This window comes from Adiantum capillus-veneris, chromosome 26 (assembly GCF_014529385.1).
Source record: "Adiantum capillus-veneris isolate H3 chromosome 26, ASM1452938v2, whole genome shotgun sequence".
NCBI classification, from domain to species: domain Eukaryota; kingdom Viridiplantae; phylum Streptophyta; class Polypodiopsida; order Polypodiales; family Pteridaceae; genus Adiantum; species Adiantum capillus-veneris.
Genome location: NC_140956.1, coordinates 22009136 through 22153314, shown reverse-complemented (window position 1 = coordinate 22153314; position 144179 = coordinate 22009136). Strand labels below are relative to the sequence as shown.

Here is a 144179-nt window from a genome sequence, read left to right as displayed (position 1 = left end):
GACGATCCCCAACTCCTTCCAAGAGGAAAAGATCATCCTATAGTCCTTCTCCTTGTCACTCTAAAAGGGAAGAGAGGAATCAAAGGAAGAAAAAGGCAAGAAAGAGGTCACGCTCTTTTCCATCTTCATCATCTTCCTCCTCTTTTGACAATAGCGGCAGCTATTATCTTGGAGAATACAAGAGGAGAGGACATTGCAAATCCTATGTTGCTGCTTGGAAAAGGTCCTACAAGCTTAAGAAGTTTAAAGAGGGAGAAAGAGTATCTCTTTTCTCACCTATGATGGCACCTTTGGTGCTATTGACAAAGTTTTGGCCTTCATCCAGCGATTTGATGTTGCCTTTGGAGACGAGGGCTTCATAGAGTCCTCCACCAAGCTACATCATGTAGCTATGCACTTTCAAAAATATGCTCGACAATGGTGGGCTAGACTTCGTGGAAATGGCAAAGCTCCAAAGACATAGAAAACTCTAGGAGTTTCCATCATGAAACAGTTTGTTACAAGCGACGCCAAAGAAATAGTGCTCACCGAATGGCAGAGTTTGAAGCTACTCTCCGACGAGTCTATCCACAAACATGTAGACAAGTTTTGGGATTTACATCTCAAAGCTACAGACTTTCAAACGATAGACTTCTTTGAGCAAAATCATCAATTTTGAGTAGGATCACCTGAAGAAATGGCCGAATATGTCAACTCACAATAGCCTAGTACAATCACCAAAGTCATCCATCACACTATGGTTGCTTCTCGCATTAATTTCCAACAAGGGGCTAAAAGGAATGCCAAGCCCATGGAAAACAAAGATCAAAATGATTCAAGAGGGAAAAACAATGCTCAAAGTTGTTCTCAAGGAAGTTCCAACAACAACAATAAGAGCAAGGAGGAAGGAGGTTACAAAGGTAAAAATAAACTCTCTCCCAAAGAGCTAGAGGCTTTTCGCAAGGATCATAAATGTTTCAAGTGTGGAGAGCAAGGACATGGTTATCATTCTTGCCCCAAAAGAAATGCACCCAATGAGACTCCTAGAGCTTCCACGATCGAAGCTCCAAGAGGGGATACTCATTGCAAAGGATTTGTCATAAAAACTAATATCTAATACTCCCAAATTATTTTCTCATGTTAAATTGATCATTTAATATGGGGAAGTACCAGGGGAGTAAAAGATAGATTATTGGTAAGGCTGCTAGACTAGTCTCTGTCAGGGGATCCAAAGGAGGGAAAATAGGGATCCAAAGGGGGACAGCCTGCAAAAGAGCAATGTGCTTCAATGGGGCTTAAAAGACCTAAGGTTCAGCTCCATTAAGACTTCCATAGGCTAAGGTTCCAAAATTAACTCATTTATCCAATGGCCAAAACAAGGGGAAAATTGAATGGTCATGGGAAGACTAAAAAGTCTTCCCACATCCCTAGGAAGGAGGGGGCGAGCCCTTTTAGTAGGGGATGAGAGAGAAACACACACACATACACTCCAAGGCTCCCCCTTTACACAAATGGAATATTGGACACATGTCATGCTCCTAGGCCAGTTGTCCCCAATCTCCCCTCAAATACTATTGGATGGCCATAGAGGTGGAACAATGAGAATTAGGCTAGAGTAAAGTTATTCTAATCAATGTAAAAATTCTTGATAAAAGAACCAATAGAAATTAAGCTCCCTAGAAGACTATTGGACATTCTACCAAGAGGTCCAATGAGCATTCATCAGCCCAATGGCTTGCTTGATTCCTATTGGCCAGAAGACTAAGAGGTCCAATGAGAGTTTAATTGAATTATAAAATTACCTAAAGCTCTCACAAAAGGGGAAAGGGGGACACTTGTCAAAAGACAACTATGCTTCTAATTTGTGATTAGCTAAGCTTTACAAGATCCATTGGGAGGCCAACATGAGCAAATAGTAGGAGGGGTCGACCAAGATGAGAGAGAGGGATGCATTTCACATACACACAACTCATGTGTGCGAGAAGAACTCCATCTCCTTCTCCAAGCATTGAGAAGTAGAGGCCTACACCAACAACTATTGGCTATGGAATGAAAATCCAACCAAGAGCCAAGCTTCAATGACATGCTTATCTTCTCTATCATGCTAATTACTAAGCTAATCTATGCTACTAGAGTGATTATGTGAAGAGAATACTTCTTTATCGTAAGATACACCTTCTTCCTCTCAATCTATCTTCATTCCCTGCTAGTTCTCACAATTTTTGAAGGTGTGTGAGGTCTTGGGACTGAGGCTAGGGACACTAGGTGTGTTTTTCAAGCATAATTTGATGCATGAAGCTTCCAACTTCATTGCACCAACGAGTTTTGTCAAGGAACACAAGAATTGTATTGTAAAAAAGTCTCCTTTGATGGGAGAAGCTATAATACAAAGCCTTTATGGAGGGGGGACCAGCTCCATGTAAATCTAGTTCTCAATTGTTGTCAATTGTTCTATTTCTCTTTCTTTTCAAGTATTGTCAATGCCAAATTAGCTAGGTGTAAATTGCTATGTTGCTTTCTCAAATTAAGTACTCTCTCTATGCTCATTAGGAACTTTTTCTTGATGAAATGCTCACTATATTATCAATTTTCCGCTACACACAAGTTACTAGTGCATTAAATGTTACGTTGGTATCAGAGCTATTGGTTTCTCTTTTCTTGCTCAAGAAGAGAGGTCCTCAAGCTTGCTACAAATGGTTGGTGTTATTAATTGCAAAAGAGTAAGTAGAATAGGGATTTTTCATCCTTGAATCATGCCTGCTTTATGCAATTAACGGGGATACCGTCGAGAGCTATGGTCTGAATAATGGAGTCATACGGGGCTTGCTTATGACTTAATCATTATTGAGCCGCTTAGAATCTTGACAGGAACGAGTACTGTCTTGGCTTTGTTGAACCCTCTCTTCTATTCCTTGCAATTAATAATATTCGAGCCACGGGTATAGATGCTTGAGTGCTTATCTTTGAAGGTAAAGAGGAGTAGCAACTAGGGCTTGAAGTGCCAAAGTACAAGTAAAAGTTTACACCTAAAATTTGCTAGTATGGCTGACAAGGGAAAAGAGATTGAAATGAATGTTGATAGCTTTGATTTTTCTAATGAAAGAGCAACTAATGATGCCCCTATGCTTGTGAACTATCTTGTTTCTACGCTTTAACAAGCCCTGGGCAATCCATCCCTCCAAGGTGAAGTGCTACAGCAATTGCGCACCCATGGGACTCTCCAAAATCCCCACCAAGAACAGAGAGTACCTAGGAAGCCTCCTTGTGAGACTTCCAAAAGAGGACTCTCTCCGATAAGGGAAGAAGAGGAGGATCCATACGAAGGGCTCAAAAATTTACTACCCGATGATGCATCTCCCTCTCAAAGGAGAACCCAAGTTTCAATGGTAGAGCCCCCATCAAAAGAACGAGAAAGAAGTGAGTCTCCTACTAGCTCAACGGAGACGACTCCACAAAGACAACATGCAAAATGCTCTCCAACACCCTCTAAACGAAGAAGACCATCGCATACTTCTCTACACCATAATTAAAAGAGGGAAGAGAGAAACCAAGAGAAGAAAAGGCGAGAAAGAGGTCACCCTCTTCTCCATCTTCCTCATCCTCTTCCTCTTCTGAAGAAAGTGATGGTGCAGAAAAGGAGGAACAAGGGAACAAAAAGGCAAGAAAGAGATCACCCTCTTCTCCATCCTCCTCATCCTCTTCCTCTTCTGAAGAAAGTGATGGTGCAGCTCTCGAACCACCTAAAAGAAGAGGCCATAGCAAATCCTATGCCGCCTGGAAGAGGTCGTCCAAGCTCAAAAAGTTCAAAGAGGGAGGAAATAACATCTCTTTCCTTACCTACAATGGCACCTTTGGTGCTACAGACAAAGTCTTGGCTTTTATCCAACAATTCGATGCGGCGTTTGGAGATAAGGGCTTCACGGAGTCCTCTAAGCTACGTCATGTAGCTATGCATTTTAGAAGTCCGCCAGGCAATGGTGGTCTAGCCTAAGAGAAAATGGTGAAGCTCCACAAACATGGAAAGCTTTAAGAGCTTCCATCATGAAGCATTTTTTGGCTACCGATGCCAAAGACAAAGAACTCACCGAATGGCAATCTTGAAGTTCTCTCCCTACGAATCTATTCACAAATATGTAGACAAGTTGAGATTTACATCTCAAAGTCACTGTCTTCAAAAAGATGGATTTTAGAGAGCAAAAACAATAATTTTGTGCAGGTTTAACTGAGGATATGGCAAAGTATGTTAACTCCCAAAGGCCACGCACCATATCTGCGGTCATACACCATACCATGGTGGCTTCAAGAATCGATTTCCAACAAGGGCTGTCATAAATATCTAATATCTAACCAACCCAAATGATTTTCTATATTAAATTGATCATTTAGTATGGGATAATAAACGGGAACAAAGATTAGAATATAGACATGTGCTTACGGATCTATCTCAACACGGGGCCAATGGTAAAGGGGCCCAAAGGAGACATGGTCTGTCAAAGAGCAAGGTTAACTAATGAAGCTTAAAAGACCTTAGGGTTAGCTTCATTAAAGACCTCCAATGGTTGGTGTTAAAAGTCCTTTGACCTTAAGCAAGCTAGGGTTGAGCTTAAGGTGGGAGCCCGACCTAAACTTAAGCAAGCTAGGACTGTGCTTGAGGTGGGAACCTGAAGCAAGCTAGTGTTGTGCTTGAGGTGGGAACCTGAAGCAAGCTAGTGTTGTGCTTGAGGTGGGAACCCGACCTAAACTTAAGCAAGCTAGGGTTGTGCTTGAGGTGGGAACCCAACCTAAACTTAAGCAAGATAGGGTTGTGCTTGAGGTGGGAACTCCACCTAAGGTGCTTGTCATGCTTGATGACTAAGGTACTTGAGGTACTTGTCACATTTAATGAGGAAGTTGCTTGAGAAGCTTCCTATGCATGGGGGGTAAGATACTTGAGTCAAAAAGAGAACCTACACACTTAATGAGGAAGTTTCTTGAGAAACTTCCTATGCATAAAAATCTCAAAGTTAGGGAAATTCTAAAAAAGCACATGGGATACATGTCAGACTCTCACTAAGCTCACATGGTGTGCTTGAATGCTATTGGTTGGGCTAAAGAGGGGTCCAATGAGATTCTACTTCCATCTAACAAATATCTAGATATTTTCAAGCTCTCTCTCTAAAAGGTAAGGAGGACACTTGTCAAAAGACTACCCATGTGCTTGACTACAGGCTGCATGTGATTGGTTAGGGGGAGAGGGGTCCAATGAGCTTGTAGCATGTAGAAATTTTGCCCAAAGCAAGGAAGGGGGGTGCTAGGGGGATATACTCCACACACACAGTCATTTGGAAACCCATTCTCACTTGGTGAAAGTTGAGGAACACCACCTCCTTCTCCAAGCTTGTGAGAGTGAAAGCCTACACCAACACTCTTGGCTATGGAATGTAAATCCAACCAAGAGTCATGCTTCAATGCTTAAGCTTGCCATCTTCTCCATCTTCATTATTATGCTATTATGTATGCTAGCAAGAAAAGTAATGATAAGTGAGGAACTATTTCTTTCTCCTATGTAATGTTTCTTCTTCCTCTGAAAGAACAAAGGGTAGACTGGCATGTGGATCTCCTCCCAACCTCCCTACTTATAGCCCTTGGCCCTTGCAAGTAGGTCCCCTTAATGCATGCTTGGCCCTCAGCTCCTAGCCGTACTGAGCCATTCAACCCTTGGCCCTTGGCCTGCTGCGCGGTCCTACCATTGGGCTGACATTACTTCCCCCTTGGAGAAACGTTTTCATCCGCAAAAACACAAGTGATGGTATCTTCATAAGAACACTAATGTTTTCCACCGTGACATCTCTCATGGATCCAACGGTTCATTTGAGCTGAGCCCGGTTCAGTAGGAGGTCCACTAAAACCAAGAGTAACATCTTGATTTTCTACATTGTTGTCCATTTGCAACCATCTGATGGTACCGGTTCCTATCCAAACATAGTGTGTAGACTCCATTTAAAACGCTCATGAGTATGGTAAACGAGTTTATCACAACAAACATGTATCAAAAAGAGTACCTCTTGTCACTTTCCATGAAAGTAACTTGTTTACATAACTCATCAGCGAAGTTTAAGTCCTAGACTTGTTCCCAAAGTTCATCATCAGTAAACAACCCCACCCTAACGAGTGCTCAAGGCTAAGAACCTGACTTATACATCAAGAGACTAAACCTAGTCGCAAACATGCGTTAACTGATAGTAAGTAAACTCCAAGAAGAGCAATAAATGCTTATTAATTGGAGTGCTTGGTGCTAATGTACGCACTTTTCATATCCTTTAGCCCAAGATTACACTTTCTAATCTGCCTATCCCCTTGGATAACTGACAATACTGAGGTGTGTTTCCCCCATGGTTTACAGACAGTCTTCCCAGATGACTGGTAAATAAGGATCACAATATTGTACAACATTCCACAAGCACCCAAACCGAACCATGACCTCTATTGGTGATTGGTAGAACTAAAAGTAATCTCATAGAGATACTGTACCTAGAGTGTAAAATGCTTCATAAGCAACAACTTGATGAATACGCATGCCGTTCCAAATCAGCTTATGCTAAACACTAGGGCCCATAACACCTAGTGTGCATGCATTTAGCAAAAAAAAGATCCGAACCTGGATATCCATTATCATCCTTGCCAATACTTATGGCAAATGTGATGTGCGTAGCACACAGTAAAGAGGAATCTAAATAGTTCCAAAAAGAAACTAAATACTTTCTGTTGCAATCATTTGCAAGCCTTGCTAAAACATTTGAACCATAATAGAAGGTGAAACATTAATCACTTCTAGGTACAAACAATGCAAATTTTTCATTAACAACTTAGAGCCTTGCTATATGTATAAACAACCATTTGTAATGTTGTTTAGTAGTATTTGTACCTGAACAAGTCATTCTAAATATCCGACAATTTTTGGCCACCGAAATTGCTCTTGATACGTCGTGTTGAAAATGGTCTAGAAAATAGATGTGACCAGCACCTAGGGACTTTGTCATGACACATATTTGAAATAGTGGGCGCCAGTGTAAGTCCCAGAGACTCATATTCGCCACATGTGGAATATGTCTCAACTAAGGATGTCTGAAAAAAGAATATCCTACAAGTACAAGATGTACTACAAGTACAAGATGTACTTGTGTGTGGAGGTAACTGCAAACACTCTACGACGGGAGTGAGAGGAACCCTCATTAGCCTTGCTCCACACTGGCTAAACCAAACTCCTTGAGTCCCTAGACCATGTTGTATCCCATGTGAGAGTATGTGCCAAATTGAATCCGACAATTGGGTTCATAACAGCATAATGTACATTGGACACTATGATCCGAAATACTTTGTTCCGACATGCCCTTGGCATGGCCCTGGGGATTGAACTGAAAGTTCAAGTACCAGTATTCAATTGCACAGGAGCACGTCTTCCACCTGTGAACAAAACCAAGCAACATTGCACGGGAAACCCTGTGTGTTGCCTTTGCAATCCAAACCCATAGGATCTACGTAGTCAACCGCTTGGGAAGACCCTGTGTAGAAACTGCTCAACTAGTATGTAACGGTAACCAACATAGTCAACCATGTATAGAATGATGGGAATCAACTTGAAAATTTACGTAGTCAACCCCTTGGGAAGACCCTGTGTAGAAATTGCTCAACTAGTAGGTAACGATAACCAACATAGTTAACCATGTACATAATGATGGGAATCAACCTGAAAATTTGAATTTGTCCGCTACCGCATGGTAGATTGCAAAATTATTTCCTTGAAAGTATAACAGAAATATATCAAACCGTGATCCTCGATGCCTATGGAGTGATTTATTAATCACCCGCAGGGTCGTACCCCAAAACTGTGCTTCTATAGATACTCGTGTGCTATAGAGAGAGCGGGAGATCCACACAAGTGAAAGGCTGAGCTGTTATGAACAACCATGCTGTTTGAAATTCTTGTTGCATCTATACACCGTGTTATAGATCAGCCTATGCGAGTGTAAGTTGATCAAACACTCAGCTCAATCGTCACACCAAAACATGTAGTGCTTACAAAATACCCATATGTAATGGCAAGACTTTGGCTTGGCCATTAACATCAATTTGGAGTCCACGGAGTAGATCTGTTCAAGCTGGAGAACAATCACCCAAGGAATTCCAACAGTTGGGTCTTACCCGAGATTTGACAATGACTGTTAGCCAGCGTGTGTGGCTCATAGCCCTTATGGCAATTAGTGTTCTATTGACGAATTGATGAAGACTAATTTAGATGGCGTCTTGTCCAATTTCTAGCTGAGAGTTAGAGCAGCTTGGCTCAGGCTGACTCCCAAACAAAACATGTATCAAAAGACTCTTAAAAAGGTTTCATTATTCTTCAAGAGAAATAAGAAAGAGAGATAGAGAGGGCATGCTGGGTTGAGGAACTTTCCTTGAGTTACTACCTTGTATATCCTGTGCCCATGCTCGTGTGCATCTTATGTGTAGCGTGCAACTTATCCTATAAGCATGCAGTAATCTGGCTGTATAACGCTCTCATCGAGAGAGGTAACAAAAAACATGTCACATCTTGCCCCACCTATCGTGTAGGGGATCATGACTGGATGAAATGACTTAAATATGGCACTTTGCTGGTGAATTAAGTCTTAGATTTAGGTTCCTTTTAGTGTTGTTGTGCGGACAGCCCAAAAAAAATCATGTTTAAACAATCCAGAACTTATCTTGTCGGTGACAAAGTGTCGGGTGTCATAGCGGAAGTATAATGCATGAGGCGATAGAACTGAACCTACCTAGCTAGCATGACCTGCATGCAGAATTTTAAGCCCTTGGTAAAAGTGATGGCCTCAAACGTGAGAGCCAAAACCATAAGTGCCTTGCACAGATGTACTGGTAGGGATTTTGTGAGTGATATTTCCTATTTTGCCAATTCCCCACACTTGTGTGCCACTGCCCTTGATGCAAAGTCATTGGGCAGTACCTTGGCACAAGGGGGAAGCCTGCTTCATGTACAATTGTCAAAACACTTTGCGGTGCACAAAAACAGTAGTTTGCAATGTAAATGTATAAACATGGAAAAATAAACAATATTGAACATGGTCTAACCTGGTCATCCTACTGTAACCAGTTGTCTTGAAATTTGGAAGGGCAAACGCGCTAGAAGATGGCTCATAGCCATAGCTGCTGCACGAGAAAGAGTTGTTGCGTGTAGCATATACGCCCTCTTTGCATGTAATGAAAGAAGACACATACAAACTGTCAAATTCCTCCAAGGTTTTATGCTCATAGCATAAGCCAGACGAAAAAATCTCCATGCGAGATGCCGAAATGGAAGCCTTGCTTCCCTTAACAACTTATGGAGTTGCTGAGAGGTCATAGCTAAAGGGTATTGATGCTAACAAAAAATGTCATAGCAAAACAAAGTCAACCGTGTCCACCATTCACAAAAAAAATAGACCTTGTCTATTTGTAGATCTGCTGGAAAAATAGAATTATGTGTGCAAAATATGTGCATCTCGTACATACTTAAGTCTAGGAATGATATCCGTGCTCAATCGTATACCATAGTGATCAAGCACATGCGCAATAAACAAATATCAAGTGCGTACCTCATTAAGTAAAACTACCGATGAACCTTGTCGTCGAAAGAATCAAATGAGTCGCCAGCAAGAAGAAAACCAAGAAATGATTTTTTGGATACTGATGTTTGGTTCAATAGACATGGCCAATAGTGGATTCAACTTCACTATTTTGGATTGCATGTTGCTTAAAATTGAAAGAATGATCAGCCTTGCCAATCACCAATGCCTTATAAGGCACAGGCCATGCCTGAGTTGCCTCTACTACTAGACAATCGTGCCTCATAGAAACCCATGTAGCAGTTATCTCTATCGGATCCATGCTCCTTAGTCCAAATCATGGTAGTGACTACCAAAATTGGACGTAATATATTGACCTTGGTCATACTGGACCCGTAGATAATCTCTCAGGACACCATGGCCGAGATCAACATAAGAACATAGTCCTGCAATACAATTGTAGACATAAAACGATGAAAATTGCAAGAACGTGAAATTGCGAACCTGACAATCCATTTGTGTCCCTGTCCGAGGTCAAGCACTTTCTTCACCATCGACGCCTTATGTGATGTCTGATGATCTTCTGCATATGTCCTTGTGAAATACTTGCATCAACATGCCTGATCGTGTTTAGATGCCTTACTTCCTGCTGAGGGCCTTCCCCAAGTTGCACCACGAGGATTGCATGCTTTGCCAATCCTATCGGATCTTCTCGAAAATTGCATGCTTGCCTACATGCCCTTGCATGTCACAATTATGGTGGTCTTGCATTCCCTTGCATGCGTGTGGTCTTATACCCTCACTCCATCCGTGAATTCCATCATAGGAGCATGTCGATTGTACTCCATGCAGTGAACGGCCACGGTCGAATGCAGCCTCTGCTTGCTGGCATGTGCGTCATGAATCTCGGAAGCTCATCGGCCGCGGATCTCCGAGCTTGGTGAAGCAAGATGTCGAGATCTTGAGGGGTGTGTGCCCAGGGTGGGCATGCACCCTTACTTAGGGTTTAGTTCTAAAAACCCAACGTTGGGCGCCCGCGTATGACTAAACCCTTACTTAGGGTTTAGTTCAAAAAACCCAAGGTTGGGTGCCCACGTATGACTTTAAAAAAACTTACATTGAGCCATGGCAGGCCGCCTTCGTGCTGCCAGAGAAACCGAGAGCAAGGACGCACGGTGATGCTCCACAGGTGCCGAGCCTATGTTGGGAACTGCTCCTCATGGCCTTGCGACCCCGTATACAGCACGTCCGCCTCGTTTGGCTCAGGTCCAACTCCCTGCTTTCCCCCGCATAAGTGATGTTACCCACGGTGCCGGTCCTCTCATCGGATCTGCAAGGGTCGTGTTCCATGAAATTGACCGAGAACGAGAGAGAAGAAGAACATGCGAGCTTCCATGGAGAGAGAGAGAGAGAGAGAGAGAAAGAACATGCGAGCTTCATGCATCCCTCCCTTTCCCCTCCGCCATAGCTGTCCCTCCTCCCTTCTCCCGTGTGCTCTGATACCAATGAAAGGACAAAGGGTAGACTGGCATGTGGTTCTCCTCCCAACCTCCCTACTTATAGCCCTTGGCCCTTGCAAATAGGTCCCCTTAATGCATGCCTGGCCCTGGGCTCCTAGCCATACGGACCCATTTATTCCTTGGCCCTTGGCCTGCTGCCCGGTCCTACCATTGGCCTGACATCCTCTTCCCTATCCTCATTCCCCGCTAGCTCTCTCCACCTTCGAAGGTGTTTGAGGCCTTGGGACTGAGGCATGGGATAGTTGATGCTTTCTTCGAGTTTATGTTATGCTTTCTTCGAGTTTATGTTATGCTTGTGATGCCTGAATCTTTCCATCTTCATTGCATCACCTAGGTTACAAGGAACACAAAGATTGTGTTGTACCAAGTCTCTCTTGATGGGAGAAACTATAATACAAATGCCTATTGGAGGGGGGACCGGCTCCACATGAATCCGGTCCTCAACTATTGTCATGTTCTCTAAACTCTCTCTCTCTCTCTCTCTCTCTCTCTCTCTCTCTCTCTCTCTCTCTCTCGCAAAAGTATTGTTCATGCCAAGTTAACTAAGTACCATGTTTATGTTCACCCGCTATGCTCACAAAGTAATCTCTCAAAAGTGCTTCACGTAATTTCCTAATTCCGCTACTCTCAAAGTTCATAGGCCATTTGCATTACATTGGTATCAGAGCATTTGTTTTTTCTTTTATTGCTTAAGAAGAGAGGTCCTTAAGTAACCTATTAATGGTTGATTTTGTTAATTATCTTAGGGTAAGTGGGACTGGGATCTATTATCGGTTTTGTTGAGCCCACTATGTGGGATATGGTGCACACCTTGGGAGCTTTGGTCTTAATAATGGAGTCTTTTTAGACTTGCCTACGGCTTTACCATTATTGAGCCATAAGAAGTCTGAAAGGAGCTATCCCTCGGAAACTTCGCTATGTTAGACTCACTCCACTACTCTCTATAATTAACCATTTGAGCCGTGGGTGTAGATACTTAAGTGCCTATTTTCAAAGGCTAAGAGGAGTAGCAACTAAGGTTTTGAATTGCCAAAGCATACACTAAGTAAATACCTAAGTTTAATTATAATTAACATGGTTGACAATAACCAAGAGAGTAGAATGAATATTGATAACTTTGATTTTGCACATGAAGGTGTTAATGATGATGCCCCCATGTTTGTTAATTATCTTGTTACTAGGTTGCAACAAGCTATGGGCAAACCCTCTTTGCAAGCTGAAGTTACTCAACAACTTCGTGCTTATGGGATTTCCTTTCCTCTCAAAGAGGAGAGAGAGCTTAGGAGGCCTCTTGGTGAGACCCCCAAAAGAAAACTCTCTCCCATACGAGAGGAGAAATCCAAAGAATGAGAAAGTAATGACTCCCTAAGTTCCTCAAAAGATGTGGCTCCATGAAGATGGTGGTCTAGACGATCGTCAACTTCTCCCAAGACGAAATGGTTAACCCATAGTCCTTCTCCTCGTCACTCCAAAAAGGAAGAGAGGAAACAAAGGAAGAAAAGAGGTCACCCTCTTCTCCTTCTTCTTCACCTTCCTCCTCTACCGATGAAAGATGTGGCTATTCTCCTAGAGAATACAAGAGGGGAGCACATCGTAAATCTTACCCTACATGGTGAAGGTCACAAAAGCTAAAGAAGTTCAAAGAGGGAGAAAAGAGTATCTCTTTTCTCACCTATGATGTCACCTTTGGTGCTACCGACAAAGTATTGGCCTTTATCCAACAATTTGATGGGCCTTTGGAGACGAGGGATTCACGGAGTCCTCCAAGCTACACCATGTAGCTATGCACTTCCAAAAATTGGCCCGTCAATGGTGGGCTAGCCTTCGTGGCAATGGCGAAGCCCCAAAGACATGGAAAACTCTACGAGTTTCCATCATAAAGAAATTCCTTGCAAGTGATGCAAAGGAAAAAGTGCTTACCAAATAGTGAAGTTTAAAGCTTCTCTCTCATGATTTTATCCACAAATATGTGGACAAGTTTTGGGATTTACATCTCAAGGCTACTATCTTTCAAAAGATAGACTTTGTCGAGCAAAATCAACAATTCTGTGCGGGATTACCCAACAAGATGACCGAGTATGTCAACTCTCAACGGCCTGGTTCTATCACCAAAGTAATCCACCACACCACGGTTGCTTCACGCGTCGATTTCCAACAAGGGGCTAGATGGAATGTCAAGCCCATGGAAAATAAAGACAAAAATGATGCCAAGGGGACAACCAATGCTCAAAATTCTTACCAAGGCTATTCCAACAACAACAAAAATTGGTCCAAGGAGAAGGGAGTTTACAAAGGTAAATATAAACTCTCTCCTAAAGAGCTAGAAGCTTTTAGTAAGGACCACAAATGTTTTTAAGTGTGGGGAGCAAGGCCATGGTTATCGTCCTTGCCCCAAGAGAATTGCCCGCAATGAGACTCCTAGAGTCTCTATGTTTGAAGCTCCAAAAGAGGATGCTCATTGCCAAGGATTTCTCCTTTCCTATGCTTGGGGAAAGATGCAAGAGCATGATGCCTTTATTTTGTTTTACCCTAGTTCAACTCACAATTTCATATTCACGGAGCTGACCACTAAGCTAGGCATACAAGCCCACAAGATGGGAGATGCATTAAAAGTCAATGGAGCTATCAAGGGACAAGATGTCTCAGTTACTTCTTTCATTGAAAAATTAAGGCTTCATGTCCAAAGCTATTTGGACGAAGAGGATTTCTTCATCTCCCCTCTCAAACATGAGAATGTTATCATTGGGGCACCATGATTTAACCGCATGGCTTCCAACATGAAGCTCCTTGAAAGGAGAATCTATTTCACCTACAGGGAAAAGAGCATGCACATAGATGTTTATGAGTTGGGAAACACCATATCCCTGCAATAAACAGAATCAAGAGGAATTAGAGTTGTCTAATTTCCTAAATGGATTCCAAGATGTTTTCATTGATGACATCCCTAGTGAGCTATCTCTAAAATGAGGGATGATGACCATGCAATTGAGCTCCTACCAAGAAGCTCATTGCCTAACAAGCCTCCTTATCGAGTTTCACAAGCTCAACAAGAGGAGATCATGAGGCAACTGCATGAAGTGGTGGAAAAAAAAAAGGGATGGTGAGGTCTAGCTCCTCTCCATTTTGTTCACCATTGCTTTTAGTGCAAAAAAAGACGACACATATCACATGTGTGTCGACTATAGGGCACTAAATAAGATCACTATCAAAAAAATAGATTTCCCGTGCCGCGGGTAGAAGACCTATTTGATAATTTACAAGTTTTGGCCTAACAAATGCTCCAGATGCATTCAAAATCATGACGGACAAAAAAAAATCTTCAGGCCATTCAAATTCTCTTGAAGAGTACAAGCGACACCTCCAGGTAATCTTTCAAGATTGTGAGAGAGAATAAGCTTTTCATTAATAAAAAGAAAAGAGAATTTTTCCTACAAGAGATTCAATATTTAGGTCACAATATCTCTAAAGATGGCACCCATATGGATGCAACAAAATTAGAGATAATAAAAGGATGGCCTAATCCAAGGAATCTATAGGAGGTATGAAGCTTCATAGGTATGTGTGCATACTATAGATGCTTCATAGAAAAAATTCTCTCTAATAGTAGGCCCATTACATGACTTAACAAAAAAAAAACGTTAAGTATTCATGGACTACAAAAGTGCAAGAAGCTTTCGAGAAGCTTATCTCTCAACGTGTGTTCACACTACTAGATCTCTCAAAGCCATTTGAGGTCTAATCTGATGCTTGTGGTGATTGCCTTGGAGCTATTTTGCTTCAAGAAGGGCATGCCATAGCATATGAGAGTCAAAGACTCAACTTCAATAAGTGAGTATTGGGCAAATACAAAAAAAATGCTACTAGCTATTCTATATGTTCTAAACACGTGGAAACACTATCTCTTGGTGACTCCATTCATCCTACGAATGGATCACAAAGCCTCAAGAACTTCATGACGCAAACCAAGCTCTCCGACAAACAAATGAGGTAGGAAAAATTTCCTTTGCAATTTAAATTTCATATTGCAATTAAGTAAGTAATTACAGCCTTTGCAATAGGGAAGTAACAAGAACCATTCACTTTGAAGGATGGTTATCTTCCAAACGGCAATAGACTATGTGTTAATCACCCATACAATAAGAACTTCATGTATGAATCCCATACATCACCTTATGCGGGGCAAAGAGGAAATCCATAATATACTCTTCAAGGAGTAGAAATGTATTTCTGTTGGTCTACCATGAAAAGTAAACATACAAGAGTATGTTTCAAAATGCGTGGTATACTAAAAGTTGAAATTTGATCGAGGGAAGCAACTTGGATTGTTTCAATTGACAGGCTTAACAAGAAAACACACTCTATGCTTGTCAAAAAGACTATTGAGGCACATCAAATGGCAACCCTCTTCAGATCTCAAATTTTCAAGCATCATGGATTTCCAACACCCATAGTGTCGGGGACAAAGATCCTAGAATGACCAGTAATTTATAGAAGGGTCTCTTTGAGGATCTACGAAGTAGATTAAATTTCTCTTTCGGCCTATCATCCACAAATGGATGACCAAAGTGAAATAACTAATCTAACGATTCTTGATCTAGTAAAAGCCTATGTCATGGAAGTAGATCAATGTTCTCAATGATAAAAGTACCTACCGCTTATAGAGTATGTATACAATGATATAGTACATACTTCTATGGGGAAAGTACCTTTTGAGGTTAAAGAAGGAAGATCCAAAAGTCCCTTACTACTTAAAGTACATGGGAAGATCTCCGCTATCGATGAATATAGCCGAGACCTACAAGAATCTTTTCAAAAGATTAAAGGGGTTATATCCATCTCAATGGAAAGGCAAAAAAGGTTGCTGCAAACAAGCACAAAAGAGCCTTAGCCTTTAACAAAAATGATTGGGTCTTACTTAAGTTTCCTAAGGCTCGATTGAGGCAAACGATAAGCAAAAATCCAACGGGTCATCCAAAGTATTATGCTAAACTAGCAAAAATATATAATGGTCCTTTTTAAATTATTAAGCTAATCAATGAGATGGCTTACTAATTAAAGTTGCCCAACCATTGGCTCATGCACCATGTTTTTCATGTGAGCCTACTCAAGCCCTACAAAGGAGAGCCTCCAAATGAACCAATTATTGAAGACCCTCCTGAAATCGAAGATCAAGAAGAGGTACTACAACCCAAAGCTACCCTTCGGCATGAAGACAAGGTACTACGACATGGTAAGATTATCCGACGGTATCTTATTAAGTTCAAAAATTATCCTTTTGCAGATGCTAGATGGATGCAAGGAATCCAGCTTAAGGATAGTCTGAACCTTGTCAACGCTTACAATGCTACAGTAGAGTAACCAAATGTACATGTTTCTTTTAAATGATAAATGTTTATGTCTTATAAGACTCATTCTCTCTTTATTGTGCACAAATTTAAGTAGTATGCATACTAAGAATCATGTTTGGGATGACGACGTCTCTTAAACACCATGTAGATTTGTCACTCTACTTGGGAGGATGAAATGGACTAAAGAGAAGACATGCTTGCGGAAGCTATGTCTCCCAAGCACCAAATTGATTAGTTATCCATCTTGGAATGATGTCGTATGGTAAAAAGGGATCCTCTACCCGCTAAGACAAATTAACTAATGACTATGACTTTATCTCTTTTACCTCATAGCCGAGGACGACTATGATTTCAAGAGAGAGGTAATGTCATTAAATATCTAATATCTAACCAACCCAAATGATTTTCTCATATTAAACTGATCATTTAATATGGGATAATAAACGGAAACAAGGGTTAGAATATAGACATGTGCTTACGGATCTATCTTAACACTGGGCCAATGATAAAGGGGCCCAAATGAGAGATGGTATGTCAAAGAGCAAGGTTAACTAATGAAGCTTAAAAGACTTAGGGTTAGCTTCATTAAAGACCTCCAATGGGTAGTGTTAAAAGGCCTTTGACCTTAAGCAAGCTAGGGCTGAGCTTGAGGTTGGGAACCTGACCTAAACTCAAGCAAGCTAGGATTGTGCTTGAGGTGGGAACCTGACCTAAACTTAAGCAAGCTAGGGCTGTGCTTAAGGTGGGAACCTGACCTAAACTTAAGCAAGCTAGGGCTGTGCTTGAGGTGGGAACCCGACCTAAACTTAAGCAAGCTAGGACTGTGCTTGAGGTGGGAACTCCAACTAAGGTGCTTGTCATGCTTGATGACTAAGGTACTTGAGGTACTTGTCACATTTAATGAGAAAGTTGCTTGAGAAGCTTCCTATGCATGGGGGGTAAGATGCTTGAGTCAAAAAGAGAACCTACACACTTAATGAGAAAGTTTCTTGAGAAACATCCTATGCATAAAAATCTCAAAGTTAGGGGAATTCTAAAAGAGCACATGGGACACATGTCAGACTCTCACTAAGCTTAGCCACATGGTGTGCTTGAATGTTATTGTTTGGGCTAAAGAGGGGCTAAAGAGGGGTCCAATGAGATTCTACTTCCATCTAACAAATATATAGATATTTTCAAGCTCTCTCTCTCTCTCTAAGGGGTAAGGAGGACACTTGTCAAAAGAGTACCCATGTGCTTGATTACAGGCTGCATGTGATTGGCTAGGGGGAGAGGGGTCCAATGTGCTTGTAGCATGTAGAAATTTTTCCCAAAGCAAGGAAGGGGGGTGCTTGGGGGATATACTCCACACACACAGTAATTTGGAAACCCATTCTCACTTGGTGAAAGTTGAGGCACACCACCTCCGTCTCCAAGCTTGTGAGAGTGAAAGCCTACACCAACACTCTTGGCTATGGAATGCAAATCCAACCAAGAGTCATGCTTCAATGCTTAAGCTTGCCATCTTCTCCATCTTCATTACTATGCTATTATGTATGCTAGCAAGAAGAGTAATGATAAGTGAGGAACTATGTCTTTCTCCTATGGATGTTTCTTCTTCCTCTTCCCTATCCTCATTCCCCGCTAGCTCTCTCCACCTTCGAAGGTGTTTGAGGCCTTGGGACTGAGGCTTGGGACAATTCATGCTTTCTTCAAGTTTATGTTATGCTTGTGATGCATGAAGCTTTCCATCTTCATTGCATCACCTAGGTTACAAGGAACACAAAGATTGTATTGTACCAAGTCTCTCTTGATGGGAGAAACTATAATACAAATGCCTATTGGAGGGGGGACCGGCTCCATATGAATCCGGTCATCAACTATTGTCATTTTCTCTAAACTCTCTCTCTTGCAAAAGTATTGTTCATGCCAAGTTAACTAAGTACCATGTTTATGTTGCTACCATCGATTAAGTTCACCCACTATGTGTAAAGAAAGAGGATGCGAGAGAGCTACACAAGATAAGCACAACGCACACAGAGATGGAAAGCTTCTTCTTCTTCTCACAGAAAAGAGAGTACAAAATGACTAAGTGCTAAAACTGAAAAGTAGCACATATGTACATGCGGTCACTAAGTGTGAACTCGCTAGAAGCTTACTAGGCTGGCACTATAAGTGTAGTCCAGATGTAGAATCACTGACAGAGATCCTCCATGTCGGTCACATAACGCGCCAGTGAGTAAATGTCGTAAGCGGCCAAGACCCGTAGTGGATGCCAGCTCAAGATGTAGAGCTCGACATCTCAACACTCCCCCTCGAGCTCTGCATGTCGCAGAGTCCAAGCATAGTCCGAAAACGTCGAGCTTCTCAGCTCCGAGGGCCTTGGTAAAGATATCCGCTATCTGCTCCTCTGTGCTGACGTAGACCAAGTCGATGTCGTCCGCCAACACTCACTCTCGAACGTAGTGGTAATGGACCTCTATGTGCTTGGTCCTGGCATGGAACACTGGGTTCCTAGCCAACTGCATGTTGTTGAGGTTGTCACAATGGATGACAATCTGCTGGTCCACCTGCACTCCCAAGTCCTCAAGTAATGTGCGTAGTCAAGCTACCTCGCACGCCACAACTGCTGCACCTCTGTACTCGGCCTCTGTGCTCGATAAAGCAACCGTAGGCTGATTTTTGCTACTCCAAGTAACAGCAGCACTCCCAAAAGAGAACATGAAGCCACTCGTAGATCTCCTATCAACAATGCTACCTATCCAATCTGCATTTGTATACCCATACAATGCTAATGGCACATCTGCTGCATAGAACAATGCGTAGTCAAGAGTCCCTTGCACATACCGAAGTGTGCGTCGTACTCCATCCAAATGTGGCTTCCTCGGAAGCTGCATGAACTGACTCTCCAAGCCTACTGTGTAGCTCAAGTCTGGCCTCGTGATAGTCAAGTAGATTAGACTACCCACAATCTTCCTGTACATCTTGACATACTCAACAACATCACCCTTCTCTGCACTGAGCTTTGCATTCACATCCAAGGGAATAGAAATTGGCTTACAATCAGCCATACCATACTTTGACAGCATGTCCAAAGCATACTGTCTCTGTGACAGCCATACACCCTCTGGAGTCCTGATCACCTCAATGCCAAAAAAGTAGCGCAACTCGCCCAAATCTTTCATTTCAAACTCCTGTTTGAGAAGACCCTTCACATGGTCAATCTCCATAGCATTGTCACCCACAATAATAAGGTCATCTACATATATGGTAATGACCACAATCCCCACATCACTCTCACGTACATAGAGTGAATGATCAGCATGAGCTCTCCTAAAACCAATACTGACAAGATACTTGGCAATCCTGTCATACCATGCTCTAGAGCCCTGCTTCAAACCATACAAAGCTTTGAGAAGCCTGCATACATAATCTGGGTAACCTGGATCGACATAACCAGGTGGCTGATCCATATACACTTCCTCTTGCAACTCACCATTCAAGAAGGCATTCTTTACATCCATTTGATGCATAATCCATCCTCTAGATGCAGCCACTGCTATGACAGCTCTCACAGTCGTCATCTTTGCCACTGGAGCAAAGGTCTCCTCATAGTCTATGCCATACGTCTGTGCATAACCCTTTGCGACCAGCCTTGCCTTCTGACGCTCAATGTTACCATCAGCCTTATGCTTGGTTTTATACACCCATTTACAGCCAATAGCTTTCTTGCCGCTTGGCAATGGCACCAACTCCCATGTGTCGTGCTTCCAATGCATCCATCTCTTCATTCATTGCATAATCCCAATGCACATTTCCAACTGCATCCTCAAAACATGTGGGCTCCACATCCTGTATCACCTTAGCCATGTAGGCTTGGTGATGCGCTAGATACCCATCATAAGTCAATTTCTGAACTGGATTTCTGACTCTGTTAGATCTGCGCGGTTCTGGGTCACTCCTTTGCCCTCTAGCATCTTCTTGTACTTTCCTTACACCAAGTGTCCTAACAGCCGGAATTCCAAATTCCTCATCAAGACTTTGTTCAAAACCATCTGAATCCATGTCTACATGTGAAAACCCTGATGATGCATCAGCCATAAAGGGAGGTTCATCAACCTTTTCCTTTCCTTTTCGTGATACATTCCATGTACCTGCTGGTGGAGTAACCTGCGTACGTAGTCTACCATTCCATGGCTTCTCAACAAAGCCACGAGAAGACGACTCTTGTGGTCCACTCAAAACCTGTGACTGTGGCCTCACATTTTGTACAACCACATCATCTTTTACATCAACCCCAATAGTGCCATGTGCATTACTATACCAGCTGCTCATCTCATCAAAGACTACATCTCTGCTCACTCGTAATTCTCATGTAGTAGGATTGTAGCACCTATACCCCTTTTGTTCAAGGGAATATCCCACAAGAATACATTTCTCTGCTTTAGGATCCAATTTCCTACGCAACTCATCTGGTACATGCACGTAAGCTATGCAGCCAAACACTTTCAAGTGTGCCAAATCAAGCTTTGTACCTGTAAACTTTTCCTCAGGCGTTACATCATGCACCACAGCTGTAGGTGTCCTGTTCATAATGTACACAGCTGTATTTACAGCTTCAGCCCAGAAATGATGAGGCATGTTCTTCTCATTCATCAATGCACGTGCAACCTCTGCAATGTGTCTGTTTTTCCTTTCTGCGACCCCATTCTGCTGTGGAGTATATCTGCATGTAAACTGCCTGCGTATACCATGCATTCGCAGAAAATCTGAAAAATCGTTGGAGAAGTACTCTCCCCCTCCATCTGACCTCAATGTCTTGATTTGCATATCTGTCTCCTTCTCAATCATGACTTTGAAGTTTTGAAAGTGACCAAACACTTCACTTTTGTTACGCCTAAAGTAGACCCATACTTTCCTTGTATGGTCATCAATGAAAGAGACATAATACCTGCAACCATGTATACTGGCAGTATCGGTTGGACCCCAAACATCTGTGTGCACCACCTCAAGTGATTTTTTACATACATTGCGCTCATGTGGAAATGAGCCCTTTGACTGTTTTCCAAACTGGCATGCTGCACACACTTTATGCATACCATCCACCTTGCATTTGGGCAAACCTTTTACAATCTGTTTTGATTGCATGCTGCGCAATCTCTGCTCATTGACATGGCCAATGCGTTTGTGCCAAATGTCAACATCAGCCACAACGCCTGTGCCCTGTGCAAATAATGCAGCTTTTACCTCAGGCATGTCTACATTCAGCATAAACATTCTGCCTACACATTTGCCCTCTATGATCAGCTTACAGCCATTCTGGAAATCTTCTACATAACAACCATTGGGATTGAAGCGAACCTGCAAACCCTGCTCAACCATTTGTCCAACAGAAACAATATTCTTTGTAATGTTTGGGACATGAAGTACATATGCTAAGTACTTTGATTTCCCATTCTTCGTATTTAGAGGTATGTCCCCTACATGAGCAATGGGGTGAGCTGTGTCATCTCCTGTCTGCACATAGCCCGACACATCTGGTTTGCGCATATCTCTAAATCACTCTCCACAAGACGTCATGTGATTAGAGGCACCTGAATCCACATACCAAACATCATCTTGGGTGGAATTCTCTGCAGTCATTGTATTCATTACATGCTGCATAACAAACATGCGCTCGTTTTTGCTGTCATCTGCATCTCTGCTAGTAGATGCATAGTTGCCCTGTTCTCTCTTTCCACTTGCTTTTCCCTTTGGACAGTCACGTGACATGTGACCTCTTTCACCACAAGTCCAACATTCTCTGCTATCTGCAGTATGTTGCTGCCTGCTTGATCCTGCACCATGACCTCTTTGACTCCCCCTGCCTTGAGACTGGTTTCCCCTGCCACCTGTATTGTTTTGATTTGATTGACCTTCTTGAAATTGGCCCCTGCAACCCCTTGGGCCTCAACCACGACCTCTACCTCTACCTCTATTGGAGTTAGAATAGAAGGCCTGTTCAGAATTATTTATGCCATGAGAAGAAGATGTGTCAAGGTTCTTCTCTTCAAGAATAAGCATAGAAATCAAATCTTGGAACACGGGGATGTCGTCTCTTGTATTCATGGAAGACTTGAAATGTACATACTCATCTCCTAGGCCATCCAAGCATGCACAGACAATGTCATCGTCTTCCACTGAGACTTTAATAGATCCAAGAGCCTCGATGATACTCTTGATCTTCAAAGCATAATCATTGATGGAGAGGTTGTTCCTCTTAACCTGATTTAGCTCCGACTTTAGTTGAAGCTTCCTGGCCTTGGTGTTCACCTCGAACACTCTGCCTAAGTTTTTCCATGCAATGGCGGGGGTTTCAGCATCCTGTAGATAGACCATCATGCCATCTGTGATGCTCATAGAAAGCCAATACATCACTTTGCTCTGGCCTTGTTGTCAGTCCCTCAAAGCTTTCCTTTGTTCTGCTGTAGCATTTGCCTCGGGAATCTCTGGTTCCTTTTCATTGTCTCCTTCTACATAGTCCCAATAACCTTTTCCTTGTAGGAAATTTGTTATTCTGAACTTCCATGCAGGGTAGTTATTTTTCTCAAGCTTCTCAGTAACAATCTGACTGAAACCGTCAGACATCTTGAAGCACTAAGACAAAATAGCTGCAATCTGCAAAAACCTGCAAATCTGCTGAACCTGCTATCGTGGTACCTGTAACGCTTTCTACACTCAACGAGTGTCCACAATCAAGCGTACATACAAGCACTGTACTTGTACAGTAAATCTCTGTGTACTGCACTTTTGGAGACCTGTTCAGAAACTTGTATAAAGGGATTGCGATGCTCTTGCTCTCTTAGCCTCTCTTGCCTGCACCAGGCTCTGATACCAAGTAAAGAAAGAGGATGCAAGAGAGCTACACACGATAAGCACAAAGCACACAGAGATGGAAAGCTTCTTCTTCTTCTCACAGAAAAGAGAGTACAAAATGACTAAGTGCTAAAACTGAAAAGTAGCACATATGTACATGCGGTCACTAAGTGTGAACTCGCTAGAAGCGTACTAGGCTGGCACTATAAGTGTAGTCCAACTGTAGAATCACTGGCAGAGATCCTCCGTGTCGGTCACCTAACGCGCCAGTGAGTAAATGTCGTAAGCGGCCAAGACCCGTAGTGGATGCCAACTCAAGATGTAGAGCTCGATATCTCAACACTATGCTCACAAAGTAATCTCTCAAAAGTGCTTCACGTAATTTCCTAATTCCGCTACTCTCAAAATTCATAGGCCATTTGCATTACAAGGGCTAGAGAAATCTTAAGCCCACGGAAAACAAGGAACGTAACGAGCCTAAGGGGAAGCACAACGTCCAAAAGTCTCCCAAAGGCAACGCCAACAACAACAAAGCTAAGGAGAAGGGAGTTTATAAAGGCAAAAATAAACTCTCTTCTGAAGAGCTAGAGCGTTATCGGAAAGATAACCGTTGTTTCAAGTGCGGGGAGCAAGGGCATGCCTATCGTGCTTGCCTCCACAAGAATAGACGTAATGAGCCTCCTAGAGCTACCTTGGTCGAAATTCAAGAAGAAGATGCTCATCAGAAAGGATCTCCTCTATGCCATGCTTGGGGAAAGGTAAGAGAACGTGATGCTTTTATTCTCTTCGACCCTGGTTCTACTCACAATTTCATATCCACATAGTTGGCCACCAAGCTAGACATCCAAGCCTATGCGATGGGAGATGTCCTACCTGCTAATGGTGCTTTCAAGGGGCAAGAAGCCTCAGTCACTCCCTTAATTGGGAAATTGAGGCTCCATGTCCAAAGCTATGTGGACAAGGAGTATTTCTTCATCTCTCCTCTCAAGCATGAGGATGTGATCCTAGGGGCACCATGATTTGATCGCATGGCTGCCAATGTTAAATTCCCTAAAAGACAAAGCTACTTTAGGTTCATGGAAAACATCCCTTGATTTTTTTGGCAAATTTGGGTAGTTTAGCCAATGCGATGCTCCTTTTGAATTGTTTCATGGCGGATCCAGGTCCTTACTATGGGTACCGGACAAAAAGTAACATCTTTCTCTATAGCTGTTGAAACTCTGACCATATAGATCCTATACTTGGGATGTTTGTCTAGCCATGCCATCCTCCATTTTGGTTGTTTTTCTGGCGGTCGAGTGAGTACTAAATTAGAATTCAATCTATACATCTCTTGGATATAAAAAAACATAAACTTGTAAAACATTCTAGATTCATTCCATTTCTGTAACTCAAAATTGTCAACATAGAAATTGAGACAAATTGAACTAGCTATCCATCATGTGGAACCTAGATTCGTATACTTGTTATCGGGATGCATAAATTCATTGTGATCTACAATGAGCAATAGTGTATACAATCACAAATAGATAAAAGAACTTGATGTACCTTGAGATATTTGGTGAACTAGAAAGTAGTTAGACAATCCCTAACAATTAGAATGCACTTTGGATGGATGTAGTGGATTGTAGATTGGCCTTGCCAAAAGGTCACATCTCAAAAATGTTGGCCTCGCCAATTCATAATAATATGATTTTTTCTTGAATAGAAATTCAAAAACATTTTTTGTAAAAGAAGAAAGGTTTCATAAAAAATAATTAAAACATCAAAATACCATTTGTTGTATTGACCATGCCATAGCAGCAAAGAGAAGTACTCGGCATGTACTAGCCAAAGAGTTTATGCATGCCTTTCATGGAAGCATATAAGTGTGATTGCATGCCTTGCATGCGACATTAATTTCTTTATGATGCAGAATGATTCCACCACTTCATAGCACACACTTGTGTGCACTATGGAAACCACATGCACATGCATGTAGCTATAGTAACATCAAATTTCTCTACAAATATTGTGAAAGGCTAAAACTATGTTTTCTGACCACCTATCAATCTACACCTCGTCTGTACAAGATAACTCAAAATCGATGTAGAATGAGAGAAAAGGTTATTCTACAAAGATGGAGACCACGGGTAAGGCATACGAGCAGAATATTCAAAATCAATTGCTACACATAGGGTGTATGCATGATAAGGTGTACCCACTTTCAACAACATCCCCCAGTAGGACTGCCAAAATATAGTCTGACTTTTGACACTACTATGTACATTTGACTTGCTTGCACTTACTTTGAAGAGGCAAGATTTGGTGGCCACACAAACACATAGTGTTAAGCACTATGAAAAGTTCCAATCGTCCATTTTCCAAACTAAAAGAGATATTTTAGTGTGCAAGGACTACTTTGGTTCCTCCTATCATGCCCTGTCAAAACATTGTGACCTTGATGAACAAATACCTATATCTTAATATGGACTTCTTTGCTTCACTTGCCCTTTTGCACATGAATTATTCACTTAATAAGCAATATAACTTGAGTTTTTGATAATTTTTTGGTTATCTACGTAATTATTGTTCATTTTTCTTTGTTAGAATTTTGTTTACAAATCCTTGATTTTTTACACCAGATATCTAATGATGTAGAGATTATTTTGCAAGATCCAATGGTCATTTGATAGATTATAAATCGAAGAATGTAACCATGTAAAAAAGTGAAATCTTTAACAGTTCTTTTTTTTTAAGATTCAGCTAAAAAAATAACAAAGATTTCTTAGAGGATCTTGAGAGAGTTTTTAGAAATATTCTTATAAATAATGTACATTGCCATTCATTTTGATTTTCATGTATCTTATGACTCTTACTGTAAGGTCCTCATGGAAAAAAAAAGAGTCAATTTAAGTTAGAAAAATGCACTTTTCCACTGTTTTAATTTTTTCATTTGCACCATTCACTTCAGGTATGCCACCTTAGGTTTGGTAAAGTGACAAGCCTAGGAATTTTGACACTTGTCCATATACCAATGCTTTGGTCTATCTCTCCCAATCCTAGTTGGCTAGTCCACCTCATACAAGGAGGCCACCACATCACCAAAAGTCCATGTCATCACCCCATCTCAACTTCCACATCACCACATTCATCAATAGTTTGACCTAAACACTTGGCTTGCCATGTCACCCTAACTACCACCTCACCCATCACCCTCAAGTGTCACCTTGCATGCCACTTCACTTTAGATGCCATGTCATCCACCACCTCACTTGCCACTTTGTCTGTGGTGCTTGCATGGCTTGTCATGTCACTCTCCACCTCACAAGCCACTAAGCATGCCACATCACCAACTCTCCAACTCATCATCTACCTTTTTGCCATCTAATCATTCCATGTCACAATTTTGACATGTCATCATATGACATGGCAAATGAGGGGATCTCATTCGCCATGTCATGTTTCTACCTATGCATTCCATGTCATCAAGCATCCACACCACCTCGCCACATAGACAACCTTGTCATCCATGCATGGCCACCTCATCAGCCACGTCATTTATTTTTAACTTCAAAAAATTATTTCAAATGAATAAAATATAAAGATAATCTAACATAATTATTTGAGTGCCACTCAAAGTTGAATTTATTTAAATTATTGTTGGATGATAAATAAAACATTAATTTTTTCAAAAAAATTATTTTCTGTGTAATTATGTCATATAATTCAAGAGATAATTAATATTTTATGGTATTTAATATTCTATAATGGGATTGGTGCGAGCTTATCAAGATTTCTTACGTTTTAGATTACATAGGGGGCAAATTATATAAACCCTTTATTTTGAGTTCACTTCATTTGAGCCTTAGTGAGTTTTGGAGCCTTTATGTCTCTTTGATTCAATCACTAATTATTCTAACACTCATTTCCCTAACAAAGCATGGGTTCATAGTCACTAAGGTCTCTCATGATAGACATCACAAGGACCCCATTCAATTATGCCACTAATGACCATTGAGACGGCTTGCGATGGCCATAAAACTTTGCAAGGGTGGGGAGTATGGTGCTTCCCTTGCAAAGTTTCATGGGCATCCATTGGCATCTCATTGGTCACGCCCTCTACAATCACCAATTTTTGGCCATTAGATTCACCAAGGGCCCAACACCAAAAAAATCATGATTATGCCACTAATGACCGTCAAGACGGCTTGCGATGGCCATGACACTTTATAAAAGTGGGAAGTAGGTGGTGATTATATCGTCACTGGCCATTGACATGACTTGCAATGGACATGAAACTTTGCAAGTAGAGGAAGCATCCTACTCTTCCCACCCCTTTAAAGTTTTGTGGCCATCACAAACCGTCTTGACGGTCATTAGTGGCAAAAATATCATTTTTTTGTCGTTGGGTCCTTGGCAAGCCCAATGGCAAAAGCCCAATTGTACAGGGCTTGACCGATGAGACGATAGTGGATGGCCATGAAACTTTGCAATGATGGGAGAAGAACCATACTTTCCACCCCTGCAAAGTTCCATGGCTATCACAAGTTGTCTCGACAAATCGTTAGTGGCACAATCATCGCTTTTTTGTCGTTGGGTCCTTGGCGAGGCCAATGACAAAAAATTGGCGATTTTGCAAGGCTTGACCAATGATATGACAAAAAAATGGCCATGAACCTGCAAAGTTTCATGGCCATTGCAAGCCGTCTCGATAGTCATTAACGGCACAATGGCTACTTTTTTTGTTGTTCAATCTTTGGCGAATCCAATGGCAAAAAAATGGTGATTGTGCAAGGCCTGACCGATGAGATGGCAATAGATGGCCATGAAACTTTGTAGGGATAGGAAAAGTGCCCTATATCCCGACCCCTACAAAGCTTCATGGACATCGCAAACCATCTCGATGGTCATTAGTGGCACAATCACCATTTTTTTTCGTTGGGCCCTTGGCGAGCCCAATGGCAAAAAATTGACGATTGTGTAGGCATGACCAACAAGACAGCAATTAATGGCCATGAAACTTTGCAAGAATTGGGGAAGAATCCTACTCCCCACCCCCCCAAAGTTTCATAGCTATCACAAGTCCTCTCGATGGTCATAAGTAGGGTCAACACATGCCTCCAATTTTTTACTGCTGGGCCTTTTGCGAGCCAATTGGCAAAAAATTGGCGATTAGGTAGTACCTTCCAATAATGAGATGGCAATGGATGGCCATGAAACTTTTCAAGGATTGGGAAATCATCCTACCCCATGCCCTTGCAAAGTGTAATGGCCATCGCAAGTTTTCTCAATGGTCATTAGTGGCACATTCGCTTGTTTTTTGCCGTTGGATCCCGATGGCAAAAGAAGGCGATTGTGCAGAGCCTGACCAATGAGATGGAGATTCTATGTAAAACCTAAAGAGGTAACTCGACGATGAGTTACTTTTGCAAAAAAAAAAACAATAATAATTTATTTTTAAAAAATAAATATAATTCAAATTTTTTTAGTAACTCATTGAGTTACACATTGAAATCATGATCGCCATGGAGGACATGCCACGTAACTCTACAAGCTTTGTGGCGATCCGACTCGGCGGGTTGGGTTTGCCACGTCGATTCGGCTTCAAGGGCCACGTCATGCCACCAAATAGCTCGGCCCTGCTCCAAAAAAGAATTGTATTATATTTTTGCAAAAGAGAAGCTTGCAATATTACATTTTACATATAAGTATACTTCCCTACTATAGAGACATAGTTAGCTCTCCAAGTAGCGTACTTCAAATACAACAAAAAAAATGAAGAGTAAGGGACTTAGACATTTGGCCCAATTTTGGGACAACAATTCTAGGAGATGGAAAACGATTGACCAACTGGCAACCCAATTTAATCTCAGTGGGACAGAAAGACTACTGGCCATCAAAGATGGCTCGAATGTAGACACTTCTATAAATAAAAAACAAGGATGTTTATTTCACTCTTATGGCCTCGCCAGATTGGTACGCTCCCCTTAACAAGCTGTGGGGGAAACAATGGCCGGAGTCAAGATGGCTGGCAATATCGACGTGATGTGCAGAGGCGACGATGTGCATAGGCAGGCTTTGAGGTATTTCTTTAATTTTCATGATTGGTGAGAAGGGCAAATTGACGTGCCGCTGGAGTGGTTATGGTAGCGCCTGATAAGGTTGACCTTGTTGAGGAGATGGTTCGAATCTGTATTGTCCTTTTGAAAGGGTATGATTCGTGAGATTAAAGAAAGGAACCTCACAGAGAATCTCCATATGTAATTGAATAAATGTGCGTAGCTGCCAGTAGTCTTAAGCGGGTACTGTCACAAAAAAAAAACTATAAAGTATTACAAGCTTTAATGTAAATATAAAAAAAACCCGTAAAGTATTACAAGCTTTAATGTAAATACCGGCAAAAGCTTCAAATTTTGACCTGACAACGGGGAACTTTCAAGTTTGCCCTTAATTTCTTTGGATAGGAAAAATGTTTTTTTCTAGCCCTCGGTGAGACCATGGGAACTTTGGAACTTACTAAGGGTGGGTTCAAACTGCATGGCAACAAATTCTACTTCCCTATGAGCCTTTCCCACCCCCGGTTCACACAGCTCGACAGTAGTATAGCTCTGGTAGTAACAACTAGTGAAAAGCTGTAAGCAAATCTACGATGCTCACGCTTGCTCGCGAGTTTCCACCGCTTTCATCTGTACGCGTGGATACATGCAAGCTTCTGCCAGGACAGCTTCTCACGTTCCAAGAGGGGAGGTCTCTAAAGGAATGGTGGACCCAGAAATTCATTCCATTTTTTGTAGCCAATGAAAATAGCCCATGTAAAGAGCTCTCCTCTACCGCCCCAGGACATTAATCAACACCTCTTTTTTTGGAGGGGACCTACGATCCAATATCGTTGTTGATTGTGGACCGTCCGATCCATTTGGAGGAAAAATATAGATTGGGCAGGGTTTGACCTCATGACCTCTCTGCCACGAAGCGGATATATTAGCAATGCGCACGGGTTTTGTAATGGAAGGAAAAAGGTAGCATTATATACAATAGTTTCGGCACGCCCGCAATCCTAGTTCTTGACGAGTTCACTTTGGGTTTACACCAAGTTCACATTTAGTTCACGTGCAAGGTCACAATTTCATGTTTGCCCGAAGTTACTTTCACATTCACGATCAACGGTTGTAACTTCACCGACAGGCGATGCAAATTTTCAACCGGCTTTATATTAAGGTGCTTGCAATACCATGAAGCAGCGATGACGTTGCAGCTGACGTGAGCAAATGACCTTCATGAAGCGTCGAGTGAAGACCATGTCCGATGAAGCAGCAGCCCAGATGGGAGGGAATTTGGAAATGCTGCCCGCTTTATAAAACCCTCATATCTCTGCGACTCAGGGCCATCATCATCTCTCTCTCTCTCTCTCTCTCTCTCTCTCTCTCTCACACACACACACACACACACACACACACACACACACACACACACAAAATCATGTAACAACCATCTCTGCTGATTCTCTATTTTGATTAGTATACTTCTTCTTTGCATCCGTTCTTACTTGTTTTTTTTCATTTGAATTTCTGCAGGGCTGTAAGTCTCCGACACATACCGGCTTCTTCTCTCTACGTCTCCAGACCCACCTGGTGGCTCGAAAGCCGGTTTCATTTCAGGTAAATGGTTCTTGAGAGAGAGAGAGAGAGAGAGAGAGAGAGAGAGAGAGAGAGAGAGAGAGAGAGAGAAGCAGCAGCAGCAGCAGCACGCCTCTGCGTGAGGCATGCCTATGTTTAGTCCTTGTTAATTTTCTGGTTTTAAGGATTCACAACAAACAATAAGGGGACATCACCTGCATGCATCGAATGTCCCTTTTTTGCCCCTGTTTGTGGGATGCTTCGTTGTAAAATGTACCTTTCCTGCCCAGTGAATCTTCTGCGGCTTAAGTGCACTATTGTCTTTATGGGTATAATACTCGGCTGAATTATGGGCACCAACATGGAAAGCAGTGCTCAAGAAAAACCTAGTTTTACTGCAACTCCCTTGCAAATTCTGGAATTCACCTTTGTAATATCTAAATTTTGAGGCGTAAAGGCATACAATGATTAGAGAAATTTAGTGTGAAACCTTCAACTATAATCAATTTGCCTCTAAAATTTCCATATATAGGTTTTCCAAGTTTTTAGAACAAAGTTCATTTCGAGTATTGGGAAGGATGTATGTTTGCTAATACAGAAGTGCTCTTTGTAAAATCAGTTTTGCAGAATATTATAATCCAAAAAGAAGTGAATTCGGGAACTTGCGAGTTGTCAATGATGACTTGGTCCAGGTAAACTTATTGAATGTTTCTCAATAGATGAAATGTTAGTTTAAATGCTCTGTGCTAACTTCGAGTCTGTTTTCTTGGTATAGCCACATTCAGGGTTTGGCACACATCCCCACAGAGATATGGAGATATTTACTTATGTTGTTGATGGAGAGCTCACCCACAAAGATAGGTACGAACTTGTATTATCATAGTTCAATTTTGACTTGCAGCATTACCATGTAACGTCAAGGCGGAGTTTGTAACGTTGGGCCAAAATGTCAATAAATGCAAAACAAGAAGAATTCATTGCCTGGAATGGATCAAATTTTGTGAGCCATAGCAAAAAATTAAGGGACGTTTCAGCACCATCTGAAACGTTGCAGGAGTTTCAAGGTTTCACCCCTGCCTAAACGTGTTTCATGGGGACCATGATTTAGAGATGGCTTTTGACTAGGTGCATGATTAGGACTTTCCATGCTATATCTAGTGTACTTGTCTTGCAATCTAATGGAGGGACGTGGGAGGTAAAGGGAGGGGGCATGTCCAGACTGCACATGAATATGAGCATGTGTCAAGCAATGGACCTCATTTTGGGGCATACTATGGGGGCCAAGCATCCACTACAAGAGTTGGCCTCCCTTCCCATTGGGGCTAGGCCTGCCATGGTACTAGACGTGTTCATTACAAATAAGCTTAGAAATCCAATTATAAATGACACACATAACATGGCCTATTAATAGGTATTGAACGTTTTAGGCCACGTACTCCTGATGTATGGTAACTCAAAAAAATTAAACTTGAAATGGGTCAATCACCTCGTGATATATACGAATAGATTCCAGTATGCTTGCTCACACTGTGAGTGCTGTTATTTGGGGATTTTAGAAACCAGTCTTTGCATCAGGAGGGGATAAGGTTTGGGCAACCTTTTGTGTATAGAGCATTCTCTTGTATGACTCAAGCCTATCAGTTAGCATGAGATGCTGAGATAACAAGTCAGCCACACAATTTGGAAGAAGATTGGATTGGAGTGGATATATAATTTATGTGTATATACATGTTGGAACTGCTATCTGATTGCTTATATGAATTTTTCAGAATGAACATTTTTCAAATTGGTACTAGTGTCCTTCAAAGGACTGTTAGTGACTGACTAGGTACCTTTTTCTCTATGAGATACAGTATGGGAGCTAATGAATCTTTGGGGAGGGGAGGTGTACAATACATGAGTGCAGGCCTTGGCGTCACGCACTCTGAGATGAATAACGGTGATAAATTGTAAGTTTTCTCACACCTGTACTCTTGTCCTTTCCTCTTTTGAGTCCTTTGTTAATTTTTCTCTTTCAGCTTGTCCATATGGTAAATGTGGCCATGCCGAGTAGTTTTTTCTGCACAGAGAAACTGTGAAAACATTTTGTTGCAACTCTGACTTGAGTATTTTTGTCTGTCTGCGCATGCACAGGCTTCGCTTCCTGCAGATATGGATAAAGCCAGATCGAAAGCATTACAAGCCCAACTATGGATCTAGAGTTTTCATGTAATTTTTCTCAATTCTTTCATCTGCATTGCTTATGAGATGTGATGTGTATGCCTTTTGATTTCAAATAAATTATGAATATATATGTCTGTTTGTTCAACTTGACTATTGGATGTAAGGCAATGCATAAGCTTATTCTTTACGGGTTCCGATGAAAGATTTCTTGATTTAGGCCAAAGAAGCACAGATTCAAATGCTTCTTGTCATATATAGGAGTGTTTCAAGACTATGCAAAGGAGTATGAAGGTGTTATGTGACACATTTAACTGACTATAAATTCTTTTGCTTGTTTCTTTCATGATGAGGCTGATATCGTATGACTTAATTGCATTATCCTTGCTGACTGAGTCCTTGATTTGCTAAGTCATGACAGAAACTCAATACGCTGAACTTTGTGTTGACGCATGCTCATGTGTGTGCGCATGTGGTGTCTGTTGTGTTGGGAGCAGTTCTACACCCATGGGCACTGATGACGCTAGTGGGGATGTTGCAGTTAGTCAATATTATGCATGATGAAGTTGATGGTTATATTGTTTTATGGGTGACTACCATGAATATAGTTGCACTTTCTTTATTTGGGCTCTTCTTGGGCTCTATAGTTACACCCCATGTGGCTGTTGCAAAAGTGGAAAGGAGTGAGGTTTTATTAACATATTAATATCAATATAATTTTGTACTGCGTGGCCTTCTAAGAAAATCATTAGTATGCTGACACATAAATATTCTGCAGGAGGGAAGATCGACATAACAAGCTACACCATGTCGTTACTAGCTATGAAAACTACAACAACACAGAGAAGGACGAAGGAGTTGGTATTATACCCATCCACCAGGATGCAAATATTTTTATCTCAGAACTAGATGCGGATTTTACACACGAGTTTGTTTTGCAAAGGCGACGACAGCTATACCTTGTGTGCATAGAAGGCTCACTTCGTGTGAATAAGACTGTGGACATGGATGCAAGAGATGCTCTAGAGGTAAAATTTGCAAGAGTTTGTTTGATCTATTTTTCTCTCTCACATTGTTGGGTTTGATCTTTGACACCTGAATCGTCACCAGGTCTTTTGTACAGATCTGATATGAGTACTAGCTATAACTTTCGTTCTAATACTTTCGCCTGGCTCCTCTGATTCCTAATGGCTTCAATAAAAATAAATTTACTACCTTACACTAACATGGTGCAAGGAAACTAAACGCTAAAGGAAAGGTAAGGAATAAAAAATGGATACTCGACCACTTCTTTACATGGAGATGAAAAGAGGAATAAAAAATGGATACTCGACCACTTCTTTACATGGAGATGAAAAGAGGAATAAAAATTGGATACTCGACCACTTCTTTACATGGAGATGAAAAGTCTTTTGATGACCCTTTTCCAAGGGGCTTTTCATTTCCTAAACTCACCCTTCACGTACGCATTTGAGATATTCTGAAAGGACTTTTATTTTAATGACATTTGGGCCCTACGGCTCCGCCGTTGAAAATTCATTAATAAGCTAGATTCCAATAGACTAAGGTCTAGCTATAAGAAAGTTTAAAGGATAGGATGAAAGGAATGAAAACTAGTACACACCATTAATAAGCTAGTACACACCACTAAAAGTCTAATGAAGCTATAGGAAAGTTTAAAGGATAGGATGGGAGGGAAGAAAATGAAAATGCAGCTAGTAGACACCTATAGCTAATGTATGACTTTTAACCTTCCAATCATCTCTCTCTTTCATTTTCCATTTTCTAAGGTTCTTTCACCCGTCAATTTAATCTTGTTCAATTTCAATTATTTTTTTCATTTTTATGAATTGGGGTGGCCTATAGTTACAACTTCAAAAGCTATTTGCGTAGGTTGTTGGAGATAACAAGGATGATCTGCCGTTGGAGCTCACAGCGACCGGACAGGATGGGGGGCATTTTATTCTTTTGGAAATGGCAAAGTCATGATTGCTTGCCAATGTATTGGCAAAGAATCATTTCTGCTGATTTTGTATAACAATATTTTGTTCTTTGTTCTGTAAAGTGCATTCTTGACGTATGAAGGCATTGTCGGTGACTGTTTGTTAGGATGCTAGTTAGATGTATATGTCATTGGAACTCAAGCATATGTTGTACAAGCCCTTTTGTTTCTCTTTGAAGATCAGCAGTCATTTGCAAGGAGATTGACTTTCCAATTGAATGTATCAATTAACATGGGTTTATAGAAGGCCTTGCAACAAAAGTAGGTATCATGAGCGGCATCCGATTTTGTGGGCATGTGTCCGAGCTTATGATATGTGACCAGTATGGTTTGAAAAGTAAACTCAGACACAAAGCGAATGTTGTGCTTGACCAATTGGGATGTTGTGATCATGGAGAGATATGCCCTCTTCATTTATTTATTTTGGGTGTGCCATGCAAGGCTTGCGCAATGTGTCTATTTTACGGAATGAGTGCGTGACTACCAATTATGCTGGTAACTCTTAAACAGTAAGGCTGATCTCTTGCAAGCCATATATTGAAGTAGTTGATAAAACACCCAAGTGGTTGTTTAGATAGGAAAGGTTGAGCACAGAGCAAACAAATGTTATAAGATATTTCCAAGCTATGAAGTGATGAAGCAATTTTTTTTCCTTGGGGTTTATTGTTAAGAGTTGCATTAAGTGTTAGAAATTGAGACTTCCCGGACACAAAGGTAAAAAGAGCTCAATCCACTTGACTATTTTCAACTTCCTACATCTTAGGGAAAGCCACTCGATGTGCATGGCTATTGCTCAAGAAAATACTTCCTAAATTCTTTACCTAACTTCGCATCCAACACACCATTTATCTTAGACTAGAGGGAGTTAGGAACTCTTTGCTTCACCCAACTTGCCCTGACCCCCTTTATATATCTGGTTCGGCTATCCTTGGCCTTATACTACTCTCCCCTTGGAGAAGTTTTTGTCGTTGGAAACAAAAGTGGTGTTTTTCTTCAGAGAACACTAATGTTTTTCCAAGTGACGCCTTTCTCAAGTCTATCTTTCTACTTAACTAATGCTTGACAATGCACATGATAACGAGTTCGTAAATCATGGTAGTCAAGAATGCGTTCGGGTTTATTTGGCTAGGTTGGTGATTCAACTAAATCGATAGAATTTGATGACCGATTACATTGTTATTCCTATGTAAGCGTTTATGTAAACGACTTACATGAAAAACTGGATGATTGCAAGAGTATGCAAGTAGAGAAAGTTTGTAAGTCATATCACAAACACGCTTGAATATCTTAAATGGATCATAATATCTAGGGGGGAACTTAGGTGTAGACCGAGTTTTAAAACTTTCTAAATGTTTAAATGGATCATAATATCTAGGGGGGAACTTAGGTGTAGACCGAGTTTTTAAACTTTCTAAATGTTCTGAAACACGTAAAAATACCTCTTCTCCTTTTGTGAAGGTTACTTGTCAACATTTTTTATCAACATACTTCTTGTTTCGATCTTGTACTTGTAGAACATTTTGATGAGTAATTTTCAGCATGTCTAATAATCTTGGATAAAGTCTCTGACTTGTTGAATTTTCTTAGTAGGCAATCTGGTGATTGAAGTTGAAAGCCATACACAAGCATGAAAGGACTAAAGCGTGTTGTAACATGCTTAGTACTATTATTAAAAAAACTCCAAAATAGTGAGATAATTTTCTCAATCAGATTTTTCTTGCTAACGTATACTCGTAGCATATCCCCTAGTACTTGATTAACTCATATGGATTATCTGCGTTACTGTTATTGAGTTGAGACAGCCCTCTAAAAGTGACCGTTAAACTTGAGATCACGATCACTCACAATTTTGTTGGGAGATCCATATAATTGATATAGATTGTCCACAAAGAGCTTAGTTAGACGTGGAGTTTCAATAGTTTACTTAGTTGGAATAAACTTACAAAGTTAATCGGTCTATAATCACCCATATCGAATCATGTCCGCGTATGGTGGTTGGTAGGCCTACTATGAAATCCATTGAGATACTCTCATTTTCCATTGGGAATCTCCAATGGATGCAAGAGACCCTCTGTCCTTCAAGTGCTTTGCTTTATTAATTTGACATTTTTAGCGATGCAAGACATAGTTTTGAACATAGCATGAAAGTAGTTGGTGCATTGGTTAAGAAAAAATGCATAATAAAAAACTCATAATGTCCAAATCTTGTTTGAAAAACAATTTTAGATATATAAGCAAGCCGAATACGCACTTGGTGATATCATGACCACAAATCTATTCTGGTAAAAATATAGGTATATATGAGATTTTCAAACAACTCATCCAATTGTGTGGTAGCGAATCCTTTTTTTAACCATAATCGTATTCAAACCTCGGTAATCAATGTACATGCACATACTACCGTCTCTTTTCTTCACCAATAAAATGGAAGATACCCATGATGAAGAGCTAGATTGAATAAATTATTTTATTGAGATAGTCAACAAGCTAATTTTCCATCTCAATAGCCTCAGAATGGACTCATTCTATAGGGCGTTTACTAATGGGATTACTATCTGCAATCGCATCTATGTCGTGCTCGACAAGACAAGTCGATGAAAAGGTAAATATTTTTGAAAATATGTCTTTGTATTTCGTTAAACGTTTCTTTAATTAACTAGCAGCATTTGCTTGTTGTGTGATGATAGAGAAGTAGCAAGAGAAGGAAGACAAGACGAAGCATATTGCATTGAGGAATCATCTACCATACTTGAAGTATTACCAACATTGGATTAAAAATGACACAAGTAGTAAAAAAAGAGTTCTTCAATTTCATTTCTAAAGAGAGCTTCATATGCTCGGCTGTACAAATAAGTGGTCAAGAAGGCACATCCGTTTTTTCCAACAACAGCACATGCACACCATTGGTGGATTCAATCATTAAACTATTATGCTCATAGCTACAACGCAATGAGGGCCCAACCCATGCAGCCACTCCATACTTAAGACCACGTCTGCTCTATCCATATTCATGATTTGAAAATCCAAGGCCGTTTGATACCCCCGAATCTCAAGTGGTATCCCCTTTACCTGTGTATCCCACGCTTCAACATCATGGACATTTATCATAGCTACCTTGTAGCGGTCGGTACTAGAGGTTTGTTGTAGATTGAGATGTTTCACCAAGTTATCTATTAGGATTCTCACCTTGTGATCCTCGATAGACCCATGCATTCTCATAAGCTCATGTGTGATTGCCACATAGTGGCCATAATACAACACTCGTGCATCACTTCAGTGTGTGTGTTACTTCCACCTTATAGTAGTTAGAAGAGGACTTTAAAGGAAGAAATTGCACCATGTGTAAAACCTTCTCCTTACCTTGGTGTTTGGTCATTTCAACATATGGGCGTCCACCTAACCGGACACCACATTTTTTCTGCACTCAACTCAACTTCATGTCCGCGTGGTGCCACGAACACTCCCGCGCGCGTCAAGCTGGACGTGAGCTCAGGCCGTTTTCTGGACGAGCCCATCAACGAGCTGCCAAAGGGACTCAAGTCAGTGGACGCAAGCCTCCCAGCATGCGAGCTCCAAGTTGCGGGCCCTTGGCCTCTAGGTGAAGGTGTTCATCTTGAGTATCCCGGGCAACCCCATAACACTTGGTATTAGCTATACCATATGTAAATCCTGATTCTAGAGTGGCAGATCTATTCCATGAATGTTATTCTTTCATGATATTTATAAAGGCCCATGTGAGCCTGGCCACTGGCCATTTAGAAAGCCCTAAGTTTAAAAGATAATAACCTTAGTATAAAAAGGAGGCTTATCTTTTGGAGAACAAGGGAGCTATGTGTACTTATGTTCAAGCGGCCAAGCAATTTATATTTGTAAACCACTTTTTCTCACGATTCGGTAATCCATTTTTGATTCCAAAACTTGCATTGTGTTCCTCTCCTTTTGTTCTTTCATTCAAGTGTAAGCATTCCAAGCTCTTTCGTGGTTTGTGACTTCACATTTGTGAGACTAATCTTCGATTTTGTGTGTTTAAATCATTATTTTTGACATTTTGACCATTGAAGAATATTAGTAGACCTTAGGGCGACCTGTTTGGGATGTTTTTGTTGTAGTTTCTGTGACCAGGTATATGATGGATTGTGATTTTGATACCTTTTCAGATTGTAACCAGACTTTATGGACATGTTCCCTTAGACCTAATATAGCTTCTCTTTAAATAGCGTGATGATCGAGAGCGGTGAGAAAGAATATTGGCAATATTTTCAATCTGTGAGTTGGTGATTTACGTTTTGAGTTGATATGTTTGCTTGTTAGGTTCACTCCTTGAGATTGACAACCTCGAGAGTCTTTGTGCCCCATTCAAGTCACTACCCTGAGTAATGACATGAGTATGTTAATTCCAGAAAACTATGCTATAGACATCCGTCGAGGTTTTCCCACTAACATTGGCGCCATTTTCAGGAAATGATCCTTAGGTGGTGAGTGACCTAGTGTATATTTTGAGTTTCTTTGTCTAGAGATTACTCTTTTTGTTCCATTTACACTAGCAGTAAAGTAGCTAAATGTGGGTTTAGTACTTGATAGAATCTAGAAGTCGGGAACTTGCTAGATCTATTCTCGAGAGATAAAGAGAGTTGCGAGTGAGATAACCAAAATCATTTCATGCTTCAATTTTCTCACCACTTTCAGAGTGTTATTCGGTTATTTTCTATGACTTTAATTTGCAATGTTTTATTCCTTTTTGTTTCAAGTTTTAATCTAGCAAATAGGAGTAGGGTAAGTAGAAACCATCACTATCAAATTGGGCTGAGAAGATCATAGTAAAAAGGACTGAAAACTATAATTTGGATGAAAAGACCATAACTCAAAAATATTGAAAATTTGGTGGTGGAGACCTAAAAGCTGACCTAAAACCAAAAAGCTAGTGCTCAAGGGCCTTAGAGAACTCATCAGAAGTAAATTGGAAATTTAGAGCAGAATCTATGGCGAAACATGGATCTTGATCCATGTATCCTAGAGGCCATTTTCATATAAAAAAAGTTGTCAGTGACTGTATCACTAGAACATTGCACTGAGAAAGTTTCATTGCACAAAAATTTCAAAAATCACATCAAAATTGATTGATAGAGCCAAAACCCTAGAAACAAGAATTTCATACGTAAAATAAGATTCTGCAATTGGGTTTTGATGTTCAAATGAGATTTTGAGATCCAAATCACAAAAGACCAAGTGGATCGGTTAGAGAAAATTAGCTTTTGGCAACTATAAAAATTGCAGATTCATCTGTGGTGCAACATGGATCACAATCCATGTACTCCTGAGACAGAACTGAGACCAATTGGCAAACACTAACTCAATCTATTGAAACCAAAGTTTGGAATCAAATTGAGCTCAACAAGACACTCAAAAGAAGGAAATTGTGAGAAAACTCTCAAACTTAGTATGTTTGACCAAAATTTGGGAGTTTTTTCACTTTTTTTGATCCAAATCAAAAAGGATTTTGGGAATAACTTTTAGATAATAGAGACAACAAGCTAACAAAGTTTCATGTCAAAAGGATGTGGAACATGGATCACAATCCATGTACCTGATCTAAGATTTTGACTGAAAATTGAACAGTGAGTAGCTAAGAGTCGTGGAATCATATTTTCCAAACTCAAATTTGCAAAAAGAGCTGAAAAAAGTGACCAAAAGAGCCTAAAACACAAGATAGCCAAAATCCGCTCAAATAAACTTAGAATTTCACTCTTGGCTGACTTTTTCTTGTCCAAATTAAAAAAGATTTTGGGAATAGATTAGAAATAGCTTCATTCAAGTGGTTCAATTTTAGGATCAAAAGCTCTTCAAACATGGATCATGATCCATGTACCTTTTCCAAAAAAATTGAGCCAGAATCTAGCCACTTTAATCTAAATGCTATTTATGGCCTAATCCCAAAGTTTCATCTCATTTGAACATCAAAACCCAAGTCAAAATCCCAATATTTTCCAAGTACTCTAAGAAAATGTAAAAATTGACATAATTTTCAATCCAGAGGTCCAAACCCAAAAAGTTTGATGTTATGGCATCTAGTAATCATGTTGATCCTAATGGTACCAAGAAAACTCAATTTGACTTTCAAACATGAATCAAGATCCATGTCCCTATGGTGACAGCTTGACTTGAAATTTTTTCAGAATGTAGTGCATATACAAGGAAACATATCCCCAAGTCCAATTTTGAAAAAAAATGAGTAAATTTGCGTTAAAAGGCATCAAAACAAAAGACAGACTCAAAACCGCAGAGCAAACCTAGGATTTGGTATTTGACCTCCCAAAACAATTTTAAATTCAAAAAGATTTGAGATATAGCTTGTAGACATAGAGTGTAACAAGCTCTCTAGATGTCGTGGAACATGGATTGTGATCCATGTCCCCCAACCTCAAAAATTGGTGAAAATTGGTATAGAGACTATAGATGACCTTGTCTAGCTACTGTCAAAATTTGAAGTCAAAATTTGACAAGGGGTCATGGATCGTGATCCGTATACCTCTTCATAGTGGGGGTATCCGACTTGATGAGCATGTAGATATACTTGAGTACATTTTATCTCTTAAGTACGAGCTAAAAATACCCTCTAGAGACCAAGATACAAGCAAAAGTTCTTGTGTCCTTATCTTGAGACTATTTTCAATGTTGTTTCAAGTTCAGTTCACCAAAATTGCTCTAACTTTTGCTATGCAACTTCAAATTGATTCAGGTAAAGCCAAGATAAGAGCTCAAATTTAGTAGGTTTCTTAATTCCAAACTTTTAGGGTACCCAAAACCAGTTTCCATAAACCAAGGGTCACAAAGACTTGCCTTTTGAGAGATTTGATCATGGCCAAGGTGGGCTTGTCAAGGACTATTTTGAGAGTATTGAGTGAGCCTTAACCTCGACAAATCATCCACCACTATGGTTTTCTACTCAACTCAGAGTTATGCAAACCACAAGAATGTTGCAACACCTTTGATAGTGGGATTGAGAGAAAACATGGAGACGTATAAAACATACAATACCACACTTCAAGGCATGGCTCATGGATCCTTGCCAAGTGATTATACACCTCATTGGAAATTACACCTCCATTATACACCTAAGCTCAAATACAAATATAAGAGCTAGAATTGGTGAAGACCTAGAGGAGAAGCATCCACTGATCAATAAAACCAATCTGAAATTCATCAAAACCAATGAATCCATGAGAGTTCTAACGGATTACGTTCATGGGAGATTGTATAGATTCACAAATGGGGATCAATATAACTTTTACAAGTGTGTAGAACCCAATGCTAGAGAGTTGACAGACCATTAAGAACCTCTATGTATTCACGTATACAAATGCCCAAGGAGTGCAAGTTTTGATGGTAGATAAGTATGCATGAGAGTAAAAACTGGTTGATCTAGTTGACCTAGAAAGATATACATACAAGGGTAATCCAATCTCTATGTACTTTCAGCTAGGTGTGAGTGCACTAGTGATATTTGAGACCAAAACACAAGGAGTTGAGACTCAATCTATGGGAAGAACAAGATTTAACGAGTCTCTTGAATATACTCATGTTTTAGAGACTAAAGCTATAGGGTCAATAGGACCACAATTTGGAACATAGATTTCTAAAAACGATACAGAGTGTATATCAAAGAGGATTCCACCAAGATTTTTTCCAAGACGAGAAGAGAGAGTGAGAGACATCTCTATAAGATAAAATTAATCAGATTGGTGACTGAACCATGACAATTTAGAACACCTCAAGTGGCCAAATGTGTCCAGACAAAGTATAATGGGTCAGGGGATTCGTACGCACATATGTCGCTATTTAAACAAGTGCTAAGGGTTAAAGAAGTATCTAATTTTCATACACAAGGAGGGATTTGGCTTAATCTTGGAAGGGATAGCATTGACTTGGTTCCACCCATTGAACATAAAGTCTTTTTGAAACGTTGAACAATTCTTGCAAGAATTTACAAAGGATTCTCTTAAAGGGGGATCAAGCACAACACGGTGTCACAAATCTATGCTTTCAAGCCAAACAAGGATGAGAAAGTGAGGAAAGCTTTGCTTCACTTCAAATAGTACATGGAGAGGTGTCCTGTAAGAGAGATACCACAAGATGAAAGATTATCAATTCTCTTTATAAAGGGTTTGAGGAATGAGAATCTCAAGAAGGACCTACATTTGAAAGCATACAAAATGTTTGATCAAGTCACTTGAGAAACTTTATATCTAGTTGATGATTGTAAGGTCTACAGAGAGGTGATAGGAGATACAAAAGTTGTGAGTAGTAATGCTTCTCTACTACAAGCGAATCTACGACCAAGCGGAATGGTCAAACTTCTACCATGCTAAGCATTGATGAATTGGTCAAAGAAGTGGAAAGGAGAATGAACCAAGGCTATAGATAGAACTTGAATGTACAAAAGCAGCAAATGAGGAAATGTGACATGTGGAGGGGATCATCCCACCCCATGGTGTGACACTCAACCGAGACCCCAACGTATGTTGGGAAAACAACCACCTCTTCTGAACGATAGTAGAGTGGTAGTCAACTACACTCAACCAGTGGAACCACATGAGAGCCAAGCATTGGTGATAACTTCTTCATGTTATGACAAGCCTAGAGATACCTACAGAATGATGCAAGAGAGTAACTCTTATACTAGAGATACATATCCTTCATGATAGAGTTTAGAATTGAATGCACAACCATCGTATGTGCCACAATCCATGAAAAGGAATTGTATGATGGACGAGAGCACACTCATGTTCATAGCAAACCCAAACTATTAACCTAGAGGTTATCCTCCTAGGTCAAGACAACCAATGGCGGCTCCACAAGCATCCCAACATGTAGTTCAATGCTATGAATGTGGAGGTAATTATTGGGTAAGAAATTGTCCTTATCAGGAAAAGAACATAGTATTTGGAAATTGTTTAGAATGTGGTGATACACACATCATTCCTAATTGTCCAAAATATCCAAACAACAAGGGGAAAGGAACAATGAACATTGTAGGAGTATTACCTTCTTCAAGCAGATCTAAGGTAGAACCCATGGTTCCTATGATTGTGTGAGTTGAGATCAAGCTAAATAAAAGGCTTAGGATCAACCTGTTGAGGGGGAACATAAACTACCCGTTCAAATGAAAATTGAGAACTTATCATTGAGGACTCAAAGAAAACCTTGAAAGACTAAACGAGACAAAATGAAAGAAAAATTATTGAAAGAGAAAACTGCATTAGAAATTGAGCTACATTAAACCAAAGAGAAACCAAAACAAGAAAAGGAAAATAGGGAAAAAACAAAGAAAGAAAAGTCATCTAAGATGTCATTAGGAGGATCAATGTTAGGAGACAAAGTCTTGAAGCTGTTCGACGCTATATTGTAAGCATTTGAGGCTAGATTGAAGACCAACTAGACACTAGAGCAACGATGGATGACTTACGCTCCTCTTGAGGTAGAGAAGCAGAGGCTAGAGATGTGCAAAAAATTGATAGAGATTGCACGAGCATTAATGGAATCTACACTATCTAGCCCACCTCTCAAAACAAGACAACGAAGAGGTGAATTTGAAACTCTGAAGGCAAAGATAGTTGAAATGCCTTCTCAAACAAATAATAAACCAAAACAAGAACCACAACCACAAAAGGGTATGGAAGTAAAAATTGCACCACAAACAACCGATAAGTTGGAAATGCGATTAGAAGAACGAGTAGTGGCCAACACTAGTGATGATACGAGATCACAATTTATGTAACCTATCCCATAAGTAAAGGAGCCATGGCTAAGTGGGTTATGGGAAACGATAAGAAACAAGAAGGATGGTAGTGTAACTTTCTACACCTATCATACATGGATCATGAGCTCTACCTAGGAGATATACAATCTCTATATGGTGATGCAGGAACAGAAGCATCTAGGGAGAGTAAACCTGAAACAAAGACTTTTCCATCCTTCATAAGAGAACATGAAACGAAATCGAAAGTTGGGGTAGTGCTGTCTCAGTGGAAAGCCACACCAAAAATGATGGATACTAAAATCCTACATGAATTGATGTCTACTCCTGTGCAATGCACGATTACTCTCTCAGAGCGTTGAAAATCAGACCACATATGTGGGAAGAAGTGGGCAAACATCTAGAGAAGATGGGATTAAAAATTCCTCTTCAAGATATTCCCTTAGATGATCAAACGGATAACATGACACAAGAGAAACTTTAGGCAAAGCCAATACCTATAAACAAGGTGGGAGATTATTGTGAAGGAGAAGAAGGAAACACCACCTTACCAGTGAAGCACAAAGGAGTCAAAACAGTTGCCATACTTGATAGTGAGGCTTGAGTAGCCATAGCCATCAAATAAATTTAGAAAAAATGGAAAAAACTGGCTCTTAGAAAAATCAAAATGAAATTGTAACTCACAAATGGTTGTGTAGAGGGACCTATGGGTATGCTGGCACAAATCATAGTAACCTCTTGTGGAATAGAGTACAAATATATCTTTGCAATAGTGGATTTTGGCAAGAGCAACAACTTTGATGTCATTTTGGGGAGACCATTTTTGCATCAACTCAGAATGGTACAAGATTGGGGCTATGACCGTTTCTACTTGAGACATAAAGAGGTTACAACAACAAGGATGAGTGTGAAAGACCATAGCTACAAAGATCTTAGTTGAACTCCTGTGGAGGAATTTGACTCAACAACTATTAATGAGAAAGAAATACCTATATGGCTATAGACTAAAGCATATCTTTGGATGTGTGGAGCTTCAGAATGTGGAAGTTTAGCCAAAGAAGATTACATCGTAGAGAGATCAATAGAGGACAAAAAATATATCCCATAACCATTTTCTAAGGATATATTTGAGCCGTTTAGATGGAACCAGATCTTGGCTACAAAGTTTTGCGTAAATGAAACGCCTACAAAATTTTGTGATGAGGAAAGCTATGACATAGCTTCCTATTTTATCATAAAGGTGTTGAAGGAAGCTAATGAAAATTGTGAGTCTGAAAGAAAAATGTGAGAACTATTTATGAATCATGAGACAAACAACTATGAATTATGATACAAAAGCATAAACAAAGGAAGAAAAGCAACCACAAGAATATGGCATCATTGACGCACCTCAAGAATCAACAATATTTGTTTCAAAGAAGCCGACTCCAAAAAATACACAATCAAAGGCAAATGAAGAAGCAGTGTTTCCAAGTTTGACAACAAATATTCAACAAACTCAAGATCAAGAGAAGAACAAGGATAAGGCAAAAGATTGATTGTCCCCTATAGTGATCCAATTCAGCTTATGTGGTGCAACGAGACTCAAAATTACATGTTCATCTATGATAGATTCTTATGTTACAAGGAATTTAATGTCTTATGGTACTTAGATACTGATGGAAAATCCACCAATCAAAGAGCTAGAAGAAATAGTGTACACAAGTTCTAAAACACCAATTTCTAGCTTTGGCTGTCAAGTGAGCAATGGAAAGAATATAGAGTTTCTTCATGGTGATTTTTACCTCGATCACTCTTTATACAAAAAAATAGCACCATTCAAAGGATAGGCAGAGAACTACATTGTGAGCTCATATTTCTTATCAATTTCACATAATTAGCTAGCAATATAACTTATGTCGTCTTTTATAGAATTCACATCTTTCCTTTACAATAAAAATTTCATGACCAATAAATGACAATGTCGATATACAAGTGTGAGCTACAACTTGTGGCTCAAAATCATGCCCTTATTGCAAACAAGACTCACCTTTTGCACAAGTTGATCCAAAATGGAAGAAGGGACATTGTACCATTTGAGTATGCTATGCACCTCCATTGCCAATTTAAGATACTCCACCACTTTTATATCACCTTTGCTCAAACTCTAGATTACGAGATAATGTCAAAACTGCATCCGTATTTGGGTTGATAAATCTTTACTTCGTTAGCGTAGGAGGCCAAATCACAATTCTGGCTCCACGTTAACCCACGTGGTTGCTCTCCTCGCTATTTTTACTTTGTTAGCATGTAGCGGGATTTAAAAATCTGGCAAGACGTTCGTACCTCTCTCCTGATGCAGTCACCTACGCAAGCATCTTTATATCGCACGCCTACAATTATGCATGTTCAAGTTCCAACCTTAGTAGTTGTGTTTTTGTACCAGCTAGATTAGTTGACCCAAGCATAATATAAATGTAAGTACGTACCTGCACTTGGCAATCGTGGAAGACAAGGTGCAGAAGAGCAGCTCCAACAGTGATATCGGATAGCAGCAAGCCTTGCACGACCTCCTTCACAGTCTTTTCTGCATGAGGGCACTGCTCCTGGTAGTAGCCCACCTGCATAGTAGCTCCTTGGCCACCTAGCACATTCATGTGGGCTAGCATCACCACCATTGTCCTGTACACCACCACGTCCCAGCGTTTGGGCGCAGCATGCGCAACGCTATTACATCCCATACCCATGCCTGCCTCAGCGCACGATAAAATTAAGAATGCTTCTGAATAGCACCTTGCTACAAAAGTAGAAGATCATACACAAGACTTGAATTTTGACTATCGTCTCTCTATTTATTTGATACCTCCTACCTCTACATCAAATTTCAATTATTATTAGGATTTCACTATATCGTATCGTATCATCTATTTTTTGGCAGCTTCACAATTTTACTAACCAGAATCTATCAAGATACCTCTCCCTCTTTCTCTGCAAGATGGTTAAAAGTCAAATTTCAATTATTATATGTAGCATACTAGGATTTCACTACATCGTATCTTATCACCTATTTTTTGGCAGCTTCGCAATTTTTTTAACTAGAGTGCTTCGTTAGCCGCATTTGTATTGGATTGATGTGAGCCCAAGGGTAGGAGAAAACAAGAACCCAGAAGAGAGAAGCTTGTGAGAGAGAGAGAGAGAGAGAGAGAGAGAGAGAGAGAGAGAGAGAGAGAGAGAGAGAGAGAGAGAGAGAGAGAGAGAGAGAGAGAGAGAGAGAGAGATTGTGCTTTGTATTCCACAAATCCTATTATCTTAAGTTGACATAATCCTGTGTTTGACCCAATAGTTATAAGATGCTCAGTTTTGACCCAAAAAATTAATGTACAATGTGCAGCGGCTTGTCGTTGGTAGAAGCGCACACGTAGCACGCTTGTGCCTCATTCCGATTGGAGATGGCAAGAAGACAGCCCCTTAGAACGAGGAAAATCCAGTGGTTGACGTGCAAGTCTGCAGCCCACCAACCGGCACGCCGTCGTCTAGCATCGGATTCTCCAACCCACTGAGGAGAAAGCAAAGTCCTGACTGTGCTTCCGTCCTTCAACTAAGTGAAGTTTGTCACTGCTCTCAAAGGGAAGCTGCAACTCCCTGGTGTAAGTTTCTTTGCAACTTTAGCACCTGCGTAAACGAGTCCATTGGTTAAGGAGAGGAGAAGACCCCAGCGTGCTCTTTTTGAAGCCAACATGAACTGGCATTTGCCATTGCCACTATCGAGTTGTTGAAGCTTGAGATGGATGCACATGGCAAGTGGATATCACGCTTTTGGGTATGTTGCTTTGCCTGCAATGCTTCTGGAGTGAGATGACAGTCTAGAGAGGATACCCTTCAAAAACTTCTCGTGCTATCGCGATGGCACTACATTTCACATCTGCTGGAAATAGTATGGAGCTTTTTGGCTCTGTTCTCGTTGCACACATCCCACAATCAATGCATTTGAAGAGGCGACATTCTGGATTTGAATCTCCTCAAGGACTTTTTGTGCTTTCTCAAGCGCACCACATTTGGCGTACATATCGACCAAGACTGTGCCAAGCACTACATCTTTTTCCAACATCCTCTGACAACATTTGGAGGGACACTCCGAGATTGCATCCTATAGAAACAATTGAATGTATCCTCATCACCCTCATGTTGAGGGTACCCCACTAAAATAAGAGCATTCCATGCAACTACATTGCATTCTGAAAGCAAATCGAAATACTCTTGTGCCTTGTCAAGAAGGCCACACTTGCAGTACATGTCCACCAATGCAGTTCCAACAATGATATTTTGATCGAGTAGTCCCTTATCTACAATCTGAGCATGTAGTTCTTGGCCCTTTTTTGAGGCTCCCAAGCTACCACATACTTTCAAAGCAAATACAACAGTGATTGCATTTGGAAAAAAGGCCTCCTCATTGCATCTCTTCAAAATGCATCAAAGCTTCTTGACAATACCCTTGTTCAGCATATCCTGTAATTAGGGTTGTCTATGAGACCAGATATTGAACAGTGAGATGGCCAAAGGCTTCTTGAGATTTTCCAATCATGTTGCACTTTGCATACATATCTAACAGTGCGGTACCAACAAAATTATCGTGTTTTAAAAGTTATTATTTGATAACTTCTGCATGAAGTTGTTGGCTTTGCCTACTTCTCCAGAATGCCACATGCTTTCAAAGGAAAGGTGAAAGTGAGCCCATCTAGAGAGATTCCCTATTTTTTCATGCCTTCAATGCAACCAATAGCTTTCTCTCCAGGCCCGTCGCCCATGTTGGACATAGTCTCCAATCATGGTATTCCATTTTACAAGATTCGGAGATGGAAGCTCACCAAACACTTCTTGAGCTTTCGACGGTGCACCGCATTTCACATACATGTTGACTAGTTCGCCAACAAATATGTGCTTCAACATCAAACTTCTGGTGACAAGCTGTGTATGCATGAGACTGTCTCTGTGCAAATCCCTTCTTTTTGCACATTCCTTTAACAAGGAGAAAACAAAGTCCTGATTGTGCTTCCATCCTTCAACTAAGTAAAGTTTGTCACTGCTCTCAAAGTGGAGCTCCTCTCCCTGCTCGTCTTTCTTTTATGCCCTCTTGTAAGTTTTCTTTGCAACTATTTCACCTGTGTAAACAAGTCCATCGGTTGAGGAGAGGAGAAGACCCCAGTGTACCCTTTTCAAATCCAACATGAACTAACATTTGCCATCGCCACTACCAAGTTGTCGAAGCTTGAGATGGATTCACATTGCAGGTGGTTGCGATGCTTCTGGGTACGCTACTCTGCCTACCATAATTTGTATACATATTGACTAAGACAGTGCCAAGCACGACATCTTTTTCAACAAACTCAGACTAACAATATAATCTTGCAACTAGTGCATTCCAAGAGGCGACACTCCGGACAGGAAGCTCCTCAAGCACTTTTTGTGCTTTCTCAAGCGCACCACATTTGGCATACATATTGACCAACACAATCCCAAGCATGACATCTTTTTCCAATAGCCTCTGACTAATTGTGAAGTTTTGTGCCCATATCATCACCTTGCGCAGAGCCACATGCCTTCAAGATGCATACATAGGTGATTGCAACTGGAAAGAGGCCCTCGCGTTGCATCAGATGAAAACAGCCTAGAGCTTTCTGGCTTGCTCTCCTTTGCGCACATCCCGCAATCAGTGCATTCCAAGCGGCGACATTCCAGATAGGAAGCTCCTCAACCACTTTTTGTGCTTTCTGAAGTGCACCACATTTGGCATACATATCGACCAAAACAATGCCAGGCATGACATCTTTTTTCAATAGACTTTGACAACATTTGGAGGGACACTCTGAGATCACATCCTATAGAAACAATTGAATGCATACTCACCATCCTCATGTTGAGCATACCCTAAAATAAGAGCATTCTATGTGGCTACATTGCATTCTGGAAGCTGATCAAAAACCTCTTGTCCCTTGTCAAGAACACCACACGTGCAATACGTGTCCACCAACGTAGTTCCAACAATGACATTTTGCTCGAGCAGTCCCTCATCTTCAATCTAAGCATGCAGTTCTTGGCCCTCGTTTGAGTCCGTCAAGTTGCCACAAGCTTTCAAAGCAAATACAAAGGTGACTGCATTTGGAAAAAGGCCTCCTGGCTGCATTTATTCAAAATGCATCAAATCTTCTCGACAATACCCTTGTTGAGCATATCCTCCAATTAGGGCTGTCCATGAGACCCCATTTTGAGTTGTGAGCTGGCCAAAGGCTTCTCGAGCTTTTCCAAACATGTCGCACTTTGCATGCATATCTAACAGTACAATATCTACAAAATTGTCTTGTTTTAAAAGTCCATTCTTGATAACTTATGCCTGAAGTTGTTGTCTTTGCCTACTGCTCCAGAGATGTCGCATGCTTTCAAAAGAAAGGTGAAGGTGAGTCCATCTAGAGAGATTCCCTGCATTGCATGCCTTCAAAGCAACCAATAGCTTCCTCTCCATGCCCATGTTGGACATAGTCTCCAATCATGGTATTCCATGTCACAAGATGGAATCTCACTACCAAGAAAAATGTCCTTCACCATCAAACTGTGAATTTTTGTGCCCATATCAGTATCTTGCGTAGAGCCACATGCCTTCAAAATGCCTGCATAGGTGATTGCATCTTGAGAGAGGCCCTCGCTTCGCATCAGGATTCTGCGTGCGACAATTAAAAAAGCGTGACACGGCCGCATGCCTTCAAGATGCCTGCGTAGGTAATCATTACATTTGGAGAGAGGCTCTCATTGGATTCTGCACGACATAGCCGCATGCCTTAAAGATGCTTGCGTAGGTGATGCCGTTGCATGCCTTCAAAGCAACCAATAGCTTCCTCTCCATGCCCATGTTGGACATAGTCTCCAATCATGGTATTCCATGTCACAAGATGGAATCTCACTACCAACAAAAATGTCCTTCACCATCAAACTGTGAATTTTTGTGCCCATATCATTATCTTCCGTAGAGCCACATGCCTTCAAAATGCCTGCATAGGTGATTGCATCTTGAGATAGGCCCTCGCTTTGCATCAGGATTCTGCATGCGCCTGCGTAGGTGATTACATTTGGAGAGAGGCTCTCACTGGATTCTGCACGACACAGCCGCATGCACATTGTACATTAATTTTCTGGGTCAAAATTGAGCATCTTATAACTATTGGGTCAAACACAGGATTATGTCAACTTAAGATAATAGGATTTGTGGAATACAAAGCACAATCTCTCTCTCTCTCTCTCTCTCTCTCTCACACACACACACACACACACACACACACAAGCTTCTCTCTTATGGGTTCTTGTTTTCTCCTACCCTTGGGCTCACTTCAATCCAATACAAATGCGGCTAATGAAGCACTCTAGTTGTTCCTTCCCATATCTACCCTCTTTATTCATAATTATCTATGTGTCCATGTTGTCATGTGTAGATCCTCCAAGATGTGTATTTCTTTATTGTTTGGAGGATTCTCCTTGACGATGAACAAAAGGTAATGCTAATCCAAAACATCTTGGATTTCCAATCCTTTATAATTTTTCAAAATGAGAGAAAATCTTTAGGAGTAGAATTGTCAAAGAACATCTTGTCCCAATGGTAAAATATCCTAAGGAAGATGAAATTGCACGACAATAAGAGCACACCGAGTTTGCAATTCTACCACTTCCCTCCACAAATCTCTGCAAGTCGTCCCACTAAGACAGTGACCAAGGCAACTGACTAACGCAGGAGAGGGGGGTGAATTGAGCAAGTGGGCGAGGAGGAGGGTTGGACTGTCACACAATGGGGGGCGGAGCATGGAGCAGGCAGCCAAGGCGGGCCGGGGGGGTCTCTCTTGAATCGAAGATTCCAAAAGAATCTTCTTAACTAATTAATGGGATATCTCAAAGTAGACCGAGTAGTAGCAAGTAATATCCATAGTATTCTATTTCTATATCAAGTACTATAACTGGTAGTTTACACATAAAATATTATGACAAGGCCAACGAAGCAAGACTAGTTAATAGGACGCAAGGTCTCAAGGTGATGTTTCAAGTTCAAGTCGGGGGTTGTGTGTGTGTGTGTTGAATTTATCTTCCAAGCTAGAATTTACAAATTTTACCAATTGAACAGTTGTTGTGCTGCGAATTTGCTAAACATTAACCTTGTCCTGATTTGCTCGTATCAAAATAGAGAGGACATTGAGTATCCCATAACACTATCTCCCATGGGCTCTTTGTTGAACCCTGGGAGGTAGGATCGACGATGGAGGAAAATCTCGAGACAAGCAAACGATCAACAAAAAGTCGATGTCGTTGACTATCATATTACCTCCTTGTTGACAACCTAATGTGCTAATCACATGCATGCACGCATTTCACTCAAACCCCATTGGATATATCACGAGTGTCAGAGGAACAAAGACCTAGTTCTCTAGTGCCAATCCCACTTCTCAAGGGTCATTCAAGACTCCGTGGGATATAATGAGACTGGTGCCCGTTCAACCATTTGGGAGGCTGAAGATGGTTGGACTTTTGTGAAGCCAACCTTTTAGCTACTTTGAATACTATAAAAATTATCAAAATACCCCTCTAATCTGTGAAAATTCCCAACATACCCATCAAATTTGAAAAATTCTCAAAATATCCCCAATATTTTGTCAAAAATTTTCAAAATGCCCTTCAAGTTTCCCAAAACACGCCTGATTGTGAGATTAAATATCTCCAAAGATAAAAAAATTTGTAGCTTTTTATAAGAAGGCTGATTGTCTATCAATACAAGATGCTAAAACTAGAATTTGAGTTGGTTATGTAGACTTTGAAGACGAATTACTTCATTATTATTAGATATAATTGCCTTTTTTGCGAGGTAATTCTTGACAAATAACATGCTAAGTACTAAAAAATGGATCTAAATTGTCAAAAAGTAATAAAGATTAGAAAATCTTGAACAATCCAACCAAAATAAATACAAAGGTATTTTATTTGAGGAGTCTTTGGCCATTGAATATTTGACACACACACACACACTCTCTCTCTCTCTCTCGTTCACCCAAGTGTGGTAGATTGGTTATGCCATTTCCCTCTTGCTTAACGGGTCTCCTACGTTAAAACTCTCTTCTTCTTCTCCTTCTTCTCTCTCGTCGTAAGAAGAAAAATAAAGTGTTGGAACTCGACATTTCTGCTTACGAATCTCTTGTAAGAAGACGAGTTTCCGGAATTGGCTTCTCTTCTCTCTCTTGCGTCCTCGCCTCTCGGGCTATTTTGTAATGAGTCGTGGCATTTGATGCACCTAGCTGCTTCGTGCAGCTCTTTTTCCAGCAGGTAACGTTTTTTACTGTTGATATGCGAGAGAAGATGAAAAAGAAGAAATACGTCGCCGGAAAGAAGAAAGAGGAGGAAAATTTTTTAACGTCGTAGAGAGAGAGAGAGAGAGAGAGAGAGAGAGAGAGAGAGAGAGAGAGAGATGTGTTTACATGGATGCTAATACAGAGACTCATATTATAGGGAGCGATAAAGGGTAATTACCACTAGTGATAAGGTTCCATCTACATTTACATGGATGCTAATACACAGACGCATAAGGGTGATTACCACTAGTGGTAAGGTTCCATCTACATTTACATGGATGCTAATACACAGACGCATATTGTGAGGAGGGTAAAGGGAGTGATAAAGATAACGATCTCAAATGACTTTTCCACAAGATCTCACCCAACCATAGCGTGAATAGACCTGATATTCTCTCGCTCTCTCATGTTATGTCCATTCATGTTAGGGTTGGGTTAGATCTGGTGCTAAAGTGATTCGAGATCATTATCGTAATCACCCTCTTTGAGTTTCACAATATACTCTTTTGCACCATCATCCATGTAAGCATAAGTGGAACCTTACTGCTAGTGAGACAATTACCTCTAAAAGGGTGAGGTAAGTATAGGTGGAACCGTATCACTTCGAACAATTACCTTGCAAAGAGTGTAGTCCTTAAAAGAGCATCTTATGATATATTGGCTCATGCTAGAAGAAGTGCGACAATTGGCTCTAAAGGGGTTCAGTAATTAGCAAAGCATTGAAGGGTTTATTGGCTCATATTAGAAGCTGGTTGCTAATGTATAATTGAGCACAAATCACTAATTTACTATTGAAGTTTGGTTGTAGCCAAGTGCTTTTGCGAAGAGCCATCTGTAGCTCGAGCATGTGACTTAGGTATACTTGTTTTGTTGCAGATAGTTACACGAGTTGACATTTACATACCTATTTAATGGAGAAAAGACTTGTGCAACTTGAAATGTGGCCTCTTTGCATCACTTTAGTTTTTACAATCACAAATTTATCTTTCTTGCAACCTCTTAACCTCCAGGTTCGTTGTATCATAGCATTTTATTGTCCATCGGGGCAAAGCTCTCATTTAGCATTGTCAGGGTTTTTCCGTAATTGTGTTAAGAGTTTTGGAGGTCATTAGCTAGAGGGCTTCTTTGTTGCTATGCCCCCCCTTGTAAGGCTCTACTAGGTTCTAGGGTTTTCAAGGGATCTCTAGATATGGTGACTTGTAGGCTATTTATTAGAGGGTATCCCTACTTCATGTGGTATTTCTTTATATTTCCGCATTTATGGGTCGTGGGGAGTTGAGACAGCTGGATAGTACTCCTATATATGGGAGAGGAGTGTTTGCTATCCCATATCTGGAAGATTGTGCCTGTGTACTCAGAGTTTTACCAGCGGGGCTTGTCCACTTTCTTGCTTGCTCTCTAGCATTTTTCTCTCATATCTCATCTCTCTCTCTCTCTCTCTCTCTCTCTCTCTCTCTCTCTCTCTCTCTCTCTTCCTTATCATTACACCTGCCACTATACTCTTAACATGGCATCAGAGCCTAGGCTTGTCGAAGTCTATCGGATGATTGAGACTGCGTACAGAAACTGATTGGGCTGTAGACTTTAGCCAGTAGGAGGGCAACTTGTGGTTGCTTTTTTGTCGTGGAGACTTTCCTCAAATCTATGTTTTTGCTAAGAGGGTGTTAATAGTGCCTTGCTTTCATTTTTTCGCAAAGAATCCTTGACAACCTGAGTTTTTAAGCTTGTACCGGGTAGACTTTTTAGCATGGATGGACAAGATTGTGGTTGTGTTTTAAGGCAAGAGGGGGCTCGTGTATGACGGTCTGTGTTGGATATCTTTGCCGATTCTCAGCAAGCCAGTAAGAGTGTAATCACTTCCAATGAGTGATCGGACGAAAACACAAAGATAACTGCAATCTTTAGACTTGGTGATACTTAAGCACTTCAAATCACTTGAATAACTGAGAAAGAAAGAGAGAGTAGATGACATGGCAGGGCGGAGTTTCTACGTACTGGCTCCAAAGATTGGCGCCGAGCACCTAGCGTTTTGCAGATTCCTGGCGGCAGAAGTACCCTTTGCATCAGCGTTTTGCATTTTCAGCATTACGACTCCGTACCGCAGCCCTTGAACCTCGCAGATCTCACGTTCCCGTAGCAAATTCTCGCAGCATGGTTAGATCCGCTAGCGTTTGCAGATTCAGCCTGCTATTCTCAGATTTCAGCATCTGCGTTTTCAGCTTGTCGTTGTCGCGTCGTCGTCATCGCCGTCATCACCGACATAGAGTTAGAATTCAGCAGAAACAAAGTTTGCAGATTTCAGCCCTTAGCGTATTCAGATTTCAGCTCGTCTCGTCGCCGTCCTCATCGTCGGCAAGTCCATCGCATTGTAGAGATTTGTGCAATCAATAGTAGACGGCTCTCGCCAGGAGGGTTTGGCAACATTCTGGTGTTGTATTCTGCTCTCTCTCTATCTCCCAGTCTCAACATCTTCATTCACAATGTCATTCACTTTGTTTGTGATCATTGCACTCTCTCATCAAAGGAACGGAAGGCTCTCCCTTCTGTAAGTAAAAGAAACCCTTGAGCACAGTAAGGAGCACTCATCTTGAGCAAAGTTCAACATTCACTTCCGCTGCACCTTACATCTGCGATGATGATGACGAAGGTGTTGTCGTCAAGATAGGGACTGCGAGGACGATGACGATGTCGACGACGACGATGGTGTGGATGACGACGGCGTCAAGGCTGAAAACTGAAAATGCTAGACTTCCTGCTGGGAATGTGCTACTGTTGCGGCACTGCGGCTTGGCTCTGCAACCGTCGAGTCGCACTAATGCTGAAATGCAAAAACGCCTAGCTATCTTGATTGGATCTGCAAAACGCTAGGCTGATTTGGCTGACACTAAAAACGCTAGGCTGATATGGGTTCTGCTTGGCCGATGTGGCGAGGATCTGCAACGGAATGGGAAGGATCCGCGAAGCTAAGGCTTGAACTGAAAACGTTGGTGATGGCTGAAAATGCTGATGCTGAAAACGCTGGGCTGAACCGCTGAGAAAACGTTGGGGAACTGAAAACGTTGGTGATGGCTGAAAATGCTGATGCTGAAAACGCTGGGCTGAACCGCTGAGAAAACGTTGGGGAGCTTGAGGGTGCTTGCCGGTCTGTTGTGGTGCTTGCCGTTTCTATGTCCCTGCTTCTTCTGCCTCTATTGAGTGCCCAATGGGTTTATTTTATAGATCTTTAGCCTACTTACTTTTCCAACAAAAGTCACTTATTAATAAGTGAAAAATGTGTACTTTGGCAAAAGGGGTTCTATGCTCTGGAAAATGCTCATGCTGAAATGATTGTACTGTGCAAGAGGGTATGCAACTATGACCGGTCTTGACATGCACGTCCTGCTAGAGGCTCACAAGGTGCCAGGCTAGGTTTTACGCTAAGACTGATGCTAGACTATGGTAGAAGCATGTCCACGTGGTGCAAGTGAAGTGCGCACGGGACACCACGTGTCGTCCTTTTGGAACCTTTCTTCTAGAATCTCCCTTCTAGAATCTTCTAGAAGCTTCCATCTTGGAACTGCTAAAAACACAAATCAATATGGGTATCAAATGAAAGCTCTTTTCGAGTACAATACGGTTTTTGCTTCAAAACATGGATTTAACATCTCTATGAGGAGATGAAAGCATTCAGTGCATTCAGCTTACATGCATAATGAGCAATCTTCATGATCATGCCATCTTGTTGATTATAACTGAATTTTCTTGTTGATTATAACTGAATTTTCTGGCGGATCTAGGCCACACTCCATGGCATCAACCCTTCCTATGTGCAAGTATGATCCCGATATGTACGAGTTACAAGTCACAGGCGCCCTGCTGGTAGGTGGGAGTGGGCACTATCTATGTTCTAACCGGGTCCACCATAACTTGTGACTACTCTCATCGGTGATCATACTAAGGTGCACTGTAGTCTGTTGTAGCTATCTTGTTTTACAAAAGGAAAACAAACTTGTAAAATTTAAGATTAATGAAAAAAGGATATAAGTTCTTGTCAGGTGCAACGGAAGTGAATAAGGATTTGCTCGGATCTAGTACTCCGCACACAAACAAAAGGGACACTTTACTTCACTTGAAAGAACTGAACTGAATTGAATGAAAGAGACAAGAGAGAGAAAAGAGACGACATAGGGATGTCGGGTCCCATCCCTTAAGGGCCCCCTTGCTCTGTTGCCAGAGCAAGTACTTTTTTTATTCTTTCACAAATGCGACTACAATGATGCTGATGCTAATAGGTACAGATGCTACTGATGTTGAAGACTGAACCGATGCTACTAGTGCTGGGAACTTTTGGGTACTGATGGGTACCAAGAAACTGAGGGGTTCTATGTCGAAGATGGGGAGGTCGACGACGAGGTCTATGTCGAAGACGATGAAGGCGACGATGAGGTACTAAGGGTCTTTGTTGACGATCATGAAGTCGACGACGGTACTGTGTTGAAGACGATGAACGATGAGGTACTAAGGGTCTTTGTTGACGATGGTGAAGTCGACGACGGTTCCGTGTTGAAGACGGTGATGTCGACTACGGGGTCTATGTCGAAGACAATGATGTCGACGACGGGTAGTGCTTGTTTACATCGACGATGATGATGTCGACGACGACGACGACGATGTGGTCGTCAAGTCCGGGACTGCGGCGATGGCGACAAAGGTGTCGTCATCAAGATAGGGATCTGCGATGACGATGACGATAACGATGACAAAAGTGTCGTCGTCTAGATAGGGACCGCGATGACAATGATGATAACGATGATGATGTCGACGACGACGGCGTCAAGGCTGAAAACTGAAAACGCTAGATGCTCTCCTGGGGATCTCCTACTATGGCGGCACTGCGGCTTGGATCTGCAACCACCGAGTCGCACTTGGGCTGAATGCAAAACGCTGGCTGATCTGGGTTGGAATTGCAAAACGCTGGCTGTCTTGGCTCAAAACTGAAAACGCCAGGCTGATCTACTGCTGGTTGGTCAATGGGGCGAGGAACTGCAACGGCTGAAAACTGAAATGCTGGTGGCTGTGGGCTGAAAACGCTGGGCTGAACTGTTGAGAAAACGTTGGGGAGCCTGAGGGTGCCTGCCGGTCTGTTGCGGTGCCTACCCTTTCTGTGTCCCTGTTTGTTCTGCTTCTACTGAGTGCCCAATGGGTTTCTTTTATAGGTCTTTAGCAATTTGCCCTACCTACTTTCCAACAAACTTACAAAAGAATTCTAAGAGTCACTTTTAATAAAATGACTTATAAGAGGTGGTTCACGCGGTGAATGCCTGCATGATGAAATGTTGTCTTGTGCAAGAGAGGGTATGCAACTATGATTGGCTTGGACATGCACGTACTGCTAGAGGCTCACAAAAGTGCCAGGCTTAGTCCTCAGCTAAGACTCATACTAGACTATGGTAGAAACGTGTCCACGTGGCGCAAGTGAAGTGCGCACGATATAGTTCTTTTCTATTGGGATGTGACAAACGTCAGCAGTTTGTGACATTGGCTTCTCCGTCAAAGAAGATAAGGACTCCCTGTTCTTGTACTTTGCCCCACGCTTTGCAGAGCTCCGTACTTACATCAATCTGTTTTGGGCCGGTCCCCACAAATTTCAGAAGTAGTGTTTCCTTTGTCTTTCCTTTCTTTGCTCGCTCCTCTGCCGCTTTGAAACTCTTTGGCTTGTCCTCGACCTGATCATTGGACGCTTTGTTAGGGCACTTGGCAAGAACGTGCCCTTGCTCCCCGCTTCCACAACATTTGCCCTCTTTGTAGTATTTAGCTCGCTGCTCGGCTGACAGTCGAGGGCCGGTTGGTTTTTTCTTTTGTTGCTTCCCCTTCTTCTTGTTACCATTGGGTTGGTTTGACCCCTGTTGAGCAAACATTGGCCTGCCCCTTTGGCTTTGGTATGTCAGTGTGCTGGCCGGCGTGCATATCAAATTCTTGCTTGGCATGACCCATGAGTCATTGAATGGAGTCCACCTTCTTTTGCAAACAGTATCGCCGGATCTCCTTGGGCAAACCGCAACAAAACCGTTGAACTTGTTGTTTAAAGGTAGTTTTCCTAAAGGATGAAGATGGTAGAAAAGTATCCCAAAACCGTTGGCAATATTTGTCCCAGGTGTCTTCTTTGGTCATCCAAAGATGATTCCATGCTGTGATAACATTTTCTTCATACTCTTCGGTGAGCCATGCTTAGGTGAAAACTCGTTTGGACTTTATCCATGACGTGGGTGCTTCCTTTCGCAAAAGTAGGGTCGACCACTAAGTCTGGGCATTGCCTTTCAAATAGGAAGATGCTTGTTGTACTTTAGAGTGTTCGAAAAAGCTTCCTCCCAAGAAAACAATGTAGAATTGTTGTATGAAGGCAAGAGCTGTGTGGGTATCTTTACATCCCGAAAAGGTATCAATTTGAGTGTTTGCCCACTCTCTTTACAGTCTTTGGTCTTCCCACCCTTCTTCTCAAGCTGATCAAACTAATTCACTCCGGGGACAATGTATCCTCGTCAGAACTGTTAGAATGTTTTCCGTGTTTCTGAGATCCTTTGGGATCTGCTCTTATTGGATCGTTTGCCCTCTTGTTCTTCTTGTTCTTCTTGCTCTTACGAGTCTTTCTCTGCTCCTAGTGCTTCTTGTCCTCCCAGCTGGAGTCAGAGGCGGAGGAACTCATCAGAGCTGTGTGAAGACGAAGATGAACTAGGGTCATTCTTAAAGCGTACTCGCTTCTTGGATCTGCCAACTACTTTGAATGTAGATTTCCGACCTAGGTAGTTGGCATAATCCGCTCCGCGACTTTTCTTCCGAGAGCTGTCCGAAGACCTCATGATTTTGTTGACATGCTACTCTAGCGCGCTGCCAAACTCAAAGTGTGAATACAGTCTTCGCTTATCTGCACTCGGCTTAGATTTGTGTTTCATTGCCGACTTGAGAGGTGAATGAATGGTGGCCTGCCATGCCAAACGTCAAGTGGGCGTTTCTTCATAAATTTCACATACTGCAGATCCTTGGTGTATTTGAGCATGTGGTTGGCACATATGTCAACTTGAAGTTGTCATTGGGCTTCCAGCCTTTTGAGGTCGCTCAACGAAAGAGGGCCGTACTTGACTCCCGCTAGATCGTCCGTTGGTTTCCTCACTCAAGCGAGTAGGTATAATCGTCTCCTCCCTGCCAGATTCACTACTAGAAGCCATGTGTTTTGCGGGAAAAGGGATCGTATCATTCGTAGAAGATGAATCGTGTGAGCTTTGATACCACTGTAATAGACTTGGACACTCCAAGCCGAAGATCTACAGCAACACACGTGAGAGAAACTGGAAACAATTGAACAGAATCTAAAAATAGAGGGAGATAGAAAAGGAGAGACTGTAACAAACTGTTGACGTGTCGACCTACTGAAAAACGGAGCTACCGACCAAGGGGCCTAAATCAACAAGTAACAGAAGAAGTGTCACAAAGTGATGACGTGGTTGCCCGAGAGCAGAAACCCTAACCCTAATTTTTGCCCAAAACCCTAATTCTGTTGAAACCCTAACGCTAAAATAAAAAACCCTAATTTTGCCCAAAACCCTAATTCTACTTAAACCCTAACCCTAAAATCAGAAACCCTAAATCTATCCGAAATCCTAATTCTGTTGAAACCCTAGCCCTAAAATAAAAACCCTAACCCTAACCCTAACCCTGATTTGCTGACATGGTGCGTTGACACGTGGCCTGCTGTATGGACACCAACGCGATTTACGAAAAGCTGGCAGCTTTTGGCATTGCTTTTTGGACCAAAAGCTTTTGAGTTCTGAAATCTTTTCATTGTAATTGCTTTTTAGGCCACTTGCCTTTAAATATGAGGTTAGGGCTCATTCTCTGGCATGCTTGGTGCATTGGTCAAGCCAAAAGGCATGACTAGATATTCATAAAGACCAAACGTTGTACGAAACGCGGTCTTTATGATATCTTCCTCCACTACCCTTATTTGATGATAGCCACTTTTAAAGATCAATCGTACTGAAGTAGGTAGAGCCTTGTAGCTTATCAAACAGATCTTCTACTGGAGGTAAGGGAAATCTGTTTTTGATAGTGATATGGTTTAGTGCGCGATAGTCCACACACATACGGTATGTACCATCTTTCTTTTGCACTAAAAGGATTGGAGAACAAAAGGGAGAGGAGCTAGGCCTCACCATTCCTTTGTCTACCAATTCTTGTACTTGCCTCATCATCTCCTCTTGTTGAGCTTGGGAAACTCGATAAGGAGGCTTGTTAGGCGGTGAGTTTCCTGATAGGAGCTCAATTCGATGGGTCATCATCCCCTCGTTTTGGAGGTAAGTCCATAGGGATATCATCGATGAACAGATCTTGGAATCCTTTTAGAAAGTTAGACAAGTCTTAACTCTTCTTGATTCCTATCATTTTCATTTGATAAGCCATTAGCGTCATTAGTGGATTCTTTGACAAAAATCATGTACGCAAAAATCGAGCTTTTCATTGACTTATCAAAAGCTGGTGAATTTACAAGTGGTATAGTACGACCAGACTCATTAGCATCTATATACATGTTCTTTCCCCTGTAGGTGAAGTAGATTCTCCTTTCAAGGAACTTCATGTTGACAACCATGCGATCAAACCACGGCGTCCCTAGGATAGCATCCTCATGTTGGAGAGGAGAGATGAAAAAGTCTTCTTTGTCAACATAGCTTTGGACATGAAGTCTCAACTTCCCAATCAAGGGAGTAACGGAGGCTTGCTGTCCCTTGAAAGCTGTGTCAACCTTTACAATATTTCTTATCTCGAAAGCTTGAATGCCCAACTTGGTGGCCAACTCTGTTGATATGAAGTTGTGAGTAGAGCCAGGGTCAAACAAGATGAAGACATCATGCTCCTTTACCTTTCCCCAAGCATAGGAGAGAGATGATCCGGAAGCCCTAGGAGTCTCATTGCGAGCATTTTTCTTGGGGCAAGAACGATAGCCATGTCCTTACTCCCCACACTTAAAACACTTATGGTCCTTGCGAAAAACTTCAAGCTCTTCATGAGAGAGTTTGTTTTTACCTTTGTAAACTCCCTTCTCCTTGGACCTATTGTTGTTGTTGTAGGAAGTGCCTTGGGAAGAATTTTGGGCATTGGTTTTCCCCTATGTATCATTTTTGTCTTTGTTTTCCATGGGTCTGACATTCCGTCTAGCCCCTTGTTGGAAATTGATGCGGGAAGCAACCATGGTGTAGTGGATTACTTTGGTGATAGAACCAAGCCGTTAGGAGTTGACATACTCAGCCATTTCTTCAAGTAATGCCGCACAAAATTGTTGCTTTTGCTCGGCAAAGTCTATCTTTTGGAAGACAGTAAGTAGCCTTGAGATGTAAATCCCAAAACTTGTCCACATATTTGTGAATAGACTCACGTGAGAGAAGCTTCAAACTGCGCCATTCAGTAAGTACTTTGTCCTTTGCATTGCTTGCAAAGAATTGCTTCACGATGGAAGCTCGTAGAGTTTTCCATGTCTATGGGGCTTCACCGTTGCCACGAAGACTAGCCCACCATTGACGAGCCGATTTTTGTAAGTGCATAGCTACATGACGTAGCTTGGAGGACTCCGTGAAGCCCTTGTCTCCAAAGGCCGCATTAAATTGTTGGATGAAGGCCAATACTTTGTCGGAGGCACCAAAGGTGCCATCATAGGTGAGAAAAGAGATACTCTTTCCTCCCTCTTAGAACTTCTTGAGCTTTTGTGATCTTTGCCATGCAGGGTATGATTTGCGATGTCCTCCCCTCTTGTATTCTCTAGGAGAATAGCCATAGCTTTCGTTGGGAGAGAAGGAGGTGAAGAAGAAGGAGAAGAGGGTGACCTCTTTGTTGACCTTTTCTTCCTCTGTTTCCTCTCTTCCCTTTCAGAGTGACGAGAAGAAGGATTGTGTGTTGACCGTTTCCTCTTGGGAGGAGTTGACGATTGTGTAGACCGTCGTCTTCGTGGAGCCACATCTTCAGAGGAATTTAGGGATTCATTACTTTCTTGTTCTTTGGATTCCTCCTCTCGTATGGGAGAGAGTCTTCTTTTGGGGGCCTTATCAAGAGGCCTCCTAAGCTCTCTCTCCTCTTGGAGAGGAGGGGAAATCCCATAAGCACGAAGTTGTTGAGTAACTTCGGCTTGCAAAGTATGGTTAAACCCATAGCTTGATGCTACCTAGTAACAAGATAATTGATAAACATGGGGGCATCATCATTAGCACCTTCATGTACAAAATCAAAGTTATAAATGTTTATTCTACTCTCTTGGTTATTGTCAGCCATGCTAACTATACTTATGTGTTTACTTAGTGTATTCTTTGGCAACTCAAAACCTTAGTTGCTACTCCTCTTAGCCTTTGAAAATAAGCACTTAAGTATCTATACCCACGGCTCGAATTGGTTAATTATAGAGAGTAGTGGGGTGGATCTAACATAGCAAATTGTCGAGGGATAGCTCCTTTCGGACTTCTTATGGCTCAATAATGGTAAAGCCTTAGGCAAGTTTAAAAAGACCTCATTATTAAGACCAAAGCTCCCGAAGTGTGCACCATATCCCACATAGTGGGCTCAACAAAACCGATAATAGATTCCGGTCCCTCTTACTCTAATATAATTAACAAAATCAACCATTAATAGGCTACTTAAGGACCTCTCTTCTTAAGCAAGAAAAGAGAAACCAAATGCTCTGATACCAATGTAATGGAAATGGCTTATGAACTTTGAGAATAGCGGAATTAAGAGAATTAGAGTGAGCATTTTCGTGAGATTACTTTGAGAACATGGAGGGTGAACTTAATTGATGGTAGCAACATAAACATAGTACGTAATTAACTTTGCATGAACAATACTTTTGCAAGAGAGAGAGTATTAGAGAACATGACAATAGTTGAGGACCGGATTTACTTGGAGCCGTTCCCCCTTTAAAAGGCGTTTGTATTATAGATTCTCCCATCTAGAGAGACTTGTTACAATACAATCTTTGTGTTCCTTGTGACTTTGGTGATGCTATGAAGATGGAAAGCTTCATGCATCACGAGCTTAACATAAACTTTGCAAAAAGCATTAACTATCCCAAGCCTCAGTCCCAAGGCCTCAAACACCTCGAAGGTGGAGAGAGCTAGTGGGGAATGAGTGTAGGGAAGAGGAAGAAGAATCATCCATAGGAGAAAGAAATAGTTCCTCACTTATCATCACTCTTCTTGCTTAGCATAGCATAATAGCATAGTAATGAAGATGAAGAAGATGGCAAGCTTAAGCATTGAAGCATGGTTCTTGGTTGGATTTGCATTCCATAGCAAAGATTGTTGGTGTAGGCTCTCCACTTCTCAACAAGCTTGGAGAAGGAGATGGAGCTCTTGCACTTTGCACTCCACACAATGAGAAGATCCACACCTCTCTCTCTCTCTCTCTCTCTCTCTCTCTCTCTCTCGTATTATTTTATTATTTCATTTGGACATGTGTCCTCTTTTTTCTCTTTGAGAGAAAGAACTTAATTATTTATTTTTATGTATTTAAATTCTCATTGGACCTCTTTAAAACCTATCCAATAGCATTCAAACACATCATGATGGCCACATGTGAAGGATCATTTGAACATGTGTTTTTTATGCTTATTAAGTCATTTGGTTGAATGGAATACTTCAAGGACTTAGTCTAATCAAGCATGGAAACGTTCATGCCTCTCGAGAGTTATCTTTGAATTGAATACTTCAAGAACTTTAGTCATTTAAACATGTGAGAAACATTTCAAGCTTTTGGATAAGGTTCTCACTAACACTTAGCAAGCGAACAAACACCTCATACTTGGGTAGGATTTTCACCTCAAGGTGAGCCCTAGCTTGCCTAAGGTCAAAGGATTTTTGAACACTAACTTTTGGAGGTCTTTAATGAAGCTAATCGTACGATCTTTAAGCTCCATTAAGTAGCATTGCTCTTCAACATACCATCTCTCATTTGGACCCCTCTTAACCTTGGCCCGTGTTGAGACAGATCCATAAACACATGTCTATATTCGAACCCTTGTTCCTGTTTAGTCTCCCACATTAAATGATCAGTTTAATATGAGAAAATCATTTGGGTTGGTTAGATATTAGATTTTATGACAGTTTATGGAGTTCTTGTAAACGCCACCAGTGCTACAACAAAATAGTCAACCTACATCGCGAACAGAGCTTGTTGAGGCTCAAGTCGAAGTACTTCATGCGTCTCAGCAGGATAGGGAACACTCGCATGTTGCGGAGTCAGGGGCTCCAAAACAGGTTCCTCCCGTCCTTGAACAGGTGGTTAGGACGCCTATTTCACAGGCTTTGCCAATTCAGTCAGCCACCTTACAGAGCCCGCATGCTGTCTTGAATGGACAAGGAACTGGATACTAGGCTATGCACCGAGTTTTTCCACCACCCACGGTACATCCTGGGTATTTCGGGGATGGATCTGTGTTTCAGAGTATAGTTGGTTATGCGCCTGGAAGTCAGCTGTACATGCCAGGGACAGTGTTTGGGGGTATGCAAGGCATGATGCCAAACCCCATGTATGGTAGCATCGGCATGCAGCAGGGTTTTCAAAGCAACCAAGGTCAGTTTGGGGTGCCACAGGGTCATTTTGCGATGGCTAGTTTTTATGGACAGCAGCCTGATATGACACCTCTGACGCAGAATGTTAATGGCCAAGATGTGCCGATGATGTCTACTACAGTGCCCATGTAGACTATTTCTTATGACAATTTGGGGGCACTGGAAAAGCCAAAAGCTTACAAAGAAGGTGGTGCAGCTGTAAAGTTTAGCACTTTCAACGGCTTCGAGGATAAAGCAAAGGATGTTATGAGTGCGTATAGAGCTAGAAGAGTGCAAGAGGAGGCGCTCACAATGTACAAGAACTTGGACTTGATGATAAGCTTAATATTGATTATAAGACTTAATACTTTATTAAGAGAGCTAGTACAAGACTTGGATTAGATGACTTGAGTTCAAGACAAGGCTTGATTGCACGGACAAGACTTGAATATAAGAACTAGAAGAGGGATTTCCTCATAGGAGCCTCACAACTGGTGTTGGCAAGACTGAGGGGCTTGTGGCCCAAGACCCCTATTTATACTAGTGCTTGAGGAGGTTAGAACTTTCTACGTTCTTCTTGAGGAGATTAGAATCTTCCAGAACCTTCTTGATTCTTCCAGTCCTTCGAGAACCTTCTAGATCCTTCTTCAACTTTCTAGAGCTTTCCAGAAACTTCTAGATTCTTCCGGAATCTTCTCCAAGCTTCTAGAAACTTCTTGATCCTTCTAGTTCTTCTAGAACCTTCTAGATCCTTCTTCAACTTTCTAGAGCTTTCCATAAACTTCTAGATTCTTCTTGGTTCTTCTCCATCTTTCTAGAAACTTCTAGAATCTTCTAGATCCTTCTAGATTCTTCTAGAGCCTTCTAGTGATGATGTGGGCGATGACATAGGCGATGATGCAGGCAGCGACCGACTCTCAAGCATCCATGACAAAGGCTCACTTTCCTCCAGCAGTTTGATACAGCCTATGCAAGAGGGAATTTTACAGAGGCCTCTAAGGTCAGGGAAGCTGCCACTTTCTTAAAGGACAATGCGCTTACATGGTGGATGACATTGTTAATGCAAGGACAGACACCCGCCACTTGGGTTTACTTCAAGAAAATGTTTGCATCTGCTTGGCTGTCAAATGAATTTGAAGCCGATGTCATGACAGATTGGCACCAGCTTACTTCGGCTACATATAAGAGCTTGCTGGAGTACAATCGGAGGTTTTGTAAAGCGTTCCTCTTAGTGACCTCCTATAGATTTGTGCCATTGACAGAGCAGATAGAGAAGTATTGTTGTGGGCTACCTAAAGGGCTTCACGATTACTCTATCAAGAACAGAGTGGCTACCCTCATCCAGCTCATGAAAGTTGCTAACACTGGTCTTGCCTTGTTGAAAGGCGAGGACAGTGGGTTTCCGAGCAACGAGAAAGGAGGGCAGCAAAAGAAAAATTCAGTGAGCAAGCCCTTTGTGAAAATGGCTCCTGAAGCGTCACAGGGGTCAGAAAAGGCCACCAAAGATAAGGATTCAGCCGGGACTTTTGGAGCGCCGGCAAAGAAACAGAAAAGGAAGCCTTTTGTGCGTAAGTCGCTCGAGGAACAGTAGGTCCTAATGGTTGAAAACAAATGCTTTATATGCGAGCAACCTGGTCACTTTGCTACCAATTGTCCAAAGGAAAATACCAGCTGACTCAGATGATAAAGAAGACCAGAAAGGCAAGAAGCCTAAACCCACGGCAGGTTTGGTGCCAGATATGCTGGGTAATAGACCCAGTACAGATGTTAGCGAGTTATGCAGAGCATGGGGTAAGGTTAGAGATCAGACGGCACTTGTGTAATAAAGAATCATCTTTCTGTGTACTTGATTTTTGCACGTGATGTCTCAGATAATTGTCAGTCAAATTAATCTGTGTTAGATAAAGAAAGGTCAGCATTTTTGCAAAACTTTAGTGACTGTTTTTCTGATTCATTACCGTCGCAATTGCCGCCAGAGAGACCTAAGGATCATCCGATAGATTTGGTGCCAGGGTATAGCCCACCAAATAGACCTCCCTACAAGGTTAGCGCGGCGCAACAAAAAGAGATTAGTGGCCAGGTTGAGGAGTTATTAGAGAAGGGACTGATTCAGTCTAGTTCTTCACCCTTTTGCTCCCCAGTGCTCCCAGTGCAGAAAAAAGATGGCTCATGGCGCATATGTATTGATTACTATGTGTTGAATAAGAATACCATCAAGAATAGGTTTCCAATTTCTAGAATTGATGATATTCTCGATCGTTTAGAGGGTGCTGCAATTTTCAGCAGGAGACCTTAAGAGTGGCTACCATCAGATTCGTATAAGGCCAGAGGTTGTGCACAAGACTGCGTTCAGAACGACATTTGGTCTTTATGAGTTTCTAGTGATGCCGTTTGGTCTAACAAATGCTCTTGCCACATTCAACAGAATGATGGACCCGATTTTTCGCCGAAGAATGAAGAGGAGCATAGGCGTCACTTGACCATTGTATTTGAAGAGCTGCGTAGTCACAGGTTACTTGTCAATCCTAAGAAAAGTGAATTCTTCTTGGAAGAGATCCACTTTCTTGGCCACATAATCTCAAAGGATGGTGTCAGAATGGATCCCGTAAAGGTCGAAGCTATTAAGACATGGCCAGACTTGAAGACTGTGCACGATGTCCGAAGCTCCTTAGGATTGTGTTCTTACTATAGAAGGTTTATCATGAATTTTGTAGAAATAGCATCACCTCTTCACGCTTTGCAAAAGAAAGAGGTCACTTTCAGATGGACCCAAAAAGAGATTTCAGCTTGTAGTCTCTTAAAGGAAAAGTTGACTTCAGATCCAGTAATTGTTTTGCCAGGTCTCAGGAAGTCATTTGTGGTCTAGTGTGACGGGTGTGGCAGTAGCATCGGAGCAATGCTAATGCAAGATGGAGGGGTAGTAGCTTATGAAAGCCGAATTTTGCAAGGGCCAGAGAAGACTATGCAAGTCTATGAGAAAGAGCTCTTGGCCGTGATTCATGCGCTTTCTAGTTGGAAACACTACCTTTTAGGTGCTGATTTTGTTGTCGAGACAGACCATCAGACCTTGCAATATTTTTTGACTCAGTCAAATTTATCCAAAAAGCATATGCGATGGGCAAACATCCTTTCTATGTTCCACTTCCAGATTATGCATGTGAAAGGCAAGAAGAATGTTGTGGCTGATGCGTTATCAAGGAAGCCGCAAATTTCACTTGTGTCAATTCCTTATCATCATGAGTTAGATGACATGAAGGAACAATATGCTACTGATGAAGATTTTGCAAGGATCTTTGAACAGTTGCAAGAGGGGCAACATCATGAGCACTACCTCCTCAGAGATGATGTTATGATGATGCATGGCAGACTTTGTGTCACAAGGCCATCGCGACATAAGGTTATGGAAGAGAGTCACGTCCCACCGTATGCAAGGCATCGTGGTATTGATGCGACAATTAAAGCGGTAGAGACATTCTTCTATTGGCCTACCTTGAGGAGAGATGTGGATGCCTTTGTGGGAGCATGCCTGATCTGCCAAAAGGTCAAGTTTGACAGGCAAAAGGCACCAGGGTTGTTACAACCACTGCCGATTCCGGATAAGCCATGGGAAAGCATTGCTATGGACTTTATCTTTGATCTTCCAAGAACGCCAACAGGGAATGATGGTATATGGACCATTATCTACAGGTTCAGCAAGCAGGCTCATTTTATCCCTGTCAGGAAGAAGATAAAATGTGATCAAATGGCACGCTTGTTCATGTACAATGTGTTTAAGTACCATGGTATGCCACAATCGATTGTCAGTGATCGTGATCCTCGCATGATCAGTTTGTTCCGGAGAGGATTGTTTGAGAACATGGGCACTACGCTCAAGTTCTTGTCTTCGTTTTATCCACAAGTTGATGGACAGTCAGAAGAGGCTAATTCTACTGTCTTAGATCTGCTGAATGCTATGTGTCAGATAATAAGAGCAAGTGGGAACAGTATTTGCCTATGCTTGAGTATGCGTACAATAATACGGTGCACTCGTCGACTGACAAAGTACCTTTTGAGATTGTTGAAGGCGGCAAAAAAGTTCCTCCCATTTTGCATACAAAGGACAAGATCTTTGAGGCAGATCGATATGTTGAGAACATGGATGAAATGTAGAAGAAAATTAAAGTTGCCTTGGAGAAGACTCAGGCAAAACAGAAAAAGGATGGTGATCGTCATCGTCGTGAATTGTTGTTATCACCTGGTGATTGGATTTTGTTAAGGTTCGAAAAGGCAAGATTAAAGAAGATGAAGAGCAAGGAACGACTGTTTCCTAAGCTCAACATGCGTTACTATGGGCCTTTTCAAGTGCTTGACAAGATCAACGATGTGGCTTACAGGCTGAAATTGCCTGATGCGTGGAAGATTCATAATGCATTTCACGTGAGTCTTCTAAGACCCTTCGTGGGTGATGTGCCAAAAGATATGCCAGATGAGGATCAACCAAAAGTTGAGGAACTTGATGAGATCCTGGTAGTTTAGCAAGTTTTGGCACATAGGGACAGGAAAGTTAAAGGACAAGTTGCAAGACGCTACTTGGTGAAGTTCAAGAACTATCCGCCTATGGATGCAAAGTGGATGGAAGAGCATGAACTGTCAAAGTCACCAAATGTATTGCAGCTTTACCTTGAAGCCTTTGGGTTACAACCTACTTATGCCTCAACCCAACGTGTGCAAAGGAGGGGTAATGATAGGGCTAGTACATCAAATGTACGAATTCAGAGTAATAGATGGAAATGACAAAAGTATGAAGGTCTCATTAAGTCATTTGTATCTATGTGTTACGACCTTTCTTGCGGATACATGCAATGATAAAAGAGTGCTAATAGCACAAGATCATCAGTGGCGTGCATTTATGGTATGCAATCGAGGACGTTTGCGATTTCAAGAGGGGGGTATCTCACGAGGACCTGGCAGCTGGTAACTATGTTACGAAAACGTGGCAATTGCTAACCTTAGTTGTCGGTTTCTTTCCAATGATTTTTGTTTTATTTTTGAGACCCTCTTTTTGAAGTTGCAAATGGTCGGACATTGTATGGCCAGTTTGAATGGTAGTTTCAGCCGCAGACGGGAAGTTGGTTGGCACTGGAATTCGTATAGTAAGAGGATGTCTAGGCTCAGTTCAAGATCATGTAGGTCCCCCCGTCGCACTTAGCAAGTTGGTGGATACTAGGAAGTGAACTCAATAAAGGCATAAAGTTAAGGTGGGATCACCAAAAGGAAAGTACCTGACAATTGGGCCACATTGTATTTTTGGATGCGGTCCCAATGGGGATAGATGGTCAGAAGACCAGTGGGAGCCCAACGGAAGCATCTCCTAAAAATTAGGGAACTGCTATTTTGGGCCGTGAAATGTGTTCGCGTCATTACCTTCGGAATGACAAGGGGAACATTTTAGAACTCTGTCGCGAAGTCAACTGGGCAACCAGTCGGGAGATTTTTAGGCGGCAACCCCGAAATGGGAAAATGCTTGTAATCGCGCCAAGCGGCACATTTCTGTTTACTTTCCTCTTGCAGAAAAATGGACACTGAATTTTGTAGCTGGGAGGGCTCATTTGTGAAGTCTGTCACAGGTTAAGAGCTATGGAGTGCTTCCTTTCCACTCTATGTACAGGGTGGTGCTAGGAGTGATGACCTGCACACTACACACCGCTCTCTCTCTCTCTCTCTCCCCTACGTGCAGTTATGTGATGCCCCACAAGAGGGCTCTTCATTTGACTCATGTATAGCTGTGTGGTTATATGCATTTTTGCTGAGGCAAGAGTCTCTCTGAGCAGGAACGGGAGTAGCTAATTGCTGCTCCAAAGCAGGCACCGGTGAGGGTGATAACCTCACCATACAGGTGCAATTTCAGCGCTGGTTATGCGCTGTATTTTGACTGTTTTTCAGCCATACGGACGCCACAACCATTGGGAATAGTGCCCCCCTGACAGAGGACAGTTCGGAGACTATTTAGGCCTGAAAAGAGGGCAAAAACCAGTAAATACAGCGAGCTGAATTTACTGCTTTTGAGCAGAAATCAGAGTGCTTATGTCACAAGACGGGTGCCATGTGCCAATAGAAAAGAACAAACTGAATAGACTTTTAGCACTTCAATAACGGTTGAACTGAAAGAGAGAGATGACACGCGACACGGAGTGGCGGAATTCCACCCTAGAGGGTATTGGCCCCAAACCTTGGCGCCCCTTTCGATTTTTCTTTATATTGCATCAACACAAAACAAGCCGGTACTCTAGACTTTGCACCTTCTCCAGGAAGCATGCTAGAGAATGAGCCCATGGCCTCATATTTGAAGGCCCTAGGCCCCAAAAGCAATTTACAGTAAAAAGCCTTCAAACTAAAAAGCATTTGGTGCAAAAGCAAAGCCAAAAAGCTGCCAGCATAAATCACGGAATTCCGTATAGCAGTCAGTGCAAAACGCGGAAATGTGTATAGTCTGCCACGTCATCATGTCAGTGCAATTTTCAGAATTTCCGTTTAGCTGCCACATCATCAGCTGCTCCGCTAGCCTTTTCTCTGTGTGTGTGGGTCCTGCTTTATTTTAATCCTTTATGTCACTTGGGGCCCCATCATGGACGGGGTCCCCATAAGTTGGTAGGACTTCTTCTTCTGTTACTTATTCTTCTTAGGGTGTAGGCCCCTCGACTGACATCTGCAAGTTGACTCCCTTCTTCAAGGCTTTGACACGTCAGCAGTTTGTGACAGTTTATGCCAGTGGAAGTGAGTTCCAACAGGGGAATAGGTTTCGCGTAAGTTTTGGGGTTGTTATGTTGCCGAAATTTGGCCAAAACAGGTGGTATCTAGTTGGATACAGGTAAAGAATTCCCAGGACTCTACTTTGTAATTTACCCTCTCAAAGAATAAAGAAATACCAAAAGGGGTGCCAATTTTGGGGCCTACAAGTTGTCGGCGTCTGCTCGGAGCATTCTAGCTTCCGAGCCGTGTGTGTACTTAAGTGTTAATTCCCGTCGCAGGTTCCTTTTGCAAAGTACTCTGTGTGTGTGTGTCTAAAGTAAAGAATTTCGGGTGAAAGCCAAAGCCTACCGCCCTACGGGCCGGTTGAGACAGAGTTGTTTTAGAAGAGTTTCTTTTTGTGCCGGTTAGTTTAAAAATGGGGTCAGGGTGCCATTTGTAACTTAGATTTTGAAAGTGGGCTCTCTGAGAAAGTTTTACACTTGTCTTGGAGATAATAAAATAAAGAATTATCACCAAGGGCACCTATTTGGGGGCGAATTATCTGCAAGGGAAACTCTGCCTCTCAAGTGTCTCTCTTACAGTGTGCAATTATCGGCGAAGAGTTATATATCAAGTTTGTTTCAGTTATTCACCAGCTCTGGCATGTGGTGCCACTTGATAGAGTTGTTTGTACAAGAGTTTTTTTGTTCAAGTTAGTTTAAATATGAAGCCATGGTGCCAGTTGTAACTCAGATTTTTAGAGTGGGCTCTCCTAGCAAGTTGTGCTTTTATCTTGAATATATTAAAATAAGGAAATATCACGAGGGGCGCCTATTTGGGGGGCCAATCATCTCCAAGGGAAGAACTCCGTCTCTCAAGTGTGTCTCTTGCAGCTTTCTCTTGTGCGATGGTTTTAATGGTTTACACTGTACAATGAATCTGTTTCAGCTACTCACCCTTTGCCACATTTTATCAGCTACACCATCCAGTGACAACAATCTCCAACATGGCATGCATTGTGATTGCATTTGGTTATATGTTTTGTGTAATTTTTATTTGCTTAATAAGTTATTGTTTTTGATTGCAGAGCTTTCGTCTGGGGCTGGCAGCCTAAGACAACCAAGTGGTGTAAATTCTGGATGGTGGGCCAATTGAATATGCATGATGTGTTGGTTCAGTCATCCCAGCCTGGAGATGGAAGGAAAAGACAGAGGTTTGATAGTTTCTGGACCACCCAGGGTAAATCTGAAAAGTACAGATGTTTTGACGGGGCTGCGCACCTAGCCCGCAGTGCTGAAGATGTTCTGCTGGAGGCAAATTTTTACGTAGACACTTTAGGCTCAGTCTCTGTTTCCCTTTCAGCCAATCGTCTATCATGGCAACCTCTAGAGGACAAGCTGGTACAAATATCTTCCTTTCAAAGCTGGATGAATTCCACAGTTTATAAGAGTGATCAACCATTAGATTGCACATTTATCACCATACCTACTAGCTAGATGATCTTCACAGTTTTAGGGCCTTCACAACTTTATTGGTGAACATATAATATCTGACAGGTGGTGTTGTAAGAATACGTGTCGGCTTTCTTTTAGTGTTGGTGAATTTTCGGTCTGCTAATATAAACCATTGATTTTGGCTTCATAAAAGCTGTGTGCCATCTTTTTCCATCCTTTATATCCGTCTCGTTTCTTTGCCTTTTCTTTGGTCACCAGTGGGAATTCTCACTGCACTCTCTTGAATTTAGGACATTGGTGTTATATGTTGCTGGGGCCCAACGGAGGATAACGATGAGTTCAATCAGTTGGCTATATCAGAAATATATGGCGTTGAATCAAGCGAATTGTTACTTGACAATAGCACACTATCACATCCATCAGATATATTTTCGGGAGATTTATTCAAAGAGGTATTTGCATTTGGAGTTATCAGTGCTGAAACTCTTTCTATGTGCATGAAAGCTCTACAATCTTTTTGCATGCCATATATCAGGTGCATCGTTTTGCAGTGCATGCTTATAAAAAATCTTCCAGTCAGAAAGGAACATGGATACCCAAAACATTTGTATTTCATCATAGAGACCAAAGTGTCTGCGAAATATGGGCAAATCAAATACAAGCCCTCTTGGATGCAGATATAAAACGACCCAGAAACCTCATGGTATGTATTGCTTTCCATGTCGTAAATCATTGACAGGTGTCTTATGATGCTCTCAGTCAAAGAATAAATCCTATGTGCAAATAGGCAAAGGCTACCATCTTGAGGCACACTATTGGAAGTGGTTGTTTAACAGGTATTCATCAACCCACACAGTGGCAAGAAAAGCGCCTCAAAGACATGGGAGGAAGTGTCTTTGCTTTTTAAGAGAGCAAAGATCAACACAAAGGTATGCTTGCATATGATTAGCCATCTATTTGGAGCATATTCACTAAATAAAATGCACTTTGAAATATTATAGGTTCTCACAACACAAAGGTCACGGCATGCTTTTGAGGTGATCAACAACACGGTTGATGAGGACTTGGAAAAACTGGATGGAGTTGTTATTGTGGTACGATTCCAACTTGCTGGTAACTTTTGGCAATTATGCATATCAAGGTTGGAGAGTGCATGAGGCATTGTGCAGTGGAGAAAAAGAAGTAACCCTTCCCTTCCCCTTTGTCTGACACGTAGACCTTTATCTTGACTGTTTGAAGGTACATACGTGCGTGCATGCGTGTGCACACACTTTTGTTTTTTTGGTGAATCACTTTTGAATTACTACTGGGAAACCTCAAAATGAGAAAAACCCTCAGAGTATATCATATACAGGAAATGCTCAAGCTCATAGTGAACAAAGGCATAGTCAAAACAGACATGAGAAAAGGGCATACAATGATGGGTCAATCTCCTGTAGAGACATACAATCTTAAAGAGACCGATGCAAAGATTTTCTGAAACAAGAAAAGGTCTAAATTGGCGACTCTCCGAAAACAGACCGATTTCTTGACTGCCAAATCGGCCACACGGCCCAGTATCGGAGCCAATCAAAAATAGATTTATACTATCTGAGAGCAGGGGCAAGAATACCAAACAACCAAAAATGTTTTCCAAAAGACATATAAGGGGAACGAGCTTGAAGAAGCCCTGCTCTATGATCCAGCAAATTACGAGAGGTGGTCAAATTCCATAATAGACGAGGAACTGTTTTGATGGACTCACCACATGTCACAAAGTGATGACATGGCAAGGCCTAAACCCTAGCAAAAGAGGCAAAAGAAGTTTTACCGACTTGCAAGTTCTCGTGGAGGGGCCCAAAGGGGTTAGGATTGGACCCCCAACCCGCCCAACTTATGGAACCTGACCAAGGGGCCTAAAACCTTTTTAAAATAAAAGCAGGAGGTGCAAATTGCATAGCAGCTAATGACATGGCAGGCTGTACGGATCGGCGCAAAACGCGCTCACAGCAGATGACATGGCAGAACATACAGACAGCCCATGGGGCGCTAGTTTTTGAGGCTTTAGATGCTTTTAGACTAATGCTTTTCATGCAACAGCTTTTGAGCCAGGTCTAGAGCCTTTATAAGCGTGCCAGGGCGTCCTCCTCTGATAGATTTTTTTGGGAGCACTATAGAGAGGACCCTCGGACATTGTACATGTTGAAGCATAATAATAAAGAAACATCGAGAAGGGGCGCCAGTCTTTGGGGCAAGTATCTCTAGGCGCGTAACTCCGTTGTGCCGTGTCGTCTCTTTCTCTCAGTTTTTGTTCAGTTCTTTCAATTTCTCTCGCGTGTGTTGCATTAGATCTTTGGCTTGGGGTGTCCAAGTCTCTTATAGTGGTATAAGAGATCAGCCGATTCTTCTTCTACGGAGGATTTGATCCCTTTATTTGGAGCACACATGGATTTAGTCGTCGAGTCCCGCCGGAAGGAAACTGTTGCACCCGACCACTCGGGAACAGAACAAAACAATGGGGATTCCAACGGACATCGACCTCCTTCCGACGAGTCGGGAGAAGAGTATGGTCCGTCTCCACCCACAACTTATGAAACAATGGAGATGCAGTGCCATCAACAGGTCGACAATTGTGCTCGACAGATGCTATGGCACTCCAAGGATCCCCAATACATGAAATTTTTGGCGAAATTGTTATGAGTTCAGATTTATGTCCGGTGGTGGCCCCATTATCTCCCAAGAGCAGATTAGGGAGTGAGGATGTTTTGTGGCTGTGCTCGACCGTATTTGAGGTAGACATACCTTTCTCGACGATGCACTCCACGGTGTTGTTCACCCGGTAGGCTGGCATGAGGCGGGACTCCCGTTCCTAGCGTTTCCTAGGGTCAAGAGTGTTGAGTGTTCTGTAGACTTGCTACTAAATATGTGTGTTAGGTCACGTTAAGAGTTACATATTTATTAGCATTTTAGGGCCATTTATCAAGATCGTGGGGTTTTGTAGTAGATAGGGCAAATTGGCAATTTGCTTGTATATGCAACCCACCCCCTTGTACTTTTGGCATGTTGTTTAGTGTAGAGATCCAACGTTTTGGGTACACAATCTCTCTCTAGCATTTTGGGGTGCACAACTTCACTCTCTCTCTAGTGTTCTCTCTCTCTGTGTGTGTGTATGTGTGTGTGTGTGTGTGTGTGTGTGTGTGTGTGTGTGTGTGTGTGTGTGTGTGTGTGTGTGTGGCATTTTCCACAGCGATCTCTCTCCTTGCCGTGTACACGCCCTCTTCGGTGTGTCATTGCTTGCAAATTGTTCCCATGCCCATATGGTAGGCGGTTCGCGCTAGGAGCTTGAGTATGAGGAGATCTATCGCGATAGATCCGAGATCCGTTGGCGGCCCGGTCCTGAGAGGAGGTTTACTCGCGGTCGTTGACAAGTTCATCACCCGATTCACCCTTTTCGGCTGCACCTTTGACATGGTATGAGAGCCACGGCGTGCTCTTGAATCGGATCGGTGATTTGTGTGAGTATTTGGTTCTGAATTTCCGCGACGAAAAGAGATATTTTACTGTTTTTTCTGCATTTTTCACTCATTTGGGGCTGATTTCGGCTGTAGTGGACAGATTTGCAGATTCTCTCTCTTCTACCCCCACCTAGCCTCGTCACATGCCTAGATTCTCCAACACCATGGAGATGAGTGATGATTCTGACCCAAACTCGGCCCGTGATGATGAAGTACACAATGAGGGTGCAGTTGGCGGAGGTGCCCGTCAACGAGGAGTGGGGAGATTGGTCTAGTTCTACTCCGGCGTAAGTGATCAACCAATCAAGATACCTACCCTCGGGCCTTCCTACCTTCCCTTAGATTGGCAATTGAATGGAGAGAACTATGCCCTTTGGAAAGCAACCATGATGGCGGTCTTCGATTCTTACGAGGTTGGAGGCTTTTGTTTCAAGCAACTTTCAAAAGCCAAAGGACCCTGTGGGAGCGAAGTTATGGAAGCGTGTTAATGCTTGAATTTTATCTTTCATTGTCCTCAACAATACACCATCAATCATCAGTCACATTCGATTGATGAAAGACGCAAAGTTGATTTGGGATCGGCTTTCTTCATGATATGATCGAGTTTCTCCAATTAAGCGAATAGTTCTCGAGGTGCAGTTGAGGACCCTAGATGCGAAGAACTCTTCTTTGCGGGATCACATCAACAAGATGCAGGAGGCTCAACAAGAGATACTTCATATGGGAAAGCTTATTAGTTTAGAGGATATGGCCATTGAGCTTTTGGCCCAATTACCTCCTTGGTTTATCAACTTCTATTCTTCGCTGATTACAAGTGGCCGGCTGAATACTATTTCTTGGGACGAGATTGTTCCAAAGGTGTTGGACCAAGAGGAGCGGTTCAATGCGGGGAAGAAGTCAGGCTCTGAAGCCTTGACCCGTTCTTCCAACAACAACGAGAAGCAGAAGGGGAAGAAGAAAAGCAACAACACCAAAGACAAGAAAAGTGATGTTGAACGAGAAGCCTTGAAGCATAGTTACATGGGACGGTAGGTCGGGGTCGGGAACGGGGACAGGGACGGGACGGCAAAAGTCAGGAAACGGGGACGGGGGTCGGAACTGCAAAAAAAAAAAGAGTTTTTTGGCAATTTTTGACCTACACACATGCCACACACATAGAGCATCACTTTGACCACAAATTTACACTAAATAGACCAAAGAGCACGAGTCATATAGGCGGAAATGTGCTAATAAAACATCGATGGATACAAAATGAAAAGTGCATGCCACAAGGGCTCAAAAAGCGTAAAGGACTTAGGACAAGCCTCAAGGATAACAATAAGTACAGAGGGCTATGTAGTAGGTAGAGTCGTAGACTCTAGAGTCTAGACTCGACAGTGATCAATGATCATAAAACTCAAGAAGTGCTCGCCTGATGAATCTCCATATCGTCGTCGTAGTCGAGGTCGTCAACTACGTATGAGGCCTGGCGAGGCTCGCATTGAGGCTCGAACTTCGAAGTCCTCCTCTAGCTCCTCCAAAAGTGTATCGGCCATAGATGGATTCTCTTGTGCCATCTCCCACTCAGTGAAGGGATCCGCCTTGTGTGTGATGCTCTTGGCAAGCATGCGCAAGTTAGCGCTTACAAACACCAAATCATTGGCCCTCTCGACCCCAAGGCGATTCCTCTTCTTAGAGGCAATGTGGCTGTACACACTCCATAGTTGCTCCAAGCAACTAGTGGTACATGCGTGGCTAAGGAAACGTGAAACCGGCCTGTTTAATCCAAAAAGGGCGGTAGACCTTAGACTTAAACCTTATTTGCTTTTACCCATTTAATTTGAATTTTGTCGCCCACTTTACCTGTACTTTCAAGACACAACAAAGGGGAAAGGGATACAGGCTGCTAGATTGCACCTGTATGAGAAGACCGACACCAGATTGGCCCCTAAATAGGCGCCCCTTTCGGTATTTCTTTATTCTTTAACAGACGGAATAAAAGCTGTGGTTCTCTACAAGCTGCTGTTGCCAAATTGGCTTTATCTGACAGAAAAATAATTCTAAATGAATTATTGGATTTATAAGTGAGAGGGTTTTCTCGCTTGGAACACCAAGGAAAAATAATTCTAAATGAATTATTGGAATTTTAAGTGAGAGGGTTTTTCTCACTAGAGACATCCGAGTACAGAATATTCCTAGTGCGTCATTCAGAGTAATGACGGGAGCACTCTGAAAGGGAATATCTGTAAGGCCACTAGGAACGGGTACTTCTGATGCGTCACATCGGATGGGTGACAGGGAGCATCGGGAAGAAGTATCCGACCATCCGGGAACGGACATCTCTGATGCGTCATAGGATGGGTGACATAGAGCATCGCGAAGGAGATTGTACCGTAAGTTCGGTAGGAAAGGACTAGGTGATGGGTATTTCTGATGCGTCACAAGGTGGGTGACAGGTGCATCGGAAAGGGAATATCCATAGTCGGGAGGAAATTCCGAACTATGTTAGAATTGTGCACAAGGAAAAAGCAAGCACTTGAATGAAGATGGGTTCAAAGGAAAAACAGATGCTTTTTGAGAAAGGGAGATTGCTTTTCGGGAAAGCAGATGCTTTCCCGCGAGGAAGTCTATGTCTGCATTGTAACTGTGCATGTGATTGCATCCAGGGACGCCTGGGAAGTGCTGTGAAAGAATTGTTTTTAACTTATAAGGTTTTATTGAGTTTTTGGGCAGGTTCGGACTATTTTTAAAATACGCCGGCCGCCCACTTAATAAGTGGGCAGCCATTTGATAAATAAGGCAACACATCAGCCAGCGTTTTCTCTCTCTTTTTTTCTGGCAGAGCAGCGAAAAAAATGAAAAAAAAAATTTGAAAAAAAAAAAAAAAAAAACGATTGCGATCTCTACGCGAGCAGCTATTCGTACCCGTGGCTAGGAGCTATAAAAGCATCACATGCCCTCACTCAGAGGGGAAGACCAATCTTTGCAAGGAGGAGATGCTGCTGTAGATTTCAGCCGTAAAGAGGACGTTGCCGGTGATGCCCATGGGTGTCCTAAGTGTACCAGATGTCGTCAAGACCCAGTGCGCGAGTTCCCTCGCAAAGAAGTGCCTACGGAGCGTGTTTTCATCGCGACAAGCTACTGTTTTTCTCTGTTTTCAGCCCATAAATGTCGTAGACGGGGTTGATTTACGAGAAGGAACCCGAGAACAAACCTCTTTTGTGTGTAGGATTGGAAGAGAGGATTTTCTATGCAGAGATCTCTTCCGGGGAATTGCTTTTTCGAGAACCGAGTTGTGTTTCGAGCGTCGAGACTTTGAAGGTAACGATTTTCATGTCTGAGTATTTCATTGCATGTGTACTTCCTCTTCGTGAGGGAGTAGGAGCAGAGGAAGGCATGAGCCTCTGCAGGAGAAAGCGCTCTGAGGAACTAGAGCTAGATCAGCCCAAGGGTTTCGTACCCAAGTTTGGGAAGCAGATCCACGGATTGAAGAGAGGTAGACTCTCGAGATGTGATCCGGAAGTTGGAAAGGACTTCGTGTCCAAGAAAGCGGAGTTATTCTGCAGGAACAGGACTCTGGAAACAGAGTCGGAAAAGAGTTGCAGGGATGCCACGCCCTGAGTCTGGAAGGTGTGATGCAGAGGCGAGAACCTTGGTTCTCAAGGATTTGGAATAAGGAACGGAGGTTTCTTGGAATAGGGTTTTGCCCTAGGAATCGGAAGCTGAGGCTTCCGGGAACCATCAAGTCTTATTCTAGAACGAACGTGGTAATACGTTCGGTTCAAGTGCTTGTATAGACTTCTCCTCAGTAATAAAGATACTATTACGGGGGGGGACCAACCCATCTTCTAGTCCCCAGTGCTGTGTCGATCTTCTCACTTTAGCTCTCTCTCTCTCTCTCTATCTATTTCTCTCTATATCCTTTTGGCTTCAATATTAAGTGATAAATTTTATTTATCCGAGTATATTTTATATTGCTATGCGCTCCCGTTTGTGACAGTGGTATCAGAGCATGGTCTCCTCTCTTTCTCTGTAAAAGAGGACGACTCTGGGAAGATACGGGAAGAAGCCATGACAAGCCAAGAGAGAAGTAAGCAGGCGGAACCCTAAGTCCTGCAAGGAAAAGCTCGTAGAGTTGGAAATTTTTTTTCTCTGCAAGAAGGCGACACAAGATTTGGGATTCTCTGAGAAGGTGACAAGAGCATGATGCTCAAGAACCTAGAGAATCCAAGGAGCGGAATGTTCGAGATCCTTCAGAATCTTGAAAATATCCATGAACGTCAATCCAGAACTAAGCCATGAAATCCCGTCATTTCGGGAAGGATATGAAGAAGGTCTCTAGACCTAGGAACACTCCAGTGACCAGTCAAGTTTGATACTTTTGACGGAAGGGAAGATGTCCTGAAAGCTACTGCTTTCATTCGATAGTTTGAAGTTGCCTTTGCAAACGGCAATTTCTGAGAAGCGTCGAAGATGAGGCATGTGGTTAAACACCTCAAGGGGATTGCAAGTACTTGGTGGTATACCAAAGCTTTGCAAGGAACTTACAGCAAGACTAGGATCAATTCAAGGCTGAATTTTCGGACAAATTTTTTTTCCTCTACACTTTGAGGAAGGTATCCAAGAAGATTGGGATGGGTTTGCCCAATAGGAACACGAGTGAGTCAAAGCAAGTAGTGGTTCACTCTTGCCAAGGTAGCTCCACTCTCGATCCTCTTTGAGGAAGGAAAGATGAAGAAATTCAACAAAGGACTTTTGCCCGAATTTTGTAGACCATCTGCAAAATACTTTGCAGCAGATGGGAGAGTCAGCAATAAAAGCTGAAAGTGTACACCTTAGTGTACATAGAATCCAATCCCCGTAGTGGGACTGGAATCATTGAACACAGAAAGTTTGGAGTAAGGGAATTCAATCTAACTCCTGAGTTCTTGAATAGAAGACCCTCGAACTTTAAGTGAGAGGGTAGGTTTTCAATCAAAGTTACATCTTTGAGGAAATCATAAAGTGCATTGTGCTTGTTTGCTCTTTTGCACAAGATATGGTTATGTCTAACCGGGACTACCACTCTCGAGTGTTTATGAGAGCAGGATCAAACTGAAACATTGTTTTCTGAGATGAATTGGTTTGCTTAACTAGCCGGAAGGTCAACATTGATCTGGTATCCGGTAATTCTCGAATAGATTACCTGCTACTGCGGGTAGGAAATTATGAAGGAACCATTCTGAGCTTTCAAGCAAAGAAAAGCTTTCATGAAGCTTGAGTACTCTTTAAGCCCACACCCCCTACACGGTAAGGGAAGATATGGTAGTGCTTTTTGCACAAGTGAATGAACACTCTCTTTAGGAGGGAAGGAACAAGCGACGACTACGGCCTGTGCTTGAGGAATCCAAGGATTAAAATCCTAGTTTATTTGATGAGCGGGTTTTGCTCTAAGATCGAGCCAAGTGATCATCAAGTTGAGCGTCTTCGCTTTAAGGATCTTACGAAGAGAAGATAATTTCCCAGGTTCACCGAAACTTTAACACAGCTTAAGAATTATGTACACTTTTGAGTACATGGATAACACATGAAGATGCAGACCTATGCCAAGGAACTGGACGGGAGGTTGTTATACTCTCTTGAGCGCCTTCTTGCGCGCAAGGATATTCCGACACGAGAATCTCTATTTGAGATGTGTTCGGTAGAAGGAATTTGAGTTTCTCTACGGAGAAGAGGTTTTCTGATGGTCGTTGATTATTGAGTACGCTATGTGCTTTTACCATTACAGTAGCAACTTTTGGTTGCGGTATATGTTTCTCCATGAGCAGGTCAAGTAGCATTTACACGATGCTGGAATAAATTCGAACGATTATGTTCGTAAGATATAGTTCGCCAACCGTTTCAAAATGGTAAGAATTACATATGGGAGAACATCCTTGAGAATCAAAGAGGGTTCGCTCTATTGTGAACCGGGTTTGAACGTACGTTCAAAAAATGCTATAGCTAGAATCCTATCTGCCTGAGATTTTGCAAATCGTCATTGATGCTCGCAAGATGAATCATTTTTTTATGATTTTGTAAGGAAGAGACGCTGATGGGCGTCAGGAAATCACTGCTGGTGGTAATAACTCGCAGGAGGAAAAGATTGGAAGGAAGTGCCACCGTGCACAAAGAATCTTCAGATTGGAACCGTCCGCCTACGTTGAGCGACGGCCCCAAACAAGAACCTTCTGTAGTGTTATCGCAAACTCTGTTTGTGAAAGAAAGACATCGAGCTTAATGCTCTATGACTTGGGCATTCCCTATGTGGGAGGACACAAGAGGTTTAATACCCTCTAGGCTAACAGCGCAGGATTCTGCGCAAGGACAGATACCTAGATTGATTTTTAGGAAGATTATTCTTCTCGAATTTGAGAAGACGGAATCAAGTTAACAGAGTCTCGGATAACGAAACTTTGGATCAGAACAATTGGCCTACCCAAAGCAAAGGCCCGGAATAAGAACTTACTTTGGTAAGGTGGCACACTTTGTCTACCACAGGAAGATTCACAGGAGCTTAATGCTCTCGACATGCCCTATGCGGGAGGACAGAAGAGGTTTAATATCCTCAGGACTAATAGCGCAAGGTTATGCGCAAGGACATAGACCTAGATTGATTTCTAGGAGGAATTATTCTTCTCGGGATTGAGAAGGTGGAATTGAGCTAACAGATTCTCGGATAAGGTAAACTTCCGATCTGTTGGAAAGATGTGAATGATGAGTTCTTACATGGCTCGTAAGTTTGATGATTGGTGAAGGATATCCTCGAGGTACTAGAGGAAGGACATGAACCGGTAAGCTAAGTATTGAATTATTGGATTTTTGAATGTTTGTTTAATTTAATTTTTAAGTTCTCTTTTGAGAAAGGACTAGCTCAACTCACCATTGAGCAAGATTTGGAATTTTTCCGATTTCTCCTCGGCAATTTAGTTGGACCTCTACAGTTGAGGACAACTGTTTATAAGTGAGAGGGATGTTGCCAAATTGGCTTTATCTGATAGAAAAATAATTCTAAATGAATTATTGGATTTATAAGTGAGAGGGTTTTCTCGCTTGGAACACCAAGGAAAAATAATTCTAAATGAATTATTGGAATTTTAAGTGAGAGGGTTTTTCTCACTAGAGACATCCGAGTACAGAATATTCCTAGTGCGTCATTCATAGTAATGACGGGAGCACTGTGAAAGGGAATATCTGTAAGGCCACTAGGAACGGGTACTTCTGATGCGTCACATCGGATGGGTGACAGGGAGCATCGGGAAGAAGTATCCGACCATCGGGGAACCGACATCTCTGATGCGTCATAGGATGGGTGACAGAGCATCGTGAAGGAGATTGTATCGTAAGTTCGGTAGGAAAGGACTAGGTGATGGGTATTCTTGATGCGTCACAAGGTGGGTGACGGGTGCATCGGAAAGGGAATATCCATAGTCGGGAGGAAATTCCGAACTGTGTTAGAATTGTGCACAAGGAAAAAGCAAGCACTTGAATGAAGATGGGTTCAGAGGAAACTTTGAGGAAAAACAGATGCTTTGTGAGAAAGCGGGATTGCTTTTCGGGAAAGCAGATGCTTTCCCGCGAGGAAGTCTATGTCTGCATTGTAACTGTGCATGTGATTGCATCCAGGGACGCCTGGGAAGTGCCGTGAAAGCATTGTTTTTAACTTATAAGGTTTTATCGAGTTTTTGGGCAGGTTCAGACTATTTTTAAAATACGCCGGCCGCCCACTTAATAAGTGGGCAGCCATCTGATAAATAAGGCAACAGATCAGCCAGCGTTTTCTCTCTTTTTTTCTGGTAGAGCAGCGAAAAAAATGAAAAAAAAAAAAGAAAAAAAAAAAAAAAACGGTTGCAATCTCTACGCGAGCAGCTATTCGTGCCCGTGGCTAGGAGCTATAAAAGCATCACATGCCCTCACTCAGAGGGGAAGACCAATCTTTGCAAGGAGGAGATGCCGCTCCAGATTTCAGCTGTAAAGAAGACGTTGCCAGTGTGGGGGAGCAGGAGAGAGAGCCCACTTGCTGTCCTATGCAATGAGAGTGAAGGAGAAGGGGAGAGAGGCGCTGAGGATGCTCACGCAGAGAAAACGTGAGAGAGAGAAAACGTGAGGATGCTCACGTAGAGAAAACGTGAGAGAGAGAGAGAGCTCGTTGGATTTGGGAAAAAGCCACGCTGGTGTATTTTTGGGCTTCACATTTGAGTATATGAGTAAGTGACTAGGGGGCCATTCACACTTGGCCCCCTCACTTATAAGTCTTTTTAACTTATAAGTACAAGGCACTTAGGCCTTTATTCCCTAACAACCTCCCACCTAAAGGCAATGTACCTTGGGAGATCAAAGAATCATCTAACTATGATACAACAGCTGATCATGCACTTACTCATCCAACACCCATCATCTGACGGCAATATGCAAACCGCTCTGCTGGAAGACTCTTGGTCAATAGATCTGCAGGATTGTCATCTGTGTGCACCTTGACAAGTGTAATGCTCTTGTCATCAAGCACACTCCTGATAAAATGATACTTCACCTCTATGTGCTTTGTCTTGGCATGAAAAACAGGATTCCTTGCAAGCATAATAGCACTCTGACTATCACAGTGTAGCACAGGAACCGGTGACTTAATACCAAGCTCTTCTACCAAACGCATGAGCCACAAAGCTTCTTTGCATGCCTCAGTGGCAGCCACATACTCAGCCTCAGTGGTAGACAAAGCAACACATTTTTGCAGTCTAGAAATCCAAGAAACTGCACCTCCTGTGAATGTAAACACATATCCAGAGGTAGACTTCCTGCAATCTGGATGTCCAGCAAAATCTGCATCTGTAAAGCCATGCACAGATGTCTCACTCTTCCCAAAACAAATGCACAAGTCTTTAGTGCCTTTCAGGTATCTCAAGATACACTTCACTGCTTCCCAATGCTTTTTGCCAGGATTGCTCATGTACCTGCTTACCACTCCCACCGCAAATGCAATGTCCGGACGTGTAGCAACCATAGCATACATCAAACTGCCAACGGCTGAAGCATAAGGAATCTTGGCCATTTCAGCCCGCATATCATCTGTGTTTGGGCAGTCATGTGCAGTCAGTTTTACATATGGAGGCAGCGGAGTACCAAGTGCCTTTCCCCCATCCATATGAAAACGATGTAGCACCTTATCAACATAATCTCGTTGAGATAGATACAGACGCCTGTTGGGTCTATCTCGAGAGATACGCATGCCCAAAATATGATTAGCATCACCAAGATCCTTCATGTCAAAGCGATTCTTTAAGCTTTGCTGTAATGCATCCAACTCCGTGACATTTTTACCCGCAATAAGCATGTCATCAACGTACAAAATCAGCAATAGAAGAGATCCATCACTTGCCGTTTTGATATACAAACAGTGATCAGAATTACTTCTTTTGTATCCTTGAGACCTCATGAATGTATCAAACTTGTGATACCATGCACGGGGAGACTGTTTCAAACCATACAAGCTCTTCAAGAGTTTACATACTTTCTTCTCTTGCCCCTTTGACACAAAACCTTCTGGCTGCATCATATAGATCATCTCAAGCAAATCGCCATGCAAAAACGCTGTTTTGACATCCATTTGCTTTTAACTCCATATCTTCAGAAGCAACCAGGCCTAAAACAAGACGTAATGTGGCAAGCTTTACAACAGGAGAAAAAATCTCATCAAAATCCACACCATGCTTTTGCTTGTACCCTTTAGCAACCAAACGTGCCTTGTACTTAGAAGAAGCATCAGATGTGACCTTGGTCTTGTAAACCCATTTACATGGCAGAGCCTTGTGCCCTTTAGGCAAATCAACCAAGTCCCATGTATGGTTTTTCTCCAAAGACTGCATTTCCGAAACCATTGCTTTGAACCATTTCTTACTGTCTTCACGTTGCATAGCCTCTTTATAGCAAGACGGCTCACCACAATCAGTAAGCATGACATAGTCCAAAGACGGTTCATATCTATTGGGGGGCCTTGTCACCCGAGTAGACCTACGCACCCAATGATCCATAACAGGTGGATTTTCAGCCTGTAAACCATCAAAAACAGCAGGCTGTTCAGCCGGTTGCATCGCAACAACGGGCGGTCTAGGAGCATCAACCTGTTCTCCTACTTGTGGTGCATCAATGGCAACTTGTTGGGGCTGATTTTCAGCAGCTAATGGATGATTTTCAGCACCATTTTCAGCATGTAAAGGCTGCTGAACATTGGGCCTTCGTGGCTGTCCATATGTAACATCTTCACGAAAAACAACCCGGCGCACTTCCTCGACCTTTGTGGGCTGTTTGTGCATGCAATTCTCATTGAAGATGACATCATTGCTGCGTATGATTTTCCGTAATGCGGGATCCCATAATCTATACCCCATTTCACCATCCTCACCATATCCTAGGAAAATGCATTTATGAGACTTTGGTTCTAGTTTGGTGCGCAGTTCACTCCGGATGTGAACATAGGCCTCACAACCAAACACTCTTAAATGTGCATATGAGGGTGGCTTGCCAGACCACACCTCCTCAGGCACCTTTCCACCCAAAGCCTTGCTAGGTGAGCGATTAATCAAGTGAATAGCTGTTTGCACAGCTTCTGCCCAAAAACCATGAGGTAATGCAACATGTGACAGCATACTCCGAACTTTCTCTTGGATAGTCCGGTTCAATCTCTCTGCAACTCCATTCTGAGAGGGATTAAAAGGAGCCGTGAGCTCTCTTTTAATACCTTTAGTAGCACAAAAGTCAATAAATGCTTTTGATACATACTCCCCCCCATTGTCTGAGCGCAAAGATCTAAGCTTCTTGTCAGTTTGATTCTCAACAAACGCAAGAAACTTCTTGAAAGTATCCAAAACATCGCTTTTAGCACGTATTGGATACACCCACACCTTACGTGTAGCATCATCGATAAACGAGACAAAATATTTCTTTCCCCCTAAGGACAACTGTGGCATTTCACATACATCGGAATGCACTAAGTCTAACCTGTCAGACTTCAAAGAAAGTGACCTTTTGTGCGGTGTTTGACTGTGCTTACCATAAATACAGTGCTCACAATGAGAAAAATCAGCATACCTCAAACACGGCAAATAACCACAACGAGACAGAGTTTCCATTCCTCTTTTACTCATGTGTCCCAACCGGCCATGCCACAAAGAAACACTTGGCTGCTCGGTTACGGCGACAACATGGTCACGCACACTAGATACATGCAAAGGATACAAAGTGTCCGATTTACAACCCTTGGCTACAATCCGGGCCCCTTTACAAATTTTCCACTTGCTATCACCAAAAGTGGTGTGATAGCCTGCATCATCTAGCTGCCCTGTACTAATCAAACTCTTCTTGAGTTGTGGCACATGACGCACTTTGTGCAAAACAAAAGTCATACCTTCAGCAAAAGAAAACTGGACACTGCCAATACCTGCAATGTCACATGCATAGTTGTCTCCCAAATAAACAGTGCCCTGCACCTCACCTGAGTACTGTGTAAACCAATCCCTATGAGGTGTTACATGAAAGGAGGCACCTGAATCAAGAATCCAAGTATGCATGTCCACATCAGAACCTATAGCAAGGGTATGTGCATCCACAGAAGAGGCATTGAGTACATCAGTGCTGCTGTCACTGTCACAACTACTAGCAACATTGATTTCCTCAATCAACACAGTGCTCTTCTTGGCATTTCCCTTGTCCTTTGCATCAGTTTCAGCACCCTTGTTCTTCTCTTTCTTCCACTCATAGCATTCCCGTTTATAATGCCCTTTCTTTCCACAATGATGACACACAACATCTTTCCTACGAGATTTGCTGCGTGCCCTGTCCTTACTGTCAGATTTCTCCCTCTGTTGAGACATGCCTCTCAAGTGCAATGCATTAGAAGACCCACCTGTGGTGTTCTTCCTGTTCATCTCTTCCATCAAGAGAGAACTCTCTACATCTGCATACTTAAGTGACGCACTTGAGTTACTAAGAGCTGTCCGGAATACATCCCAACTCTCGGGCAATGTGCATAGCAGAAAAGTAGCTTTGAACTCCTCATCAATCGTGAATTTCAGCTCTGTCAGTTGGCTGAAAATAGAATTGAATTCATTGAGGTGCACTGACATGTGCGTGCCCTCCTTCATGCGGAGATCCATAAGCTTCTTAAGCCAATACACTTTACTGGCAGCACTCTGCTGTGCATACAACTCGTCTAAACGCTTCCACATGCCCCATGCTGTCTGCTCATTCTCTACATTGAAGAGTAAATTGTCAGACACCGAAAGCATGATCGTGGAACGAGCCAACTCGTCCACTTCTTCCCATTCTTCAACCTCCATATCAACCGGTTTCACACCCTGTAACTTAATAGGTTTCGCCTGTTTCTTCTGCAACATCACATTATAACATTGCTTCTTCCATATAGCAAAGTTATGGGCACCTTCAAGCTTGCGAATGTGCAACAAATTGCCACTTTCACTGCTAGAAGCCATTCTGAGTGATTGCAAACACTGAAACCCTGTTTTGCCAACCTAAACACGCCCAAATGTGCGCAATCGGGCAAAAAACAGCTTGCTGTTACAGAAAAACAGCGAGCAAATTTCACGCAAAATCACCCCAAAACAGCGTACATTCACTGCCAAACCCTTACCAAAGGTTTCCACAAGGTGTATACATCATTTGCTTGCTGAAATTCCCTGTTTTAGGGCAAAAATCAGACCTGTAAACACCTTTTTTGCTGAATTTTCAGAACCTCGTTGGTGGAAACACCTGTAAGATTGACCTGTGAGACTTGCCCTAATGAAATTGCATCAAATTGACCCCGAAATTGGTCAATTTCAGCAGAAATAGGCTGCTGTTCGCCAGTTTTTGAAACCCTAATTTTGGGGAAACTGTCACCGGAGGTCGATTCTACACGGTGAGAGGATCCCTTCGCGACAGAGTTGATCGAAAACGGTTGAATATCCTTCCCGTAGCGAGCAAGAACAGAATTCTGATCTGTGTTGTGAAGATGGCTCTCTTGGAAACCCTAAAGCTCTGATACCATGTGTGGGGGAGCAGGAGAGAGAGCCCACTTGCTGTCCTATGCAATGAGAGTGAAGGAGAAGGAGAGAGAGGCGTTGAGGATGCTCACGCAGAGAAAACGTGAGAGAGAGAGAGAGCTCGTTGGATTTGGGAAAAAGCCACGCTGGTGTATTTTTGGGCTTCACATTTGAGTATATGAGTAAGTGACTAGGGGGCCATTCACACTTGGCCCCCTCACTTATAAGTCTTTTTAACTTATAAGTTATAAGTACAAGGCAAATAGGCCTTTATTCCCTAACAGCCAGTGATGCCCATGGCTGCCCCAAGTGTACCAGATGTCGTCAAGACCCAGTGCGCGAGTTCCCTCGCGAAGAAGTGCCTACGGAGCGTGTTTTCATCGCGACAAGTTGCTGTTTTTCTCTGTTTTCAGCCCATAAACGTCGTAGACGGGGCTGATTTACAAGAAGGAACCCGAAAACACACCTCTTTTGTGTGTAGGATTGGAAGAGAGGATTTTCTATGCAGAGATCTCTTCCGGGGAATTGCTTTTTCGAGAACCGAGTTGCGTTTCGAGCATCGAGACTTTGAAGGTAACGATTTTCATGTTATGATCTCTGAGTATTTGATTGCAGGTGTACTTCCTCTTCGTGAGGGAGTAGGAGCAGAGGAAGACATGAGCCTCTGCAAGAGAAAGCGCTCTGAGGAACTAGAGCTAGATCAGCCCAAGGGTTTCGTACCCAAGTTTGGGAAGCAGATCCACGGATTGAAGAGAGGTAGACTCTCGAGATGTGATCTGGAAGTTGAAATTCCCAAGGAAAGGACTTTGTGTCCAAGAAAGCGGAGTTATTCTGCAGGAACATGAGTCTGGAAACAGAGTCGGAAAAGAGTTGCAGGGATGCCACGCCCTGAGTCTGGAAGGTGTGATGCAGAGGCGAGAACCTTGGTTCTCAAGGATTTGGAATAAGGAACGGAAGTTCCTTGGAATAGGGTTTTGCCCTAGGAATCGGAAGCTGAGGCTTCCGGGAACCATCAAGTCTTATTCTAGAACGAACGTGGTAATACGTTCGGTTCAAGTGCTTGTATAGACTTCTCCTCAGTAATAAAGATACTATTACGGGGGGGGGACCAGCCCATCTTCTGGTCCCCAATATTGTGTCGATCTTCTCACTTTATCTCTCTCTCTCTCTCTCTCTCTCTCTCTCTATCTATTTCTCTCTATATCCTCTGGCTTCAATATTAAGTGATAAATTTTATTTATCCGAGTATATTTTATATTGCTATGCGCTCCCGTTTGTGACAGCTGCCCTGCACAAGCTTGGCTGAATTTCAACTGTTCTGGCTTGATTTCGGCAGCATAACTGTACTAGGACCCTTCACAGTCAGTATTCCCACGCATTGGATGACTTTCCCGATGCATACAGACACTTTGCAAAACCTGGCGAGAATCTGCAGCACGCTGAATTCTCTGTTTTCTGCCCCGAAAATGCGGCAGATCACCTGTACATCGGTCCCCTTGCGTCCCCGAACCTCTTGGGGGTATTAGGGTCTGTTTAGGGCCAAAACCCTAAACCTGCAAAAATACACAGCAGGCTGTAATTCACTGTTTCGGGCTCCATTTTGCGTGCCGGTCGCATCTGTAGCAAGTCCTCGAGCTCCCGCACCTGTAGGGCTACTTGCCCTTTTAATTGGACGAGGTTTCGCACGAGGAACCTCTCCGAATCACCTGTACCTGCGGGAGATTAGCCGCTAGCTAATCCAGTACCTGTGCAAGAGGCTCTTGCCTCGGCAATCGCGCATGAACCCACACAATTGTACATTGGTCAATTGAAAAGCCCACTAGAGGGGCATAACATACTGCCATAGAGGAGAGAGAGGGTAGTGCGTAGCGTGCAGTTGTACATAAGAGGTAAGCAAGCACTCCATTGAAGCTCTCAACCTGTGACCAAAAATTGCAAATGAGCCTTCTCCTCTCTAAAATCAGCGCCCCCTTCTCTTGCATGAGGAAACTGCACAGAAATGTGCCACTTGGCACATTTACAAACCATTTCCCGTTTCGGGGTTGCCGCCTAAAAATCTCGTGACCGGTTGCCCAGCTGACTTCATTGCAGAGTAATAAAATGTTCCCCTAGTCATACCGGAGGTAATGACGCGAACACATTTCTCGGCCCAAAATGTATTCAACACTGATGTATTCAACACCTGTCGACACATGTACGACACATACATGCTCATTGTCAACCCTGGTGTATTCAACACCTTGTTGACACATGTATTGCCTGCGTGTGAACCCTGTCCCAATGACATTGTGGTAGCTATGACCCTGTCCCAATGACATAGTGGTAGCTTCGCACCCTGCCGTTGCGAGTCATTAACTTTCCAATGACAGAATGGTAACCCTTGACAAACTGACAAGAAATACTCACTTCTATAGCACTAAGCAAGCTTTTGGACTTTCCATAAGAGCGATTGCCAAACTGACTGTACAGCTCTAACATTCATGTAACATGTATTTGATTTGAGCTCACTTCAAATACCATGTACATCATTTCTTTCAGAAGCCATTGTCACAGTGACAATCCATGTAGCTTTGAAACTCAAGGGGTCAAGGTAGGTTGCAAATCGAAAGCTTCAAGGTAAAGTGATAACACAGTTGGTGACTCTGCAAGTTCACCTTCTTCCATCCACTTAGCATCCATTGGTGGATAGTTTCTGAACTTCACCAAGTAACACCTAGCAACCTTGTGTTTCACTTTTCTTTCTTTATGTGCCAAAATTTGTTCCGGGACCAAGATCTCGTCAAGTTCCTCGACTTCCGGCTGATCTTCAACTGGCATATCCTCTGGCACATCACCCACATAGGGTCTGAGAAGACTCACATGAAACGCATTGTGAATCTTCCAACTCTCAGGCAATTTCAGCCTATATGCAACATCATTGATTATGTCGCATACTTGAAAAGGCCCATAGTAACGCATGCTGAGCTTTGGAAACAGTCTTTCCTTGCCCTTCATCTTCTTTAACCTTGCCTTTTCAAAACATAGAAGCACCCAATCACCAAGGGAAAATACCACTTCACGACGGTGACGATCAGTTGCTGTCTTTTGCTTTGCCTGAGTCTTTTCCAAGGCCACTTTGACCTTCTTGTACATTTCATTCATGTCTTGAACATACTTATCTGCTTCAAATATCTTGTCCTTTGTATGCAGTATGGGAGGAACTTTCTTGCCACCTTCGACTATCTGAAAAGGTGCCTTGCCAGTTGATGAATGCACTGTATTATTGTATGCATACTCCACCAACGGCAAATACTGCTTCCACTTTCCTTTATGCTGTGACACATAGCAATTCAGCAGATCTAGGACAGTAGAATTTGCCTCTTCTGACTGCCCATCTGTTTGAGGATGAAACGATGAAGAGAATTTGAGCGTTGTGCCCATATTCTCAAACAAGCCTCTCCAGAACAAACTTGTCATGCGTGGATCACGGTCACTAACAATCGACTGTGGCATGTCATGGTACTTGAAAATATTGCTCATAAACAAGCGTGCCATCTGATCTGGCTTTATCTTCTTCCTGATAGGAATAAAATGAGCCTGCTTGCTGAATCTGCAAATGATGGTCCAAATACCATCGTTTCCTGTCTGCGTTCTCGGAAGATCAAAGATAAAATCCATAGCAATACTTTCCCATGGTTTATCTGGAATAGGTAGTGGTTGCAATAACCATGGTGCCTTTTGCTATCAAACTTGACCTTCTGGCATATTAGGCATTCTTGCACAAAGGCATCCACATCTCTTCTCAATGTAGGCCAGTAGAAGAATGTCTCAACTGCTTTAACTGTAACATCGATACCACGATGCCCTGCATACGGTAGGACATGACTCTTCCATAACTTTGCGTCGCAATGGCTTTGTGACACACAATCTGCCATGCATCATCATGAACCCATCTTTGAGAAGATAGTGTTCATGACGTTGTCCATCCATTAGCTGTTCGAAGACCCTTGCAAAATCTTCATCATTTGCATAGTGTTCCCTCATATTATCAAGTTCATGATAAGGAATTGACACAGCTGAAATTTGTGGCTTCCTTGACAAGGCATCAGCCACAACGTTCTTCTTGCCTTCCACATGCACAATCTGAAAATGGAACATGGACAAGATATTTGCCCATCGCATATGCTTCTCAGATAACATTGCCTGTGTCAAGAAGTATCGCAAGGTCTGATGATCCGTTTGGACAACAAAATCTGCACCTAGCAGGTAGTGTTTCCAACTTAAGAGCGCATGAATCACGGCCTGCAGTTCTTTTTCATAGACTTGCATAGTCTTTTCTGGCCCTTGCAAGATTCTACTCTCATAGGCTACTACCCTGCCATCTTGCATTGGCACTGCACCAATGCTACTACCACAGGCGTCACACTGGACCACAAATGACTTTCTAAGATCTGGCAACACAATGATTGGATCTGAAGTCATCTTTTCCTTTAAGAGATTAAAAGCTGAAATCTCTTTCTGTGTCCATCTAAAGGTGACTACCTTCTTTTGAAGAGCATGTAAAGGTGAAGCAATCTGAGCGAAATTTTGGATAAACCTTCTGTAATAGGAGCACAGTCCCAAGAAGCTTCGGACATCGTGCACCGTCTTCAAATCTGGCCATGACTTGATCGCTTCAACTTCAGCAGGATCCATTCTGACACCATCCTTTGAGACAATGTGTCCGAGAAAATGAATCTCTTCCAGAAAAAATTCACTTTTCTTTGCATTGATGAGCGATCTATGGCTGTGTAGCTCTTTGAACACAATGGCCAAGTGATGCCTATGCTCCTCTTCTTTCTTTGAGTAGACTATCATGTCGTCAAAGAATGTACCAACAAATCGCTGGTGTGGATGGAAAATTCTGTCCATCATCCTATTGAACGTAGCAGGAGCATTTGTGAGACCAAAGGGCATCACTAAAAATTCGTAAAGGCCAAACGTTATTCTAAAAGCAGTCTTGTGCACATCCTTTTATCTAATGCGGATCTGATGGTACCCACTCTTTAGATCTATCCTGCTAAACATAGCTGCTCCTTCTAATTTGTCTAGAATATCATCAATTCTAGGTATAGGGAACCTATTCTTGATGGTATTCTTGTTCAGTGCATGGTAGTCGATGCACATACGCCATGAGCCATCCTTTTTCTGCACCAACAACACTGGAGAACAGAATGGAGATGAACTGGGCTGATTCAGCCCCTTTTCTAACAGCTCCTGTACTTGTCTCATTATCTCTTTCTGCTGAGCCGCACTAACCCTGTACGGAGGCTTATTTGGTGGGCTACTGCCTGACACCAAATCTATCGCATGGTCCTCGGGTCTCTCTGGCGGTAATTGAGACGGTAATGAATCGGAAAAACAATCACTATATTGTTGTAAAAACATTGACCTTTCTTTATCTAACACATATAAATTTGATTCATCACAAGCTGACACTTCACGTGCAAAAACCGAGTACGCAGAAAGATGCTTTTTCATTACAGAAGTAATAGCAGAAGCTGATACAGTGGGAATAAACTCCCCTTTAAGCTTTACATTCAGAATGTGAGTCTTTCCCCTGCTCTGTACAGTGATCTTTTTGTTGTAGGTATCCATGATTCCCTGTACACGAAACAACCAAGGAATACCTAGCAACACATCACATCTGTCTAGTGGCATGATGTAAAATTCTTCAGCATCTACATAGGACTGGATATGTAGGCGCAACTTTCCGATGATGGGTGTCACAGCCTCTGTATGGCCAGGACATGCCAAACCTGCCTCTGTTGTATACCCCATCTTTTCAGGTCTAATTCCCAACTTTGAAGCCAATTATGGGGAAATGAAGTTGGCTTTGGCACTTGGATCAAAGAAGATAAGCACTATTTGATCCCTGACCTTTCCCCATGCTCTGCAAAGCTCACTTGCATCTGAATTTGGCTTGTCACCCACCATATCTGGCACTAGACCAGCCATGGGCCTCTTTCCTTTCTTGTCCTCCTTGTCTTCAGAATCAGCTGGCCTTTTCTTTTGAGGACAATTGTAAGCAATGTGGCCAGGCTGCTCACAGATAAAGCATTTGTTCTCTGACCTCAGGACCTTCTTTTGCTCTTTCGACATGCGAGGAAAACGTCTTTTCCATTTCTGTGCTGGTTCCTTTTCTGATTCAGTCGTAGCTTTGCCTTTCCTGCGTTGGCTGGTTCCTGAGTCCCTTTAGGAACCTCATTGGGAACGTGCTTCTTTGTTGAATTTTTCTTGGCTGATCCTTCCTTGACGCCAGTATTAAATTCACAATCTTCTCCCTTGAGCAAACCATTGCCAGTGTTTGCTACCTCGATGAGCTGCGTCAAAGTAGTGACTTTGGTCTTCGTGCAGTACTTTCTCAATCCTTTGGGTAGGCCACAACAATATTTTTCAATCTGTTCTGTCAATGGCACAAACCTATAGGAAGTTACTGGAAGTAGAGCTTTCCAAAACTTCCGATTGTAGTCATCTAGATTCTTGCAAGTAGCAGCATTAAGCTGGTGCCATTCTGTCATGACATCTGCTTCAAAGTCATCAGATAACCATGCTACTGCAAAAATCTGCTTGAAGTAAATCCATGTGGACGGAGCTTGCCCTTGAAGCAATAAAGTGTTCCACCATTGTCCCGCATTCCTTGCCAAGAAAGTGGCTGCCTTGCGGACCTTTGAAGCCTGTGTAAAGTTTCCCCTGCATAGGCCTTGTCAAACTGCTGGAGGAATGAGAGAGCTTTCTTCCTGTCATCAAACCCTGTAAAGGTCGTGAATGTCACACCTTTGCCACCTTCTTTGTACGGAGTTGGCCTCTCCAGCAGCGTTAAGTTGTCATATGGAAGTGACTGAAACATGGGAACACTGTTAGGGTTCATCTGTGTTCCTTGACCTCTATTAAGTTGACCTAGAAATGCCATATTTGGCTGTTGATTTGTAATTCCAGCCATACCAAAATTTGCCTGTGGCATTCCGAATTGGCCCTGAATGCTTTGAAACCTTGGTAGCATGTCCATGACACCATACATGGGGTTAGGCATCATTGTTTGAGCACCCCTGAACACTGTTCCTGGTGTGTAAAACTGATTTCTAGGTGCATGACCAGCCATGCTCTGGAATACCGATCCACCTCCAAAATAGCCAGGGTGTACTGAAGGTGGTGGGAAGACTTGTTGCATAGCTTGTAGAATGCTTCCCTGCCCATTAGAACCAACTGTAGGTTGCTGAAAAGTGGCTGGTTGAACTGGTACAGCTTGAAAGACTGGCATCTCAGCCACCCGTTCTTGCACCTTAGGCACAGGTTGTGGAGATTGCATATTCTCCGTGTACAGGTGTTTCTGTAAGAAACTGCTGACGTGTCAAAGCCTAAAGAATGGAGCCAACTTATACAGATGATGTGGCGGCCCGAGAGAAAAAACCCTAACCCTAATTTCTGCCAAAAACCCTAACTATTGAAACCCTAATTTTGGAAACCCTAACCCTAAAACCTGCAAACCCTAATTCTAGAAACCCTAAGAAGAACAAGTAACAGAAGAAGAAATCCTACCAACTTATGGGGACCCTATTCGATGGGGCCCCAAATGACATAAAGGCATAAAAATAAAGCAGAACACGCTCAAAAGACTTTGTACATCAAAATATGATGATGTGGCACCTGTACGGACGTCCTGGAATTCGCGGCGGATTTTTAGGAAAATCTTGAAATTTTAGGAAAGTGATTTTTTGGGGTCAGCTTTTCATATTTGATGCTTTTAGGCTTTAGGCATTTTAAATATGAGTCTTGGGGGCCCTCTCTCGCACTTTTTGGCGTGCAGATTGCAAAGCAGCTGCTCCCCGGTTGTTGTACTTTGTGTCGTCTCTCTCTCTCTCTCTCTCTCTCTCTCTCTTCAGTTGTTATTGAAGTGCTAAACGTCTGTTCAGTCTGTTCTTTTCTATTGGCACGTGGTGCCCGCCTTGTGACAGTTTCCATTGACTCTGCAGTATGAATTACCTGTGCTCGAGCCTTAACAGGCTTTTGAATATGATCTAGTGACCCAACTTGCTGAGACGGAAGAGGAGGTTGCAGAAAGGCTAAAAACCTTGGGTTTTGCATTACTTGTGTAAACATAGCCACAGCAGTAGCCAACTGGGTCCTGAATATATCATCATCCGTTTGTGGTGGTCTTGAAGACTCACCCACTTCATGTGTCTGTTGACCTTGCAAAGAGGAAAACTCTTCACTCACATCATCTGGTCTGTCAGCCATAATTGCAATTTCCTGTGTCTTGTCTATGATCCCCTGTGTCTTCAAGCCCAAACTGACCAAGGCATGGGAAAAAGTGATTTGATCCCGGCGATGGAACCATGAAACCGGCCTGTTTAATCCAAAAAGGGCGGTAGACCTCTTTCACCCAGTTAATTTGTCGCCCACTTTACCTGTACTTTCAAGACACAACAAAGGGGAAAGGGATACAGGCTGCTAGATTGCACCAGTATGAGAAGACCGACACCAGATTGGCCCCTAAATAGACGCCCCTTTCGGTATTTCTTTATTCTTTAACAGACGGAATAAAAGTTGTGGTTCCCTACAAGCTGCCCCGCACAATCTTGGCTGAATTTCAACTGTTCTGGCTTGATTTCGGCAGCATAACTGTACTAGGACCCTTCATAGTCAGTATTCCCACGCATTGGATGACTTTCCCGACGCATACGGACACTTTGCAAAACCTGGCGAGAATCTGCAGCACGCTGAAGTCTGTTTTCTGCCCCGAAAATGCGCCAGATCACCTGTACAGCGGCCCCCTTGCGTCCCTGAACCTCCTGGGGGTATTAGGGTCCGTTTAGGGCCAAAACCCTAAACCTGCAAAAATACACAGCAGGCTGTAATTCACTGTTTTGGGCTCCGTTTTGCGTGCCGGTCGCATCCGTAGCAAGTCCTCGAGCTCCCGCATGTGTAGGGCTACTTGCCCTTTGAATTGGACGAGGTTTCGCACGTGAAACCTCTCCGAATCACCTGTACCTGCGGGGGATCAGCCGCTAGCTAATCCAGTACCTGTGTCTCCTTTAATTTCAAATCGCGACGATGTCGATCTGCTGCCTTTTTGTGTCTTTTCTGTAAAGCCTCCCAGACCTTAGCAAAAGCAGTGTCCAAGTCCCTCGTGTACTGGTCGGCTTCAAAAATCTTATCTTTCGTGCTTAAGAAGGGTGGAACCTTCGGAGCACCTTCAATAATCTCAAATGGCGCCTTCCCCGTCGAAGAGTGAATCGTGTTATTGTAGTCAAATTCCACCAAAGGCAAAAACTTTTCCCATTGATTCTTTTGATCCGAAATGTAAGATTTCAATAAATCCATTATGACTGAATTTGCAATCTCAGATTGCCCATCTGTCTGCAAGTGGAAAGATGACGAGACCTGCAACTGTGTGCCAATGTTCTTCCAAATAGCCTTCCAAAACAAACTCGTGAATCGGGGATCTTTGTCAGAGACGATTGGCTCAAGCATGCCATGTAATCTGAATATCTAGGCAATGAACAGTCTCGCTAAATGATCCGGCTTGACTGTTTTTTTCGTTGGAATGAAATGAGTCTGCTTGCTAAATCTGCCAATAACGGTCCAGATACCATCGTGCCCACTTTGTGTCTTCGGGAGATCATAAATGAAATCCATTGCAATACTTTCCCAGGGGCGGGTGGGAATGGGTAAAGGCTGTAACAATCCCTGTGCTTTATGCCTGTCAAACTTGACCTTCTGGCATACCAAGCAACTGCGTACAAAATCGTCCACGTCCTTCTTGAGTCTCGGCCAAAAGAAGTATCGCTCCACACCTTTCAAGGTGATATCAATGCCGCGGTGACCCGTAAATGGTGGACAGTGGCATTTGGTTAGAACCTTTTCTCTCAACGGTTGTGTAACGAACAACATCGTTTTCTTCATTAAGTAGCCATCCCAAATGGAATATCTCGCTACTACCTCCCCATTTTGTATTCGACCGAATACATCTGAAAAATCTGGATTTGTGGCGAACTGATCGACCATGTCCTCGAAGCTTCTATGATGTATGACGGAAATAGCCAAGACCAATGGCTTCCGGGACAATGCATCTGCCACCAAGTTCTTTTGTCCCTATACATGGACAATCTGGAAATGAAATTGTGACAAGATGTTTCCTCACTGCATCTGCTTTTCCGATAGCTGCTTCTGTGACAATAAGTAGCGTAAACTCTAGTGATCTGTGAAGACCGTAAAATCGGCTCCGAGTAGGTAATGTCGCCACTGAGTAAGAGCATGGATAACCGCCAAAAGCTCTTTCTCATGGGCTCGGCTCACACGGTAAGGTGGCCGGTTCGGTGGTGTGCTTCTAAGTATTAGATCGATGGTATGATCCTCAGGACGAACTGGTGGCAACTCGCCCGACAGTCCCTCAGAAAAGCAATCGGCATGAGTGTGGAGAAAATCTTGGCGTTCTCTATCAAGTTCAGACATATTTGTTCTATGTTCATCATTCAACTCTTTTAAAAAGATGGAGTATGCAAACATACTAGATTTCATTAATTTTGAAACGGCCAAAGTCGATACAATAGTGACAAACTCGCCCTTCAGTTTCACATCAAGTACAATCTTTCCGCCCTTTTCAGTAGTCAATGTCGCGTTCTTTGCTCGATAATCGAGCGCAACGTTGTTCTTATGGTACCAAGGGACTCCCAGGAGGACATCACAACCTTCCAAGGGCATTATGTAGAAGTCCTCGTGCCCCAAATACCCCTGACAATGCAACCGAAGTTTGCCAATGACAGGTGTAATGGCCACATCCCTGTCGGGTGCCGCTAGAACTGCCTCTGCTTGTGGTCCCATCCGATCGGGTGTAATCTCGAGCAGCGGCGCCAATTCAGGTGAAATGAAGTTGGCCTTGGCTCCTCCATCAAAGAAAATTAGGGCTTATTGATCTTTCACTTTGCCCCAACCTCGGCAAAGTTCTGTACTTTCATCAATTTTTCTTGGGTCAGTACGCATGCAATGTAGAACCAATCCTGCTGTCATCTTGCCTTTTCGTCCACGTTCCTTAGCTGCTTTCGAACTCTCTGGCCTTTCTTCATCTTGGTCTTTTTGTGCCTTTTTAGGGCACTTCGCGGAGATGTGCCCATGTTCCCTGCATCCAAAAGACTTCCCCTCTTTGATGTAGTTGGCCCTCTCCCGAAGAGCGAGCCGGGGTTGTGAATCCTTATCTTTCTTTTCTTGGGGGCTCTTCTTCTTCCTACTTTCATTATTAGAAGTCTGTTCGGTTCTCTGAGTCATGATTTCATCTGTGGGTAAGTCAGACTGCCTGAATGTATGGCAAAACCCCATTTCGCATGACCCATCAATTCTTGAATAGAATCTAACTTTTGTTTTAAACAGTGATCTTGGAAGTCCGCAACAAAACCGCTCAATCTGCTCTTTAAACGGGGTCTTCTTAATAAAGAAGCTGGTAGAAAAGAGCTCCAATATCTCTCGAAATATGCGTCCAAAGAATCTTTCTTGGTCATCCGAAGATGATTCCAAGCAATTCGTATATCTCGTTCATACTCCCGAGTCACCCAAGAAGAAATATGTAAGGTGCAGCGGAAGTGAATGGTGAACTTTCCTCAAGATGAGTGCTCCAAACTGTGCTCAAGGGTTCCTTTTACTTACGGAAGGGAGAGCCTTCCGTTCCTTTAGTGAGAGAGTGCAAACAAAGTGGAAAAACACTGTGAATGAAGGTGCTGAGAGAGAGAGAGAGAGAGAGAGAGAGAGAGAGAGAGAGAGAGAAGGATACGACACCAAAATGTTGTCGAACCCTCCTCCAAGGACCCCACTCTCTATGGCGAGAGAGGTCTACTATTGTTTGCACAAATCTCTACAATGGTCTAAATGCAATGGTCTTGCCGACGATGTCGACGACGATGAGACGGGCTGAAAATTGAAAACACTAGGGGCTGAAATCTGCAAATCTATTATCTGCTGAATTTTGAATCTATGTCGGTGACGATGGCGATGACGATGCGCTGAAAACGCAGATGCTGAAATCTGCGAATAGCGGGCTGAATCTGCAAACTCTGGCTGATCTGACCGTGTGGCAAGGATCTGCTGTGGGAAGGTGAGATCTGTGAAGTTCGGGATTTGTTTTGCAGTGTTTAAATACTGAAAATGCTACTGCAATGAAGGTTCTTATTGCCGGGAATCTGCAAAACACTAGCATGAGTTGCAACTTGCAAAAACGCCAGGCCTAATCTGCTGCTTGCAAAATCGCCAGAGCTGATCTGCATCTGCTGAAAACGCTAGGCTAACTCTGATGCCAAAATGCTGGTCTTGATAAGAAGGTGCACTGTGAGTGGGTGGACTCCTGCTGCCTCTTCTGCCAAAAAGTGCTAGCGCGAGCTTTTCTTATATATCTGCTTAGCCAATTTGCCCTACCCAGTTTCCCAACAAAGTCACTTATTAATAATGGCTAAAATAGGGAAAATGGGTTCTGTGCACTGTAAAATGCCCCTGATGGGTACTGACTGTAATTTGATGATCATGTTGTGTGCAACAAGAGGAAATGCAGCTACTTTAAGTGCATGGACATGCACGGCCTGTGCACAGGCTCACAAAGGTTCCAGAACACTTCCTAAGCTGAACTGAACCCTTGTCATGAAGTAGCTTGTCCACATGCGCATAGGGTTAGATGTGCACGTGACATCCCCTCCTTTTTAAAGTGAGGTACTGGTATCGAACTGTATGGCGTCGAGGGAGATTGCCAACAGCGTCTGGATGAATCCTGGGAAGGACTCTTCACTGCCCCACTCTGATGTGTGGGTCGTGCGATACTTGAACTTCATAAAGGTCTACAACGCTTGCTTCTTTAGGCCGTGCCGAAAGGGACACAAAGTCATCTGAGACTGCTTCAATGGTCCAACTGCGTCTATGGACGTAAGTCCACATTCTTCAAGAATCTTCGAGGAGGAAAATTCCTAAAACCACTTCCAACACAAAAACATGAAGATACCCATTCTATATAAAGTGACTGTAAAAATTCTAGTCTTCTTTAAAGACTGTGCATGCAATATAGATGAACAAAGAGACGGAGTGCCAAACCGTTCATCAAACACACGCAAAAATTGGAATTGAAACTTGTCTTTTTGATCGAAATCTATCAACTGTGGCAAATCACAATGGAAATGTCGATGCTTGATGCTCAATCCTTCTTGTGCGTGCTCTTTCTGAGACTTTGTCATGCCAAGGAAGAGATATGGAATGTGAATTTCTTAAATGCAAACATTTCATCTTTTCATGAGTAATCCGCATACATCCGTGCTCATTCATAAGTGAATCGTGTTCATTGTACAATATGGCATGCCTGTGAAAAGGGAACACATAAAGACGGTGACTATAATACAGGAAACTGTCACGAATGAAACACTCGAACAATGCGTGCTAACTAATCATTCGAACACATAATACTTCCTGAGTAGGTTCCTTGAACCTCGGTTCGAGAGCCAAGATTAGTTCTTCGTGATTGATCGTATCTGCAATGAGGTTAGCTTCACTAGAAAAAGCATCAACCAAAGTGTCATCCTTGTGAACAATCACATTTTATCCTACAAATCATCATCCTTGTGAATAATCGCATGTGTATCATGCAAATCATGTGTGTTGTGCTTTGGAGAACATAAGACTGAGAGAGTCTCTTTCTCCTGATTCTTGTCAATCTTCACCTGCACATTACAAATGAGAGATGAAGAATGAACAACTTCCTCCCCACGAATGGAAGAGTCACTTTTGGCATTGAAAGTGAAAGTATTAGCTACCCAATTAATGAATGGGTTATGCCACAAAACCATCGAGGCACTCTTGCGTGATGAGAGAGTCCATACCAGAAGCGAAGCGCGACACCTCGAAAGGAGATGTCTTGCTAACCTCCAAGCGAGCTCTTTCGACAAGGGAGTCACTAATCACATCATGCATACTGTCTGGATCAAACAATATGACAAAACGTCACATGACCGTAACACTTAATGAGAGATTCATCAATGAGAGGATCATGAGAAACTTGGGTCACACTAGTGTTCTCATTTATGGCATTAACAGAGGATGTGGGTTCTGTGGGTTCTTTAGATTCTTTAGATTCAAGCTTAGGACATGTTCTTTTTATGTGACCCTTGACGTGACACTGATAACATCGACCTTCCTTAGAATAAATCCCTTGTTCTCTGACGTGATGTATCCTCCTAAAATTCCTTGTGCTGCTTTTTCATCTGGGGTGAGCTTAGGTTTAGCAATTGTGTTAGCTTTACCCTTAGATTCATTGTGAGTGTTCTTTTCTGAGAGACTAGAGGAAGATTGGTTAGAAGAGTTACCATTCTTACCATTCTTACCACTCTTACCATTCTTATCGTTCTAGGGTTCTGAGGAGTCTGAGAGGTACTTTGAGAAGTCTTGTTCTCCTTCGGCTTTCCCTTATTGTGCTTCATCTCCTGCGCGAGAGCAATTGCTACCGTCTTATTAAGATCTACGCGTTCGAGGACTTCGACATCAAACCTGATATAGTCGTCCAACTGAAAGCCTCCTTGCGCTCATCATCCGATTTGCGTAATTGGGTGCTGAGCTGCAAAACACGATTTGCGTAATTGGGTGCTGAGCTGCAAAACACGATTAGAGAAAAACATAATTGGCAAACCATTTTGCTTGAGACTGCGCCAATCGTCTTTCAACCATGCTAGGTACTGAGGCGGCATAAACCGCGCCTTGAGCTTGTCTTTGAAGTCGGCCCAATTGAAGGAAAGGGGCGCGCCTTTGGCGGCTTCCTCTAGGTGCACAGCCAACCGTGTCTCTTGCCATGCGTGGTACAAATTAATGGCATCACCGGCAAGGTACATGGCTGTCGTCAAAACCTTGCTATTCCCTGTCTCCTTAGTTGTCGCAAAATGAGCATTAAATTGCTGCAACCAAGAATGAATAACACTAGCATCCATCTTACCGTCATACTTACTGAACGTGATCTTCTCTGTGACGGGGTTGTTGGAGTTGGAGTCTCTGCTACTTGATAAACTACCAACATCTTTGACCGGCTTGGGTTTCGAGGTAAGTACTTGTAGGACCAACTCTTGCATACGTTGGTCTCTCTGCACCTCATGCTCTAACTCCAAGGCCGCTTGTCTGGCTTTGGCCGCCAGACGCGCTTGCTCACGCTCACGCTCCAAGGCTAACCGTCTTTCTTCGCGCTCGCGATCCAAGGCTGCCTTTCTTTCTTCGTGCTCGCTGTCACAAATGCGGGCACCACGTGCCAATAGAAAAGAACAGACTGAACAGACTTTTAGCACTTCAATAACAACTGAACTGAAAGAGAGAGACGACACGCGACACGGAGTGGCGGAATTCCACCCCAGAGAGTATTGGCCCCAAACCTTGGCGCCCCTTTCGGTATTTCTTTATATTGCATCATCAAAGTACAAGCCGGTACTCCAAACTCTGCACCTTCTCTAGGAAGCATGCCAGAGAATGAGCCCTAGCCTCATATTTAAAGGCCCTTGGCCTGAAAAGCAGTTATAGTAAAAAGCCTTTAAAACTCAAAAGCTTCTGGTCCAAAAAGCAGTTTACATGAAAAACTTTCAAACTCAAAAGCTTATGGTCCAAAAAGCAATGCCAAAAGCTGCCAGCGTAATTTACGGAAATCCGTACAGCCTGCCACATCATCATGCCAGCGCAATTTTCGGAATTTGTCTGCTGCCTTAGGGTTAGGGTTAGGGTTTCTGGCAGAAATTAGGGTTTGCAGGTTTTAGGGTTAGGGTTTTCAGAATTAGGGTTTGCAGCAATTAGGGTTTCTGGCAGAAATTAGGGTTTGCAGGTTTTAGGGTTAGGGTTTCCAGAATTAGGGTTTCAGCAATTAGGGTTTCTGGCAGAAATTAGGGTTAGGGTTTTTCTGCACTCGGGCAACCACGTCATCACTCTGTGACACTTCCTCTGTTGCTTGTTCTTCGTAGGGTTTAGGCCCCTCGGCCGGTAACTCCGTTCTTTAGTAGGTCGACACGTCAGCAATTTGTCACACTCGCGCTCCAAGGCGGCGCATTGCGCTTCTTGTTGTATCATCATGTCCATCATCGTCTTGACCAAAGCCTCCATAGGATTTGGTGCAATCCTTGGCGTAGTTGGGGAAGGGGGAGGGTCGAAAAAACCTCCTTGTGGGGAAAATTCTTCTTCGCCATGTCCATGCTTATCACCTTCATGCAAAGTATCCATTCCGCTTCGGGTGATGACCATACACTAAGTTCTTGCTACTTAAGTTCACGAGGAACTTGGGTTCTTGTGGTTCTTGGGTTCTTGAGTCCTTGAGGGTCTTGAGTTCTTGAGGTTCTTCTTTAGCTTGCAATCTATGTTAGAGAAGGATCTTCTCGTACCCGAGCTCTACTCTTTCCCGCGGGCGCACCCCTTGGCGGCCGTGCACTCACACCAAGGTTTCTTTTTCCCACCTCACGTTGATTGGCCGGCCGCTAAGTGCACGGTCCACTCTCAACGAGTGAAAAGAGGCAACAGGGGGGAGGTTGGACAAGCCCTTCTTTCTTGGGATTCCTGACACTCTTCAAAAACACGATTAGGAATCGACACACCCAAGTGGACTTGGGTTACACGTGACCGCAACAAGCAAAAAAATTCTTGTGGTTCTTTTCTCGAGTGATACAGAACACTGCCAAAGCTCTGATACCAATGTAAGGTGCAGCGGAAGTGAATGTTGGAACTTTCCTCAAGATGAGTGCTCCGAACTGTGCTCAAGGGTTCCTTTTACTTACGGAAGGGAGAGCCTTTCGTTCCTTTAGTGAGAGAGTGCAAATGATCACAAACAAAGTGGAAAAACACTGTGAATGAAGGTGCTGAGACTGAGAGATAGAGAGAGAAGAATACGACACCAGAATGTTGTCAAACCCTCCTCCAAGGGCCCCATTCTCTATGGCAAGAGAGGTCTACTATCGATTGCACAAATCTCTACAATGGTCTAAATGCAATGGTCTTGCCAACGATGTCGACAACAATGACGACGACGACGAGACATGCTGAAAACTGAAAACGCTATGGGGCTGAAATCTGCATATCTATTATCTACTGAATTCTGACTCTGTGTCGATGATGACGGCGATGACGACGCGACAACGATTCTCTGAAAACGCAAATACTGAAATCTGCTGATAGCGGGCTGAATCTGCAAACTCTGGCTGATCTGACCGTGCGGCGAGGATCTGTTGCGAGAAGGTGAGATCTGCGAAGTTCGGGACTTGTTCTGCGGTGTCTAAATGCTGAAAACTGAAAACGCTATTGGAATGAAGGTTCTTATCGCCGGGAATTTATAAAATGCTAGCATGAGCTTCAACTTGCAAAAACGCTAGGCCTGATCTGTTGCTTGCAAAAACGCTAGGGCTGATTTGTTGTGTGCAAAACGCTAGGGCTGATCAGCATCTACTGAAAACGCTAGGCTCAATCTGATGCCAAAACGCTGGTCTTGATGAGAAGGTGCACTGTGAGTGGGTGGACTCCTGCTGCCTCTTCTGCCAAAAAGTGCTAGCGCGAGCTTTTCTTATATATCTGCTTAGCCAATTTGCCCTACCCAGTTTCCCAACAAAGTCACTTATTAATAATAAGTGAAAAATGGCTAAAATAAAAAAGGGGTTCTGTGCACTGTAAAATGCCCCTGATGGGTACTGACTGTAATCTGATGATCATGTTGTGTGCAACCAGAGGAAATGCAACGACTCTAAGTGCCTGGACATGCACGGCCTGTGCACAGGCTCACAAAGGTGCCAGAACACTTCCTAAGCTGAATTGAACCCTTGTCATGAAGTAGCTTGTCCACATGCACATAGGGTTAGATGTGCATGTGACAAAATAAAAAGCCTTTTAAATTTCAGCATTTAACTGGCGCTTTCTTGTTCAATAGAAGGGTGAACCACCATGTTCGAGCATTTCCCTTGAAGAAAGAGGTAGCCCTCCGAATCTTGGAGTGCTCTGAGTAATGCCCTCCAGAGAAAGCTATATCAAATTGTTGTATGAAGGCCAAAGCCCTCGAATCATTTCGGAATGCAGAAAAAGTGTCAAACTTAATCAACTGTCCACCTTCATTAAATTCTCGAACTTTCTTGCTTTTATCTTCGAGGAAGTCATACTGGTTGGCTTTATAGAAATGCCTTCTTCTTTGCGTATTCTCCATGAGCAGGTCAAGTAGCATTTACACGCTGCTGGAATAAATTCGAACTATTATGTTCGTAAGAATATAGTTCGCCACCGTTAAAAAATGGTAAGAATTACATATGGGAGAACATCCCTGAGAATCAAAGAGGGTTCGCTCTATTGTGAACCGGGTTTGAACGTACGTTCAGAAAATGCTATGGCTAGAATCCTATCTGCCTGAGATTTTGCAAGGAGTCCTAGATGCTTGCAAGGATGCCTCTGCAAGGAAGAGACGCTAATGGGCGTCAGGAAAACACTGTTGGTGATAATAACTTGCAGGAGGAAAAGATTGCAAGGAAGTGCCGCCGTGCACAAGGAATCTTCGGATTGGAACCATTCGCCTACGTTGAGCGACGGCCCGAAACAAGAACCTTCTTTAAGGTGATCGTAGATTTTGTTTATGAAGGAAGATATCGAGATTAATACTCTTATGATTTGGGCATTCCCTATGTGGGAGGACACAAGAGGTTTAATATCCTCTGGACTAACAACGCAGGATTATGTGCATGGACAGATACCTAGATTGATTTCTAGGAGGATTATTCTTCTCGGGATTGAGAAGGTGGAATTGAGTTAACAGATTCTCGGATGAAGAAACTTCCGATCTGTTGGAAAGACGCGAATGACGAGTTCTTACATGGCTCGTAAGTTTGATGATTGGTGAAGGATATCCTCGAGGTACTAGAGGAAGGACATGAACCGGTAAGGTAAGTATTGAATTATTGAATTTTTGAATTTCTGTTTAATTTAATTTTGAAGTTCTCTTTTGAGAAAGGACCAGCTCAACTCACCATTGAGCAAGATTTGGAATCTTTTCGGTTTCTTCCCGGGCAGTTCAATTGGACCTCTACAGTTGATGACAACTGTTTATAAGTGAGAGGGATGTTGCTAAACTGGCGTTATTTGAAAGAAAATAATTCTAAATGAATTATTGGATTTATAAGTGAGAGGGTTTTCTCGCTTGGAACAACAGGAAAAATAATTCTAAATGAATTATTGGAATTTTAAGTGAGAGGGTTTTTCTCACTGGAGACATCCGAGTACAAAGTATTCCTAGTGCGTCATTTAAAGTAATAACGGGAACACTGAGAACGGGAATATCTGTGAGGGCACCAGGAACGGGTACTTCTGATACGTCACATCGGATGGCTGACAAGGAGCATCGGAAAGAAGTATCCGACCATCCGGGAACGGACATCTCTGATGCGTCATAGGATGGGTGACATAGAGCATCGTGAAGGAGATTGTACCGTAAGTTCGGTAGGAAAGGACTAGGTGATGGGTATTCCTGATGCGTCACAAGGTGGGTGACGGGTGCATCGGAAAGGCAATATCCATAGTCGGGAGGAAATTCCGAACTGTGTTAGAATTGTGCACAAGGAAAAAGCAAGCACTTGAATGAAGATGGGTTCAGAGGAAACTTTGAGGAAAAACAGATGCTTTGTGAGAAAGTGGGATTGCTTTTCGGGAAAGCAGATGCTTTCCCGCGAGGAAGTCTATGTCTGCATTGTAACTGTGCATGTGATTGCATCCAGGGATGCCTCGGAAGTGCTGTGAAAGCATTGTTTTTAACTTATAAGGTTTTATTGAGTTTTTGGGCAGGTTCATACTATTTTTAAAATACGCCGGCTGCCCACTTAATAAGTGGGCAGCCATCTGATAAATAAGGCAACAGATCAGCCAGCGTTTTCTCTCTTTTTTTCTGGCAGAGCAGCGAAAAAAAAATGAAAAAAAAAGAACGGCCACGATCTCTATGCTAGCAGCTATTCGTGCCCGTGGCTAGGAGCTATAAAAGCATCACATGCCCTCACTCAGAGGGGAAGAACAATCTTTGCAAGGAGGAGATGTTGCTGCAGATTTCAGCTGTAAAGAGGACGTTGCCGGTGATGCCCATGGCTGCCCCAAGTGTACCAGATGTCGTCAAGACCCAGTGCGCGAGTTCCCTTGCGAAGAAGTGCCTACGGAACTTGTTTTCATCGTGACAAGCTGCTGTTTTTCTCTGTTTTCAGCCCATAAACGTCATAGACGGGGCTGATTTACGAGAAGGAACCCGAGAACACACCTCTTTTGTGTGTAGGATTGGAAGAGAGGATTTTCTATGCAGAGATCTCTTCCGGGGAATTGCTTTTTCAAGAACCGAGTTGCGTTTCGAGTGTCAAGACTTTGAAGGTAACGATTTTCATGTTATGATCTCTGAGTATTTGATTGCAGGTGTACTTCCTCTTCGTGAGGGAGTAGGAGCAGAGGAAGGCATGAGCCTCTGCAGGAGAAAGCGCTCTGAGGAACTAGAGCTAGATCAGCCCAAGGGTTTCGTACCCAAGTTTGGGAAGTAGATCCACGGATTGAAGAGAGGTAGACTCTCGAGATGTGATCCGGAAGTTGAAATTTCCAAGGAAAGGACTTCGTGGCCAAGAAAGCGGAGTTATTCTGCAGGAACATGAGTCTGGAAACAGAGTCGGAAAAGAGTTGCAGGGATGCCACGCCCTGAGTCTGGAAGGTGTGATGCAGAGGCGAGAACCTTGGTTCTCAAGGATTTGGAATAAGGAACGGAAGTTCCTTGGAATAGGTTTTGCCCTAGGAATCGGAAGCTAAGGCTTCCGGGAACCATCAAGTCTTATTCTAGAACGAACGTGGTAATACGTTCGGTTCAAGTGCTTGTATAGACTTCTCCTCAATAATAAGGATACTATTACGGGGGGGGGACCAGCCCATCTTCTGGTCCCCAATACTGTGTCGATCTTCTCACTCTCTATCTCTCTCTATCTATTTCTCTCTATATCCTTTGGCTTCAGTATTAAGTGATAAATTCTATTTATCCAAGTATATTTTACATTGTTATGCGCTCCCGTTTGTGACAGTGTGTCCAGGGCCATGCCACGTCACCCATATGTGACAGTATCTCTGACAAGAAAAATTCACTCTTTTTGGCATTGATAACTAACTTGTGATCACGCAATGCCTGAAAGACCTGTAGCAGATGGTGACGATGTTCTGCTTCATCCTTGGAGAAGACTATAATGTCATCAAAGAAAGCACCGACAAACGATCTATACTCTTGAAAAATCCTATCCATCATTCGGTTGAAAGTCGCTAGAGGATTGGTAAGGCCAAAAGGCATCACCAAAAATTCAGATAAACTGAAGCTTGTTCGAAACACTGTCTTGTAGACATCTCCCGGGGCGATTCTGATATGATGATATCCGCTTTTCAAATCAATCCTGCTGAAACAAGAGCATCCCTAAAGTCGGTCAAGAATACCATCAATCCTTGAAATTGGAAATCTGCTTTTGATAGTGAATTGATGGAGAGCTCTGTAATCAATGCACATTCTTCAAGATCCGTTTTTCTTTAAAACCAACAACACCGGAGAGCAGTAGGGTGTAGTACTCGGCAAGATAAGACCCTTTTCCAAGAGGTCTTTCACTTGGTTCATGATCTCTTCATTCTGGGCTCAGCTAACACGGTAAGGTGGCCGGTTCGGTGGTGTGCTTCCAGGAATCAGAGGCCCTCAGAGAAACAATTAGCATGTGTGGAGAAAATCTTGGCGTTTGTCAAGGTCAGACATGTTCATTTTGTGTTTATCATTTAGCTCTTTCAAGTACATCAAGTACAATTTTTCGGCCCTTTTCATTCGTCAATGTTGCCTTCTTTGTCCGATAATCGATCACGGCGTTGTTCTTATGGTACCAAGGGACTCCTAGGAGGACGTCACAGCCTTCCAAAGGCATGATGTGGAAGTCCTCGTGCCCTAAATACCCCCGATAATGCAACCGAAGTTTGCCAATGAAAGGTGTAATGGCTATGTCCCATCCGGGTGTCACTAGAACTGCCTCTGCCGGTGGTCCCATCCTGTTGGGTGTAATCTCGAGCCGCGTCGCCAATTCAGGTGAAATGAAGTTGGCCTTGGTTTCTCCATCAAAGAAAATCAGGGCTTCTTGATCTTTCACTTTGCCCCAAGCTCGGCAAAGTTCTGTACTTTCATCAATCAGGCTTGGGTCAGTACCCATGCAATCTGGTACCAGTCCTGCTTTCATCTTGCCTTTTCTGCCACGTTCCTCTGCTGCTCTAGACCTCTCTGGCCCGTCTTCACTCTGTTCGTGCTGTGCCTTTTTGGGGCACTTTGCGGGGATGTGCCCTTGTTCCCCGCAACGAAAACACTTCTCCTCTCTGATATAGTTAGCCCTCTCTCGAAGAGTCAGCTGGGGTCGTGTATCCTTATCCTTCTTTCTTGGGAACTTCGGGTTCTTTAAGTCAGAATCTCAGCAGTGGGGTAAGTCAAATTTCCCAAATGTATCGAGAAACTCCGTTTCGCATAACCCATTAATTCTTGAATAGAATTTGACTTTTGTTCAAGGCAGTAGTCTCGGATGTCTGTAGGGAGTCCACAGCAAAACCGCTCAATTTGTTCCTTAAAAGAGACCTTAAATGAAGAGGTTGATAGAAAAGAGTCCCAAAACCTCTCGTAATAAGCATCCAAAGAATCTCCCTTGATCATCCGAAGATGGTTCCAAGCGGTTCGTATATCCCGTTCGTACTCCTGAGTCAGCCAAGAAGAAATAAAGAGCCTTTTGAATTTCAACCACTTGACTGGAGTTTCTTTCCTCAGAAGAAGAGTGGACCACCATGTTCGAGCATTTCCTTTGAGAAAGGATGCAGCCCTCCTAATCTCTGAGTAGTACCGTCCAGAGAAGGCTATGTCAAACTGCTGGATTAAGGCCAAAGCCCTTGGAGCATCTCCAAATTCTGAAAAGGATTCAAATTTGATCGACTGTCCACCTTTAAACTCTTTTGCTTTCTTGCTCTTGTCTTTGAGGAAATCATATTGGTTGGCTCTGTAGAACTGCTTCTTCGCATAAAAGATGTGGTCATCAGAGTCCGAACTGTCAGAGGATGACTCCTCTGTAGAGTTGTCTGAAACTAGGCGGAATCTGGGTTTCTTTGCCTTTTTCTTGCCCTTTCCGAAGCTTTTCTTTTGCTTCCCTTCTTGCCCTTTCTGTCCTCCTCGCTCGAGTCTGAAGAGCTAGAAGAACTGTCAGAAGAAGAGGAAGAAGAAGAACTAGGTAGTCCTTCAAATCGTACATGCTTCTGCTTTCTTGCATATGCAAAAGAAGATTGAAGGCCCAAATAACTAGGGTAGTCAGTCCCCTTCTTGCGCTTTTTCACTTGCTTTTTGAATTGATTGATCGCGTCCAAAAGCTGATTGATCTGGGTATGAACCACCTCTTGCAGTTGTTGTTTTGTGAACATCCTCGGAGAAGGAGGTTTCTTGATTGCCGGTTTGATGGGTGGTTCGGTGGCTTTCTGCCACTGAGTCTGCACTTCAACGATGGATTGTTGAGACAAAAATTTTGCAAACTAAGGATCTTTCGCAAATTTAATCATCTGCTTTGTGCACTCGTCAACTTGCTGTCAACGTTCCATCTCTTGAATTTTGTATTGAGTAGGTCGAGGTGGCCTGTACTCTTCCTCTGTTAAGTGGTTTAAATCTTCTGCGTGATCTCCTCCCGCATGAGCTGATGCAGAAGAAGTCGACTAATTGTTTTCGGAATCCATAAGTGTCACGAAATAAGGGATCGGATTTCCTAGTAGAAGAGAAATCGGTTGTGCTCTGATGCCACTGTAACAAACTTGGACACCCCAAGTCAAGATTCTACCGCAACACAACAGAGATTCACTTCAAAACAGTTCAGAAAAGACGACACGCCCCGTCGTAGTTCCATACCAAGAGGTATTGGCCCCAAAGACTGGCGCCCCGTTCGATATTTATTTTTATATTAATCTTTGTGCAAAGTACAAAGAGCCCGCGGGTCCTCACTCTCAATCTCTACGTCCTGATGCCTTTGAGAAGTGAGGCCCTTGGGCTTATTTATTTCTACAAGGGATGCCCAAAAGCAGAGCCCCAAAAGTTTATAACTCAAAAGCAAAGTTCTCCAAAAGCTGCCAACGCTAAATCAGCCAGCAAAAAGCAGCAGTGTAGATTGCGGAATTCCGTACGCTGTCACGTCAACAGTTCAATGCGTTGTGTGAAAATCTGCCACGTCAGCCTGTCGGCGCGTTTTGTGGGAATCTGCCACGTCAGCCTGTCGTGTTGTTCGAGGGTCTGCCACGTCAACAGTTTGTGACATGATGACCCTTGATTTGCTGATACTTGGAGACCCAAATTTTGTCTTGCCTGTAACAAACTTGGACACTCCAAGTCAAGAATCAACCGTGACAGCACCAAATAACCACTTCAAAACAATTCACAGATCACAATAGATTTGCACTGGCCCGGCGGAGTTCCGTGCCTAGAGATATTGGCCCCAAAGACTGGCGCCCCTTTCGGTATTTCTTTTTGTATTAATCAATCATCAAAGTACAAGAGAGCGGTTAGGGTTTCACTCTCAGACTCTGCGTCCAGATGCTCTGAGAAGTGAGGCCCTCACCACTAATTTAAAGGTTACAAGGGATGCCCAAAAGCAGAGCCCCAAAAGCTTTTAAAATAAAAAGCATCAGTTCTCTCTCTCTCTTAGAGAGTCTTTTTCTCTTTTTTTTATAAAAAAAAGCAAAATTCGCGTCGCTCATCATTTTCCCTTTTTTTTTTAAATTATAAAAAGCCTCTGCGATTTTCGGAAATTAGGGTTTCTGGCAAAAATTAGGGTTTGCAAGAATTTTAGGGTTTCTGTTGTCTGCCACGTCATCACTTTGTGACATACCCCCCTCTTGAAAGCATTGTAATCGACCGCGATTACGCCTGCAAAACCGACAAAAGCCATAAACCGTCTTAGCAGACACTGACTGTTAGTACCTACGTACTAGGAACACACATCTAGCACATGTACAAAATCGACGGTCACATCACACGACATCACAGGACATCACCAGACATCACAGGACATCACATGACATTCAACATTCATTCGGATCTTAGACCATGATTTATCGGCAATGTAGCTAGCAATCACATCTAGGTCTAATCGAGACCTCATCGATGTCCGATTGACTAACCTCTATTGCAACCATGTCTATTCAAGATCAATCAGACCAAAATGCTGCAGTCATTTCGTCTATCAGTTCCTACACTCACAAGAAGTCAAGAACAAATCAGTATCATAATCAGGAATTCCATTTCATAAAGTCATCCAGTAGAATACTGTCAGCTCTCAGTATCCCTGAAGCTCAAAGAGACATCAGTGACTTTAGTATCAAAATCGAGGCATCTGTTGACAAAGGAGCGGAGTAACTCCCCTCTTGTGCATCCCACTGCACCAGATCTTCGGCCAAGCTGAGTTTCTGGGTTCCGTTTGGAGTAGACTATGCTAAACCAAAACATCGAGGTAAAGTTTCACACTCCGAGGAGTATCTGCTAGGTCCTCCTCCTCCATCCACTTCGCATCAAATGCAGGAAAGTTCTTGAACTAAACCAAGAACCGCCTTCGGACTTTACCTTTCTTCGTATCGTTATGTGCCAAAATCTGTTCAAGAACAAGGATCTCCTCGTTTTCTTCCACTACGGGTTGCTCATCAGGCTCCCCATCATCAGGCACATCACCCTTAACAGGTTTCAAGAGACTCACATGCAATGCATTGTGAATCCTCCAAGTATCTGGCAGTTTCGATCGGAAGGAGACATCATTTATCTTTTTTGTAATCTGGAAAGGTCCGTAGTATCACATACTAAGCTTTGGAAAAAGCCTCTCCTTTCCCTTTTTCTTTCGTAGGCGTGCCTTCTCAAAACGTAAGAGCACCCAATCATCCTCCTTCAATTTCAAGTCGCAATGATGGCGATCCGTTGCCTTTTTCTGTCGTTCTTGAGACTCCTGCAAAGTCTCGCGAACCTTGGCAAAAGCCGTATCCAAATCTTGCGAATATTCATCCGCTTCAAATATCTAATCTTTCGTGCTCAGGAAGGATGGAACCTTCGCAGCACTTTCAACAATCTCACATGGCGTCTTCCCCGTCGAAGAGTGTATCGTGTTATTGTAGGCAAATTCCACCAAAGGTAAGTTCTTTTCCCATTGAGTATTCTGATCCAAGATACAAGACTTCAATAAATCTAAAATCACTAAATTGGCAATCTCAAATTGCCCGTCAGTCTGCAAGTGGAACGATGACGAGAACTGCAACCGCGTACCGATGTTCTCCCAAATTGCCTTCCAAAACAAACTCATAAATCTGGGGTCTCTGTCGGAGACAATCATCTCAGACGTGCCATGTATCGAAAAATCGTCGTGATCATTCTGTGTTCTCGGGAGATCAAAAATGAAATCCATTGCAATACTTTCCCAGGGGTGGGTGCGTACTGGTAAAGGCTGTAACAATCCCCGTGTCTTATGCTTGTCAAACTTGACCTTCTGGCATACCAAGCAAGTGCGCACAAACTCTTCCGCATCCTTTTTGAGTCTCGGCCCAAAGAAGTATCTCTCTACCCCCTTCATGGTGGTAGCAATGCCGCGGTGACCAGTAAAAGGTGGACAGTGGCATTCAGTCATAACCTTATCCCTCAACGGCTGTGTAACGCACAACATAGTCTTTTTCATCAAGTAGCCTTCCCGAAGGGAGTATCCAGCTACTGCCTCCCTATCCCGTATCCGTGTGAAAATATCTGCAAAATTTGTAAGATTCTGTATTTGTGGCATACTAATCGACCATATCCTCGAAGCTCCTATGATGTATCGCGGAAATAGCCAGAACCAACGGTTTCCGAGACAAAGCATCTGCCACCACATTCTTCTGTCCCTGCACATGGACAATCTGGAAGTGGAACTGTGACAAGATGTTCGCCCACCGCATCTGCTTTTCCGAAAGCTGCTTCTGTGACAAGAAGTAGCGCAAACTCTGATGGTCTGTAAAGACAGTAAAATCCGCTCCGAGTAGGTAATGCCGCCACTGAGTAAGAGCATGGATAACCACCAAAAGCTCTTTCTCATAGATCTGTGCTGTCATCTCCGGCCTAGAGAACAAACGGCTCTCGTAAGCTATGACATGGCCTTCTTGCATCAAGACCGCACCCAGACTACGACCACAAGCATCACAATATACTTCAAATGACTTCTGCAAGTCCGGCAAAGTCAAATCTGGTCGTGTAGTCAATTTCTCTTTCAATGTCCGAAAGGCAGTCACCTCTGTGGGTCCCCACGAAAAAGGTACTCCTTTCTGTGTCAAGGTATGCAAAGGGGAAGCAACCTCTGCAAACTTTCGTATGAACCGCCTGTAGTATGAACACAGTCCCAAGAAGCTTCTAACTTCATGGACATTCCTCAAATCGGGCCAATCACGGATAGTCTCTATCTTGGCCGGGTCCATTTGCACTCCTGCTGCTGACACAATGTGTCCCAAAAAGTGTATCTCTGGTAGGAAAAATTCACTTTTCTTGGCATTAATCACTAACGTGTGATCTCGTAATGCCTGAAAGACTTGAAGCAGATGATCTCTGTGTTCTGCCTCATTCTTGGAGAAAACAATGATGTCGTCAAAGAAAGTGCCAACAAATAGCCTGTACTCTCGAAAAATCCTGTCCATCATCCTGTTAAATGTTGCAGGAGCATTGGTTAAGCCAAAAGGCATCACCAAAAACTCAAATAACCCAAAAGTCGTCCGAAAAGCTGTCTTGTAGACATCTCTTGGCGCTATCCTGATCTGATGATATCCACTCTTCAAGTCAATCCTGCTAAAGCACGAGGATCCCTGTAACCTGTCAAGTATATCATCCATCCTAGGAATCGAAAATCTGTTCTTGATGGTGATTTGTTGAGAGCTCTATAATCGATGCACATTCTCCAAGATCCGTCTTTCTTCAAAACCAACAACACTGGAGAGCAATACGGTGAAGTACTAGGCTGGACAAGACCCTTTTCCAAGAGGTCTTTCACTGGGTTCATAATCTTTTCATTCTGTACTCGGCTCACACGGAAGGTGGCCGATTCGGTGACGTGCTTCCAGGTATCAAATCAATGGTATGATCTTCAGGCCCTCTGAAAAGCAATCGGCATGAGTGTGGAGAAAAATCTTGGCGTTCTTTTGATCAGGTCAAAACATATTCAACCTTTATCCAACGTTCAGTTCCCAAAAGAATGAGTAAGAAACTGAAGTTCATCAAGTACAATCTCTAAGCCCTTCATTTATCAAAGTCGCTTTCTCGGCCCGGTAGTCAACCACGGCGTAGTTCTTGTGGTACCAAGGGATCCTGAGTAGAACGTCACTTGCGTGCCCTGAACACCCCTATCATTGCAAACAAATTTTGCCAATGCTCGGTGTAATGGCAACATCCCATCCGGGTGCCAGTCGAACTACCTCTGCATGTGGCGTCAGTCTGTCGGGCGTAATTCCAAATCGAGCCGCCAATTCCAAGTGAAAAGAAGTTGGCCTTGGCTCCTTCAAAAGAGCTTCCTAATCCTTCACTTTGCCCCAAAAAAGCGGCAAAGTTTGTACTTTCATTCATTAGATTCGGTGTAGGTCCAGCACCATGTGGTACCAGTTCTGCTTTTCTATCTGCCTTTTCTGCCACATTCCTCAGCTGCTCTCGAACTCTCAGACCTGTCGTCGTCTTTATCATTCTGTTCTTTCTGTGCGTTATTAGGACACTTCGCGGAGATATGTCCATGTTCCCCGCATCCAAAGCACTTCCCCTCTCGGATGAAGCGAGCTCTCTCCTCAGGAGTAAGCTTGGGTTGTGCATCTTTTTTTCTCCGAGTTGCTCTTTTTCTTTCTACTTTCATTCCCAGAAGTCTGTTTGGCTCGTTGTGTCATGGCCTCATCTGTGGGGTAGGTCAGATTGCCAGAGTGAATGGCAAAGCCCCGCTTCGCATGACTCATCAACTCTTGAATAGAAGCTGACTTCTGTTCCAAGCAGTGATCTCGGATCTCTGTAGGTAGACCCAAGGTAAACCGCTCAATCTGTTCTCTGAACAAGATCTTCTTGAATGAAGAGGCGGGTAGAAAAGAGCTCCAGAATCTTTCACAGTAAGCATTGATTGTATCTTTCTTGGTCATCCAAAGATGGTTCCAAGCAGCTCGTACATCTCGTTCATATTCTTGCGTCAACCAAGAAGAAATAAAAAGCTTCTTAAATTTCAGCCATTTAACTGGCGCACTCTTGTTAAAAGAAGCGTGGACCACCAAGTACGAGCATTCCCCTTAAGGGAAGAGGTAGCTCTCTGAATCTTGGAGTGCTCTGAATAGCATCCTCCCGCGAAAGCGATGTCAAACTGCTGTATAAAAGACAAAGCCTTACAAGCATCTGAGTATCCTGAAAAAGTATCAAACTTGATCGAGTGGCCACCTTTCTTAAACTCGCGGACTTTCTTGCTTTCACCTTTGAGAAAGTCATACTGGTTAGCTTTGTAAAAATTCTTCTTGTTCGCATAAAAGTTTCCGTTGTCAGAGTCTGAACTGTCCGTAGACGAGTCCTCTGTAGAAGTATCACTCACTGGGCGAGACTTAGACTTCCTTGCCTTTTTCTTGTCCTTTCCGAAGCGTTGTTTCTTGCTTCGCTTTTTGCTTTTCCTGTCTTCTTCGCTCGAGTCTGAAGAGCTAGAAGAACTATCAGAAGAAGAAGAAGAAGAAGAACTGGGTAAGCCTTCAAACTTGACACGCTTCTTCTGCTTCTTTGCCTTGTCAAAAGTCGACTGACGACCCAAATAACCTAGAAAGTCAGTGCTTTTCTTCTGCTTTTTGCCGTGCTTTTTGGCTTTCTTTTGCGCGTCAAAAAGCTGAGCAATCCGTGCATCAACCACGTTCTCTAGTTCCTTCTACGTATATTTTCTTGGAGGCAGAAGCTTTCTTGAGAGCGGGTTGCGGGAGTGGTGTTGTGGTTCTCTGCCACTCCATCTGTACCTCTTCCAAAGAGGTCTGGTTCATATATTTTGCCATCTTCGGGTCCTTGGCAAAATTGAGCATCATCTTTGTTGCATCGCCGATCAACTGGCGACGCTCCATCTCTCACCGCTCCGCCTAAGTAGGCCAAGGCGGGCCATACTCTCTGCCGGAATCTTCGTTGTGATCCCTACTCGCATCTCCAGATGCAGAGGGAGTCGACTGATCATTGCCTGAAGCCATAGGTGCCGCGGAAAAAAAAAAATTCGGGGATCGGATTTCCCGTAGAAGAGAAATTGGCCGTGCTTTGATACCACTGTAATAGACTATAAAAAAAAGCAAAATTCGCGTCGCTCATCATTTTCCCAAATAAAAAATAAAAAAAAAATAAAAAAAGCCTCCGTGATTTCCAAAAATTAGGGTTTCTGCTGTCCGCCACGTCATCACTTTGTGACATTGCCTCTTGATGAACCCTTTTCTCCTACCCCTAACCCTCAGGCTTCATAAGAGCATGCACCCATTTCTCATCATAGTGCAGAGTTAGGGCGAGTTATACCAGTAGCTTCCCCCTCGGGGAGCAAGTTAGACAAGTTATAGGAGACCTTGCAAGATGCAGCGACTTCAAATTTTCCACCCGACTAGCGTAAAGCCGGTACGACGCGACGATCTCAGCGACTTCGATTTCCTGAGGTAGATGGAACTTTATTACAGGTGAACTATGCTTTGATGTCAACAGTGATCAAGGACAGAGATCCTCTTGCAGTTGAGGAGGTGCTTTCACAACTGACCCTTTCGTTATGAAGTCCTATAAATAGGACTTGGATGTTAGTCCCTAGCCGGATCCATCATGCACACACGACATGACACAAGCCAAACTCAAACCTAGACACACGTAGTGAGCGGACATTAGGCTCACCTCCCAGCCATAAAGTCAATACGGGCTCACTCCTGAGCCTGCAGCCAAGCGGGCAAAACCTCTGCCACAAGGGCCGGTGTTCCATACCACCAATCCCACACCAATACAGGTGTGCAGGCAGAGCTGCCAAGGGCCTAGAGTCTAAGTGTGGTGATCACACAAGATGTCTCATAAATGAGACCCAAGTCCTATTTATAGGACTTCATAACCAAAGGGTCAGGTTCACACTGGCCGGACATACTGGAGGCGCCCATCCCGATGTCTGGGGACATAACACTTCCCCCCTAATTTTTAATTGTTGCCCTCAACAATATCCTCGGTTATAACCAGATCCATCTTGCACACAAGACACGACACAAGCCAAACTCACACCTAGATACACGTAGTGAACGGACATCAAACCTCCTAGCCATAGGGCTAATACGGGCTCATCCTCGAGCCTTGGAGCCTACAGCCAAGCAGGGAAAGCCTTTGCCACAGGCCGGTGTCCCATACCACCAAGCCCACACCGATACGGGTGTGCGGGGCCCGGGCATAGCTACCAAGGGCCTAGAGTCCAAGTGTGGTGATTACACAAGATGTCTCATAAATGAGACCCAAGTCCTATTCATAGGACTTCATAACCAAAGGGTCAGGTTCACACTGGCCAGACATCTGCAGGCGCCCATCTTGATGTGTGGGGCCGTGTCCTTATTTTTAATTGTTGTCCTCAAAAATATCCTTGGCTATAACCGGATTCATCTTGCACACAAGAAATGACACAAGCCAAACTCACACTTAGACACACGTAGTGAGCGGACATGAGGATAGAGCCAATACGGGCTTGCCCTTGAGCTTGGGAGCCTGTAGCCAAGCAGGCAAAGCTTGTGCCACAAGGGCCGGTGTCCCATACCACCAAGCCAACACCAAAACGGGTGTGCAGGCAGAGTTGCCAAGGGCCTAGAGTCCAAGTGTGGTGATCACACAAGGTGTCTCATAAATGAGACCTAAGTCCTATTTATAGGACTTTAAGGGTCAGGTTTTCACTGGTCGGACATATTGCAAGTGCCCATCCTGATGTATGGGGAGATAACACCCAGTTTGCTAAACCATTCATGCTCAGCAATAGCATAAACATGTTGTCCACCTGGATCAATAGGCCACATAATATAAGGCTTGACCATATTGAAAGAAATAGACAATATCCTTACATCTAAAATAATTATCATGCTCAATATTGAGAGCTCTGAAACACATATCATCCGTTCTACTTGTGAGCATAAAAAATTCTCTTCACGGGACGTATATGGAGAGCCATTGTAACAAACTGTTGATGTGTCAAAGCCTAAAGAATGGAGCCAACTTACAGATGTGGCCGAGGGGCCTAAACTGTAACAAAGTGATGACGTGGCTGCCTGAGAGCAGAAACCCTAACCCTAATTTTTGTTGCTAGAAACCCTAAAAATGTAGAAACCCTAACCCTAACCCTAAGGGCAGCAGGGAGATTTCCAAAAAGTGCGCTGACATGATGACGTGGGAGGTTGTACGGATTTCCGCGTTTTGTGCTAGCTGATGACGTGGCAAGCTGTACGGATTTCCGTAAATTGCGGTTGCAGCTTTTTGGCTTTGCTTTTGGACCAGAAGCTTTTGAGTTTTAAAGGCTTTTTACTGTAACTGCTTTTCAAGCCAAGGGCCTTTAAATATGAGGCTAGGGCTCATTCTTTGTGGAGAAGGTGCAGAGTCTAGAGTATCGGCTTGTACTTTGATGATGCAATATAAAGAAATACCGAAAGAGGCGCCAATGTTTGGGGCCAATACTCTCTGGGGTGGAATTCCGCCACTCCGTGTCGCGTGTCGTCTCTCTCTCTTTCAGTTCAATTGTTATTGAAGTGCTAAAAGTCTGTTCAGTTTGTTCTTTTCTATTGGCACGTGGTGCCCGCCTTGTAACAGTGGTATCAAAGCATCAGGCGTGTGCTTTTCTGAAAGCATACCGGTCCTATAAAAGAGCAGACAAATCTATTGGAAATTTATTTGAGGTATCTTCGCCCTCCAACCCAGACTTATTAGCCACTCCCACCCTTACTTCATCGCGCATCGGGCGCGCTCCCGTCTTCACCGCTCATGTCTTACATGGCATAAGCCATTAAGATCACTTGCAAGAGAAGGATCCAAGATTTGTATCGAGCTCCTGTTTTTCTCAGAGACAGTACCATGTAGATGTCTATAGCTACCAAGCCGCACACTTCCAAGGACTTGGCAAGCTTTCAAGAAAAAATTTTGCCCGAAGTTATATGGTTTCTGACATCTTCCTTCGGAGTGCAACTTTTGGCAGCGTGGGGTATCCCGAAATGCTTGCCATGGAAAGCCTAGCAGATTACGACTTGAAATTTCTCGACATCTCTCAGTAGATGTCTCTTCACGAGCAGATGACCTTGGAGGTTCGGTGTGATTGCTATCTCTTTGGACTACCATCGCCGCCAAAGAAACACTGTCTATCCAAGAGCTGATGGACCATGTTGTGCCCGGCTACGACCTCATGGAAGGAACCTAACCCTAATTTTTGGTGTAGGTTTCAAGATGGAAAGTGAGTCGACTTTTCGAGCTCGACCGATGTCGAGATTGCTTTTTAAGTTTGAGTTCTGTTTGATCTTGTTTGGTGATCCTATTTGGAATTTGTTTGAAATGGATGGTATCTGTTTTGAACCTGTCTTGGTGCCGATTTGAATTGTTTGACTCTGGTTTTAATACTGGTTTCAATGATTGGTGATTTTACTCCGGGGTCGAGTAGTGAGAAATTATATTTGAGAATACTTGTTCATACTCATGGCCTGGACCCTTGTGGTTATTTGCGGGGGGAGTATTGAATGATTGAAAAGTGCTGTTTTTTTTATACTCATGGCCCGGACCCTTGTGGTTATTTACGGGGGGAGTATTGTTGTTGTGACTCCCGGCCCGGACCTGGATGGTTATGCGGGAGGAGTATTAAGAAGTCTGAGTAGTGGTTACTCTCGACACCTCCAAACGACGCAGGCTGCGGTCTGGGGGGCGTTTGGTTGTAAAAGGCCTCTATATCTCTCGGCCCGAACCTTTTTAGGTTATGCGGGAGGAGTGATGAGGGAGTCGTTGAATATCTCCCGGCTCGGACCTTGTTAGGTTATGCGGGAGATGTGTTCATCGGCGGCTTTATGTTTCTATGTCTTGTAACATGCATATGTGAGCATTTGTGTTGCACTGTGATGTGCCAATTACTGAATATTCCTAATTGGATGAGATTGCGTGGGTATGTAATTTTAGTGCATCAAGACACCCGTGGAAGATCAGTACGGTCTGGGTGTGATGGCTAATTTTACTACGCCGGAATATCAAGAGTTCCAATCTGGACGAAAGGAGAAGCTAACTCCTTGATCAAAAGATCAGAAAGGAGAAGCCAACTCCTTGATCAAAACAGCCGAAAGGAGAAGCTAACTCCTTGATTAAAAGAGTAGAAAGCAGAAGCTAACTCTTGATTGTCCCTCGGAATGACCCTCGAAAATTTTTGAGCTAACTTGAGTTGTTTTGCAGGTATGCTGTAATCGCGGACGATTACTCTCTTTCAAGAAGGGGAGACGTAATAAACTGCTGACGTGTCAAAGCCTAAAGAATGGAGCCAACTTACAGATGTGGCCGAGGGGCCTAAACTATCACAAAGTGATGACGTGGTTGCCCGAGAGCAGAAACCCTAACCCTAATTTTTGCTGCGCTAGAAATCCTAAAACTGTAGAAACCCTAACCCTAACCCTAAGGGTATCAAGGAGATTTTGGAAAATTGCACTGACATGATGACGTGGCAGGTTGTACGAATTTCCGCGTTTTGCGTTGGCTGATGATGTGGCAGGTTGTACGGATTTCCGTAAATTGCGTTGGCAGGTTTTTGGCTTTGCTTTTGGACCAGAAGCTTTTGAGTTTTAAAGGCTTTTTACTGTAACTGCTTTTCAGGCCAAGGGCCTTTAAATATGAGCTTAGGGCTCATTCTCTGGCATGCTTCTTGGAGAAGGTGCAGAGTCTCGAGTACCGGCTTGTACTTTGATGATGCAATATAAAGAAATATCGAAAGGGGCGCCAAGGTTTGGGGCCAATACTCTCTGGGGTGGAATTCCGCCACTCCGTGTCGCGTGTCGTCTCTCTCTCTTTCAGTTCAGTTGTTATTGAAGTGCTAAAAGTCTGTTCAGTCTGTTCTTTTCTATTGGCACGTGGTGCCCGCCTTGTGACAGCCATTATCATCATGTCATCAGCTAAGGCTTTAAAATATCCTCCAAGCTATCATATACTCGAAGATCAGCCATTTTGATATCTTCATTCACATCCACCTTGTTACCCACAATCTTCTTTGTGCTTTTGGAAACTCTAACATCACGTCAATTATACCTATAAACTAAAGGTCACTTGAAGCAACTCCTCGGTGGTAGACACCAAAACACTATTGGGAAACAAGAGCAAGGGAATCTCTATAGCAATGTCTCCTAATAGCGCTCAAGACACAAGATCAACACCACATATGGCATCAAAAGAACCCCAACAAAACGACAACTTAAAGACAAGTGATCCCCGTTTACCCAAAAGACCACCATGGAAACTAGGCACCTGCCCTGGCATGGAATTACTACACACGCCAACCAATGCAGTGGAGGAAAAGAGCTTCTCCCTTCCTCAAAGGATTCTTCAAAATCACATTTTCTGAGTGTATACACACCACAAAACATGTGAGCTTCCACAAATTGCCTGTGGTCTGCCATATCTTGTACCGTGCGGGAAACAGACTGTATCTCTCAAACCACAACTTCAAAAGGGATGCTTTTAAGCCTCAAAAATTCTCTGCATTTTTGCAACAAAAGTTCTGAAAACCACAAATTTCAAATCTATGCACCTTTATGTGCAAAATTGGCGCAAAAAGCAAGCTGCCATGGCGCGACTACACGTAGACAAGGCTAGTCGAGGGCAAAAAATTGCATCAAAAATCATGGAGGAGGCACAACAATATGATATCAGCTGAACTTTTTTTATGCTTGTACATGAGTTTAAGTTATATACAAATCATAGTTCAAAAAATTCATTAACGGGCACTTAAGGCAATCCGCTAGCTAGTGCTAGTCAAGCGACTTGCACTGTATGTACATGTGCTTGCCAAAGGAAGCTAAAAAACCCACAAAAAGAAATCTCACACACCCTTTTGACATAAGGCATCATGTCCATATGCACAAATTTACAAAAAACAAGGTGTTCAAAATGCGAGCAACAACGTCACTAACTTGTGACAGAATTTATGATTTAAATGTTGCCAATTGGATAGATTTTATGAGCAGGGTCGAGCCGGATGTTTTGCACCCGGAATGGCTCGGTTATGGCCTAAAATTGGTGAAAAACACGTCACTTTTACCAGGATTGTTACTTCTTGATTGCAACAGCTAATACTTGTCGGAAAATTGGCAGCCACTTGTTCCCATCTAAGACATTCTAAAATCTATCTTGATTTTTCTTGTAGACTATGGCGACGTATGCACCATGCGACTTCGTAATATGTGGCCTGAGAACTAATCATTTTGTTTCTGTGAAAAAATGTTGGACGTGATCACATGGCACCATAGGTCTCTTAGACTGCATTTCAGGACCTACTCTTTTTGTGATAAGTCTCTTAAAAGTATTGCTGTTTTTATGGGGGAGTAAGAGTCAATGCTTAAATCTTTTGTTTCAGGCTTTAATGCTTGTGATGAGCATTGCTTTAGTCCCATTTTTTTTTCCTCCTTATCTATGGCTGCTAGCTCCTCTAATTATTGAAAGTGTCAATAGGGTGGTGATGGACTCTTCAATGAAGTGTTGAATGGTCTTTTGCTGCGACATCATAGAGCCAAACTCCCACTAAGACCTAATGATCATGCGAATTCTGTTGGCAGTGGATCATTATTACCACCTTCTGCAGATCTATACCCTCTTCTAAGCAGCGAAGTGACAGAAACACTGTCTGCTGTTTCTTCTAGTTCATCCATGCAAAGCTCGCATATTGATCTTGCCTCTCCCATTCTCTCAACAACAACAACATGTTCTCATGCATCAAGTTGCCATGGTTCCCCTACTTTGGATTGCAGTTCAATTCTCTACAAGGACGGTGGTTTTGTTATTCCGTTTGCCCCTGAGACGTGTGATCAGCTGGCAGGACAATCAAGTAAGAAACTGAAAGCCAAGCTGAGCGTCTCTACTGTTCATGTATGCTTGGGGCGCACACACATTTTTCTTATACTGAGGTATTTGGACAATTGATTGCACACATATGAACAGGGATTCTATGAATGGGGAAGTTACCGATAAGTTAGATCTTCTTAAGCCTTATATTACTGCTTAGTAGCTTTCATTGATATTAAGTTTTTCGTTCGTTTCGTATGTTAGGTGGCTTTGTGTTCCCAAAACCTGGTTTCAGGATTGGTATCATTCCAGCTGGCTCAACGGATTCTATCGCTATTAGGTGAAACAAGCTTTGTGATCAGTTTCTCATGGTTTGAAAGTAAGCTCACTTTGCTCTTATCCTTTGATAGTACGACCGGATCTCGAAATGTGGCCACCTGTGCTCTTCATATTATTTTCGGGGAGAAGATGCCTCTGGACATCGTTCGGCTTGTGAGCTGGAAGAGCACAAGGGCATCTGCTGAAGAATCACCTCGCGTTCGCTATGCTGCATCTTTTGCAGGGTAGGTCTTACTAGTCGATTATAATAGACCACAATGCCCTCCTCACCACTTTTCTGTTTTCTTTCCGCACGGCCTTGACAAGTAAGAATCGAAGGAGCAAAGACAAAGCAAGGGTTCTTGAGAGGATGCCTTCTAACAACCATGGATGAATTCTGTCATCACACTGCAAGCTTAGAATGGTGCCAATACGGGATAAACTATTTGATAACAAATATTCCTAGCCTAAAAGCAATTCAATTCGATGGATTGAATATAAAGTCTCTGAGTTGAGGCATCAGAAGAATATGCCATTCATCACTGTGTACTAAATACCTCATAGGCCAGCTACTTGACTACCCTGAATGCAGCACTTTACACAAATTTTTAGTATTCTACGTCCTTGAGACTTCAAAGACCACTAGAGGCGCTTTAGGTTTTGAGGGGTTTGATTGGAAGTACTAGGCTTTTTTTCCGCAAAAATGGGGTCTTTTCAATGGGTCTCCTGTCATGGGGAAAGATTGGCAACAGTAGAGAGAGCATGCACGTGTCCTCATCAAGCTTCAAAATTCTTGTCTGAGATTTTCTTTGTACCAGGTATGGCTTTTATGGTGATGTGATCAAGGAAAGTGAGCCAAATCGATGGATGGGACCAGTGAGATATGACTATGCTGGAACCAAAGTCTTTTTCCAGCACAAGTACAGTACTGAAACTTCAGAGTTTTTTGATGTTGACGCAAACAGATCAAAATTCCAGGCGTCCTCCCGCCCGGCTTCTTTTCATTCCTTTCCTTTAAGCAGAACCTCTTGAGAATTTAACCATCTCCCAACGCACCTCGTCAGCTACTGTTTTGAACGTGATGAGAATCGTTAATGTTTTTGCAGGCTGTATGATGCTGAGATCTCTTACATCGAGCTTCCTGAGACAGACTTGAGAACGTCAGAACCAGGCAGTTCAAATTACGGGAGCGGCTTGTTTAACAAGAAAACTTGGAGGAATGGAGGACTGAATAAAATTGCTTGTCGTCTTAATTGTAACATCTGCTCAAATGGAATGGATTTTTTTGAGATGGATGAAACCTCTTCCATATCTTCAAATTCTGAGAACACTCCAAAGTGGAAGCATGTGAGAGGCTCCTACATCAGTGTAGGTGCAGCAGTAATATCTTGTCGCAATGAAAAAGCACCAAATGGAGTGGCTGCAAGTGCACATCTTGCTGATGGGCTTCTTCATTTGATTCTTGTGAAGGAGTGCTCACGCTTGTCCTATCTTTGGTAGAGGACTTTCCATTACCCATTTGATAGAGCCCTTAAAAACATTTTCTACGAAGTTTAATATGTTGATTTGGCCACTGTTTTCCAGCAAGGAATATGACTCTTCATGAGTAATTCTGTATGTTTTTGTATGATTTCAGGCATCTGATTCAACTCACAAGGGAAGGCGCAGATTCTTTGGATTTCTCATTCGTAGAAGAGTACAGGGTAGGTTAGAATACCTTGCTTTTTCTTTTTGTATTTTGTATACATGTCCATGAATATTTGAGAGTATGTGCAGGTGTAGAAAGAAATAAATGTATATGTATGGTCTTTGGTTATGATGAACAAATTGTGCCAAGAGATTGAAGGAGTTTGAACTTCTATGTTTGCAATGCAGACTCCTCAGTTTAACTTTGTTTCGCATGGGGAAGAGAGTGTATGGAATGTTGATGGTGAGCTATTCCCAGCACACCAACTTTCAGCTCAAGTTTTCCGCGGCCTGGTTAACATTTTCGCTTCAGGTCCAGATATCTGAAGGTTTTCTGGCTATCAGCCTGTCATCATTTAGAAGCGTTGTTCGGGTGGTCTAAAGCTTGGTCCATCAATTGATGGGAGCACCCACCCACATCCAGAGGTTTGGTTGGTACGCATTGAGTGACTGAGAAATTTCGTTGGCAAATGTGAAGCTATACTGCCAAGGTCCAAATAAAGATTTGGACCTAACCAAGCAAGGCTTTGGGAATGTTTTTGCAGGCCACAAGCATACTCAGCCAATGAAACCGAGAATGACTAACATTGATCATTCTTATAATTTTCAAGACGACTCACCTAAAGTAGAAAATTTTGTTTGTAAATGTAAAATGTATACTAAATGTATGGCACACATTTATCCCCCCCCCCCAGGGAAATATGTACAACGTATCATATCAATTGCTCTAAGCATGAGATCACTATGATCCTCTCTTGGGCTGTATAAGCCCTACTCTCATTGTACTTTATATTAGCACTCAATCTCTGATTATGATTATTATTAGGTTAGCATTGTTATCATCTTCTTTCCTTTTCCTACTAGCATTTTATGCCTGGTTTAGGTCTTGTTTAGCCATGCATTAGCATTTAGGAACTGAATATGAAGGCACCTAGTCTCTTTGGCTAATTCTTTGTTTCTTTAGTTAAGCTCTGTGTGATTTTATTACTACCTAGTGCCGCTTAATTTTAACTAGAATCATGGCTCATTATGACTATAGATAAGCTTTCTAGTTTGAGGTTAATCCAGGAGAGATTCTCACTCTACATTTTAGGAAAAGATTTCTCCTCCATGTTCTTCACACTATTTGAAAAAGGGATGATTCCCTTATGGAGAAGGGGGAACTATGTCACCACTTTTGGTAAAACCACCAGCCGCGTAAGAGGTGATGCTTGAATTCTCCTTGTGAGCCTCCTGCTTGCGCTCACAACTCTTATGGGTTCCATTCATGAGCCTTCAAGACTCCCATTTTGTTGCATCAATCGACAGCACCATTTGCGTTTAGCTGATGGCTCTACTTGCTCAACAGTTGGTGGTGCTGTCATCCTTTAGCTTCAAGAGCTTAGCCAAGGGCTAGCTACCGTAATTGTGTGTTGTGTGGGCCATTTGGCCTCCTATATAGTAGCTCACGACATTGGTCAGAGCTCTCGACTTGCTCTTGGCCTACGATAGTCACCTACAGTAAGCCTGCAATAGCCATATACAGTAGTGGTCGGCATCTATCTTAAATGAGCTCATAAGCTCTTCCTCTTGGCAGCTCATCATCATGAGCGCCTCTCAGGGTTGGTGCCATCTTCTCTTATCAAGGATTGTAGTTATTTTTACAGAGGATTCAAATCCTTACATAAGCTTTAGCTCTCAAAAAGAGCAGAGCTAATTTACACCTCTTCAAAGGAAGGTGGTTTTTCATGCATCAAGTGGGGATTCCCCCTGTTCCACAACAAGGTCTAAAAGCAACCAATCTAGTTTTAGAAGCCAACATGCTAACAAGAAGGGATTCGAATAAAGCTTTGGGGCCAGACCATTGAGCAAGAGACCATATCTAATGTACTGCGGCACATTAAATCTTGGCATTACAACCCAGCCAAAGCAGCTGGCCTTTGTCCAGAGTTTAAATCCAGCCAATCTAGTTTAAGAAGCCAACAATCCAACAAGGAGGGCTTTGAAAAGGATGAAGTTATGCAGCAAGACCAATGAGCATGAGACCATATCTAGCATACCATGGAATTTTAAACCTTGTATTGCAACTGGGCCATAGCAGCTGGCCTTTGTCCAAGGTCTATAAGCAACCGACTAGTTTTAGAAGCGAAAATGCCAACAAGGATAAAGCTATGGAGCAAGACCAATGAGCATGAGACCATATCTAGCATAACATGGCCCTTGAAACCTTGGTAATACAACTTGGCCATAGCTGGTATTTGTCCATTACTGGCATCCTGCATGGGGCTATTTAATCAACTAACAAGCAAGCATTAGAGAAAGTGATCAAGCTTTTGCATGCCTCTAGAGCATGCTGCTCAAGAGCACCCACATGTTGAAGAACAATGTCAAGACCTTAACTAGGAGACACAAAATCTCTTCCTTTACTTTGAATGAGTAGGACTTTCTCATTAATAAAATCAAAGGGCTTTTCCTTCCATGGTTTTACCTTCAGCCTCTATAAAGTGCATCCAATCATGTTTTGTATAGGTTTAGACATTGCAGGTGGTAAGACCACCCAATGCACTTGATTGCATTCCATCCCTTGCAGTCATTCAACTTAACATATAATGGGAAAAAATCCTATGGCTCCTATTGTCTAGAAGGAATCCTATTTGGCTATTTTTAAAGGTCGTTTTCCTCTTTGTCACTTGTAAGCCTTTTAGGAATATACTAGTCTTTATGTCCCTTTGAGCATCAATTTTTCCATTTTTTGTGTCATACTGAGGTGACTATCATTCTCTCGTATGGATTGTTATTACCATTGTTATCTTGATGTATGGTCTTCTTTCTCTCTTCTTGTAGTATTTCATCATCCATAAAGTTGGGTCTACAAGTTGCATGTCATTTTGAAACGAGGCTAACGCCGCTTAATTACATGGGATAATTTTAGTTGAATGGTTATGCACTTTCTTAGACACAAGAATGCAAGCAAAATTGTATAAAGGGGGCCAATCCCTCTCCAAAGGAATTTTATATTATTTTGCAAACCGTAATTATATGCATGATGAAAAAACAACTACATAGGTCTTAGCAATCAACCACAGGCTATAAAGGCTTATGATTTTCATGATTGAAAACTTGGATTTTGCTTTGGAAAATAAAATGCAAACCTCACTCTCAAAGGTATATGATTACATAAATCAAGTAGCCATATGGAGAGTGTGAGAGGCTAGATGCAAAGGATATGCAAGGAAGTGTTTTGGATTAACAAGAATCCTCAACTTTGGTGTGGTGTTATAGAGATACAAATACGTATTAGGAGAAACAAATGAGAGAGGAAGAAAGAGTTATATGAGTGCTTCTTCTGTAGCACTATAAGAAGCACTCCATGCACATGCTTTGCACACTCACATAGCAAGTCATTGCTTCAAGTGACGCTAAAGATAGCTCCTAAAAAACAATTGGCATGCCAACTTTTGGAGTTTGCATTCCATAAATTCCGAAGATTCTAACTTTTGGGGTCAATCTTCCCTTTTTGGAAAAAAAAATTGGGGTATAGAGCTTTCTAGTAGTAACTCCCCTTATCTTTTGGCTTAGGGACTACGCATATATTTTTGTACGATAATGTACTACTCTTGGACACAAAATTCATGGTTCGAGTTCATTTTTTAGATGTTTTGATATTAAATACTTCTGCCAAGACTCTTAAAATATTTCCATAGTATAATGAAAATTCTTAGTAATTTTGATAATTATTTTCCATATTCCCTTAATATAAGGGCTTCTCACCAATATAAAAGATGTCACTCCCACGTCATTTTTTGTGGCATTGTTTTCTCAAAGAAAGCCATCGAATTCCAAAGGTAAACCCTAACATGTTTGAATGACCCAAAGTTCCTTATGCATATTTAACTTTGGCATTTCCATTCCCATTGATTCCATGACTAGCTTCAAGGCGGATACGAGTAATTTTTTCTCTCTAGCCTAGAGAGAACCGCTCTTTAGCCCTCAAACATGCATTGCAATTTTAAAAGAATGTGTCTTAAGTAATAAAATTGGTAAACTTTTGCTTAAAAGATTAATTAGACACATCACAGTATAAGTTTCATGATATTATGCAACCCTTTTATCAAGATCGACCTCAACCATTAGCTTATTGAAGTGAGAATGAGCTTATTGCATTGGATCACATATTGCCTCAAAGACCATTCCATGATATTTTTGCTAGACGATTGAATGATTGAGAGATTAATTATGCTATAAGCATGTTATTGAAACATGTACCCATACACAAGTTTGCAATGGAACTCTAATCAATTTATGGGGATTTTTGTGAATTGGCTTTGTAAGAGGAGAGCTTTTGAATGACTTCAATAAGCTTACATCAAAGGCATTATGATATTTCCTTGATATTGAAATGCTCATAATACTCTCATGAGCTCGATTTGTATAATACTTTTGATGGTGAGTTTTCTCCTCTTGCTAGTTCCCTTGTTTCTGCTATAAGTGAGCCTTTGGGATCTTTAGTAAACTCTAATCAATCCTCCAAAGATAAGTCTAAGTGGCTTTTATGAGCGGCCGGCATTTTGCCTATGTTGAGCCTAACTTAAGGTGTCTCCAAACTTTTGAAGGGTATTTTCTAGATCATGCACATTTCTCAATATAGGAGGAGCCTTAAATCTTCCTTTAGCAAGCTTCAGTAAAGACTTTTAAGTAGAGATATACGAGGTGTTTTTACTCTACCAATGGTTGATACTATTCACATTGCTGATAAAATTACAAAACAACCTCAAGCTCAGGCCGAGCCTTGAGTGCTGAAGATTACAGTGTCGACCGCCTCTCATCGAGACTTATTATCACGGGATTAACAAAGTAGGTGAACTATAGTACTAGGCTTAACTATAGTATTGGCTAGTCTTTCGAGTCTTGCTTCCGTCCGGACGTATAGATAACCACTTTGCTTTCTTGTATAATCTTTGAGAAGCTTGCCACACCAAGATCTCCTTCAAACATAGGGCGGTTCCTTGCCAACCATACATGCTGAAAGAAGAAGTACCTGACAGTTTGAGTGCATATGATAAGAGCAGGACTTTTCAACTTCTTGCCACCAAGGAACAAATCAATCTTGAAGAATCTAATATGCCATGTCCTTTGGACCCACTTGCTGATTTTTCCTACCAGGCATTTGATCGCATGGTATTCCATGAATAGGTGGCCTAATCCTCACTAGCTAACCTGCACCCCAGGCATCGATCTGACCCAATACCTCTCTCCTGGATCTTTATCCTCGTCGGTAGAGTCCCCCCACATCACCTTCCATAAAAATATCTTCATAAATTGCGGCCACTTTGGCTTCCAGATGTTCTCCATGACTTCCCTCCCACCGTTCTTCCGACCATTGTCTTTTCCATATTTTGTTGAGGGGGCTAGATCAATTATTCTCATGCATAATTGCAACATATATTCCTTTAGAATGTGGTTTTTAAAAAAGACTACTTGGTGGTCATCTCCAGGCATTCCAGTCAAACCCGGATTCACAGATTGGCATTACAATATTTTCAATCACTCTATTGACTAACAATATCTCAAAGCCATTTAGTTGATATTGGGTTGCAAGAAGGTCAATGGCTTTCCGGCTCTTACTGTTACCATCCCAGAAGTAAGATAGCCAATTTAGCCCCTTATTATTCACTTTCTTGGCAATTTCTATCCAATGGGGGCCTTGTGGTTGTCCTCCTGCAACTTTAGAGAACCAGGGGGACCACTGCAAGATGGAGTTCTTGAAGTACCTAGTTTCTTCCCCCCACTCCAAATCCCCAGCTACTCTTTTGCACTTCCTTATTAGTTCCCCTGAGATGCCCCCCAAACTTAGGCTAGACCACGTCAGGGCTAAGAGTTTGTCGTGAAACTCTACTCCTTTCCACTTACCCCCTTTCGAACAAAGTTTAGCTGCATCTAGATATCGTTGGTCATGATAGCCCAAGCTTGGTCCTGTTTAGCCAATGAAACTACAAGTTTGGCGCAACGGGCCTCAATCTCATTGACAAACTTTTTGAGAAGATCTGTTGAGGAATTCACTCTGTTAATTTGTGTCTAGATTATATATAGACAAAAGGCAAATCCAAAGATTTTAGACTTACCCTCCAAAAGAGACTCACCATATATTAGACTCTCTTAAAGACAACCACCTTTGGCAAGCCATTACATATATTTGAAACATAAAATGATTAGCCATATGATAAGAACCAATAGTCTTCTAGACAAGTACAAAATGTCTCGATCCACTAAATTTGTCTGTATTGTCCAACTCCCATTGTTTCCATGAAAGGAGTTGGGTAGACTAAAGATAAATTCCATTGCTACAGCCTACACACCCCCGTAGTGCCTCTAGTGTTGGTAAGGGTAACCCTAAACTTGGTTGCTTACCTCTATGGAGTTTAATCTTTGGGCATGCTATGCATAAGGCAAATTTATGTTTGTCAAAAAAATATTCTTGCTATGCCCTTTTCAATGATTACCAATAAAAATATGTTTCAATAACTAGAGTTGTATCCATAGCTCTACAATCTAAGTGTCATAAAAACTAATATCTAATTCTTGTAGATGATTTTCTCATGTTAAACTGATCATTTAATATGGGGAAGTACCAGGGGAGTAAAAGCTAGAATATTGGTAAGGCTGCCAGACCAGTCTGTGTCAGGGATCCAAAGGGGGACAGTCTGCAAAAGAGCAATGTGCTTCAATGGGGCTTAAAAGACCTAAGGTTTAGCTCCATTAAGACTTCCATAGGCTAAAGTTCCTAAATTTAATTGTATTGTCCAATGGCCAAAGTAGGGGAAATTTGGATGGTGGATGGAAGACAAAAGTCTTCCCACATCCCTATCAAGGAGGGGGTGACCCCTAATAGTAGGGGATGAGAGAGAAACACACACACACACACACTCCAAAGCTTCCCCTTTACACAAAGGGAATATTGGACACATGTCAAGCTCCTCTCAAATCCTATTGGATGGCCATAGAGGTGGACCAATGAGAATTAGGCTAGAGTAATATTAGTCTAATCAATTTAAAAATGCTTGATAAAAGAACCAATAGAAATTAAGCTCCTTGAAGAATATTGAACAGTCTACCAAGGGGTCCAATGAGCATTCAGCAGCCCAATGGCTTGCCTGATTTCTATTGGCCAGAAGATTGAAAGGGCCAATGAGAGTTTAATTGAATTATTTAATTACCTAGATCTCTCACAAAAGGGGAAAGGGGGACACATGTCACAAGGCTATCAATTATGCTCCTAATTTGTGACTGGCTAAGCTTTGCAAGAGCCAATGGGAAGCCAACATGAGTATTTTGCAAGAGGGGTCGACCAAGAAGAGAGAGAAGGCTGCATTTTTTACTTACACACTTTGCTACACACACACAAGTTATGTGTTGAGAAAGAACTCCATCTCCTTCTCCAAGCATTGAGAAGTAGAGGCCTACACCAACAACTCTTGGCTATGGAATGAAAATCTAACCAGGAGCAAAGCTTCAATGGCATGCTCATCTCCTCTACCATGCTAATTACTAAGCTAAGCTATGATATTAGAGTGATTATGTGAGGAGAATACTTCTTTCTCGTAAGATACACCTTCTTCCTCTCAACCTATCCTCATTCCCTGCTAGCTCTCACCATTTTTGAAGGTGTGTGAGGTCTTGGGATTGAGGCTAGGGACATTAGGTGTGTTTTTCAAGCATAATTTGGTGCATGAAGCTTCCATCTTCATTGCACCAACAAGTTTTGTCAAGGAACACAAGAATTGTTTTGTACAAAAGTCTCCTTGATGGGAGAAGCTATAATACAAAGCCTTTATGGAGAGAGGACCATGTAAATCCGGTCCTCAATTGTTGTCAATAGTTCTATTTCTCTCTCTTTTCAAGCATTGTCAATGCCAAGTTAGCTAGGTGTAAATTGCTATGTTGCTTTCTCAAATTAAGTACTCTCTTTATGCTCATTAGGAACTTGTTCTTAATGAAATTCTCACTATGCTATCAATTTCCGCTACACACAAGTTACTAGTGCATTAAATGTTACACTAAGACACTCATAGTCTATTGTCGTAGAGAAGGAATCCATCTGTTATTATAGAGAAGTATTGTGCTCAATGACATCTTTGAAGTCTTGATCTATAGCTTATGCATCTACCATCCTACCATTGTGACATTTTATGGATACAACATTTACCTTGGGTCTTTGAGAGGGTGCATCGGTTTCTTGATTATGCTTGCTAGGTATGTGAGCAATTTGAAGATAGAATTGAGAGAGGAAATTTTCCCGTGTTTTTTGTTGGATAGCTTTGTCTAAGTCAAACGGTAATTGATGCTTTAACGCTCTGTGCACATGATGAAAAGAGTATCAAGGAGATTATAGTTTTGTGAACTTAGAGCATGCATTACTGAGAGTAATTTCTTTCCATAAAGGCAGTCCCTTTGAATGAATCATGTGGGTCTTATAAGTGATAGCAAATCCCTCTCGTAAGAGAAAACTACCAATCAAATGCAGCAAGCATCACAACAAATCTCAAAGGGTTTGAAAAATCAAGTAGTTTCAGCATTGATTGACAGATAAAACTTTGTATAAGGGTTGTAAAAAATCCATATTGTGTCTCTATCTAATGAAATTCAACGTTCTATTTTATCAACTCATGGAGTGTTTTCAGTGTGAAGAGTTTCTCAATAAATCTTTGATATCAGGAGCACATTTCAATCAAAGTTCTAAGAACATGGAGATTTGAGGCAAGGTGAAGGTATTTCCTCTATCACCTTAAGTTTCTCACGGTCATTTGGGCACCAACACCTAGATATTGTATTTCTTGCAAAAACAATTCTCTCTTTATTTTCAATTAATGTAGAGCTTATGATAATGCAAATCTTAAAAAATTTCCCTTAAGTGATCATATTGTTTGTTGTGAGAATTGAAGTAGATGACAATATCATCGATGACTACCTACATGTAAAATTGATGCTTGTGAAATAGTCAATTGATCCTCCTCTTGAATGTGGACATTGCACTAGTGAGTCTAAAAGGCAGCACTATGTATTCATAAAGACCAAAACTAGTGCTAAATGCAGTCTTATAAATGTCTTGTGGCACAATTTGGATTTTTTGCTAGCCACTTTTAATGTCAACCTACTAAAGGACGAATCTAAAGGATTTGTTGCTAGCCACTTTTAATGTCAACCTACTCAACCTTAAGTGATCATATTGCTTGATTGTGAGTATTGAAGTAGATGACAATATCATCGATGACTACCTACATGTAAAATTGATGCTTGTGAAATAGTCAATTGATCCTCCTCTTGAATGTGGACATTGCACTAGTGAGTCTAAAAGGCAGCACTATGTATTCATAAAGACCAGAACTAGTGCTAAATGCAGTCTTATAAATGTCTTGTGGCACAATGTGGATTTGTTGCTAGCCACTTTCAATGTCAACCTACTAAAGGACGAATCTTGTGGCTTACAAATTTGTTTTGTTGAAACTATCCAAAAGAATTTTCTTACAAACTTTCTCCAAGTCAAACACAAGCATCCTTCTTTTGGGCTACAATTGAAGGAGACAATGCAGATGAATTGGGCCTACCAGTCTCTTCTCCATGAACTCATTAACCATGTACTGTGCCTAGAATGCACAACATAGATGCAACTACATTGGCATGTTCAAGGTAGGAAAACAGACATGAGATGCAAAAGGTCCATAACATCCCCTTGTAATAATATTTCCAATCTCAATTTCCACAATGTGGTGCTACATATTATCCTCCATTATACATAAGTCTTCACTGTTGGAATTAGGGTTGCAGAGAAACCCACACAGCTTGGAGAAGATGAAGGAAGCTCAAGGCACACAATTGAGAGTGTATTACTTAGTTTTCAATGGAAAGATAGATAGACCTAGAGTGATGGGCATATATATACAATGCACGGGGGAAAAAACCTCCTAAAGAGGGAAAAAATGCCTCGGCGGTCCTAGTGTGTTCACACACATCACTACCACATGTATATGGTCCCCCCTGGAGTGATGCGGTGAACGAGAGCCGGCACATGAGTAAAGGGAAGTGCCATGCGCTGAGGAAATGATCAGTCCACAAAGGGGAGTAAGCCCAAAGATTTTCGGAAAGCTTCAAGCTTCTCATGAGACAATGCCTTTGTGAAAAGATCGGCAAGGTTGTCATGGGCTGGCACATAAGCCAAGCTGATCTCTCCTGCTGAGAGCCTCTCCTTGACATAGTGGTAATGCACCTCAATGTGCTTTGTGCGATCATGAAAAACTGGGTTCCTCGCAACTGCCAATGCGCTCTGACTGTTAGTGTAGATAGTGTTGGCAGTGTCCTGTCCGACACCCAAATCAGCTATAAGGTGTCTGAGCCTGTCTAAACTCAACCGTAACTATGGAGACTGCCTTGTACTCAGCTTCACAACTAGAAGTGGCCATAGTAGGTTGCTTCTTGCTCAACCATGATATACATGAACTACCAAGCATGAAACAAAAACCACTTGTGGACACTCTTGTGTCAAAACAACTAGCCCAATCTGAGTTGAAAAAGCATGTAAGTCTGGCGGCAATGATCCCCCTTTGGGATAAAACAATCCAAGATGTAAAGTTCCACTAAGGTAGCGAAAAACCCTCTTGACAGCCTGCCAATGCTTAGACCCTGGGCTATGCATAAATTTGTTGTCCTATGAGACTGCAATTGAATATCTGGCCTCGTGCTGCATACATAAATGAGGCAGCCAACAACATTTTGGTAAAGAGTGACATCTGCAGGATCACCAACATCATGAAGACTCAATTTCAAACCTGTTTCCATGGGAGTGGCAATAGGTTTGCAATCATCAAGTCCAACCTTACATAGCAATGTCTCTATGTAACTTTTTTGACACAAGGCAATACCACCATCACACTGCTTAAACTGTATACCCAAGTAATGATGCAACAGCCCCAAATCTTTCATCTTGAAAGTAGCATTCAAATCAGCCTTAAATTCATCAATATGTCTCTCATCTTGTCCAATGATCAACAAATCATCTACATAAAGAACCACAATGAGAAGTACATCACCCTCACGCTTTACATATAATGTGCTTTCTGTTGGACTATTACGAAAACCTTGTTTGACCAAATGAGTGTCAGCTTTGTCATACCAAGCACAAGGAGATTGCTTCAACCCATACAAAGCCTTCTTACATCTGCACACTTTGTCCTCTTGTCCTTTCTTGACAAAACCGCGAGGCTGCGTTACATAAACTTCCTCAAATATGTCACCATTCAAGAAAGCAGTAACAATGTCTGATTGATGTACATCCCAACCAAAATGAGCTGCCACACATAGAAAACACACAATAGTCATACAACAAGTGGGAGCAAAAGTCTCTTCATAACCTATGCCTTTTTGCTGTGCATAACCCTTTGCAACAAGCCAAGCCTTATGGTGATCGATCTCACCATCCAGCTTGCGTTTCAACTTGTAAACCCATTTTGTACCAATGGCCTTTTTGCCAGGAGGCAAATGACATAAATACCATGTGTCATTTTCTATAAGTGCATCATATTCTGATTGCATGGCAACCATCCAATTTTTTGAATTATGTGCTTCATCAAAAGATAGAGGTTCCTCAACATCATGTAAGCTAGACACAACCAAAGCATAACAATCTGATGCATAAGATGCATGGCGAGACCTGAATGTGTACGACTAGACAAAAGTGCATCCAATTTACTCACGCAATGTATGCACCGGCCATTTTGGCATACCTCTAGCCTGCTCATTTTCAACCCTTTCCTCATCAAGTACATAATGTACATCTGCATCAGTTAATAGGCTGATATGTAGCATTTTTAAAAACCCTCATAGGCTGTACATTTGCCTCATTGGAATTTACATTTGTATTTCCACCACTAAAAAGAGGCAACAAAGTGTCATAAATGTTCTGTGAGTTTACATAACAGTCTCTAGTACATGACAGCAAGGGCTGAACAGTATCTTCCACAAACACTACATCTCGTGAAACTAGAATACGCTTTGTTTGTGGATGATACAACTTGTAACCTTTTCTTTCAGCACTATAACCAACAAAAATACATTTGACAACCTTATCATCCAATTTTCTACGTTGTGTTTGTGGCACCAAAGCATATGCCAAACAGCCAAAAACACGCATGTGCTCAATAGAAGGTTTTCTATCATGCCATGCTTCATATGGAGCAATAGATTGCAAAGCTTTTGTAGGACACATGTTTAGTACATAAGTGGCACAGATGATGGCCTTAAGCCAAAAAGAATGCGGCAAAGCTTGACTTTTGACCATACATCGTGCCATTTCCGTAAGTGACCTGTTTTTCCTCTCAGCAACACCATTTTGCTGAGGTGTATAAGGCACTGTACATTGGTGTTTTATCCCACGACTAGCCAAAAATGCATTTAATTCATGGGACATATACTCCCCCCCTCGATCGGAACGGAGGGTGCCCATAGTATATTTCGAGACATTTTCAGCTATAGCCAGAAATTGTTTGAAGCACATAAAAACTTCGAACTTCGCTTTAAGCGGAAATACCCATGCATGCCTAGAGTAATCATCAATGAAAGTCATGAAGTAAAGGTAGTTGCCCAAGGACGGAGTTTGCATGGGCCCACAAACATCACTATGCACAAGCTGTAACCTGCATGTGGCCCTAACTGAACCATCCTTTGGAAACTTCCAACGCTACATCTTACCAAAATACAGCCTTCACAAACATGTTTGACATGTGCTTCAAGAGGCGGCAAAGAAGAAACCATATCAGATTTCTGCAAACGCAGCAAACTGGAAAAATTCAGATGACCAAAACATGCATGCCAAAGTTTTGCAATTGAAATAGCCCTTGAATCTGCAACTGCATTTGTAAAATTTTGTCCACACTTGTCATACAAAGTGAGCTTATACAGCCCACAACACAAAAGGTCAGATGCAACAATCTCATCACCAAAACTGAGATCATGAACTGTACATCTGTCACCCACAAACTTGACTACAAGTCCAAGTCTAGCAAGTGCGAATACAGACAAGAGATTCTTCTTGATCCCAAGTACATAAAGTGCATTAACAAGTGTGAAGGAACTGCCATTTGCAGCAATAAGCACAATCTTTTCAATTCCCTGAACCGGATAAGAGGCATTGTTGGCACAAGTGACTGAACTCCCATGAGGGACAGATTCAAGAGAGGTGAACAATTCACGATGTGAGGTAATGTACTTTGTAGCACCACTGTCAAAATACCACACGTGAATCTGCAGCAAACAACTGACATGCATGCATCATGGAAAGCAGGATTGTAAGTGCACTCTACACTAAAAGCCCATTTTGCATCAACATCAGCAACACAGTCTCCTTTCACAAAAGACTCAACAATGGCTGCATTTGTAGTGGAACCAGCATTTGCATTGGAGCCACCCTCTTTCTTCTTAGCCTCTTTGGCCTTCAACTTAGGACACTAATTGATCAAGTGATCATTAGCTTTACAATAATTGGCAACACATCTTCTTTTTGCCCTTATCACCAAAATTTCTAGATAAATTTCTGCCAGCAGAAGCATTAGGAACAGAAGTTTTGCCACTCGCAGCAGAACCATAAGAAGTGGTTGCATTATTGCTATTATCGCCCTTTCTTTGAGAAGCAATAAAAGCTTGTTCAACTGCACGCTGCCTAGTCCTCTTTTTTCTAGAAAGTGACTCTTGCAAGGATTTCCTTGGGTCATAAGTCTCCAAGTACTAGCAAAAGTCTG

General features: G+C 42.5%; 2 protein-coding genes across 4 annotated transcripts; both read left to right on the top strand.

Annotated features, from left to right (window-relative positions):
* Positions 1-30456: 30456 nt before the first annotated feature.
* On the top strand, positions 30457-35219 carry LOC147423117 (uncharacterized). 2 transcript variants are annotated; one of them, XM_086502083.1, is made up of 8 exons: positions 30457-30722; positions 30816-30899; positions 31477-31549; positions 31633-31718; positions 32711-32806; positions 32991-33065; positions 33796-34045; positions 34911-35219. In XM_086502083.1, the coding sequence occupies exons 1-8, from the start codon at positions 30547-30549 to the stop codon at positions 35004-35006; spliced, it is 936 nt and encodes a 311-aa protein (XP_086358209.1). In that variant the 5' UTR covers positions 30457-30546; the 3' UTR covers positions 35007-35219. The 2 variants fall into 2 exon arrangements, with proteins under 2 accessions (XP_086358209.1, XP_086358210.1); XM_086502084.1 differs by having other exon boundaries at positions 30457-30899.
* An 18645-nt stretch (positions 35220-53864) lies between these two features.
* ACD5 (Diacylglycerol kinase family protein) lies at positions 53865-131190 on the top strand. Of its 2 annotated transcripts, XM_086501234.1 has the most exons (14): positions 53865-54100; positions 55003-55136; positions 74482-74794; positions 75139-75300; positions 75384-75551; positions 75685-75777; positions 75850-75942; positions 128083-128455; positions 128677-128752; positions 128823-128975; positions 129549-129650; positions 129837-130226; positions 130367-130433; positions 130606-131190. In XM_086501234.1, exons 3-14 carry the CDS (start codon positions 74534-74536, stop codon positions 130741-130743), a joined length of 2076 nt encoding a protein of 691 aa, XP_086357360.1. In that variant the 5' UTR covers positions 53865-54100; positions 55003-55136; positions 74482-74533; the 3' UTR covers positions 130744-131190. The 2 variants fall into 2 exon arrangements, with proteins under 2 accessions (XP_086357360.1, XP_086357359.1); XM_086501233.1 differs by lacking the exon at positions 55003-55136 and having other exon boundaries at positions 53866-54100.
* The last annotated feature ends 12989 nt before the right edge of the window (positions 131191-144179 follow it).

What these genes read in the sequence shown, in the direction of transcription:
- LOC147423117 (XM_086502083.1), top strand. Translation starts at nt 30,547, where the DNA reads ATGAAGCAGCAGCCCAGATGGGAGGGAATTTGGAAATGCTGCCCGCTT. An exon ending in GAAAGCCGGTTTCATTTCAG is followed by an intron (nt 30,900 to 31,476) that starts GTAAATGGTTCT and finishes TTGTAAAATCAG; the next exon opens with TTTTGCAGAATATTATAATC. An exon ending in GAGCTCACCCACAAAGATAG is followed by an intron (nt 31,719 to 32,710) that starts GTACGAACTTGT and finishes TATGAGATACAG; the next exon opens with TATGGGAGCTAATGAATCTT.
- ACD5 (XM_086501233.1), top strand. Translation starts at nt 54,063, where the DNA reads ATGCACCTAGCTGCTTCGTGCAGCTCTTTTTCCAGCAG. An exon ending in CGGGAGATTTATTCAAAGAG is followed by an intron (nt 75,301 to 75,383) that starts GTATTTGCATTT and finishes GCCATATATCAG; the next exon opens with GTGCATCGTTTTGCAGTGCA. An exon ending in GAGCAAAGATCAACACAAAG is followed by an intron (nt 75,778 to 75,849) that starts GTATGCTTGCAT and finishes GAAATATTATAG; the next exon opens with GTTCTCACAACACAAAGGTC.